This window comes from Beta vulgaris, chromosome 9 (assembly GCF_026745355.1).
Source record: "Beta vulgaris subsp. vulgaris cultivar EL10 chromosome 9, EL10.2, whole genome shotgun sequence".
NCBI lineage: Eukaryota > Viridiplantae > Streptophyta > Magnoliopsida > Caryophyllales > Amaranthaceae > Beta > Beta vulgaris.
Genome location: NC_079210.1, coordinates 10,949,326 through 11,093,504, shown reverse-complemented (window position 1 = coordinate 11,093,504; position 144,179 = coordinate 10,949,326). Strand labels below are relative to the sequence as shown.

The 144,179-nt window shown below is 35.8% G+C and overlaps 11 protein-coding genes and 2 long non-coding RNA genes across 15 annotated transcripts; 11 read left to right on the top strand and 2 right to left on the bottom strand.

The window, feature by feature from the left end:
• The first annotated feature begins 2,419 nt into the window (after positions 1-2,419).
• On the top strand, positions 2,420-7,983 carry LOC104903224 (protein CNGC15b). Its single transcript, XM_010691222.4, has 7 exons — positions 2,420-2,935; positions 3,041-3,527; positions 3,638-3,850; positions 4,534-4,829; positions 5,997-6,108; positions 6,257-6,493; positions 7,066-7,983. Exons 1-7 carry the CDS (start codon positions 2,910-2,912, stop codon positions 7,726-7,728), a joined length of 2,034 nt encoding a protein of 677 aa, XP_010689524.2. The 5' UTR covers positions 2,420-2,909; the 3' UTR covers positions 7,729-7,983.
• Positions 7,984-23,333: 15,350 nt separating this feature from the next.
• On the bottom strand, positions 23,334-23,898 carry LOC130590151 (uncharacterized mitochondrial protein AtMg00300-like). Its single transcript, XM_057392154.1, has 2 exons — positions 23,752-23,898; positions 23,334-23,654 (listed from the first exon to the last, which is right to left on the bottom strand). The coding sequence occupies exons 1-2, from the start codon at positions 23,896-23,898 to the stop codon at positions 23,334-23,336; spliced, it is 468 nt and encodes a 155-aa protein (XP_057248137.1).
• Positions 23,899-32,970: 9,072 nt separating this feature from the next.
• Positions 32,971-34,417, top strand: LOC130590150 (protein CNGC15c-like). The gene is made up of 4 exons (XM_057392153.1): positions 32,971-33,153; positions 33,312-33,792; positions 34,104-34,192; positions 34,393-34,417. Exons 1-4 carry the CDS (start codon positions 33,053-33,055, stop codon positions 34,415-34,417), a joined length of 696 nt encoding a protein of 231 aa, XP_057248136.1. The 5' UTR covers positions 32,971-33,052.
• On the top strand, positions 34,343-35,639 carry LOC104903278 (protein CNGC15b). Its single transcript, XM_057392152.1, has 4 exons — positions 34,343-34,682; positions 35,032-35,143; positions 35,218-35,454; positions 35,538-35,639. The coding sequence occupies exons 1-4, from the start codon at positions 34,417-34,419 to the stop codon at positions 35,637-35,639; spliced, it is 717 nt and encodes a 238-aa protein (XP_057248135.1). The 5' UTR covers positions 34,343-34,416.
• A 372-nt stretch (positions 35,640-36,011) lies between these two features.
• On the top strand, positions 36,012-36,757 carry LOC130590149 (protein CNGC15b-like). Its single transcript, XM_057392151.1, has one exon. The coding sequence runs from the start codon at positions 36,012-36,014 to the stop codon at positions 36,708-36,710; it is 699 nt and encodes a 232-aa protein (XP_057248134.1). The 3' UTR covers positions 36,711-36,757.
• A 15,060-nt stretch (positions 36,758-51,817) lies between these two features.
• LOC125493215 (uncharacterized) lies at positions 51,818-56,545 on the bottom strand. The gene is made up of 2 exons (XR_007269729.2): positions 55,868-56,545; positions 51,818-52,280 (listed from the first exon to the last, which is right to left on the bottom strand). It is a non-coding gene; the product is annotated as an uncharacterized LOC125493215 (long non-coding RNA).
• A 12,027-nt stretch (positions 56,546-68,572) lies between these two features.
• Positions 68,573-74,961, top strand: LOC104903223 (hypothetical protein). Of its 3 annotated transcripts, XM_048636681.2 has the most exons (5): positions 68,573-68,963; positions 70,732-70,796; positions 70,955-72,096; positions 72,620-73,290; positions 73,642-74,961. In XM_048636681.2, the coding sequence occupies exons 3-5, from the start codon at positions 70,988-70,990 to the stop codon at positions 74,667-74,669; spliced, it is 2,808 nt and encodes a 935-aa protein (XP_048492638.1). In that variant the 5' UTR covers positions 68,573-68,963; positions 70,732-70,796; positions 70,955-70,987; the 3' UTR covers positions 74,670-74,961. The 3 variants fall into 3 exon arrangements, with proteins under 3 accessions (XP_048492638.1, XP_048492639.1, XP_010689523.1); XM_048636682.2 differs by lacking the exon at positions 70,732-70,796; XM_010691221.4 differs by lacking the exon at positions 68,573-68,963 and having other exon boundaries at positions 69,031-70,796.
• A 13,481-nt stretch (positions 74,962-88,442) lies between these two features.
• LOC104903222 (hypothetical protein) lies at positions 88,443-100,487 on the top strand. The gene is made up of 14 exons (XM_010691220.4): positions 88,443-88,841; positions 88,970-89,078; positions 89,187-89,291; positions 89,588-89,692; positions 92,907-92,990; positions 93,080-93,195; positions 93,840-93,941; positions 94,061-94,174; positions 94,280-94,336; positions 94,783-94,849; positions 95,286-95,339; positions 97,051-97,125; positions 99,695-99,730; positions 99,936-100,487. The coding sequence occupies exons 1-14, from the start codon at positions 88,822-88,824 to the stop codon at positions 100,026-100,028; spliced, it is 1,137 nt and encodes a 378-aa protein (XP_010689522.1). The 5' UTR covers positions 88,443-88,821; the 3' UTR covers positions 100,029-100,487.
• Positions 100,488-108,008: 7,521 nt separating this feature from the next.
• On the top strand, positions 108,009-113,300 carry LOC104903221 (glucan endo-1,3-beta-glucosidase). The gene is made up of 4 exons (XM_010691219.4): positions 108,009-108,331; positions 108,429-109,347; positions 110,069-110,484; positions 112,961-113,300. The coding sequence occupies exons 1-4, from the start codon at positions 108,259-108,261 to the stop codon at positions 112,993-112,995; spliced, it is 1,443 nt and encodes a 480-aa protein (XP_010689521.2). The 5' UTR covers positions 108,009-108,258; the 3' UTR covers positions 112,996-113,300.
• A 4,721-nt stretch (positions 113,301-118,021) lies between these two features.
• On the top strand, positions 118,022-119,257 carry LOC104892267 (glutathione S-transferase T3-like). The gene has a single exon (XM_010678147.2). It carries the CDS (start codon positions 118,022-118,024, stop codon positions 119,255-119,257), a length of 1,236 nt encoding a protein of 411 aa, XP_010676449.2.
• A 1,261-nt stretch (positions 119,258-120,518) lies between these two features.
• On the top strand, positions 120,519-121,406 carry LOC125493434 (protein ALP1-like). Its single transcript, XM_048636799.2, has one exon. The coding sequence runs from the start codon at positions 120,519-120,521 to the stop codon at positions 121,284-121,286; it is 768 nt and encodes a 255-aa protein (XP_048492756.2). The 3' UTR covers positions 121,287-121,406.
• A 380-nt stretch (positions 121,407-121,786) lies between these two features.
• LOC125491563 (uncharacterized) lies at positions 121,787-124,969 on the top strand. The gene is made up of 2 exons (XR_007269724.2): positions 121,787-122,258; positions 122,636-124,969. It is a non-coding gene; the product is annotated as an uncharacterized LOC125491563 (long non-coding RNA).
• Positions 124,970-139,357: 14,388 nt separating this feature from the next.
• On the top strand, positions 139,358-142,850 carry LOC104903220 (pistil-specific extensin-like protein). Its single transcript, XM_010691217.4, has 2 exons — positions 139,358-141,237; positions 142,409-142,850. Exons 1-2 carry the CDS (start codon positions 141,069-141,071, stop codon positions 142,741-142,743), a joined length of 504 nt encoding a protein of 167 aa, XP_010689519.2. The 5' UTR covers positions 139,358-141,068; the 3' UTR covers positions 142,744-142,850.
• Positions 142,851-144,179: the final 1,329 nt, after the last annotated feature.

Here is a 144,179-nt window from a genome sequence, read left to right as displayed (position 1 = left end):
TGGAGATCACAATAATGTAAAGATGGCCGCACAACTACTAAGTCAACCTTAATTCTCATATATTAAAATAAATTGAGTACTCACTATATATAGAGAAAAAAAATGAAGTACCCAGTACGTATAGAAAAAAATGAAGTATCCAGTATTTGATTAGTATAACGAATTTCTCTACCGGACGTTCGGACCATAACCTCGCACAAGTCAACCAGACCGGTTTTGCAGGGTTAGGTATGGCTGTTACTATAAAATAACAAATTAAAGGAGAAGAAAAACAAAAGCAATTTCACCAGTAGTCACTGGTTCTGCCGTTCTGATTATGTCAGATAGCATAAAATTTTTTGTCCTAAGATTGTATATGGTTCTTTTGTGTTTCAGTTGGTCCAATGCAATACCCATTTCTTTTATCTACTTTTTCCGTTTCTTTAATTATAATATATTTTTTTTATCAATTCCAATGTAAAATTTGGGTAGAAGAGAGATATAGAGAAATAAAAAAAAGAGCCTTACGTGATTGGAAAGAGATAGAAAGAAAGGAAAAACAAAAATAAAAAATGTTGCAAGTAATTTTTATATCCTTTTAGAAAAGTGTTGCAAATAAAAAAATATTGGAGAAAGTATATTTTTATTGTGAGCTTATGTTGAAAAATTAATTGCTCATTATTTTTTTTTTGGGATAGAAAAAAAAGGCTACCTTTCGAAGAGGCATAATATTCAAATTCCAAGGAGCAAATAGTTAGTTTATGGTGCTATTGGTTAAGCATGCTGATCCGATGATCTTGTCAGGCCTCTCAAAGACATATTGCAGTCTTTGGCAAATAAAACAGGTCAATCCATTTCAATCAATCTCTTTTTCCTTTATACTTTGAAAAGTATTTCAGACTTAATTAGTTTATTATTCAATTTACTATCAGTTTTAAGATCTTTAAATTATTTTGGCATTTTCTGCAACATTTTTATTCTTTTATTTTAATATTTAATCAGAGTACAAGATGATGGTCATTCTAAATTTCTTGTGTGCATCACTAGCTAACACAAGAGATTTTAAGATCAAATAGTAATCCCAACTTTTCTATATTGTGATATGGGTGAATTAATGATAAGTGGAGTTAACTTATCTGTTACTTATGCATTACATGCAATCCTTGGTTTTTCTTAGATAGCTTTAGCGTTGAAGGGTATGAGGTCCTTTTAGTGCTTTTTGGTCTAGAACATCTCATTCTTCTGTAGTTCAGTCTAAATTTTCAGTGGAAAAAGCTTTTACGAAAGCATAATTTGTTTTATTTAAAGGTTTTTAAAGCTAGAATGAAGAACAAGATAAGAACAAATAACAAGAACTTGTTATGCCCTGGTAAACAAACCACAGCCTTGAAAACGAGTTTCGAAGCAACCGGAGTGCACAATCGTACTCACCAATTCGTTTCCTAAGGTTCACACAACTCTCAACACACAATGACACTCTTGGATGTGAGATGGAGTCACTAGAATTTATGTCCAAAAGAGATGAAGAAAAGAAGAAGAGAGAGGGTGAAAAGATATATACATATAAAAATAATAATAAAATGAACCATATTTATAGGAGTAGAGAAGAAAAAGAAGTAACATCCTAAAAACAATCAAAGGACTCCATGGAATTCAATGATAAAATTAATCCACTCAAACTCATGAAGATGAAGACTTAAAACTCCCATCATCAAGAGAAATAATGGAATAACATAAATTACCATCGTGATGAGGATGATAACCATCCTTAATAACGTAATTAAAAAGGGGGTTACACAAAGCATCCAAGGAAATAATTAAAACCCGGAGAATAACATCTCTGGGTCTTCGCCCGATCGGGCCCCAGAAGAAAATCAAAAAGCCTCACAGGGGTTGCCCGGTTGGGCGAACCCCATCCGATCGAGCACAAACAACGACCACCCAATAGGCTCCTCATATTTTTTTCTGTTTTCCATCTTTACTTCTAACATAATTATAGATTGGTTTTCCTTCGTTTGTTTCTTACACAAAAAGTTGGAGAGAAAAGCTTAGAATGAAAGCGAAGGGAGATGATAGATGTATGGAATGAAAGAAAAAGATAAAGGGAGTGCTTAACAATTAGAGTTTTGGGCAAAAAGAGAGTTTTGGACCACTTTTAGAGTTTTTTTTACCTTTGCTAAAGAGAGTTTTAAGAGAGAGTTTTGGGTGAAAATTCTCGAAATGAAAAGCTACTCTTTGGAGCTTTTTTAAGAGGGTTAGGTGAAAGAATGTAAAAGACTTTATTGCCCATAAGTATAATATTAACATATCGGTTAATATATCCATAAATATCATTTTATACAAACAAACGGTAATCAGTTTTTAGCAATCAGCTAAGTTTTACTGAACACATTTATGTGAAAAGTTTGTCAAATCTGCTAAACAAAAAGGTAAAACTCTAAACTCTAAAAGCTAAACTCTAAACTATATTTGTCAAACAGGTCCAAGAATATGGAGGACAATGTAGAATGTAAACCACCGTTGGGAAAACTATCTTGTACCATGTGAAAAACTATCTTCAAATCCTTACAAGCCAAACAAACGAAAATGGGGAAACTACTTTTCCTCGAAAATGATTTCTATCAAATCAAACACTCTTAAAATGATTGAAGATACACAAATAATATATAGATGTTAACAGGGTTTTATTTTGTGACTTGTGTACTAGGCAGGTGAAAACATTCTCTGCTATAACCAATTCCACAACCAAGTAGAATACTGCATAAATTTTTACTGGATGTTCTGCAAATCAATGTTTGATTAATCGCGGTACAAAGTGATTTCCTTGTCACAACATAGTTGAGATCTTAGAAAACTAGAACCACACCTTTTCAAAAAAAAAAAAAAAAAAAAACCACAACGCGAAGACTTTTATCTGCCAACCAGCTCGAATGTTTCACAGGAAGCGGCATCTTAGGTACGAAAGTTGAGTTAATTTTCAGTGTTTCTAATTTAGTTTTTCCCCCAAAATCTTATATGGTTACCTGAAAACATGAACTCTAATGATTATAGTATATGTTAGGGTCCAAGATGAGCATGACCTTGAAAACCTGGCGAAAATTAAAGAATATGATAAGGAGAATGCAAATATGAGGTGTTGTCAACCAAAGATTATATCCAGAGTTTTCTCAGAAGACTATGTAAACATCAGAAGAAAAATAGTGGATCCACAGTCAGCAGCAGCTAGCAGCTGGAACAATATATTCTTAGTAGCATGTTTATTGTCAATATTGGTTGATCCCCTCTTCTTGTTCTCCCCTTACACTACCCCTGAGCTATGTGTTGAGGCTTCTGATACAAAGTTCGATTTGATTCTGACTGTTATAAGATCTGTGCTCGATGTTTTCTATCTAATCAGTATTGTCATCAAGTTTAGAACAGCTTATGTGGCGTCTTCTTCGCGTGTTCTAGGAAGAGGGGAACTTGTTATTGATCCCTGGAAGATTGGCTTAAGGTATCTTCGTAAAGATTTCTGGATTGATGTTATCGCACTTCTGCCTGTTCCACAGGTAACAATATGCATGAAAGAGACTAAATGGCAAACTATAGTATTTGTTAGTAGCTTTCTGAAGTTCTGTTTAGTTTCTAGCTGATGTCTGATGTGTAATTAATATTGCAGGTTATTATATGGAGAGCAATACCTAAAGTTGAATCATCAGTGACTTCTCTTGGGAAAACAACTCCTCGCTTCTGCATCTTATTACAATTCCTTCTCAGGCTTGTTCATTTGTATACGCTCTCAAGGAAGATATCTAAGGCTAGCGGGCCGATGCCAAAAAGAGCGGGGGCAGGAGCTGTTTACAATATGATGCTCTACTATTTAGTTAGCAATGTAAGTCATCAATTTGTGCACGCTGACTATGGTTCAGAATTATGTGAGTAACTGTTGTGACAGTCTGACAGATACAATTAACGAAACAAACAATAATGAACAATAGACACAAGAATTAACGTGGTTCACTAACAAATTTTATTAGGTTGAGAGAGAGAACATATGATATTACAGAATAATAAGGCAGTGGTTTTATAATAATGTTTATATAGTATCCTACTAATTAACCTAAACAGATGGGTCTAAACCCCGGTATATTAAATAACGTATTCCGAAAAGTTAGGGGACGTTGCCCCCTAACCCCCACTAGGGAGTTTCATCCCTGGACCCCGTGCTAGGTTATTCCTAGCGCCAACTAATTAATTCAATGCATAGTTGAACAAATTTCCATGATTTCAGCATGTAACATAGAACTAATAATAAATGGGTTAGATTCGTACCTGGTCTCATGTTGATTTCAGATTGTTCTCAAAATATGTCAAAAATTATATCAAATGTAGCATGATTACATAATATGACAAAGTGATCAAATTGGCTTGTGTTTGGTATGATTTCGTGTTCGTGTCATGTAGTTTCGTGTTACTGGCGATAATTTTCTTCTCCTCGTGTCGGTTTTGGTCTTATTGTCACATCGTGTTAGACTATATTTAGAAGAGCTTATAGTTTTTTGTGATTTTACGAAGGTGGTTGGCGGATGCTACTACCTTCTGTCATTACAAAGGCAAGAAGCTTGCTGGAGAAGCACGTGCGATCAAGAAAATCCGAATTGCAACTATCTATTCTTTGATTGCCAAAGCACTAGTAATGATCCCAAAAGAATCATGTGGTTGGGGTTGACAAATATCACAAATATCTGCGATGCAAACAATGATTTCTATCACTTTGGTATATATGTACTTGCATTGCAGGTAGGAGCTACATCAGCCCCTTTCTTAAGAAAGTGTCTATACTGCTTCTGGTGGGCGTTACAAAGCATGAGGTAATAGAAGTAATATTTTGAGATGATACATCTTTTACTTGTTATATTTCCTTATTTGGTAACATAACTCTCATAAAATAATAATATTCCTTTCTATTTTTGCCTTTATTCTGCCTCTAATTCCCAAATATTTGTTCTTTTTTCATAAAGTTATGGTCTTCATTACATCTTTTCTCATTTTATGAAATTTGTACCTACAATAATGAGAAAACCTTGGTAACCAACTGTTTGAGTCCAAAAAAGACTCAAATACTCAAAAAGTTACACATTGGTACCATTATAACATGGTATTGGTATCACATTGTTATCAGGATTGGTACCAAGCAACCTTACTTTGGTATCAAAATTTTCGGACAATGGTACCAATCTAACCTAGCATTGGTACTAAACAACACGCGCGTGAAATTTCCAAGGCTTAAAATGACCAAATTACCCCTGTTTGAGTCTCCTAAGAGACTCAAACGGTTGGTTGCCTAGACAAACTCTACAATAATGTAGCAAGTATTTGAAGACGGAGGGAGTAATTATGAGGGTGTGTTATTTCTAGATTTTTTGGAACTATGTAAAAAATGGTTTAATGTTTTTAGTGGCCAAGATATATATACAATTAAATTTACCTTTCAATTAATCAAGGATGTCTTGGCCTAGTGGTTAAGATTGAGGTGTTTTGAACGATATGTCACAGGTTCAAATCCCCCTTCTCCTTCTTTGTACTTTGTGGCTCAAATGAATAAAAAAAAATAAAATAAAAATTTACCTTTCAATTGGTCATTTTGTAATTTATAGTCTTATTCAAACAAAAACCTTGCAAATCTCTTTTTCTTCACATGTTTAATCAATTATTGTTACTTCACTAGATTCTTGGGATGATTCTTTTATCCAAATTGATGTCATAATGTATGAATTTACTATGGTGATTAGGTCCCACAAATAATGCATTAGAAAAACTGAGGGAAACAACAATAAATTTTCTTTACAAGCTAGTAATTTACATTTTTTTACAAGGTTGTAAGACATATAACGGCCTACTGGCTACTATTAAGGTAGTAATTGAAAAATTTGCCAAGTGAACATTATAGTATAAGTATGGCTAATTTTGAGCTCAAAAATATTGTGCTTCATGACCTTGGTTTCTAATGGTACTCTATCTTATTTTGTTTGCTGCAGTTCGATTGGGAATAATTTGGAGACGAGCAGTGAGGTGTTGGAAAATATATTTACTAACATCGTTGCAGTTCTAGGCTTAATCCTTTTTGCATCACTCATTGGAAATGTGCAAGTAAGTCCTGTATACTAGCCATTTGATCAGCATGATATTGCTGTCTCTATCTAGTATCTAGTAGAAGCAAACATGCAGGCCGGTACCTCAGTAAGTAGTATTAGATGTAATTCTGTTGATATTTCCTTTCTCTAATCCTACTTTATAGAACTACATAAAATCAGGCACCCAACGATTGGATGAGTGGAGAATCAAGCGAGCTGACACAGAGCGATGGGTGCAACACAGACAGCTTTCACCAGAGTTGAGGCAATCAGTTCGTAATTATGATCAGTACAAGTGGGTAACTGCTCGTGGTGTCATTGAAGATTCTCTTGTTAGAGACTTCCCTCCCAATTTGAGAAGGAAAGTCAATCGCCATCTGTGGTTCAACCTACTCCGACAAGTATGTACCCCAAAACACACCTAGTTGTACTTTTGTATCTCAATAACTTGTTTGGTAGGTGGTAGTCAACGATGGTAAAGATAATGAATTTTAGGTGATTTTGTAGTGTGGTTCAATCTACTCCGACAAGTATGTATCCCAAAAAACACCTAGTTGTACTTTTGTATCTCAATGACCTGTTTGGTAGGTGGTAGTCAACGGTGGTAACGATAAGGAATTTTAGGTGATTTTGTAGTAGTAAACTCATGTCAATATCCATGATAGTGAAACTCCATGCCAAACATGTGTTTTTCTTAAAAAAAAAATTCCCTTACCACTCAATACCATCTTTTGAAATGGTAATAGATTGTAATGCATATCTACAGAAAATAAAGAGCGAATGTTTTAGGGGGAATTACCGAATTAGCTAGTAATACTATGATAATTGACATGAGACTTGATTTCCAAAGTTTATGTTAAAATGAAGTAGCATTTCCACCATCTATGATTGCTAAACAAACAAGTCGTGAGGATCTTGATTATATTTGTGAGATGACATATATAGGATGTTTTCGTCAACCGCATTTGTATAGGTCCCAGTATTTGAGCAGATGGAGGATAATATGCTAGATGCAATATGTGAGAGGCTAAAGCCTGTGCTATCCATCAAAGGAGCTATCCTATTGCGCGAGGGTGAACCCGTCACCAAAATGTACTTCATAATCCGTGGTGATCTTGAATCTTACACTACGAGTGGAGGTCGAGCAGGGTTTTTCAACTCATCATGCCTAGGCCCTGGTAGTTTTTGCGGGGAAGAGTTACTGTCTTGGGTTCTTGACCCGAACTCAACTGCTATCCTTCCATCTTCCACCCGAACAATAAAGGCCAACTCTGAGGTTGAAGCCCTTTCTCTTGCACCAGAAGACTTGGGATACGTTGCATCACAGTACAGGATGCTACATAGTAAAAAAGTAGTGGACAACTTTCGTTTTCATTCACATCAATGGCGAACATGGGCATCTTGCTACATACAAACTGCATGGCAAAGGTATAGAAGGCGAAAGGAGTTAGCCCAAAAAACCTCACAAGGTCAGCAGACTATGCCCGAAGAAATGGAAATATTTCTACCTCAACCAGGGTCAGGGTTAGCCACCTATGCTGCTGAATTGGTTAGACGCATTAGAAGGGGTTCGAGCAATCGTTTTGGACCAGATTCTTGCACCATAAGCTCAATTGATGATACATTCTTCATATGAATGACAATTAAGTTCCACATAAAGGTGTGCCTGATCATTACTTTGTACTAAAATGTACTTCCTTCGTTTTTAGATGAACGGTTTTGGATTATGACACTATTCCCATACACAACTTTGACTATGTCTTGTGATTTATACTTGGAAAATATTTTCATGTGGGATCTTGTTAGATTTCATCTCAATGTATATTTTTAAAACATCAACTTTTTGTAATATATGCTTATTGATAATTAAAACTATAAAGATTCAAAATAATGCATCGGCAAGCGTGTCTAAAGAAAATGGATCAACTAAAAAAATAGAGGAGGTATACGTTGGTCTTTATATGATATATCCAAAGTACACTAAGGAGCGAGCATGTTATAGCCTAGTGACCTTTGTATGTTTATGTTATTTACTTTTTACCATTTTTGTAATAAGTAAGAAGAAATCCTCTAGCTGTAAAAAAAAAGAAATCTTTTGGGTTGTCCTCGCACAGCGCCCCCACACAAATTTCTATTACAACCATACACCCCAACCTCCCTTAAATCCCAAGCAAATGCTTGAGGGTAGAAATTGTACCCTAGACTTTGCTAAAAAAGATGGAAAAGCTCACCCCTTGAACCAATCCTAATTCCAATTCCTTATTTTCTTTTGTACTATATACTTGTCCCAATGGTTTTCGGGGGAGTCCATAATGCAATCAAAAGAATTCATATTTTTGATATATCTATGTCTTACTCTATGACTTTGAGGAAACAAGAGAACAATAGCCTGACAATTAGTTCTAGTTCGGTCCTACTTAAGTGTCCATTTAGTTACCAAATAGAACCCATCATTGATTTGAGATATCGATAGGGTCACTAGTAGAAAAAAGACGATTTGCGGCACCCTATTTGCGTCCCATGAAAGGCAAAACGACGTAATAACGTAATTTGCGTCGCACATAAAGAGGATTGCGACGCACAACATGGTTACATAAGCACCAGATATGTCCCATTTGCGTCGCACATGCCTTACATGCGTTGCAAAAGCCAAATGTGCGTCGGATACCCTGACTCATGCGACGCAAATCGTCTCTACATTAAAAAAAATTTCAAACTATCTTTCGTCGCACGTCTTTTAGGTGCGTTGCAAGATACCCAATTTGCAACGCACCTATTCAATGTGCGACGCATATTAAGGCCACTATACCCTTTCTATTTTACGAGGCCCACTATACACTTTTTATTTCAGAAACCCTAGCCCTCACACGCCTCTCCCTCCCTCTCAATTCTCAACGCCTCTCTTTCTTCTCTTCAAACCCCTCCATCTCCGTCGAACACATCAAGGTTTAAACTCCGCCGCTTCAAACACCAACAACGACATCACATTTGAAGTAATAAGCAACAAATGTAAATTGAAAAAACACCAACCCTTTCTCAGATCTAACGTTCGAAGAAGAGCAGCGAATTTCGTTCGTTCCATTTCGCGATTCTCAGGTATTTTTAGTTTAAATTTTATTCTGAATTTCTTTGTTTTGCCATATTTATGTTTATTTTTTAAATCTGAAGAACGATATTTGAAGAACGAGATTTGAAGAAGAACGACATTTCTTTCTGTTAGATCTGGTTTTTGGCGATTTGAAGAACGAGATTGAAGAACGAGATCTGGTTTTTCGGCGATTTGTATTTAAAAAAAAAAAAATATTTAGTGAAATTTCTGTCTGTTAGATCTTTTTTTTTTAGGTTTAGTTTTTTAATTTCGTTTTTTTGTTGTATGTTAGATCTTAATTTTTTATTTTTGATATTTGTTAGATTTTTTTCGTTTCTTATTCGACGCAATACAATTTGTACCCTTGAGGTTCACTGGTTATTATTATTTTGTTTAATTTCATTTCGTTTCTGTTAGATCTCGTTTTTTGTTGTATGTTAGATTTGGTTTAATTATTATCTCGTTTTTTAATTATCGTCATTGGTTTCACTGGTTAGATCTGGTTCTTTTAATTTTTGTCTCGTTTCTTTTTCCTTGAATGCATTACTAAAGCATTCATGCTTTGGTACTGCGTTTTTTTATTTTTTACATTAGGTCATTTGCGTCCACATGGCGCAAGGTGCGACGCAGATGACTGATTTGTGTCGCCCCCCGTGCTATGTGCGACGCAAATTCCCCTTATATCCCCTTATATCCTGTAGTTTGTACGGGCTGGGAACACCAATTTGCGTCGCACCATATACAACGTGCGACGCAAATAGCTAAAACATCTGCGTCGTATCCACATACGACGCAGATCAGTTCTAGGTCCTCTGCGTTGAGACCTATGCCGTCGGACCCACTAGTGGGTAAATACCCAGCCTATTCAATGCTAGGCATAATGAGTATAAGGGCCTCAAAAAATCTCTGTTCGTCCTATGAACTTTAAGGTGTATGAAGTTTCATATTGGATTCTTTAAGCAGAACGATAGAGATTCCATTTAATTTTAAAATTGATCTAGGCCAAAGGCAGACCTATTTCTTTTTTCAGTGATACAATACTAATTGTATTATTCTAACAAACGTGAGAAACAAATAAATAACCGAATGTGAAACAAAAAAAAACGCATAACAGATTTGCGTGGTTCACCAATTTGGCTACGTCCTTTGACAGAGAGAGAGAATATTTTAATATATGAGGAAAACCATATTATAGAGTGAATTAGACTTAATTTGTGGCATAAAACAATTAGGTTCAACACCTATTTATATCCTGCGTCTAAAAATGCATTTCCATGTCAAAACCCACCACCATGCGATCAGGTCGGGTAACATCCGCCCGATTAGGCGGTATTTTCCCAAACCCCATAATGCACGTGGGCCCAATCGGACGATCACGCACAGTCGTAGTTCGATAAGGCCCCGGATCGGGCGAATACCCCCGACGCCATCCGCGCCTTGCTCAACCAAACTGCTGACAATTTTATCTCGGGCCCGATCGGGCGACCCCTGCGAAACTCTATTTTGACCGCATTTCATCGAACAGATTCAAGACATTCTTAAAAATCTCCACCTTGACTTGAATCCTCTAACAATAAACCAGAAAACAGATGCATTGATCACAACACCTAGATTCTCCATGCGAATAGATTTATCCCGAAAGACAACCAGACTAAATTAGTCCCTAAAGACCCTAGATTTGCCCCATAAGGGCAACTAACATTCATGAACATTGAGCAAGTTCAAACAATGTTGAAACTTACTATGTGAAACCGGCTTGGTGAACATATCAGTAGGATTATTAGATGTACCTACCTTCTTCACTTTAATTGTTGTCTCACTTCTTAGAAAATGATACCTGCCATCTATATATTATTCCTAGTCCTCTCATGCTGAACTTGATCTTTGGCCAAGCATATCGCACTCAAGCTGTCACAATAAATTGTCGTTTGATCATGATGTAGACCCAAATCACTGACTAGCCCCTTTAACCAGATTCCGTCCTTAGCTGCTTCTGTCAAGGCTATATACTCCGCCTCAGTAGTAGACAAAGTTATTGTAGGCTGCAAAGTCGCTTTCTAACTCAGAAGAGAGCCACCAAGAGTGAACACATAACATGTCATAGATCTCCCACCATCAACATCCCCAGCATAATCAGAATCAGAGTAACCTGCAACTAAACATGTCATATCACCTCCGTAAATGAGACAAACATCTGACGTAACTCTAAGATACCGAAAGATCCTCTTGAGTGCCTGCCAAAGCCCCTTACTAGGGTCACCCATGAACCTACTTACAACACTAACTGCATGAGCAAGATCCGGCCTAGTGCAAACTATAGCATACATCAAGCTCCCTACTACACTAGCATAAGGAACCCGACTCATGTACTCTTTCTCCTCAGCAGACTTAGGTGCAAACGCAATGGACAAATGACTATTGGAAGCACTTGGATTATTTATAGGTTTTGTTGTTGACATGCCAAACCTTGACAATATCTTCTCAATGTAGCCTTTCTGTGACAATAAAATCTTCTTCTGATCCATCTCCCTATAAATCTCCATACCCAAAATTTTCCGAGTTGCACCCAAATCCTTCATTTCAAATTCAGCACTAAGAAGCTCTTTTAACTCCTGAACATCCGACTTGTTCCTAGCAACTATCAACATATCATCTGCATACAACACTAAGTAGATTAAAGATCCATCTGTCCGCTTGTTGTGATACACACACCAATTATATGAACTCCTGTTGTAGCCTAGCTTCATCATATAGCTATCAAACTTCTTGTACCACCACCTTGAAGACTGCTTTAGCCCATATAAGGACTTCTTCAACTTAAAAACATTGTTTTCCTTTCCTGGAACCTGGAAACCATTTGGTTAAGCCATGTATATCTCCTCCTCCAACTCTCCATGTAGAAAAGCTATTTTCACATCTAGCTGCTCAAGCTCAAAATATGTGCAACTATTGCTAGTAGCACCCTGATGGAAGTATGTTTGACTATATTTCAAAAAAATCTCATTGTAGTCTACACCCTCCTTTTGTGTGAACCCTCTTGCAACCAGTCGAGCCTTATACTTGACCCCCTCTGCAGATGTTATCCCCTCCTTTTTCTTGAAAATCCATTTAAAAGTAACAATTTTTCTCCCTAGAGGCTTAGGCACAAGCTCCCAAGTCTCATTCTTGTGAAGTGACTCCATCTCATCTCCCATTGCAGCAAATGGGTGGACCCTGTACATGTAACTGCTTCGCTATATGTGGATCGCTCATAGACATCCACCTCCTTAGCAACCTGCAGTGCATAAGCCACCATATCTTCAAAATCATACATGTTTGGGGGTTTCCCAAAATTGTCCTCATAGGACGCTCTCAAGCCATGCTAGGTGCCTCTTCATTTGGTATTAAAGATGGTGGTGCTTCAGAAACAATGTGGTGATAATGATCACTCTTATCATGAGTGACTAGCTGCTCCACATGTTTATCAACATTACCCCTATCTGCTACAACTTGGACGAACATTTAAGCAACTACAAGAGGGGGGGTGAATTGTAAATATACATAGGAACTAAGAATTTTTTTTTTTGGACACACTCATATCTCTTCCCCCTTTGTCGTTATCAAAACCAAGTATTGTACCTGCAGCACTAGAGAGTCAACATTCTAGGCAACAAGCAAGTTGCTAAAACAGTTATCTCATAATATTAGCCATCCAAACACACAAACAGAATAGGCATGCAGAAAGAAACATTATAGACAACAATAATTACGCAATATGCAGAGTAAGGCAAAAGAAAGTGAAGAAATTAAAGGGAAATTAAAAGTACTTCATGTGTCTCAGAAGGACATAAGAAGATAAATCCAAAAGATTGTTTAATAATTACAGCCAAAAAAAACTTGTTCATTTGTTCCAAAGTTAAGAGAAGTTAGGGTTTGGTTCTTTTGAAGAGAGAGGAGACCACAGAATCTATCTCGGAGAGCACACCATCCACCTTGTTCCTGATCCCAGTATCATTATTCTTGATTGCAAGCAGTTGTTGTTGCTGCTGAGAATCCAGAACATTGACAGTAGCTTCAATGGCATTGATCCTGGTGTGCAGAAGGGTCAAGGAGTCCTGAATTTCCCGGGGTAGCTTGTTAAGCCCAGTTGTAGACAGTAACGAAAAATCCACAGCAATAGAAGGGACAGGATCAGAATCTAGGTGAATAAAGACTGTGTCACCTTGATCCTGCTCCTTTTGGAACTTGGACCCAGCCAACCTTTGGCTCTTCCTGACAGACCCACTGGGAACCCCTTCTTCATCCAACTTCCTCTTACTACCCACTTCAACCTTCACAGGAGTTTCTTCTCTCTCAAAATCTATCTTCCCATTTACCAACCTCAAGCTTAGCCTAGTCAGAGTTTCTTTTGTAAGATAATATTCTGGCTCAAGAGAAAAAGAGGGACTGGTAGGCAGTTTAACTTTGCATTGTTTGAAAACAGAGGAAAGAAGATTGCCATAACCAACTTTGGTGTTATGGGTAATGCAGTGAGAGAGATGTGAAATTATCAAGGAGGGAAGGTTGATTTTTATGTTTTCAGCAAGGTTGTACATAATGGAAAGATCCATTAGACTTGCCTGGGTTCTTTTTGAGGAATGGGGTAAAATGAAACGCCAAACCAATAGAAATAGCAACTTATGAAAGGGAGACAATTCTTTTTGATCTAAAGATAAAGCATTGGAATTGCCCTTAAAGAAAGCAAGAATTTGAGCATTAGAAACTCCATTTATGTTCAGCTTAGCCCTACCCTTAATGTAGTCCTTGTAACCCTCATTCGGAACATCAAACCATTCCCCCAGTTTCTTCTCAGTAATGGTAACTACAGACCCATTGACAATTGACACACAGACACCCTCAGTTATGGTAAACCCAGAACAAAAAGCTTTCATCTCCTTTTCATAAAGACCCTCATCTATGCTAACATTTTTTAACCATTTCTGAAATTTCAAAATTTTCAATAACTCATTCCACTTAGACTTTTTGCACCATGCAATGTCTATGCAAAAGCCCACAAGAAATTGTGAAGATTTTGTTTTCTTACCTCGTTTTGTAGGTACAGTAATCTCTTGTTCTTGATCGCTTTCAATCTCATTTTCACCTTCTTCCTTTTTCGGAGAGAGAGAAACAGGAGCAGAGGATGCCGATTTTGACCCGGTAGAATCTGCCTCGTTCTTGGATGATTCTTGAGCACTTAATTCATCATGGGATGGTGTTTTCTCTCTTGGGAAATTTTCATGATCACCGGAATTTTGAGTTTTGGAAAACATGGTGACAGAGTTTTGGTGTGAGGTTGAAGATGAGAAAGAGGAGAGAGAGAGAGAGACAAGTGAGTTGATGTGAGAGGGAAATTATGAGGGGTCAGTGATGTGATGGGTTGGGTTTATAATGTAATCATGATTCCGTGTGAAATAGAAATGGAGAGTTAGGTTTAATGAAACGGTTTATGGGTTTTTGGAAGGCAATTAATGAAGTTTCTTCATTTAACATTAGATTAATTGAACGCGTAATTTTGGCCATAATTCAGATTAATGTTTTTAATTTTGGACGGAAAGGTGTGAAAAGAAAAAGAAACAAGGAAATTTGGAGGTAAATTAGGAAAATGGAAAAAGAAAAAAAATTTACTCTTGCATATGATAAAAATGTGTCCATAATATACAAACTACATACGTACCAAATATGTGCAAGGACACTAAGGGTAATATTCAGACACATATGTGAGTCCTTATACTTGACCCTAGGTGTATGAAATTTAATTCATGAAGGTTGCAGGACATACTTAGTAAGAACCAATTTAGGGGGAATCAACATCATGTGTACATTTAAACAATTTTAATCATTCCTAGTTCCAAGCGTATCTTTTCAAACTTGTCCCTAGATAGAGGTTTAGTCAATATGTCAACTATTTGATTTTCAGTAGGACAAAAATCAACTTTGACTAATCCCTTCTCTACATTGTCTTTTAGGAAATGATGTCTAATGTGAATATGCTTGACTCTAGAGTGATGAACTGGATCCTTGGAAATGCAAATAGCACTAGTGTTGTCACAGAATATAGGAACACACTTAAATTTTATGCCAAAGTCACGTACCTGTTGCTTGATCCATAATACATGAGAGCAGCATGCTGCAACTGCCACGTATTCAGCTTCTGCTGTGGAGAGAGCAACAGTGTTCTGTTTCTTTGAGCTCCAAGAAACCAAGCTTGATCCCAGGAACTGGACAATACCCGATGTGCTTTTGCGATTCACCAAGTCTCCAGCATAGTCAGCATTGGAATAGCTTACTAGATCAAAGATGTCACTTTGAGGATAGAACAAACAAAGATCATCACTTCCTTTCAAATATCTAAGAATCCTTTTGACAGTTGTCAAATGGGATTCCTTAGGATTTGATTGGAATCTTGCACATAAACCAACATTTAAGAATATATCAGGCCTACTAGCAGTTAGATAAAGTAAGGAACCAATCATACCTCTATAGAGTTTCTGATCTACGGACTTACCACTTTGATCCTCATCTAACCTTGTACCTGTTCCTATAGGAGTATGGTTTGATTTTGCTTGATCCAGTCCATATTTTTTTAATAATTCCTTTACGTATTTTTGTTGATGGATCATTGTTCCTTTTTCAGTTTGCTTGATTTGCAAACCGAGAAAGAAGTTTAACTCTCCCATCATACTCATTTCAAATTCACTACGCATTAACTCAGCAAACACTAGTGGAAAAATGAAGAAGGGCTGCGCTAAAAAAGGCATGTAGGGCTGCGCTTTTTGACAGCAGCCCTTTCAGTAGCAGCCCTTCACTTTTTAAGTAGGGCTGCGCTAGAAAAGCGCAGCCCTTAAGCCCAGAAGGGCTGCGCTAGTTAAGAAAAAGCGCAGCCCTTCTGGGCTAGAAGGGCTGCGCTTTTTCCTAACTAGCGCAGCCCTTCCTACCAAAAAAAAAAAAAAAAAAAAATTTTTTTTTGTCATTTTTTTACTCATAATCTCACATTTTCTGAAATTAAACAGAAGAGAAGAGAAATGAAACGAAAATACTAAACCCAAAACAATAAAAAGAATGAAACGAAAATGAAAAAAAGGAACAAAAACTAATATACAAAGAGAAGTATACAATAAGTATACAAGAACATTAATCAAAACAAAGATGAAAATACAAGAAATTAAATAGAAAGAGAAGTATACAAGAACATTAATCAAAATAAACAAAGAGAAGCATACAAGAATAACATTAATCAAAATAAACAAAGAGAAGTATACAAGAACATTAATCAAAACAAAGAGAAGTATACAAGAACATTAATCAAAACATATAAACAAAGAGAAGTATACAAGAACATTAATCAAAACATATAAACAAAGAGAAGTATACAAGAACATTAATCAAAACATATAAACAAAGAGAAGTATACAAGAACATTAATCAAAACATATAAACAAAGAGAAGTATACAAGACCATTATAGATCTGAAAATACAAGAACTACAACCTAATAATATTTAAATACATAAAACAAAACCCAAATACATAATTTAAGGGAAAAAAAAAATTTCGGAAAAACTTAAAATGGCTATTTGGAGGCTTAAACGAACTCGGATGGCTTAAAAATCCTAAACATCACAGCATAGCAGTGAGTTTGACTCGTTGGCTCGTTCCGCTTCCGAAAAGGTATCACAATAGGCAATCGGACTCCGTCGCCATGTTTAGTGCAAATCATTTCAAGGTTTTTGTCGCAAATGTTTATGGGAGATTTTGAGAGAGAAGAGAGGATGAGAGAGAAGAGAGGATGAGAGAGAAGGAGGAAAGGAATAATGAGGGACATGAGAGAGGAGAGAGAATGAGGGATAATATATTTGACGAATCCCCGCTCAATATTTCAAAGCCCGCGATTCCGAAATTTCAAATTTTTTCAGGAAGGGCTGCGCTTTTTTAAAAAAGCGCAGCCCTACTAAGCAGAAGGGTTGCGCTTTTTAAAAAAGCGCAGCCCTTCACTTAGTAGGGCTGCGCTTTTTTAAAAGCGCAGCCCTTCTTACCTACAGAAGGGTTGCGCTTATTTAAAAAAGCGCAGCCCTACTAGTGAAGGGCTGCGCTTTTTTTTAAAATGCGCAACCCTTCTGCTTAGTAGGGCTGCGCTTTTTTAAATAAGCGCAGCCCTTCACTAGTAGGGCTGCGCTTTTACAAAAAGCGCAGCCCTTCCTGCGCAGCCCTTTATGTTTTTTCCCCTAGTGAAATTCTTTACAAAGAGATTTGTTAGTTGCACCAAAAATTATATCATCCACATAAATCTGAACCACTAGGATGTCTGTTCCTTTGGATCGAAGGAACAGGGTCCTATCAACTTTGCCTCGTATAAAGTCATTAGAAAGAATTTTGAAAGTCTTTCATACCATGATCTAGGAGCTTGCTTAAGCCCATAAAGAGCTTTATCTAGCTTATAGACATGATTCGGAAGATCCGGGTTTTCGAAACCAGGAGGTTGTTCCACATAGACGTCTTCAATCAAATATCCATTTAAAAAGGCACATTTGACGTCCATTTGGTACAACCTAAAGCCCACGAATGCTGCAAAGGCAATCAAAATTCTTATTGCTTCTATTCTAGCTACAGGAGCAAAGGTTTCATCAAAATCAATACCTTCTTGTTGATTGTACCCTTTGGCTACGAGTCTGGCTTTTTTTCTTATGACTGTTCCATGTTCGTCTAGCTTGTTCCTGAAGACCCATTTCAGTCCAATCACCTTTTGGTTTTTAGGCTTGGTCTCAAGATGCCAGACCTTGTTCCTTTGGAACTCATTCAGTTCCTTTTGCATGGCGTTTATCCAGTCAGACTCCAGTAGGGCATCATTGTGATCTCGTGGTTCTGTCATAGACAAAAAGGCATGGAAAGCACATAAATTTTTCAGTTGGGATCTCGTTTGAGTTCCCTTTTCAATATCACTTACTATCAAATCCAATGGATGGGATTTCAAGTGTTTCCATGGTCTTGGTTCAAATCTTCTTGTCTCTGCTCCTCCCGTTTGAGGAGCTTCATTCGTCTCGTCTACTGGATGAATTTCTGGTGCCTGTTCCTCCTGTATAACAGGATCAGGAACAACTATCTCTTTTTCAGAAATATGCTTTTTGTCGGATCCTGCAGGTGTTAGTTCCTCATCAATGTTTACTGACTACTCAATACGAGTCAGTCCTATTTCGAAGTCATTTTCATGACTTGGTTCCTGCAGAGAGTTAGTTTCATCAAAAATAACATGGACACTTTCCTCAACACACATTGTTCGTTTGTTGTAAACTCTATATGCCTTACTACTTAAAGCATATCCAATAAAAACAGCCTCATCGCTTCTAGCATCAAACTTTCCTAAATTGTCTTTACCATTGTTATGTACAAAGCATTTACAGCAAAGATTCTAAAGTACGAGATATTGGGTTTTCTTCCTTTGAGAAGCTCATAAGGGGTCTTCAAGACGATAGGTCTTAGCATGACCCTTATTGATTATGTAGCATGCCGTATTCACTGCTTCAGCCCAGAAATTCTTCGGAAGATTGCTTGCTATGATCATTGTTCTTGCCATGTCCTCCAAAGTGCGATTCTTCCGTTCTACCACGCCATTTGTTGTGGAGTTCTAGGAGCTGAGAAGTTGTGATCAAGACCTTCATTTCTGCAAAACTCTCAAATTTGGAGTTTTCAAACTCCTTACCATGATCAGAACGCAAGTGCTTAATTTTAAAACCACTTATTCTTTGAGTTCTTTTTGCAAAGTTAACAAATTCATCAAATGTCTCATCTTTGCTATGGAGAAAAATAACGCAAGTGTATGTTGAAAAATCATCACTATTCAAGCACATATCTCTTACCAGATCGACTTTGGATTCGAACAGGGCCACACAAGTCCATATGAATCAATTCAAGGGACTTTGTGTGCTTACCATTTTCTTTGATTTGAACGAGGATCTAACTTGTTTACCTTTTGCACATGGTCCACAAACTTCATGGTTTAAGACTTTGATAGTTGGTAATCCAACCACCAAGTCCTTACCACTTAGCTTCTGGAGTAATGCCATACTTGCGTAACCACACCTTTTATGCCAAAGAAGTGGTTCATTATCGACGGCACTTAAACACGTTAGATTGTTCCTAGGAACAAGGTTGAGATCAACAACGTAGGTGTTCCCTTTTCTTGTTCCTTCTAGGATTTTGGTACCTATTCCTGCATTACTTACTACACAACATTCATTAGTAAAATTTACACTGTTCCCTTTATCGCAAAATTGAGAAATACTAAGCAGATTATGTTTTAAACCCTCGACCAAAAATACATTGTCTATAGACTGTGACTTATACTTTCCTACCTTCCCTATTGCAACTATGTTACTGGTAAGATTGTCTCCGAAGGTCACAGTTCCTCCATCATAGGCTGAAAGCGAGAGAAATATCTCTTTATCTCCTGTCATGTGTTTAGAACAACCGCTATCGAGGTACCACAGGTTGTTCCCCCTCACTTTAGCCTGTATCAAAGCAATCAGTCAGTGGTAGGAACCCAGTTTGACTTGGGTTCCTCTGTCGGGCTTGTATTTCTCTTAACTTTCCAAACTTGTTTAACTAAGTGGGTGTTCATTTCAATATGTTCTTCTCTGGAGGAACAGTCAGACACTAAGTGTCCACTGTTCCCACTGTGAGAGCATATTCGGTTGCTTGGAAGATCAACATATTTTTTCATTTTGTTTTTCTTCTTGTGATTGAAACCTAACCCACTTCTTCCTTCATTTTTATATTTTTGTATCCAGCTTACTGGATCAGGAAGAGTCGTTCTTGAAGATTCCATTTTCTTTTTAAGTACCAGATATTTACTCAAAACTTTTTCATGTTCGAATTTCAATTTTTAGAACTCGGATCTGGTATTTATAGAGGAACTGGTTCCTTCATGAACGAATAGTTTCAATTTAGCCATTTCCATATTCAAGAAATAATTTTCATTTTTAGCATTTTCAAAAGCTTCTCGAATACGTCGGTTTTCATCAAAGACTTCAAAGAATCTTTCCTCAATGTATGCATTCACTGTCTTAAACCAATTTGAATGACCTTTGGTGACTTCTAAGGCTTTTTCTAAATTTTCTTCTCTAACACAAATGGCCTTAAAGTCATCCAAAGTTTCCAAAAGTAGTTTTATTAATTGATTCTTTGAAAGTCATTTTAACTCTTCTTCTACAACATTTATGCATACCTTGTTGTTTGGCAAGTCTTCTTCCTCGTCTGTTTTTTCCATGAGACATAAATGAGTTGTCTCCTCTTCTGGTTGTTCCTGCTCCTCGTCTGAATCGGATTCTCCTCAGGCAGCAACCATGGCCCTTCTCATGTCAACTTTTGAGATAGGTTTTTGCTGTTCCTTTCCCTTCTCCTTGTACTTTCCTTTGCTCTTTTCATTTTCCCAGAGAGGGCATTCCTTTATAAAGTGATCCGGACTTCCACACTTGTGAAAGCTTAACATTCCTGGCTTTTTCAAGTTCTTCCCCTTGTAGTTTTTGTTGAAGAACTTTTTGAATCTTTTCACGATCATTGCTGCCTCTTCATCATCAGTTTCTGAATCCTCTAAGTCATCGGACTTGAGAGCCAATGCCTTAGGCCTATTAGATTCAACCTCATGAGTTCCTAAATGGATTTCATGAGTCAACAAGGAACCGGAAAGTTGTTCGATATTGAATGTGGTGAAATCTTTTGCTTCAAGGATGGCAGTGACCTTTGCCATCAATTTTTCATCCTGAGGAAGACTTCGAAGAACTTTTCGTACTTGTTCCTCCGGAGTGATGATCTTTCCTAGAGATTCAAGTTCATTAATGATGTTGGAGAACCTTGTGAGCATCTCTTGAACAGACTCCTTAGGCTTCATTTGAAATAGCTCATATTTGTGCATGAGCATGTCAATCTTTGATCTCTTGACTTCGTTTGTTCCTTCGTGAGTAACTTAAAGAAGTTCCCACATCTGCTTGGCTGATTTGCATCCCGTGATTCGATTGTGTTCATGGGGATCAAGACCACAATGGAGAATCTTTTGGCCAAATTATTCATCTCCATCTTGTCGAAGTCATCTTTATCATATTTGAAGAATGGCTTGGGAATTTCTTCACCTTTTTCATTTTTCTCTGTGACTTCGAAGTCACCAATCTCTATTACTCTCCAAACTTGATAATTTTCAGCCTTGATAAATATTTCCATACGATTCTTCCAATATGAATAATACTTGCCATTAAACATTGGTGGACTCTGAGTTGAGTAACCTTCTTCTAATCTTTCTCCTGATGTGTTCATCATTTCCAGGAACTAGCTCCTCAGTGTTAACTGATTTTGGACGAACTAGGCTCTGATACCAATTGTTAGTCTTGGACGAACACTTAAGAAACTACAAGAGGGAGGGGGTGAATTGTAGTTGGAGAGACTTTCAAACTTTTTGCGGAAATACAAGAATGATTGAATAAGAAAGATAAAATTGCATGAAATAAGAAAGAACTATGAACACGAGATTTTTACAAGGAAAACTTCATAGGCCCAATAGGAAGAAAAACCTTGACCACGAGGGATTTTGACTCGATTCTCTTTAATAACTTTTAGGCCAAAAGACTCTCTTTTGTTCAACCTAAACTTGGACTAACTCTGTTCCTCTGGGAACTGGTTCCCTGTCAGCCTGTTCCCCCTGAACAGTTGACTTCTCCCTTGACTTCACTCGAAGACTTTTCTCTTTCTCTCTTCTCTTTCTCTTTCTCTTTTTCTCTCGAAATGATTACAAACTTAGATTCACTCAACCCAATCTATAATACATCAATTTCTAAGAAGAAGAAAACCGAATGTACTTTCACTAAGAATATTACATAAAATTCTGAAAGTATGTCTAATAAGATCATTACAAAACTCTATTTGTAGGGATCTTTCTTCTCGAGTTCTTCTCCACGATCTTCTCCAAGATCTTCTCCGCGATCTTCTCCAAGATCTTCTCCATAATCACACGTAGCATCAACCACTTCTCCACAATATGTCCGTTGTGATAATTCCGTTGGCAGTTGGGCTTCCTTAAACTTAGCCACTTCTCCACGTTCACACGCCTTATAAATAGATTAGTTTTTGTGGTTCCTAAAATGTAGGAACTACCTCAACGATCTATCTTTAAGCGTATGCTTAGGTTAGTGTTTGGCGGCTCCTAGATTGTAGGAAAAACAAACATGCTGCACACACTAACTAAACAAAATATTATGGAAACTTAATATATTAAATTTGTTACATCCATAATATTAACCGAATATCACAAATAAGATATTAACAACTTAATCTTGATTAAACTCCTAATCAATTCATTATAAGTTATTTAACATGTTATTCGTGAAGTCTAAAAATAAATAAACTAATTAAAACTAGAAGAATAAATCTAACAAAATAAAATAAACAAAACAGGAAAAATAAATCTAAACACATGAAATTACATCTAACATAATAAACTAAAAACTGGACTTAATAAACTAAAAGCACGTAAACTTTAATTATATGTCATTATCAAAATAGTGAAATAACAGACTTCACAGTAGGATTAAACATAGAATTTTCATCAAAGAAAACATTTCTAATTAGTATAGCCCTACCCTCAGACGGGGACCAAATTGAATAACCTTTCACACCATCCACATATCCTACAAATACTCCTTTTCTAGCTCTTGGCTCCAACTTACCTTCATTTACATGATAGTTAACATTACAACTAAAAACTCGTATATCTGAGTAATCTGCAGGTTTACCTGACCACATCTCATATGGTGTTTTGAGATTGATTCCTAAGGTTGATCCGATAGCACGCTGCAATGACAGCTTTTTCCCAAACCTTCTAGTCATCCCAGCATTAGAGAGCATGCACCGAGCTCTCTATAAGTGTCTGATTCATTCGTTCTGCTACACCATTCTGTTGTAGTTTGTTCTTAATAGTGTAATGCCTAGCAATCCCTTAATTCTTGCAGAACTCTTCGAACTTAGACAAACAGAACTCCAGACCATTATCAGTTCGTAGCCTTTTGATCTTCTTCCCAGTTTGATTTTCCACCAATGCCTTCCACTGCTTGAAGCTCTTGAAAACTTCACCTTTTAACTTCATAACAATTAACCAAGTCATTCTTGAAAAATCATCAATGAAGGACCTCCTAAAGATTTCACACGTGAAGGATCCCAACAATCAGAGCGGATATAATCCAGAGTACCTTTTGTTTTATGAATGCCCTTAGGAAACTTGCTATGATTTAGTTTCCCAAAAACACAATGCTGACAAAACTCAAGGTTTGTGACCTTATGGCCACCCAGAAGATATGCCTTGGAGAGGATTCGCATCCCTCTCTCACTCATATGTCTAAGTCTCATGTGCCACAGCTTGGTCATATCCTCCTTCTGAATTAATTCAGACGAAGCAACAACAGGTGAACCTGAGAGTAGACCCTGCAAAACATACAAAGTACCACACTTGACCCCCTTCAATACATCCTTTGAACCCTTGTAGACATACACAACTCCCCTCACCTCTGAAACTGAACACCTTACTGTCTAACAAACGAAGTAAAATCAGATTCTTGGTCATCTGTGGAACATGCCTGACGTTATTCAAAGTGCAGAATGTACCATCATGTGTCCGGATCTTGATAGGGCCTATTCCAACTATCTTGCAGACTACACTGTTAGCCATTGAAATATTACCTCCCTCTACCTTCTCATAAATAGTGAATCACTCCCTACAACGATTCATATCATATGACGCTCCAGAATTAAGAACCTACACATCATTACAATATGTTTGCTCATTTGCAACTAGAACAAGATCATCCTCATGATTTGAATTTCCTGCTGCAACTACAGGAGAACCAAACACAGATTTATTTTCATGATGCTTCTTTTTAGGACATTCCTTTTTCCAATGTCCCTTCTCCTTACAGTAATGACAAACATCATTAGGTTTAGGATGATCCCCTTTAGAATTTCCAGATTTCTTGAAATTATTTTTACCACGTTCCTTACCACTATTGGATACTAATCCAAAAGCCTGATTATTTGTACATGTACTACCAGATGACTTATGGCGTCATTCCATAATATGCAGATATGATCTAACTTCTTCTAAGGACACAAATTACCAACAACGAAAGATTGCACAAAATTTTAATATGATAACGGTAAAGAAACAAGCAGAATCAAAGCGGCATCCTCATCCTCCACCTTGACATCAATATTACGCAATTCTAACAATATTGTATTTAATTGATCTAGGTGATTTCTAAGAGGTGTACCTTCATTCATACGCAGGGTGAACAGATGTTGCTTCAAAAGCAACTTGTTGGTTAGAGGTTTTATTATATACAAACTCTCTAATTTCAACCACAGACCAAATGCAGTTTCTTCTCTGCGACTTTAGTGATTATGTCATCAGCCAGACACAACATAATTGTTGGATGAGCCTTATCCTTTAGAGTGGTTATCTCAATGGTAACTGAATATGTTGACTTCTTTGTCAAAGGTGCCCACAACCCCTGTTTCTTCAGTAAAGCCCGCATCTTGATTTGCCACAGACTAAAACTATTTCTCCTATTGAATTTATCAATTTTCACATTCATCCCAGACAGCTTTCTCACCCAGATCGAACACAAAGCTCTTGATACCAATTTGTCATAACAGACGTGAGCAAGAAACAAATAATCGAATGTAAAACAAAGAAAAACGCACAACAGAGTTATTATGTGCTTCACCAATTTGGCTACGTCCACTAATAGAGAGAGAATATTTTATTATGTGAGGAAAACCAGATTACAGAGTGAATTAGACTTAATTCGTGGTATAACACAATTAGGTTTAACACCTATTTCTACCCCGCGTCAGAAAACACGTTTCCGCGTCAAAATCGCCTACCGCCGAATCGGGTCGGGCGACATCCGCCTGATCGCGCGGTATTTTCCCAAACCTCAGAATGCACGAGGGCCCGATCGGGTGACCATGTCTGGTCGTAGTTCGCTAAGGCGCCTGATCGGGCGAACACGCAATTCGGGCCTGATCGGATGGCCCCTGCGAAACTCTATTTCGACTGCATTTCGTCCAACGGAATCAAGGCATTCTTACATGTATACCATACACCATGTTATCTTCGTGATCAATGAGAGAACCGGATATCCACTCCAAGGCACGGAAACTACGCTTTCCTATTAGTTTAATTTCGCCCCTCTAGGATCACCGGGTTAACACGAAATAACTAATGAGATACAATGGAGAGAAACAATCCACTTAGATGATCTTCTAAGTGAATCAACAAGAACTTGTGTTTTGTGTTTGTTAAGAACACTCAAGAGAAGATTGCAAGTTTTCTCTTAAGCTAAGCAAGAAGTATTTGAGAGAGTATAGAATAGAAAATTCTGATTTTTTCTAACCCTTCACTCATAGGAATCCCAAGGTTTATATAGGAATCATAAACCTTTCATTGACTAGAGTAGAACATCCATAACCCCCATTTTAATCACCCATCAAAGGCCTTTAATCAGCTGATTTAAGGACCTTAAAGGTCATTAAAATGAGGCCATAACATCACAACGGACATAAAACCGTCAAGGCATCTTTTCGCATTCCAAGGCAGAAGACAGTCGCGACTCGCGAAGAAGCTCGCGAGTCGCGAGGCGCTGGTCGCGACCCGCGACGCCTGTCGCGACTCGCGACGGGCCACTGGTCGCGACTCGCGACTCGTGTCGCGACTCGTGTCGCGACTCGCGGCCAGTCTTCTGTCTCCCTTGGTTTATCAATGCGTTTTGCCACTTGATGCACTCTAGCTTTTGCATACTAGACCTCCTCCTCTTCTAGTACATACCCTTATGAGTTTCAAACCCATTACCCTATAAATGTTCCAACAATCCTCCTCCCATTTATAGGGTAATGTTGAAAAGTTTTTCAACTTGCTATAAATCGCAAACACACATGTTCATGCATCATGGAAATATCTAACGATTGAATTTCCATTTAGTAAAAGTAATCTTTACAATAATTTAGATCATAATGATAGACAAAGCTTTGAATCATATAACCATTACAAATTATTGAAGTTACTAATACACACAAACATAAACTAGGTTCTTAAAACCTCCGACACCTATGAAGCCTTGGTGTCCATATCCATTCATAAGCATTCCAAGTCAAGCCTAAGACTTGATGAAGCGGCCAAACTTCTAGCTTACATAGGTAAATCTTTCCGGACATGCTCCTACAATTGAGCACCTTATCAAAGATTTATTAAGAATAAAATTCAACCTCTTTATCATTGTAGCAACAAGCACTAACCTCGGGATGTATTAAACAAGTGCTCCCAACCTCTTAGAGAAGTACTATCCTCCTTGAATTTGAGATCTAACGTTGTATTAGACATCAAATAGAGTTTTCCTTCACCATAGGTTGATCAATAGGCTTAAGACCCATCCCTTTGTTCATTTTGTTCACTAGTTCCCTTGACAACGGTTTTGTAAACGTATCCGCCAAGTTCAAACTAGACCGAACAAAATTAATAGTTATACAACTATTCCTTATCATTTCCCGCACATAGCTATGTCTAACTCCAATGTGCCTTGACTTGCCATTGTAGACTTCACTATATGCTTTAGCTATGGTTGATGCACTATCACAATGGATAGCAAGAGGTGACATTGGTTTCACCCATAAGTCCACCTCACTCAACACATTCCTTAGCCATTCCGCTTCTTGGCAACAAGAAGCCAAAGCAATGAATTCCGATGCCATAGTGGAATCCGTTATACATGTTTGCTTCTTGGAAGCCCATGAAATGGCACCTCCTCCAAGAAGAAACACCCAACCACTAGTGGATGAATAATCTTCCTTATTCGAAATCCAACTAGCATCCGAGTAACCTTCTAAGATAGAAGGTTCTCTATTGTATGTTATGACATAATCCAAGGTCTTATTCAAGTACCTTAACACTCTTCTCAATGCTTGCCAATGCAACATACTAGGATTACTAGTATACCTACTGAGCTTGCCAATAGCAAAGGCTATATCCGGCCGAGTGCTAGTCATAGCATACATCAAGCTTCCAATTAAGCTTGCATACTCCAATTGTGAAATTGGAGTACCACTACTCGGAACCAAGTGAATACTAGGATCCATAGGAGTAGCAAAATGAGTCGAATTTGACTCATTATACCTCTTGACCACTTTCTCAATATAATGAGATTGTGATAAAGAAAACGACCCTTTCCCTCTTATTATTCTAATACCTAGAATAACATCCGCTTCACCCAAATCTTTCATGGAGAAGCTAGAGGAAAGGAAGACTTTGGTCTTTTCCACTTGTTCCAAATCAGTCCCAAAAATAAGCATATCATCAACATATAAGCAAATTATAACTCCTTTACCGTTATTATCAAATTTGCTATATACACACTTATCGGACTGATTTATTTTGAACCCACTAGACAACACAACTTCATCAAATTTTTGATGCCATTGCTTAGGTGCTTGTTTAAGACCATACAAAGATCTAACAATTTACAAACTTTAGTTTCTTGACCTTTAACCACAAACCCTTCAGGTTGATTCATGTACACTTCCTCCTCCAATTCACCATTAAGAAAAGCAGTTTTTACATCCATTTGGTGAATTACTAGACCATGAATCGCAGCTAATGCTATCAATAGTCTAATAGTAGCTATTCTAGCTACTGGAGCATAAGTATCAAAGTAATCGATACCATATCTTTGCCTAAAACCTTGGACCACTAACCGGGCCTTATGTTTTAGTATGGTTCCATCGATTTTCTTTTTCCTTACAAAAATCCATTTACAACCTAGGGGTTTGCAACCGGGAGGTAAATTAGCTAAAAACCAAGTGTGATTACCCATTATAGAATCCATTTCATCATTCACTGCCTCTTTCCAGAAAGCAGAATCATGAGACTTCATAGCCTCATCAAAGGACCTAGGATCCTCCTCCATATTGTAACAATATGAAATTTGAGTCGAAATTGACTCCCTTGACCCTTCAACTAAATATAGTTGAAAATCCGGTCCAAAAGATTTCTCTTTTCTAATTCGTTTTACTTTTCCTAATTTCCGGTGTTGTAGTATCATGATCATTAGAAATGTCATCTACAACATTGGAACTAGTACTAGGTATCATGTCCTTTGGTCTTGGAATCGATGAGAATCTAGTCTCATCAAATATTGCATCCCTTGACTCTATCACGGAGTGAATAGAGACAAAGTCATTGGGCTCAATGACATAAAACCTATAGGCTTTGCTATGTACCGCATAGCCTATAAAAATGCAATCAATTCCTTTTTCACCTAAAGTTTTCCTTTTAGGTTCCGTCAATTTGACAATTGCCCTACAACCCCATACCTTAAGGTAATTGAGATTAGGCTTTTTATTACACCAAAGTTCATAAGGGGTAGTCTTATTCCTTTTATTAGGAACTCGATTTAAAATGTAACATGCAGTTAAAATTGCATCACCCCAAAAACCGTCATTAAGACCCGAATTAGAAAGCATGGTATTAACCATTTCTTTTAGGACCCTATTTTTCCTTTCCGCTATACCATTACTTTGAGGTGAGTATGGGGCGGTTGTTTCATGAATTACACCAATGGAACTAAAATAACTTGGATTATAATATTCACCACCCCTATCCGTTCGAAGTCTTTTAATCTTTTGATTAAGTTGGAGTTCCACTTCGATTTTAAAGGTCTTAAACTTTTCTAGTGCTTCATCTTTAGTAAATAAAAATATATGTAACAAAACCTTGAAAAATCATCAATAAAAGTTACAATATATTTTTTATTTCCTAAAGAAGGTGAACTATGAAAGTCACACAAGTCACTATGCACCAATTCAAGCAATACCGTTTGTCTAGTCACACTAGGATAAGGATTTTTTGTAATTTTATTTAGCACGCAAGTGTGACACTTCTCTAACTTTAAATCGAAAGGAGGTATCAACCCCATTTTAGACATGTCATATAATCTACGATAATTCACATGACATAAACGATTGTGCCATAGAGAAGAAACATCAAGCATGTAAATAGAACTAGTACCAATTTTATTATCAATACTAAATTTAAACATTCCATTACAAAAGAAACCTTGTCCAACAAAAATACCACCCTTGGAAAGTACAAATTTATCCGACTCAAAAACAACTTTAAAACCATACTTATTCAAGAGACCTCCTGACAAAGATTCTTCCTAACTTCCGGTACATACACAACATCCCGGAGAGTTAAAGTCTTTCCCGAGGTTAACAACAATTCTACTTGGCCTATGCCTCTAGCCTTTACCGTAGAATCATTCCCCATATACAAGATTGGACCATCATCCAAATCTTTCAAAGACTTGAAGAAATCCTTGTTATTGCACACATGTCTAGAGGCTCCCGAATCTATCCACCAAGAATCATCAACCTGCACACACATAATTTCAGAAATCATAGCAAAAAAGCATTTCTTCAATTACATTAACATGTGCATTGTTACCTTGGTTTTGAACAACACTAGGTTGTGTGTTCTTTGTCTTCTTCTTGTTGTTAGAAGGACAATCCCTCTTAAGATGAGGACCATTGCATATCCAACAAGAGAGGGTCTTCCTCTTCTTGTTTGCAACATTGGTTTTGTTATGTTGTTGTTGTTGTTGTTGGATTTCTTGGTCTTACTAGACCCACCAACCTCTACCAAATTAACGGTAGATTTAGGAATACTAGGAGTAGTATCCTTAACCCCATCTTGAGCCCGGATCCCCTCTTCAATACGAAGATGAGTTCCTAATTGCTCCATGGACATGTCTTCCTTTTTATGTTTTAAAAGATGTTTTGTATCTTTCCAAGAATTTGGTAATTTGTCAATGATTGAGGCAACCGCAATTGCCTCATCCATCACCATACCATGTGATCTTATTTGGTTCAAAATATGATGAACCTCATGGAATTGCTCCATAATAGGCCGATCATTAGTCATTTTAAAAGAATTAAAATTACTAACAAGGAATTTCTTACTTGAAGCATCTTCCGAAATGTACTTGGCCTCAAGAGCGTCCCAAAGTTCCTTTGCACTCTCCACATTTTGTAGAGATCAAACAACGGGTCGGTGAGAGAGTTGAGAATATGACCACGACAAATGTAGTCATCATTCTCCCACTTGATCCTCTTCCTAGTAGTCTCAAGAGGCTCTTCCTCTCCATCTTCCGGGAGTGGTGGCATAGGAGTTGATAACACATACACCACATTCAAGGCGTCAACAAGAAGTGCATCTTCTTTTGCCACCTCCGATAGCCCACCCCCTCAAACTTATCCAACTTTTGGAAGTTCATAGTCATGTCCTTGAGTGATTGAGCCATATCCGAAAAGAAATGAAAATTAAACTAATAGATTGTTATCTTCGTGATCAATGAGAGAACCGGATATCCACTCCAAGGCACGGAAACTACGCTTTCCTATTAGTTTAATTTCGCCCCTCTAGGATCACCGGGTTAACACGAAATAACTAATGAGATACAATGGAGAGAAACAATCCACTTAGATGATCTTCTAAGTGAATCAACAAGAACTTGTGTTTTGTGTTTTGTTAAGAACACTCAAGAGAAGATTGCAAGTTTTCTCTTAAGCTAAGCAAGAAGTATTTGAGAGAGTATAGAATAGAAAATTCTGATTTTTTCTAACCCTTCACTCATAGGAATCCCAAGGTTTATATAGGAATCATAAACCTTTCATTGACTAGAGTAGACAATCCATAACCCCCATTTTAATCACCCATCAAAGGCCTTTAATCAGCTGATTTAAGGACCTTAAAGGTCATTAAAATGAGGCCATAACATCACAACGGACATAAAACCGTCAAGGCATCTTTTCGCATTCCAAGGCAGAAGACATGTCGCGACTCGCGAAGAAGCTCGCGAGTCGCGACTCGCGACGGGCCACTGGTCGCGACTCGCGACTCTTGTCGCGACTCGCGGCCAGTCTTCTGTCCCCCTTGGTTTATCAATGCGTTTTGCCACTTGATGCACTCTAGTCTTTTGCATACTAGACCTCCTCCTCTTCTAGTACATACCCTTATGAGTTTCAAACCCATTACCCTATAAATGTTCCAACACACCACTCAAATGCATAATCTATGCTATGACCAATCATTATTTTGTTGTATGCATAATATTATAATGTGCTTAACCTTATGATTTCTTTATGCTATTCCTTTTATCTGTTTTTATATGGTGGGTACGTAGGAAAATGTTTGTAGGATTCTGAAGTGTCCTCAGATTTAGCCGCCATTGTTTTGGAATGAATGTGATGTAAACTACTCGATGTGTTTATTTGCTTATTAATAATAAAGAACTAGTTTTTAGGTTTGGGCTATGTTTCGAGTAATTATAATTTCCATTGATTAATATTTTAGAATTTCTTCCTTGAATAATGCAAAAGTGGGTTTTAATTTCCAAAATATGCCCAAAAAAATTAAAATTCTCTGCGTACCGTCCACGTAGGACGGCACGCGAGAAAATTGTTTTTTTTTTTTTAACCCACGGAAACCACTACTCAAAGTAGCGGGTTAATTTTAAAATAAACCGCTACTCTGAGTAGCGGTGTATAAATATAAACCGCTACTCTGAGTAGCGATGTATAAATATAAACCGCTACTCTGAGTAGCGGTTTACCTGCGCAAAATATGGTAAGTAGATATCAGTTTTCATAATAAACCGCTACTCGGAGTAGCGGTTTTACCTAAGTTGAAAAAAAAAATTCTCGGCACTTGTAAACCGCTACTAAAAAAAAATTCTCGGAGTAGCGGTTTTACTAAAAAAAAAAAAAATCTCGCGTGCCGTCCTACGTGGACGGTACGCAGGGAATTTTAATTTTTTTTGGACATATTTTGGGAATTAAAACCCACTTTTGCATTATTCAAGGAAAAAATTCTAATATTTTACTTTAGCATTATAACACCAAAAATGGTTTAGTGGTTAGGACTTCAGTATATAAGTTTGAAGTGATGAGATTAAAACATATAACATGTAATTTTTTTTTTTTTTGTATGTGGAGTACATAAAATAAACACTTTGACAGAGTGTCATGTGGTATAGTTCCGTGTTTAGGAACATCTTTTAATATATTAGTATAGATTTCTCTTTTGAACGGAAGAAGTATATACTTCCTCTGCCTTTCTCATGCTTTCTTTTCCATCTCTAATCATTCATTGATTTTTCCTTATTTAAGATTGTAAGCAAAGTGTGTAAATCAATTACCAACAAAAGTAGTATTGAAAGAGGAATCATTTAGGATATTTGACTCATAGGTGGTTTCTCTTCGCTTGAACTTATCTCAACTAAACTTATTAGACCTAATTTCACCTAATGAACGCAAATATCACCTTATGTTTACACCTGATTGGACTTGATGAACTCCGAAACTAATTATAAGTAAAATCATTTGGCATATATCCCACGCCTCAAACATCCAAATTATGTGTTCGTCACCATTAGCTGAAGTCTGAACCACAAGTGAGAGCTAGACGATCAGACCGGTGACTGAAAATAACGTTAATTATCTAAGCCTTAGTGAGTAACTCTAATCAAATAACAAACATTTGGTTGTTACTATTGTTAGTTAGCATTTTGTCACATAGCATAACAGAATTATACATTAAAAAAAGAAAAAGTTAGTCCTTGAATCGCAGAAGAGTATTATAACATATAGAGTACTTGTGTTTCAGTTAATCCAATGCAATACTCGATTTTTATTTATGTTTATAAAATGTGAGCTTAACTAAAATATATTCAAATCTTATGTGCATTACCATGTTTATATAAGCATGGTTATTGATGGATAGGTTGGCCTTCCAACAGGAGGGAAGAAACTATTTTGGAAGAGGCATGTTACCAGGCCTCTCGAAGATTTGCTGGAGTCCTTGGCAATCAAACAGGTCAATACTTATTATGACTAATTTTACTAATTCATGATGTCTTTGTTATATGAAGTTACTAATATAAACTTATTTTTATTGAATAAAACTAATTTTTATTAACTAGAACTGATGTTTGCGGATTAAAACTAGAATATTTAACATTCTATGTATATCAGGGCACAAGATGATGGTCAATCTCAAATTCTTGTGTGCATCAGATGCAAGAACTCCAAGAGGAAAGGACATTCTGAATCTCAATATTCATCCAAAGTATCATCAGATAATTATAACAAGAAAGAAAAGTGGTTGATTGTGGATCCTCGAGGTTCATTAGCACATAGATGGAACATGCTGTTGTTCATGGCTAGCATGATATCCCTGTTTGTTGACCCTGTATTCTTCTTGTTGCCTGAAGCTAGACCGGAGCTGTGCATCCAGCTTGGCGGAGATCTGAAAGTAATCTTATCAACACTAAGAACAGCATTTGACTTCATTTACATGATCAATATTTTAGTCCAGTTTCGAATGGCATACGTTGCTCCACCTTCTCGTATGATTGGGATGGGAGAACTTGTAACTGACCCTTGCAAAATTGCTGCAAGATACCTCAAGTTTGGGTTCTGGATTGATCTAACAGCTGCACTTCCTCTTCCTCAGGTGCTAAAACTTTTGTCTTTTCTTTTTCTTCTACTATAACATTTTATTTGTTGACGGAGGAAGCACTAAAATTCGATACTAAGTATCATTGATTACCGGGTACTAAACAGGTCGTCAGTACAGAGTGTGTTCAAGTCAAATATTGTTTAGTTAGTTCTAGTTGCAAGCAATAACATGACAATAATGATGATCTCTTCGATTCTTCCTTTGTTTCTTTTGGGTTGCAGGTCTTCATATGGGTAATTTTACCTAACCTTAGAGGTTCCACAATTTCTAGGTTCAGAACCTATGTGTTCATTCTTATGATACAGATGCTACAAATGCTGCACAGATTTATTCTGGCTTACCCGCTTTCCCTTCAACTCTGTAAGGCTTCTGGAGTCATCACAGAGAAAGCCTGGTTGGGGGCTGCTTACACTCTAATTTTCTACCTATTTGCCTCTGTTGTGAGTAAAACGATAAATCAAGTACTTCTACTTTGTTCCTAGTTCTCATGCAACCTCTTAAATCTAAAAGATCCCGGTTATACTAAAGTAAAACATATCTAAAAGATTTATGTATTATGGTGTGTCCCAATTTGGAATCTCATGTTGAGAACAGGTTTCAGGAAATTGCTGGTACATAATGTCGATACACAGACTGCGACAATGCTGGGATATGGTCTGTAATCAAGAGAGCTCTTGTGCGGTCAATTACTTGGATTGCAGTGCTTTAACAGATCCGAATAGGATAGCTTGGCTTCAATCGAGCAACATTAGCAGAGTTTGTGACCCCGATAATGCTCTATATCCATATGGCATTTATAGCTTTACAGTAACAGAAAACCTGTCTACAGGTGGTTTCTTCAACAAGTATTTTTTCTGTCTTTGGTGGGGACTAAGAAATTTAAGGTGACTTACTAAAATTTTCTTTTTAGTACTCTCGTCTCTCTGAGTCTGTCCATTAATATGTCTTGTTCAACTTTTACAATTTCCATTGCACTACTTTTACCATTAAAATAACTCTTATTACATAGTTGTAAAGTTTGTCAAAGTCTTGTTGAAATTATCCATTGAAATGGTTCTAGTAACAAGTAATCCTAATTTTTTTTACATATATTAGTCAGAAACCTATGTTAAAAGATTTATAAAGTTAACTTAAAAGGTCAAACATGACCTTCATTTGTCATTTGTGCATAGAGGGAGTATATCATCCTACATTTTTGGAAAGTTCTCATAATTTTGAAGTCCACTTTTGTAGTTCACAAGGACAAAATCTTGAGACCAGCATTGATATTGCAGAAAATTTGTTTTCGTTGGTCATTGCAACCCTTGGACTTTGCTTATTTGCGATTGTCATTGGTATTATGCAAGTAAGTTTCGTTGCATTTTATTGTTCTTGTTGTTTCCTTGGTTTTGATGCCTAAGACATTGAACTTGCTATCAGAAATACATACAATCTGCTAGTGTAAGAATAGAGAATTGGAGGCTCAAGCAAACTGATATGGAGCAGTGGATGCACCATAGGAAGCTACCTAGAGAACTAAGACAAACTATAATCGAGTACTATGATTACAAGTGGGTTGCTACTCAAGGAGTGGACGAAGCCTCTATTCTTAATGCACTTCCCATTAATCTCAGGAGGCAAACTAAGCAATACCTTTGTCTCAATCTAGTTCGACAAGTAAGCGAAAGATTCAACTGATAAACTATCATTTTGTAATTGCTTGGCTTACTAGTCTTCACTTTGATCTTATGTGCGTGTAGTTGATGGTGTTATATTGGGAAATTCTACCACAGGTCCTATGTACCAATGCTATGATAGGGTTTAAGAGGATCTTGGCAATTGCTGTTTTGATAGCAGGATAGGATTGAAAAAGAATCTTGAGTATATAAAGCTTTGGTACGGGATATTGCTTTGATCGCGTGATATCATTGGGAAAGAATCTCAAGTTTACAAACATATGGTTCTAAGACTTCTTCCCAACTACACAAGGAATTGATCAAGCTTCAATTATGAACATGGAGTAATTAGAACTTAGAAGTACTTGTGGCCATGACAATAATCTCAAGAATAATTTACCTAATGACATTTTAATTTTCTAAAAAACACGTGTGTATGTTGTAGTCTCATTGATGCATCTTCAACAATTTTTGTTCTGTTTCTTAGTCCAGAAAATGAAGGACAGTCATTAGCACAAATGTGTAACCATCTTTTAATATTGCAACTTAATGACCTAAATGCAGGTTCCACTATTTGATAAATTGGATGATCAGACCTTAAATGCGATCTGTGAGAGACTGAAGCCCACATTATACACCCAAGGCATGTATCTACTCTGTGAGGGCGAGCCTGTGGATGAAATGTTCTTCATTATGCGAGGGCATATGTACTCCTACACAACAGATGGTGGGCGGGTTGGGTTCTTCAACTCATCAAAGCTCGGTGCAAATGGTTTTTGTGGGGAGGAAGTATTGACTTGGGTGTTAGACAACAGGCAACAAAGCAATACTATCCTCCCATGCTCGACGAGAACTGTAAAGGCGATATCTGATGTCGAAGGGTTTAGTCTGGAAGCCAAGGACCTTAAGTTCATCGCATCGCAGTTTAGGAAGATGCATAGCAGAGAGATTAGAGATAGACTCAGATTTCACTCTCAGCAGTGGAGGACATGGGCTGCTTGCTTCATTCAAGCAGCTTGGCATAGGTATAAGAGGGACAAAAATCAATCGAATGAAGAAGGTATTGACGATGATAAGCAGGAAGAACAAGAAGAACAACAGCAGAATTTGAGTGTACGCTGTTTGTCTTGCAACTTTCCTAGCACAGGTTATGCAGACATGGACGTTTTTATGCCGAGGCCAGATGCTGGGATTGAAGTGTATGCTGCTCGCCTTTTGGCTGATAAGAGGAGAAGTGCAAGTGACCGTTATGGGTAGATTATGAGCTCATACTTCTTGTAATGTAGTTGTGCAAAAAGTGAACAGATGGATGCTGAAGTATATATATTATGCAATAAAGATAAATTTTCGTTTTTGTTGTTGGAAGTTAGACTAAACTTACTTTAATTACTTGCTAACAATAGTAATCAACAATTATAGAAAGTGAATGAACCAAACAGATGAAAAGCAAAAACAATAGAGAAAACATAGCGATCTATATATTGTGGGGAAACCCAAGCAATAGGAAAAAAAAAGTTCACCAAACAAGCTGAAAGATAATATTTTCCTTGATCAATCAAGATTTACATCCTAAGTATATATACTCTAGGTTAACAAGGTAACCATATCCTCTGAATAAGGAAGGTTAACAAACTAGCTTAATTACAGGAGAAATACATGCTAGCTATATTTACATATGAATAATGAAAATACAATGAGATATTTTCATATATTCTAACACACCCCCGCAGTCGAAACGGGAGGAGGACGGACGTTGAGACTGTCCCGAAAATCATCAAATAGTATCAATGGAAGACCCTTAGTGAAAATATCAGCAATCTGGTGTCGGGATGGCACATGTAAAACCCGAACCTCACCGCGGGCTACCTTTTCACGAACAAAGTGAATGTCCATCTCAACATGTTTGGTTCGTTGATGATGAACCGGATTCCCAGATAAATAGATGGCACTCACATTGTCACAATATACTAACATGGCCTTCGTAAGAGGGCAATGAAGCTCAAGTAAAAGATTGCGTAACCAACACGATTCCGAAACCACGTTAGCAACTCCCCTGTATTCCGATTCCGCACTGGAACGAGACAATGTGGCCTGACGTTTTGAGGACCAGGAGAGTAAGTTGTCACCCAGAAACACACAGTAACCAGACGTGGAGCGTCTAGTGTCAGGACATCCACCCCAATCAGCATCAGTATATGAAATAAGTGTAGACACAGTGGAGGGATATAAAGGAAGACCATGATGAAGAGTGCCCTTAACATAGCGAACAATACGCTTAAGGGCAAGCATGTGAGCCTCCATAGGCTGATGCATAAAGAGACAAACCTGCTGAACAGCATAGCAAATATCGGGCCTAGTAAACGTGAGATACTGAAGAGCCCCCGCAAGACTCCTATATAATGATGGATCGGAGCAGGGAGTGTCGGACTGGGCGCTAAGTTTAGATTTAGTGTCGACGGGTGTAGCTGAGGATTTACATGCAGACATACCAGCCCGTTCAATAATTTCTTCAGCATACTTACGTTGAGATAAGAATAAACCACCTGCATGACGTGTCACAGCAATACCCAAAAAATAATGCAATGGCCCCAAGTCTTTCATAGCAAACTCAGTCCCAAGGCGGGAGATGATAGACTGGCGAAACAGGTCAGAGGAGGCAGTGAGAATAATATCATCAACATAGAGAAGAAGATAAGCAGTATCGTTACCCTGACGATAGATAAACAAAGAATGATCAGACCTGCTGTTATGAAATCCAAGATTAGTAACATAGTCTGCAAATCTGCGGTACCAGGCACGAGGAGCTTGTTTAAGTCCATAAAGAGACTTCTTCAACAAGCAAACATGATTCGGGAATTGAGAATCCCGATAACCCACTGGCTGATGCATATAAACTGTCTCTTTTAATTCACCATGAAGAAACGCATTCTTAACATCAAGCTGATGAAGAGACCATCCCTTAGACAAGGCCAGGCTAAGGACAGTGCGAATAGTAGCGGGTTTGACCACTGGACTGAACGTTTCACCACAATCAATACCAACCTGCTGTGTTTTTCCATCACCTACAAGACGGGCTTTATGCCTCTCAAAAGTACCATCAGATTTTTCTTTATGAGCAAAAATCCACATAGAACGAATAACATTAGCATCATGGGGACGGGGTACCAATTCCCAAGTCTTATTTTTAATAAGAGCATCAAATTCATCATCCATAGCCAATTTCCAATTAGGATCACGAAGAGCCGACACAGGATTACGAGGAAGGGGAGAGCGTGAGACATTAGTAAGAAGAGAAAGGATTTTCTTGGGCTTACAAATGCCATTTTGGGCGCGCGTAACAGGTCGGGGGGGGGGGCGTGAGATGGGATTGGCTGGATAGGAGATGATGATGGGGAAATAAGAGGTGGGCCAGACTCGCTGGGCCCGCTAATGTTGGAGGGAGAATTGAGGTGAGGCGCGGGGCTGGGCGAAAAATGTGGGCTGGGAGCATTTTGTGGCGAGCTGTGAGGAGATGTAGTCTGTGGAGCTGGGCCAAGAGGAGAGGTAGGCGGCTCAGGGGAAGAAGTTTGTGGGCTGGGCTGATATGGTAAGGAGAGGAGACCCAAGGGAGCAGAATGCCCCAAGAAATCATAAGTCCCTGCCGTGGGCTTATGAAGAGAAGAAAATGGGAAATGATTTTCGACAAAGGTAACATGTCGACAAATTATAATTTTCCGAGATGAAGGGTCATAGCATTTATACCCACGGTTATTTTGTGGATAGCCCAAAAACACACAAGGAGTGGAACGGGGTTGGAGTTTGTGAATAGTGGTGGAAGCAAAGAGAGGAAAACACAAGCACCCAAAAACCCGTAAATGAGAATAGGACGGATCTGTTTGGAAAAGAGTCCGAAGAGGAGAATGATAGTGGAGATTCTTGTGAGGAAGAATATTAAGGAGGTAGGTAGCCATTTGGAGAGCATGATGCCAAAAAGTAGATGGAATAGATGCATGGTGTAGAAGAGTTCGAACAACATTATTAATGGTCCGAATTTGACGCTCAGCTTTACCATTTTGAGAAGAAGTATAGGGGCATGAGAAACGAAAATTTAATCCATTTGTTTTACAGAATTGCCAAAAAGGAGCATTATCAAATTCCCGGCCATTGTCACATTGGATATTTTTAATGTCCCTCTCAAATTGTGTTTTAACATATGCACGAAATTGGAGAAAAGTGGTATAGACATGAGACTTTTTAGCTAGAGGAAAAGTCCAAACAAATTTCGAGTAGTCATCCAACACAACAAGATAATATCTATGACCCTGGGAACTGAGTACAGGAGAAGTCCACAAATCACAATGAACAATATCAAATGGCATCATAGTAGAAGAAACAGAATTAGCAAATGGCAATTTTACTTGTTTACCCAGGGGACAAGAGTAACAAACTGTAGAAGTACAATGTTTATTACACTCAATAAAATTATTCTTCCTAAGAGAATCTAGAATAGAAGCACCCGGATGACCCAAACGATCATGCCAAAGAGATGGTGCAAGAGCGGCAAAGGTAGACTGGACTGGTGAGGTGATAGAAGTAATAGGATAAAGGGCCCCCTGACTCTCACATCTCATGAGTGGTCTCCCCGTCCGAAAATCCTTCACAGAAAAACCACAAGGATCAAATTCAACAGTGACATTATTATCAGTAGTGAACTTTCTAACAGAAATGAGATTTTTAATCAAGTGAGGTGCATGAAGAACATTTTTGAGAGCTAAAGGAGGGTTACAAGTTCACCAAACAAGCATCTTTAATTAATGAATAAAATGCTAAAATGCAGGATGATTACAAGTAGGAAAATTGAATTTTAATGTATACAGATAACAGCCCCACCTTTCCGAAAATAACGAATAATCCTACCCTTGTTGGCCATCTTCCATTAATAGACCTTTTCACCTATCACCTGCAAAACAGGTCACATTTCTCTCCGATTCCTTTTTAATCTTACATTTATGAGTGTGTTATGAGAATTTAACAAAGAAAAAGGAAACAAGTCTAATAACCACGGAACACTACATCACAATACCACCATCACCACCACCACCACCAGACCAACCCACAACCCACGACAACCAACCACCGAGACCTACACCAACCAGAATTATGGACAACCACCTAGCTTGGGTCATGCCACCATGATCCATGAACTACAACCTGAAGTACACGAACAACTTCCCGAATCGCTAAATCCATCAAGGAACACATCCTCAGACACGAAAACAACCACCCAAATCACCCACATAAACCCATAAACTGTTAGAAAAACTTCAAAGAAATCAAGGGTCACAGGATGAACAATCTTCTAGGTGTGATGATGCACTTCCCCAAAAGTAATATTCCGACTCTATATATATAACACCGGTTTCACAGAACGAATACAAAGAAGAAAACAATAGGGGTCACGCTAACTATGAACACTATCAATTGGAAATGAGTTTGTTAGATATTTGAAATGATGAAAATTTTGATTTTTATCTTGAGAGATTTGTGTGCAATTATGTTAGAGAGAGTTTTTTCAACATTTTTTCCATCATATGAGTATTCCATATATATAAAAATGCTACGTTATTTCAGAAAACTTGTTGTGACTCTAATTCAATGTTATTTTGATGATGATAAACACTTTGTGCTATAACATGTATGTATGTAACAGTGATCTAAGAAAGCTATCAATGAAGACTTTGAAAAAATAAATATAAGATTGAAGACTTTGAAGAAATAAACATTCAAGATTAGGGATGGCAAATGGGCGGGGCGGATGCGGATACCCCTAAATCCACACCCACCTCCACCTAAATTTTCCATACCCACCACCTACCCGCCAACCATGACGGGTACAAGTTTCCATATCCACCTCAGCCCACGTGGGTATAAGGTTATACCCACACCCGCTCCACCACCCAAGTGGATATCCATTACCCACTTATACCCGCCCATCACCTAGGTGGATTTTCCACCCGCCCACCTGATTTATTTTCTATATATAATCTATTATATAAATTAGTTATTACAAACATCCATTTCAAAGAAAACAAAATACACATTCTTAGTATTCATATTTCTTAATTATTTTTTACAATTTTTTAGATTTATGAACATAATTCTTTATTTTATAAAGGGTAAATTAGTAAATATTATACGAGGCGGATGGATATGGGGCGGGGCGGGCGGATATTGGGCGGGGCGGGTGGATTTGGGGCGGATGTGACCTCATATCCACCACCTACCCACCACCCATGGCGGATTTGACTTTTCGTATCCATACCCACCCACTACCCACCAAAGTCATATCCATACCCGCCCCAACTGGGGCGGATGCGGTGCGAAACCCGCCAAATTATACCCACCTGCCATCCCTATTCAAGATTTTGTTACATGTTTAGTTACTACGAAAATGTAATACATTAGAACTTTGTGATATATTGTGTTCCAAGTATAGAAATATGAATTTAGGATGATTATTATTTTCTTAGAGTTAAGGAAATAAATAATCATGTTAATTTTCTATGTCTATCTTAAAAGGAAATTGTAATTCGAAATTTAGGATTTTCAAAGAAAACAGTTCTGATAAAATTTTGGAAAAAAACCGATTTATAAAAGGATTTTATGAAAACCGAATTTAAATAGTTTTCGAAAAAACGGATTTAATAAAAAACCAAGTTTAAATAGTTTTTATAAAAATAGGATTATAATAAACTGTTTTGATAAAAAGGATTTCGAAATAAATGAGGAATATGAGATAAAAAGGAAATCAAATTGGTTATAAAGATTATGGATAAACATTGATTTAAAGAAAACTTATCTTTTTAGAAATAAGGATAAAGATGAAAAGGATAAAGTTTGTTTTCTAAAAAGAAAAGGTTTTATACCTTAATATTAGGAGTAAAAGATAATAAATCTCTTCATAAGAAGGATTTTCAGTTAGTTCATAAGGTATATAAGGGTTTAATATTTGGTTTTACAACTCACGTTTTCAGAGAGAACAGATCGGAGATATTAAGAGCTGAATACAGTTTCCTAAGGCACCGAGTATAGCACTGTTCTAGTCAGATTAGATAACAATTCGAAGTTTGTAATTGTCCTCTATTTGCTTGAATAAGAAGCACGCTTTTGAGGAATCATTCTTTCTGTAATTTCAATATTATAGAGAGTGACAACACTTAGAGTTAAGTGTTGGGGAGCACTACTAGGGTTAGTAGTGGGGGGAGTCTAATTGTATCAAGAGGTTGATATTTTAGGATTCAAAGAAATAAAAGAGTTTGGTTCGTGTGGACGTAGATCTCAGAGGTGAGATTGAACGTAACCACATTATATCTTGTGTTTGAGTGTTTATTTCACATAGTTTTAGTTTTAGTTTTCGCAAAAAAAAAACTCAAATCAGGGATTTACGAGTGTTTAATATAGTGCCTAGCACAGTGCCATAACCGAGGTTTTGCGAAAATGGATTAGATTTCATCACTTAATTCAATCCCCTCCCCCCTTCTTGAGTGTCACCCTGTGTTCCAATAAAACCGAAATAAAACCTCGAATAACCATCAGAAAAATCGCAAAATAGCTTGAGTAAAACATGCCCAGACAAGCATGTCGCGAGGTGCGACATACTTCGCAAGTCGCGGGTCGCGAGGTGCGACATACTTCACAAGTCGCGGGTTGCAAGGTGTGTCATTGATCGCACTGTACGATTAGTTCCTGACATTTCAACACACATATCATTAGTAGAAAAAGGACGATTTGCGTCGCCCCATTTGCGTCGCATGAAAGGCAAAACGACGCAAAAACATAATTTGCGCCGCATGCTATTAAAAGTGTGATGCAAAACATCCTTGCATATATAAGCCCCAGATAGGAGCTATATGCGTCGTACCCTATGGGTGTGCGACACATATAGCTCATGTGTGTCGGACACTGAAGCCCATCTGACGCACATCGTTGCATCTAGGTGACAAAATTTAAAGCCATATCTGCGTCGCACTTTACTAAAGTGCTTTGCAAAAGGCTAATCTGCGTCGGACCCCTTGGCCCATCTGACGCAGATCAACACAAAAACCCCTTGCGACTCTTAAATTATTCTCATCTTTCTTAGGGGGTGACTCTCACCCTCAAACCCTAAAAAACTCGAGCCTCCAACTCTCTCCCTCTCGCGTCTCTCTCTCTTACCCTCAAACTCTCTCCCTTTCTCTCTCTCTCTCTCTCTCTCCCTCTCTCTCTCTCTCCCTCTCTCTCTCTCTCACCCTCAAACTCTCTCTATCTCCGGCGAACAACGAACAAACAACAATTGCGAACTGATTTTATCGGCGACTTCGTCTCCGGCGTACAATCGACGAAACCTCTATCTCTGGCAACTTCGTCTCGTATATGGATGAAACTCTTTCTCTCTCCGGCGACTTCGAGTTTGATATGAACGAACACTCTTTCTCTCTCACTTTGACAGGTTCGTTTTTTTTTTCAATTTTTCAAACTAATTTTATAATTTCGTAGTCTACAATTTTCTGTTTTCAAATCTATAATTTCGTTTTTTCATTTTTCATTGTTTAGATCTAATTTACTGTTTTAATTTTCTGTCTTCGAGTTTTATGCATCTGAAAATTATGTTCTTCTATTTTTTTACTTTTTATATCTGATTTTTTATTGACTTTTTTTTCTTATTTTCATTTGCAGATCTGTTTTTGGTTTTTCTAGAAGTCTTCTTCGTCGAAAATTGAATGAAATTGAAGTTAGGTGCTTTTTGTTTCGACTTCGCAAATGTCTCTCTCCTCTAGATCTTCCTGGTTTCGCTTCTTCCATAATCAGTTTCGTTGTTGTTTTAATTTTAGGAATTTTGTTGGTATATTGTTTTGTGTTCGAGTTGTAAATTATGGAATTATGGAATTTTGGTGGTTTATTGTTTTGTGTTCGAGTTGTAAATTATGAAATTATGGAATTTTGTTGGTTTATTCTTTTGTGTTCAATTCACTTCTTCTACTGTTTGAGAATCGTTTTTGTTTTTCCTCGAATGCAGTATAGCCTAGTTCATAAAATTATTATTTTTTATTTAAATAGCAATTTGCGTCGCACGTAGCCCATGGTGTGATGCAAATAACTCATCTGCGTCGCACCCTAGGCAATGTGCGACGCACATTACCCTCTGAAGCTTTGTGTTGAGCTGGTATAGCCATCTGCGTCGTACCTATGCAACGTGCGATGCAAATAGATGAAGATCTGCGTCGTTTCTGCATTCGACGCAGATCATTGATAGGTCATCTGCGTCGAGACCTGGACCGTCGGACCCAAGTCCGATGCAAATAAGGGTCCGGGTCCGACGCTAATCAACCTTTTCCCACTAGTGTACGTTCAAAGTAGTGTCAAGGCTTGTGAGGTGCGAGCGGTGGTTTGATCGAGATGCGAGCGTTGCCTCTCGAAACTCTTTGTTCTAAGTTCATCAAACCTTGGCGAAATGAACCATGAGTCACACATCGCATATTATTACATACATTGTTTGAATTACAACGCCATAATCAAGTAATTCAAATCAAATATCATTAACTAAACCTTACTCTATAATCTAAATCTCCAACAATCCTCCCCCATTGATCGCCACTTGAATAAGAAGCAATTAATGGCTGGATCCCAACAAGCCAATAAAGCAATAGAGAGAGCTCCATCAAAAGGAATAGTTTCATAAGAAGCTAACCTCAAGCATGGGAGTATCTTGTTCTTGGCCCATTTGTCATGAAAAGGTTGCATGCGCAAAAACCATGCCCTTGCATCTACTCCTGAAATCCATCCCTTAAATGGTTTATTGGATAAGGGCCAGTAAAAACGGATGCTTGACCTTGAAGTGAAAGGAAGAGTCCTAGGTTTGCCATCTTCTAATACAATGTAATCTAAAAATTGGTAGCACTGCTCCAGAATATGCTGATGACGTTGTTTCCTTAGACCAAATGAAAATCCAGGTCCAATGGCAGCTATTCTCTCCTCTAAGGGCTTATCGGTAGTTTCTGAATGTTTCTTCAAATACCGGAACATTTGGGATCTGTAATGGATGAGATTCACCTTTATGGCGGTGCACAATTGGCGAGCAGCTGTGGAGTGCATGGAAAAAGCCTTTGCGGCCAGTGCCTTGCTAATTTCATCTTCGTGGTGAGTCTTTGCTCCCTCAAACATGGTAAATATTAAAATTTTAATTGTTGTATGTAAGTTTGTGAAAATTAAATTGGTCTGAAAAGATTTCGAGTTTTCTTAAAATCCTGAAAAAGGATATTAATGAAGAAAACAACTAAAAGTATAGCACGTGCGAAAAACGTGTTCTCTTAATAATGGGTCATCTTTTTCATGGATCATTTCAACGCCAAACCTTAAGAATTGGAATAGACGGTCATATTGAAGTCCATATTGAATTAATAACTGACTAGGTGGCCCAAACCTTTAAGCATGTAGTTAAGGCCCATGTTTTAATCAAAGGGGCGTAATTTTAAAGTTATCAGGTTTTCAGGAGATTGCACTTTTCTTATAAAAAGGGAATGATGTAATGACGCAAATCATAACCTATCTCCTGATTATTGAATTCTAATCCCCTCATCTCCTAGACTTTCTCTCTCTCTCTCTCTCTCTCTCTCACAAATTTCCATATGGCTTCCCAATCATCCTCCTCCGCTTCTGAATTTTCCTCCTCACAGGAGGTTAATTCCCCTTAAATCAACCAACCCTGGCCACAAGAGCCAGCCCCTCTCCCTCCTCAAATAATCTTTATTGAGGAGTCATAGGAGGAGGAAGAAGAAGAAGACTCTTCCTCTGAAGATGAAAGGGGCAACCCTTTTACATCAGAGGAAGACGTCTCTAGAGACGCCTCTGAAGATTCTTCACCTTCTTCACCAGAGAACTTTGCTAGGGATGAGGGTGATGATGAAGAGGAAGAGGAGGAAGAGGAAGTTCCCCCTCCTACCCACCGATGGAAGGAGGAAGAAGATGATGATGAGCTTCCTGCAAAAAGGAGGAGAGTTTGTGGCAGTGGCAGCAACCCCGACGTGGACTATGGCAACAACGACTCTGACGCAGATTTTGATGCCTACAAGCAGTCATCGGTAAAAAATTAAGTACAGGCCTAAACTTAGAAATCTAGTTCTAAGTTTATAATTGAAGATTCTAAAAATCTTCAATCTAGGTTGTACTTTTATTTTAAATTTTATGAAATATAAAAAATATTTTGCATATCTCTTGCGTCTTTATGGTAATTTCGGTATTTTTGCTTACACTATTCAAATATTCATCTATTTTATGCAATTTATTGTTTGTCTAATCAAATAACTAAATTCTAAAAAATAAATAAGATGAATAGTTTACAAAATAGTCATATCAAATAATGTATGACAAAAATTTAATTCCCATAAAAAAAAAAGACTCTTGGGAAACTAAAACTGAAATTGGTTTGAATTTGGAACATGATTACTTCTAAAAAGTAATGATGAGGGTTCCACTTGGAACTGTCATTAATATCACCGGATTAATTCTTAAACGTACAGATACAAGTTAAGAGTTAAGGGATATTTAGTGGCAGATCCATGTTTATCCACTTTACCCACTAAGGACAAAGATAGGGGATAAAAATAAACGGAATCAAGATAACTTGACTACTTAATTAGATATATTTGTAAAATAAAACGTGACACCTAGTCATCCCTTATAAATGGGAATGATTGTTTCACTCATGTAGTGTAAATAGATCTTTAGTAGTTAAGATCAATTCATCTTTTGGATCTTTATCTTCTTACTAAAATTCTTCATTCTAAAAGACAATGGCTAATCATCAAGTTAATGCTATCCCTAACTTTACTGGAGAATGTTGGAGGCATAGATTTAACATGGACATTGTCAAGGAAGATTGGGAAGAGTTTAAGGACGTTGAAACCAAAAAATGGCAAGTTAAGATTCTCAAATATTTCGGGGAGGATCCAAAGATCCAACCAAAAGATTTGGAGGAAAAAGAGTCTAGCGCCAAAAAAATAGAAAGTGACATAGACTTTATAGCAACTAATCATTGTCCCCTATTGGGAAAAAAATGATTTGCTCGACTTCATAATGGTATGCAAGGCTTGGGGAACAAACATTATTAAACAGTTTTTTCCCTTAGATTTGATCTATAAATACCATAGATCAATTATCTGTGAGAGCGTCCTAGGTGTTTTCATAAGGAAATACTGAGTGGTCCAGTTGGAGAACCACATCAGCTTTAGAAGGTTGATCCAATACAAATGCACTTGTCGCTTATGGCAAGAGCATATAAGGGACACTAGTTTCCCTATGCCCTTGAATGATGAATATTCAGATGACGATGATCCAGATGTGGGAAAGGATGAAGAACCACAAATTGTCATCAGTTTTGCCCATCTTAGGGCAAGTTAGAATATTATGAAGTGTTGAACACTAGTTCATCTAATATATTAGGTTTATTTTATCAACAATTATTTGCTCGTAGTTTTCTTAAAATACTATGTAATAGTTATTAATGGTCAATAAAATATGCTTTTATTCCATGATTAAACCTTACTATATTAAGATCAGTTTTTTCTTTATACGTACCAAATTACGTATGCGCATTCATAATACTCATGCATTAAACTTAAACGTTTAAAAAGTATGATAAATCGAAAAATTGAAATCTAGGCCCTAAGGTCTATAAATATGAAGTCATCATGAGGACTAATATCAAAATGGTCAAGTTCTCTTCTAAGGGGTCGTTTGGTTCACAGGGGGGAAAGGGTAAGGGTTTAAGAAACAGAAACAAGGAGAATGGAAAGGCAAACCCTTAGATTTACTATGTTGTTTGTTTAGGATAAAACCCTTATATCACCACCTCTCCACCTCCACACCTCCACCACCACCACCACACTTTTACTTCAAAATAAAATCAATTTGCTGCCACTCCCGCCGCCCCCGTTTTTCGGCGCCGCCTCCCCACCACCGTCCACTCTTTTTCAGCGGCGCCTCCCTCACCGCCTTCTTCTTCTCTTGGCGTTGCTTCCCCTTCTCCTTACTTCGGCGTTGTTGCCCCACCCCTTCTCTTTTTCGCTGTTAATTTTGGTTTAGGGTAGTGAGTGGGTTTTCGAGGATATGGGTTTTCGGGTTTGGTAGCAGTAGTAGTGGGTTTTCGGGAATGGGGGTGGGTTTTTGGGTGCGGTTGTGGTGTTTTCGGGAATGGGGGTGGGTTTTCGGGTGAGGTGGTGGGGTTTTCGGGAATGGGGGTGGGATTTCGGGTGCGGTGGTGGTGTTTCGAGAACGGGGTGGGTTTTCGGGTTTGAGGGTGGTGTTCGGGTGGTTGGCGTGGGGCTGGTGTCAGACGGTCGGCGGGAGCGTGGTTTTGGTGGTGAGGGTGGCGACGAGAGGTGGTGTCGGTGGCTGGGGGTAGTGGGTCGGTGGTTTAGTGGTTGGGGTGGTTATTCTAGTGGTTGGGGTGGTGGTCAATCATTGGTCAAAGTGACCATGGAGTAGAGGAGGGAAAGGGTAAGTGAAACCTTGGGGGGATGTGGGTAATGGAAGTAGAGGAGTTTGGGGAAAGGGAAGGGTAAAGGGAATGATTAAAATGTGCTAACAAACAACAAGTAAGGGAATCAAACTAGTTGATTCCCTTACCCTTTCCTAAAAACCCCAAACCAAACGCCCCCTAAATTTCTTGAAAAGTGATCCAAACACTTAATGGTTAATCCTAGGAGTTATTACTAAAATGACCATTATTGGAAAACCGGCTATTTAAAGAAGTTTGTGTTTGGAGATTTTATTCATTACTTCATCTCTACTTTACAAAATTAGAAAAGCTTTCTCAATTATCTTCCTCCCATTTTCATAAAAACTCAAAAAAGATGGATTTCAACCATCATGAAAATGAAATAGGCAATCTTGATGAAGATTGCTTCAATCATCATCAAGCTTTAGATATTGTCCAAGAAGACAAGGAAGTTTTTAAAGCGACAAAAACCCAACAATAACGCTCACATGGCCAGGATTTTTGGAGATAATACAACCATAGAGCCAAAAGATTCAACATTGGCAGAATCTATCCAAATTAAAGTTGGCGCTAGCATGGACTTACTAGCCACTTTCATTTGGCCAATACTATTAGAGAGTTCACAAGATGAACTTCTCTTAGTCTGTAAGAAGTGGGGGAACGAGGTATCTAATACCTTCAACTTTCTGAGACCCCAGCCTCTTACTTGGGCCTACGCCAAGAGCTTGGTCCTAATATGCACCCAGACATCTGTCAAGGTTATAAGGATGGAGCCAGAGCAAGATGAATCTGAGGGTATAGTGGTATATTTCAAGTGCATATGCCAACTATGGGAACTCTGGGTCTCGAAAGCTTTCTTCCTTTGGATGTATCTCGCCCTCTTGAACAGAAGATATGCCTGGGATCATACTTGCCACGGGATGATCTTCAGGGCAAAATTTAACTATGTACTTGGAGATGGCTATTATTTTGCCGTTATAAGGTATGCGGCAGGATATGACATCAAAGATGAAGACTACCACGCCATGGTAGGACTTGTTTGCTGGGACCATCTTCCATAAGATTCCCATTAGGGCTTTTGCTTTTAATTAAAATTGTAATATTTATCTACAAATAGATAAATACTAGTTTTTATGAGAATTGCTTCTAAAAGCATTTTCCTAAATATAATGCGAAACACTAATTATTAATAAAATAATTATGTTTTATGGCATTTAAAAATTACCATGTGTCATTTGATGCTTATTTTTCTCTATTTTTTTAAGCGGTTAGAAATAAGTGGTTAAGAATTCAGATCTATATATAAATATGTAGAAGGAAACAACATATGTGAATGTGGAACAACATATTTAGGTCAGTAATGGATTTTCGACTATCAATGTTTCATCCAAAATCTCCAACATATAAACCTTATCCCTATAAGTGTCGTCTAAATCATCATAAAGTAGTGGATATTCTGTCCGATGATAAGAACAAATTCACAAGAGAAGAGTCTATCAAATGGAATACTACAATTGATAAGTATTTTAGCAAGCATCCTATAATACAAAAGGATCCAAGATACGTAAATAAATCTAAGGCCTTTCAATAGGGTCGGATTTAGACTTGATGCAAGCATGGATATTTCCAAAACTTGACCTACAAGATCAGGTTACTTCCTTATTGGTATGTAAATCTTGGGGAAAAGTTAATCATGGAAGAAGCATGGTAACCAGACATGCCTTGGAGATATCTAAAAAGGCTCTTTGTTAAAGGCAACAGAAAGAGCATAAAAATCTCGCGAATGGCGCACGGATCATCTTTAAGAGATATAGTACAATACACATGTACATGCCAAGTATGGCATAATCTTATGGTCCAAGGTTTAAACCCCTCTTGGATGTTGCGAAATCATCCTTTAGGACCACATCTTAAACAAACTTTTCTAATGGATTTCACAATGGCTAGAAGAAAGAAGGAAGGAATGCATGATAGATTATTCTTCTCTACTAAATTCAGCCACCCTAAGGAGAAATTTGCTGATCGTCTTAGAATTACGGAGGAAGCGACTTTCAGAATGCTTCTAAAACAAATTGGTTATGGCTATTAAGTATACTTCTCTGCTAAATAATTTGTGGGTTCTGAGCACATCACCTCATAAATCATCGGTCATTACTACCATTTTTACATCACAGCTAGCATTTATTATGACTCATTGAATCAAGCCCTAAAGGATGTAATGATCATGTAAATGAAGGCCCAGTTATGTCAAGAAGCCTACAAGAAATAGTCAACAGACAATGATCCATGAAAGAGAAGCCTAATCATTAGCAATAATCAAGAGATAACGGTTGAAAGTCAAGCAACGCTAAAGATGATGACGTGGCCGGAAGTTAATCTGATTACAAAGGCATGCAAGAACGTAGGTAATGGAACGTGACTTTCATGGCGCCAGAAAATGGCAGTTGTGATTTGAATCATAAATGATTCCAATCACTTCCCTCCAAGGAGTAAGGAAGTTATACATGTCTTCGGAGTATAAATACAAGAAGAAACATCAAAGAACAACAACAAACACATACACAACAAACGTGCAATTTACTTTCCTCTAGCGTAGCTTTACCTAGATTAGCCAACCCCCTTCTGGGGTTATAGTTAGCCCCTAGCTTAGAATTAGAGCATGTATTGAGTTACCAAGTTTGTTTAATCTCCAATTCAAGTCGAAATCCATGGAGCTATTCATCTTCATGTTTGTCCTTTAATTGTCCAGCCTGGTCTATCTCTATGTGTGTTATAGAATCATCCTAGAAGTTTGTGATGTAAGTGGGAACATTCAACTTTAATTAATAGATTAATTATTGTATTGATCATCTTATTTAATACACGTCGCCTGAATTTATTGGACGTTATGGTTTAATTACATTAGGCTATAAAAAAGTACATTAGCAAGATTTTATCAAATTAAAACCGGTAACCCCCAGGGACTAAGACTCCTGTGACGTTCAGTATCTAACTATTAGGTGTGCATTGACTTGTTTGCAAAGTGTAACACCCCCGCCAACCCGAACCCTTCTTCATTTGGTAAAACTCGAGATTTGGGGGGGGGGGATATAAAATCCAACGGGGTTCGACCCGATGGGTGGCGCTACCGCCGCACTTATCCCCTTGGAAATAAATGCAAGGCTAAGTTAAAATCAAACTGAACTCATATTAATTAATCCTTACAAGCAAATGAATTAAATAAGTGTTTCAGAGTTCCAGCGGAAGCTAATCATATGCTAAGTGGATGACAACTCTAAATGATCACCCTTTTGTTCCCCCGATCGATCACCCACCTGCACAAATACATTAAAAGGAGACAAGAGAGACAAGCTCCCAAAAGTCAGAAAAACTAAGTAATTCCAACTCCATCCCGTAAAATACTTAAGTTGAAAATACTATATAAAGTAGTACGTTAATAGTTTTGGAAGACACACACACACACACACACACACGCGCGCGCGCACACACACACGCACACGCACACGCACACACGCGCACACGCACACACGCGCACACACACACACACACACACACACACATATATATATATATATATATATATATATATATATATATATATATATATATATATATATATATATATATATATATATATATATATATTATCATATCATATCATATAATATAATATCATATCATATTATATCATATCATTCAATTAATCCAGTTATTCAAGGAGAGGAAAGAGAATGCCAGTAAGCCGGGGTCAATCCCCTGTAACCACTTACTTCAACATTGTAGGCCGGGGTCAATCCCCCGTAACCACCGACGGATATCACAATGGTCATAATAACATAGTCCCTAGTGTGCACACCCCTTCTACTTGGATCACAACAAGATAGAAGGAAGACAGTAACTAAATAATCAGCATAGTAACCAGAGAACCTGTAGGGGCCGATGAACCACTCACACAGGGCAGCCTGTTCATCATTTCCCTCCAATATTTCATTTTACGTGATTAACATCTTTTAATTCACGTCATCACATAAACCACGTACACATTTACGTCATCTAGTTCAATCCAGTGTGAACATATTCAATCCATCATAAACACAATCCATTCATTGCGATTTCAATAATTCATTTCATAAACAAAACCATCACTTGAGTTCATTTATCACTTCAGATTCATAATCATCTCATTATCACAAGTTTTTACTAATTCCAACTTTCATAAAATCTCAATATTAATAATAATAATAATAACATTCATGATAATCATAATGATATAAAGTAGTAATAATAATAATAATCATAATAATAATAATAATAATAATGATAATAATGATAATAATAATAATAATATATACTAATAATAATCACAACATTACTAAATAACATTAACCGATTTTAATAATGTTATAATAAACATATTTGTCATGTCGTATATCGTCTAAGGTCATGATTCGTAATCGAAATCCATAGTCGTTATCCATTTTGTCATTCGTATTTATAATCCGCATTAAATCGATAATTCATAACTATAGCCCATACTTATAAATTTTATAAGCATGCACATAATCACGTAGTCAATTCATTTTACGCCAACGGGATCTATGTTTAGATGGACATCGGAGATTACCTCGTGACACGTGCCCAAATTTAAGTTTGTGAACGTATTAGCGCTTTTGATGTTCCTCGCCTACGAAATCGGAGTCTATAATAAATGTTAACGAGATCTAAATTAGTTTTCTAAATAACCTCTTTTTGTATACGTATATAAAATAAACGATCTAAATCATCCAAATAACTTAAAGAAATTCTTAATGATCTTTAAGAGAGTTTATATATCAAAGTAAATTATTTATGAAATCCTTTTAAGTAGTCACAAATTATTTCAACTTAATTTTCATCATCTTTGACAACTATTTTAAACATTAAAAAACTAACTTTATTGTACTCCTTATTTTATTTTAGAAAATTAAGAAACATTATCAAGTTATAAAAGATTAAAGTGAAACTAAAATAATAAACATACTAACTTAGTAAGATAGACTAAGGCTATGTTCAGTTCACCTTATTTTTGCTTATTTCAGATCTAATCAGATCAGATCAGATCAGATCAGATCAGATCAGATCAGAAAATAAGTTCAGATCAGATCAGAATCAGAAAAAATAAGTTCAGATCAGAAATAAGTCAGATCAGATCAGATCAGATCAACAGATCAGATCAGATCAGTTCAGATCATTCATGCTTATATTTAAAAACTCATTATTATTAAATATCTTTCACTACATATTAATAAAATTATAATAATTGAATATTAATAAAGTACTCATTGAGACGAATCAAACAAGACCCCACATGACTATATTTTTTCTTATATATTGAGAAAAATCTAAAAGATTATCTCTAATTGTGAATAGTGTCAAGATTCTAAGTGAGAAAATAAAAAAAATACAAAGGGAGTATTATTATTTACTAGTACATTTGTTCAAAAAGAATTATTATTGTTGTTGTTGTTGTTACTTATTAATTATTAATATTGGTAATTATTATTAATCTTGTTGTTACCATTATAAATGTCATTGTTATTATTTATTAAGTTATTTTGTTGTTATTAAATAATAGAAAATTAAAAGCCACGTGTTAAGAACATAAGATTGACGCAAAAATAAGAAATATATAAAATATGATATCTCAAATTCATGACAACGAAACTACTAAGTTCGGATTACATTTCAAAATAAGCTAAGTGTGAGATACAAATTATAAATTTAGATTCGGTATACCTCTTCCTACCGAATTCCAAATCTCTCTAGCTATTTGAAGTTGCACGATATTTATTTATTTTTTGCTCAAGTCATAGTTGTTTGTATATCTTATTCTATTTTATATGGAAAAAAAAGAGTTGAGTTTGCCGACTTCTCAAGTGTGAAACTTTTTTTTAAGGGAAAGTGTGAAACATTGTATAAGTGCTCTTATAAAATAATGACTTGAGTTATATAATTATTTTTAGTAATAATAATAATTATGATTATAATTATTATTGTTGTTTATAATAATGATAATAATAATAATTATTATTCATAATAAAAGTTGTGTAAAAGTTGTAATAGAAATAAAATGATAATAATAGTAATACTATAAAGAAGATCTTATAATGTATTGCATAATAATGATTTACAAAGTAATAATATAATAGTAATAATATATTTTATATAAGATAAGATCTTGTAAATCACATCAGTTCAGATCAGATCAGATCAGATCAGATCAGAAAAAATAAGTTCAGATCAGATCAGATCAGAAAAAATAAGTTCAGATCAGAAAAAATAAGTTCAGATCAGATCAGATAAGTTCAGATCAGAAAATTTCAGGTGAATCAAACATAGCCTAATTTAGGAAAGTCAAAGGTTTTGGGTTTTAAAAAGTAAACAAATAAAACTCAATAAACAAAAAGAAAGGAGTTTTAAAATAAAACAATTCAGTTTCTCAAACTGAGAAACGTCGCAAGGGACAACGAAAAAGAAGGAAGGGAGAAACAGGAGAGCGAAGTTAGGGAGAGGTGAAGGAGAAAGGTGGTGCTGGTGTTTCGGGGGTTCGCCAACGAAGCTCAGGCGCCGCAAAAGAGGTCGGGTCAGGGGGTGAGTTGGCGCGAGCTGCAGGGGACGCAGCAGGGGTCGCAAGGGAGTCGCGAAAGGGAAGGAAGGACGGCGGTGTTGCGGTCGATTTTGGTGGTTCGATTATTTCCGGTAATGTGGTGGTTCGAAGGTAGGTTGGAGGTCAGGTGGTGCGCGGTGGTTTCTGGCGGATAAAAGAAAACAGGGGAATTGGTGTTTGATGGTTGAATTTCATTTTTAATTTTCAAAATCAAAAATCAGAAATTTAAGAAGAAGATAAAGGATTGAAGCAAACCTTTTGAGTTGTTTTGCTTGAGAAATTTGCTGAGAGTGAATCAGTATTTATAAGGGAGATTTCGGTCAGAAATCCAATGGTGGATGAGTGAGCTTTGCTTTTGAAAAAAAAACAATTGCCCCCAATTTGATTATTGCTGACAAAGGTGAGATTTCTGTGTTGCAAAAATATTGATTTGTGTGTGTGAATTGGACCAAGAAGAAGGGAGATGAAGGTGTTGCATTTTTCTTGGTTCTTGAGCTTTGAACCAGACGAAGGAGAAGGAGGGAGATGAAAATCTGAGAATTCAGTTTTCCTTTTCTTTTCTTTTTTTCCTTTTCTTTTTTTTTTGCTAAAAGACATATTGGTTTGGACTTGGTATTTGGGCGTTCAATTGCTAAAATGGATGGACATCATGAATGGACAATTAGTATAAGGATACCCATAACAAATGTAAAAAGTTTAATTAATTTAGAAATAATGAAATGCATAATAAAACAAGTAAATGATTTATTTTAAACTTTGTTAAATAAATCAAAACTAAATCGAATCATTATTTATAAACATAGTTATCAAATAAAATCGCATTATCATAAAATAAATTTTGAGTGAAAATAATCTTAAACCTTAATAAATAATAAAATAACTTCTGAAAATTCGGGGTATCACACAAAGTTATCAAACTGAATTTGCACCAACAATTACCATGATTAAATTATTTGGGAATAATGAAATGAATAATAAAACAAGTAAATGATTTAATTGAAACTTGTTAAATAAATCAAAACTAAATGAAATCATCTATACAAATATATTAAAAGACGTGTGTGGCCATGTATACACGCCACGTGGCACCTCTGTTACTCCAGTAGAATCATCCAATGTGTACATAAGTCATGTCAATTAAAAAAAGTATAATTAGCTCGCAACAAGATTTGAACTCATGACCTCTTGCTATTATACATGACACAATTACTATCTCAACCAATTTTTAATCATATTTTAAGTATCCACATTATTATATTTGTACCTTTTGAATGTTGAGTTTTCCTTAATATATTTTAATGGAAATGAAAAAATGCATATCAAGTTCGAAAAACAATACCAACCTGCGGCAATGCTAGGGCCCAAATACTAGTTATTTTAATAAACATAGTTATCAAATAAAATCGCATTATCATAAAAATAAATTTAAGTGGAAATAATATTGAACCTTAACAAATAATAAAATAATTTACGAAAATTCGGGGTATTACATTTACTCCTCCTTAAAAAGAAAATTTTTCCTCGAACTTTAAAGTTAGATGTTTAATATTAACGAAATAATATATTTGCGCTTTGTTACTATTACAAAATGAATTCACAAAACTTTCCGCAGTTCACTAACACATTTTAGGCAACCAAAACATACAAAAATTAGGAATTTTTTCCTTGAATAATGCAAAAGTGGGTTTTAATTCCCAAAATGTGCCCAAAAAAATTAAAATTCCCTGCGTACCGTCCACGTAGGACGGCACGCGAGAAAATTGTTTTTTTTTGTTTTACCCCATGGAAACCGCTACTCGGAGTAGCGGTTTAATTAAAATAAACCGCTACTCGGAGTAGCGGTTTACCTGCGCAAAATATGGTGAGCAGATATCAGTTTTCATAATAAACCGCTACTCGGAGTAGCGGTTTACAAAAAAAAAAAAAAATTTTTTTTTTTTTTTTTTTTTTTTTTTTTTTTTTTTTGTAAACCGTACTCCGAGTAGCGGTTTTACCTAAGTTTAAAAAAAAAAATTTCTCGGCGCTTGTAAACCGACTGCAAGTAGCGGTTTTACTAAAAAAAAAAATTTCTCGCGTGCCGTCCTACGTGGACGGTACGCAGGGAATTTTAATTTTTTTGGGCATATTTTGGGAATTAAAACCCATTTTTGCATTATCCAAGGAAAAAATTCCAAAAATTAGAGAAATAGCAATCAATAATTGATCTGGCCTACTGGTCTGCCACAGTCGTGCATGCACCCTGCGCAATGCTTGTGCGTCTGACGCATCTCGGTGCATCTGACGCGTCTGGACAAAAATTCCAGTTTGTGCGAATTCCACAAAACACACATGTTTCATAAAAAGAAAAAACAATGTTCTCAACAATAATCTAGCATTTATCACCAATTAGGAACCCCAATAATTGTAAGTTTGTAACATCATATCTAATTACGAGAAAAAAATTATGAACTTAATTCACAAGATAAACAATTATAGGAGAATTATAACAACACAAGAAACTATACAAATATATTAAAAAGAGTGCGAAATAATATCTATGTGCCACATGGCGCTCTCCTCAAATTTCTAATGCAAATGTTCTATGTCTATATGTACTCCTCGCTTTAAAAAAAAAAAAGGGGAAAGTGCAAGGTATTGAACACATGACCTTTGAAATGAAAAGTAAGAGCTTAACCATCAATACACTATGACTTTGTTATTTAATGTTTCAAATAAAATATGATAAAGTCTTGTAATGATTATAATTAACTAAAAGACTTAACTTACAAGAGAATATTGTTGTCATATTCTTTTACTATAATTTTTTTAAGGTATTGTTTTCAAACTCAAACCTTTCAAATTTTTTTTTTTACTTATCACGTCGTGATGTGAATTTTTATACTCCATTATTATTATACTCTGTGTTGTACTCTATTAAAATAATAACATATATATTAAAATAATCTATACAAATATATTAAAAGGCGTGCGTATACATGCCACGTGGCACCTCCAAAGGAATGGATACACGCCACGTGGCACCTCTGTTACTCCACCAGAATTGTCCAATGTGTACACAAGTGACAAGCGTGTCAATTAACAAAAGTAAAATTAGCTTGCAACAAGAATTGAACCCGTGATCTCTTGCAATTACATATGACATAATTATCATCTCAACCAACTTTTAATCATGTTTTAATTGTCTACATTATTATATTTGTACCTTTTAAATGTTGAGTTTTTCTAAATATATTTTAATGGAAATGGAAAAAAAAAAAAGCATATTAAATTTGTAAAACAGTACCAACCCGGAGCAATGCCCGGACTCAAATACAAGTTAACATCCTAAAACATATTCTAATCATAGAAAAATAACATTAATACTTCTAATAACATGAATAACACATCAACTAATCCAACCACAAAAATCATTTCTCAGTAACATCAAAACCACACAGCACACACATATATTCAACTATTTTCAGCAAAATTCTAGCTTTAATTAAATAATATACAATCCCAAACATAATTCCTAATAATAAAACATTTTCCTAAAACTATTGCAATTTCTAACGTTCAAAGCCAACTACTATTTACCTGGAACGTGGGGTAAAGTGCAAAACTATACTATTAGTAGGGTCGTGCAAAGACCAAGGTCGGACCGGACTCGATCCTTAGTCAACAAAAAACCTCATTTCGGGTTTCCGGTCCAAACCCGAAAAATTTCGATCCGGTTCGGACCGATTGCACCGTAATTTATGTTGTTTTAGTATTAAAAAGCTTATATGTAAAAAAATAATTTAAAAGGTAGAAAGTTTGGAAGTTAAAAACCTAATATTTATTACTTTAGGATTATGGTTATTAAAATTATTAAATGTATTTAGTTTATAAATATATATTTCAATAAAATAAAAAAAATCTTTTCAAAAAAAATATAAATGCCGGCCCAACAGGTTAAAGACCGGACCGGAATGGAAAAATTTCGGTCCATGTCCAAAAATAATATCAGATTCCGGTCTACCGATTTGGTTAGTTTCGATCCTAGACCGGTGCACACCCCTAACTACTAGGCGTTTTCTTCTTGTTAATGATGTTTGTCCTCCAAATCCTTTCCTAGTGCACCAAAACTCTAATTAGTAGGAGAATTAGAGTGGTAGAATTAACAAGGATCAAGCGCAACAAATTTATGGTTGATGAAAAATGAGAATTTCTCATACTTAGGTTCCAAAGTTGGCGTGTAAGTGTAAGGGAACGGTTACTGAATGTCCTGATATAGAAATTTGATTTTTCAAGAGAAAAAAAGAGGTTTAAGAAGGTTTAATGATATGTTTAAGTGGGAGGTTACAAAGGACTCAAAGAGATATTTAGGGAGCATCAAAAAAATTATCTTCCTCTCCAATCAAGTTGATTTTCGGCAAGCATTGATGCAACAAGTGACGGATTAATTCATCACTTGCGACGGTTCAAACGAATAATGAAAACGCTACATGACAAAATCGTATCCTAAATGTTTAAATAATTAACGAAATTAATATAATTCTTAAATAAATAATCCACCACTATAATTAAAATATATATAATTATAACATGTTATATAAATATCTTAATAACAATAAACCACAGGCCTATAGATATTTAAGTAATAAAATATTTATTTTTTAACGAGAAAATACTAATCTATACAAATATATTAAAAGGCGTGCAAAAGAATGTCTATGTGACATGTGACACTCTCTTCAAATTCCTAACGCTAATGCTTTATGTCTATGTAACACCCCCAAAATCCATACACGTCTACGACTACGTCGCATCGACTTTAGGAGTGTTATCGCTGCGATGAAACCAAGACTTATTAAAAAGGAATGTTAACTCAAATCATTGTCTCGAAAACTGAAATGCAACGGAAATAAACATGTAACTACAACTCGGGAATCATCAACGACCTCTTTTATTCAAATCACATACTAATTAAGTAAATCATAATAGTCTTATAATACTTAATTAAAACGCTTTAAAGTTCAAAGACTAATAATTATCCCCCGTATGCTCAGTATCATGTAGCAGCACCAGGTTACCTAGTTTGCTCCCCATTGTAGCATCAATGATTCATCGTAGGTCAACAAACATACAATAACACACAATCAGCTTTACTGAGTACATAGTATACCATTAAATGCATGCAAACATAAACAAAGCAATAATGATCATTACTAGACATGGTACTACAATAGCATTATATCCTTTACTTTTTATTTAGTTGGCAGCGAACGGGCACCGTCATCTTACTAGAATCATACGGGCTACTTAATTCTTAATAGACAACTTGGTCAATTAGATGAAATGCAAATATGGTTTAGTTCCGTCTCACACCCATCACCTTAGTATGCATACCCCCAAGATCGTACGAAACCTTCCGCCTACTTGAGTTATCAAAATTTATAAGGACACTACTCTCGTAACAGTAGGGTTGCGTAGGAGTGTAGAACAAGTCCCACACTCCCCCCATTGTTCATCACTTGTAGGGAGTCCAACTACAAGTTTATTGCCATAGTCCATTCTTAATATTATCCATTCATACCACAATAAAATAGAATCATTTAACATGCTTTCTTAGATACAGTACTCAAATCTTTTTTCTTGTAACATTCTTGTTACACCATGAAACAAATAATATAAGTCCAATACTCATGCTCATGATACGATAGAATTACGCATTACAATGCCACATATCGATTTCCAATCATAATCATGTTACCAAACAATCTCAACATTCACAGTTGTTCCCTATCATGATTCTAGGTTCCGATCGAGTAATTCACAACCTAACATGATACTAATAATTGCAACTGAACTGGTACGCGTACGTACCTTGTAACGAAGAATTTTCGCTGCATAATCAAACGTTTCGCTTATGAAATTGTGACCTAAACGTATAAGTGAATACTTCAGTACTACGTCCTTGATAATATTGTCAAATAATACGAGACTAACTATATCGACTTAGTATTTCGATGTATAAACAATAATTAATCTCATTGTTTATTTTTATTTTTTTCTTTCCTAACTCTATTGAGCTTAGCGTCTTTTAAGAGTCAATGTTGGTGAGCCAAACTGAAATTAGTCAACTCAATAATATAACATCTTTACCAACTCCATTCAAGTCCTTATGTCCAGTACTACTAAAATCAGGTTTGAATAGAAAGGTCATTATAACTTTCCAACTAATAATCAATAATCTACTTTCTTAACTTTACGCCTTACTTATTTACAAAACCTTAAATCAGATTTACAATTTAAATTAGATTAACAGCTTAAACTAATTATACAAACTTAATTAATTACTAATTTACTCAAATTACAAATTAATTAACTTACAACTTAAATTAGTAGAAAAACATAATATACAATATTAAAACTAATATAATATCATATTATACATATTAGGTTTTTATACCACTGAATCTCGTCGGCGTTAAACACCGGCGACCGAACTCCGGCGACGACTAGTCACACACCGCACTCGCGCACCGTACGCACGACACACCACGAGTCTTGGCCACAAACCTCGCTCGTCTCCCAGCACCCTCGAGCCACCGGCGCGCCTTCGTACAACCCGCTCGCCACACTCGAGCCTCGCACCTCCACACGCACCCCATGGAGTCTTGCCCTCGAACCTTCGAAGGCATCGCACACCACCGTCGACCTCACGCTCGACTTCGCACGACTCAACCAACCTCGCGCACCCCTCGATGGTCGTGCAGACACTCTTCTCGCACACGCTTGGTTCGTCGCTCGCAACACTCGAACCCCCTCGCTCGCACAACTTCGAACGGTCACGCACACCTAGCAGCCTTCTCACACCACTTGATCCCTCGAATCACACACACACTCGCTCGCACACCAACTTCGTCAAAGGTTCAGAGGAGGCGACAAGAGAGAAGAAGAAAGAGAGAGAGGATTAGAGGGAGAGAAACGGGTGAGAAGGAGAGAGAGATTGAGATAGAGAGAAATTGAGAGTGACGGCTGAGAGAGAGAGTTCGGGTTTCTGTTTTTTTTTTCTTATTCTCTCCTATTTATAGTGTGGCAAACCGAACTATAATAGAATTACGTTAAAGTTGTAAGTGTACTCAAACTGTACTAATATTATTTTATTATTATTTTTTTGTAAATAATACTAAAATACCTTTCAATTATATTCTTAATATTTCCTTATTTATAAGGAAATAACTCCAAAAATACAGAGTATTACAGTTTATGCGTACTCTTCACTTTTAAAAAAAATGTGTACATGCAAGGTATCGAACACGTGACTTTTGAAATGAAAATTAAAAGGTTAACCATCAATACACTATGACTTTGTTGTCTAGTGTTTCAAATAAAATATGATAAAGTCTTGTAACAATTATACTTAACTAAAAAGACTTAAACAAGTATATACATCTATAACACATTTATTGCGTAACTTACAAGAGAATATTGATGTCATATTCTCTTACCACAATTCATTCTAAGGTATTGTTTTCAAACTCAAATCATTCAATTTTTTTACTTATCACGTCGTGACGTGAATATTTTAATTTTTTAATGGATAAAAAATACGAAAAGTAGCAAAATAGATTATGAAATTTAAAAATAATAACATACTCCCTCCGTCCTCTATTAGTTTACTCGTATTCCTTTTAAGGGTGTCCCTTATTAGTTTACCCATTTCTTTTTTCTGCTATTTTTGGAATGGGACCACAAACTTTTCATCACACATACATTCAACTTTAATATAAAATAATAGTTTATCTTTCTTTCTATGACCCACAACATTATTTCTCCTAAAACTCTGTGCAAAAGAAAGGGGTAAACTAATATAAGACAGAAGGAGTATTTGTTTATTGTAACTGACCCAAGGCATCGCCTGGGTCAAGAAACTAGTTTAGTGTAATTAAACGTGAAAATTTAGGAGTAAAAGCACGGAGTGTTACATAACCTATACAACAAAGGAAAAACATATTTCTCAGAAAAATTTAATTATGGTGTAATTTTAAATAATAGTACTCAATACTCCACATTCCCGTATAAAAAAAATATTAGTTTATATCAATTGGGTCCATATCATAATCTATTGAGTGAAACTAATGATGATAGATGTAATTTTTATTTATTATGAGCTAAAAAGTACTTTTTATAAATTTTACACTGAACAATTAAAAAAGTCTTGAAATATAGCAGAATTATTTTTCCTGACAAAAATAGTTACTATCATATACCCCGGTGTACCGTGAGTATGGTACAATGAAAGCTACTTTCTGCTCATTTCTCATTTGAAATCATACAAATGAGCAAGATGCACTAAAAAAGAAAAGTTCTAAATGAGCAAAATTTAATCTCGGGTATACCATGCACATGGTACATATGGGTGTATGATAAATGAATTATATAACATACAATCGTATACTCCTAAAAAAACATACAACCATATATTACCCGGGTACAGATATTTTATTGTTTAATACTTGCTTCATTTCTTTTTACTTATAAGGGTTTGACTTTTACTATTCACTAACTTTGCTTAGTTTATTTTTGCTGATTCATAGTTAAGGAAAAATATTTTCATTTGGTATCTTGTTAGATTCGTCTTAATATATACTTCCTCTGTAACAAAATAGATGTTACACTTTTCTAAATACGGTTTTGTAACAAAATAGATGTTACACTTCCTTTTTAGGCAACAATCTATCTCTATCTCTCTTCTATCACATGTAGGGTTTTGCAAAGACCAGGGTCGAGCCAAAATTTGGACCGAACTGGACCAAAATTAGTATCGGGATGAGGACCAGATCCAATCCAACAAAAAAACCTTATTTCGAGTTTCCGATTTGGTCTGGACCGGTCGGACCAGAATTTCTATCATTTTAGTTAAAAAAAGCTAATAGGTTTTAAAAAAAAGTTTTAAAAGGTAGAAAGTTTGAAAGTTAAAAAACTTTTTTTTTAGGGGATAAAAACCTATTATTTATTACTTTAGGATTATTGTTATTAAAATTATTAATTTTTAATGTATTTAGTTTATAAATATATATTTAAATAAAATAACATACTTTTTTTTAAAAAGAAAAAATTTTGTCCTACGGGTCCAAGACCAGTTCACCAAATTCCGATCCGGCCAATTTCAGTACAGTCCTGGACCGATGCAGATGCCTATGGGTCCCCTTTTTCTTTCTCTCTATCTCTCTCCTCTTCAAAAAATTGCCTAAAAAGTATGTTTTTGAAAGTATAACATGTAATTTGTTCTAAAGGAAGCATTTTTCGAAAAAAATCTACTTTTTATAATTTTTGATTATTGATAATTAAAGATATAAATAGTTAAAATTATATATTGACTAGTCCTATATGCACGTGATACGTGCGAAAACAAATAAAAAAGTCAATTGCATACTAATATATACGAAAAATTATTCATAAAGTCTATTTTATATTTTTCTTCTGTTTTCTGAAAGCCAATAAATCAATGATATGTCATAAAGTTCATTGTATATTTTTCTTCTGTTTTCTGAAAGCTAATAAATCAATGATGATAAAAGATGATGAATTTGTATTTATTACTTAAGGGTATAAAAGAAAATACCATTTTTGGTGTCCCCCTCCTTTTCCCTTATATAATAGAGATAACTAAAAGCTACCAGAAAGTATAACCCTAGCCTCCCTCTTTCTTTTTTCTCTCTAAAACCCTAGCCTCCCCTACTTCTTCTTCATCAGTTAGGGGCTGCCATGGATGATTTCATCCATGGTAAGCCCCTTTTTCCTTTTATTTTCAGTTTTTAGTTTATTTTCTTGTTTTGTTGAATAAATCAGTATCTCTTTATGAGATTTCTTCAAACCCTGTTATGGGGTTTTTAGTCTTTGTTGTGGAGATCTCCTTCTCTCTATGGGAGTTGTGAGTGTGGTTGTTTTATTTTTAGGTATGAGAAATTGTTCTTGTTGGTTGAAGTTCAAAACTCAACATGAAGGTATTGGAATCTCGGATGCGGTTAACATGGCTCGATCAAGAAAGCTCTTCCCAAACTATGTCAGAATGATAGACTTCCTCATCAATAGCTGTTTGATTCAGCAAATACAAGGGGGCTGCGCTGTATTGCTCGATCTGGTTCATTATAGTTTCTTCGAAGACGAATTTGATTTAACCTTGTTTAATTGTATCTTGTTTTTCTTTAATATCTATTGTAGATGCCGTTTGGCCTTCAATTAATGAAATTTCTCTTTAAAAAAAAAAAATAGAGATAACTAACAAAACGGGAAAGTTAAACGTTTGAATGTAAAAAGAAACGTTAGTATAAGAATCTGGACAAAGTTCGCTCTTCAAGCTTATCATTCAAATTAAAAAAAATCAGATTTTCAGTGGCTTTCCACTATGATGTTATTGTACTTTACACGTTTTGGACCATAGTACTTCGTTTAACGCAAAACTCAATTCCATTCACAAAACTCATTTTGGTTCATACTATAGTCGTCTCTGGATTGCCTGGTATAGTGGTATCTCCCCTGAAAAAGGGGACTTTTCTCCAATTGTACCGCTTAAATTTTATTCTTTTTTCCAATTATAAATCTTCATTAATAACTAATAAGTTATGGGATAAAGCTCCACTAGATTACTCACAAAGAAGCATTTGGTCCTGTTTGGCAAACTAGTTGTTGCAGTAGTTATTAGTTGTTGCAGTAGCGTTTAACTGTTGCGGTAGCTATTAGCGGTCAACTAGTAATGATTAGTGATTTGTGTTCAAAGTAGCTGTTAGCGATTAGTGTTTGACAAAAATAGCTGTCAAAATTGGAAAAAACAAAAAGGGCAAACATTTACTTATAGAATTAAATATAAACATTTGATTAATTAGTTTAATAATTAAACTGAATGATTATTTTTTCAATCAAACTTCCATATAATGAGTATACAACTTTTACTACTCAAACAAATGTATAAATTTGAGATCCTCCTTCACCCTTACAAAACGATCACCATTTATAAAATATACGGTTATTTCATGAGGTACCCCTGAGTTCTTTGAAAATTCACGTGGTACCCATTTTTTTTTTTAAATTCACCAGGTACCCTTGAGTTTACTAAAAATGCACCAGATGCCCTTAATGACTAACGGCGTTAAGTTTTGTTAGTCATTAAGCCACGTGGCAACTTCGTATTGGTTTTCTAAAAAATATTTTGTTAATAATTAAACAAAATTAATAAAAAAAATTTAAAAAAATTAAAAACTTTTTAAAAAATCTCAACCCCTAGCCACCGGCCCACCACTGCCACCACCTGCCGGCGGTAATCCCACCGCCTTTACCGCCTCCGTCACCCTCCTGCGCCGGCGAGGAGGACCGTTGGTGTCACACGCTCGCAGGTAGCCTTCACCTCCCCGCATAACCACCATCCCGATGCCAAAACCCCAACCCACCCCCTCCAAAAACCTCCCTCCACCTCACGGCCGGCGCCTAAACCACATCCCGGTGCCGGCGAATATTTCTCGACCATCCTCAACCCCTTTCACTCCTTAAAACACCACATAAAACCCCCAAATCGAAAACCCCCAAATCAAAAATTAGGGTTTCGATTTGGGGGTTTTAAGGTTTGTAGGTGGTTGTTTAAGGGGGGAAAGAGGGTGGGGATGGCAGGGCGTGGGGCGATGAAGCTTCGTCGGCGCCGTGGAGGGAGTTTTGGTGCCGGCTATGGTGCAAAGGGGGTATTTCAAGGGGTTAGGAGGGAGGTTTCGAGGGGTGAAGGTGGTTTCGGAGGGAAGAGGAGGGCTGCCGGGGAAGGGGTGGGGGCAGGGAAGAGGAGGGATGCCGGGGAAGGGGTGGGGGCAGGGAAGGTCGCTGGCGTAGGGGGGTTGCGGGGGTGGGGGTATTGCCGGCGAAAGGGTGGCGGGGTGGGGGCAGTGGTGGCTGGGTTTGGTTTTTTTTTTAAGTTTTTTTATTAATTAATTAGTTTTTTTTAATTAACTAAATAATCTTTTAGGGAGCCAATAGGAAGTTGTCGTGTGGCATATTAGCCCTTAATGACTAATGGTGTTAACGTTCGTTAGTCATTAAGGGCATCTGGTGGATTTTTGGTAAACTGAGGGGTACCATGTGAATTTCAAAAGTTTTGTGGGTACCGTGTGAATTTTTTAAGTACTCAGGGGTACCTCATGAAATAACCGTAAAATATATTTCCTCCGTTTTTTTAGTTGTTTCATATTGACTTTTTGCACTATTCATCTTATGCAGTTTGACCGTCTTTGGTTATTTTTTCATAGGAAAAAACATAGTCAAGTGTGATCTTTTTAGATTCATCTCGATATATATACTTTTCAAATATCAACTTTTTTATATCTTTTTACTTATGTACAATTTGAGATATTAAAGGTATAATTTGTGGCGTTGATAAAAGAGTAGAGGAGAAATGAAACATCTAAAAAAAACAAAAGAAATATATATACAGAGTTGAATGTATGTATGATGTCATATTTGAACTATCAGTATATTTCATACAATCCTATAAACAAGTAGAGTATATATAATAATCTTTGTATATTTTTGTAATAATATACTTATTTTGTACACCTATATATTCGGTATCAAAAAACACAACATAAATCAATTTTTGAAATATATATGTAAACTAAACGTCTTAAAAATATTAGTAATTATAGAAAAAAAAAGGCATATATCTTGTATATAATTGCTAGTTTAGTTTAGATACTTGTGAAATTTGGGTCATAAAATATTATGAAACTTTAGCTAGCTCGCTCTTTTGCAAAAGAAAAATAATTTAACAAAATAAGTAATACAATTAAAATCGTTCTTCATTGTAATATTTTTCGTATTTAGTAATTTCTTCCCAATATCTCTTATTAGATAAATCTCGCTTTTTATCTATCTTTATCTTATTCCTTTTAACATGAGTTTCTTAAAAAATAATGGAGGAAGTTTAAGTTAATATTATTTCCACAAGCAACCAAGTCCATCGACCTTTCTCTCTCCTACAAGGCTACAACTACAAGCAATATTTGTTATTTGTGATATGGGCTCATGGGTTTCTCGCACATATTCAAGTTGACCAAAGAGTTGGGCAGTATGGCATTAACACTGAATTTTGCCGCCATGTTCGTCGAGAGTTTGATACATTTTAATTTTGATTTGCATATGAAAAGTCAACTGTACCAACCTTCATATTGTACATATATATCTACCTTTTTCATACAATTTTTGCAATTTTACGCTGCCTCTTATGTAAGTAAATGCTTTGATGGTTGTGTGAGTTTGAGGTTATTCTTTGGCCTTCCTTTAGTGAAGAACAAGAAAAGAGAACTCCGTGTCCCAACGTAATTTGATTATTTTCTTCATTTCTAAGGTAATCTTTATACTACTACTACTACTTTGACTTGTCCTTTTTCTTCATTTTATGGCTATACTGTATTCACTCCATATTTTAAGTAATTATGTTTACTTGTTTTTTTAATTATTGATTTATCAATTACTTTTAATCTCATCCACATGAATCTTGGTCTTTGGGAATATTATGAATTTTGGGGGTTCAATTTTGGATTTTTTTATACTTGTGTATAAGAAGGTTTCCGATGCAAATTCTGTGTCTTGCCTTATGAACCAAATCCATGACATCTTTTGGACATGAATGCATTGCTCTTAAGACATTATATTTCACAGCCTCAATCTTTTTACTGAATTATATATATGAATTCGCCATTCATCACATCATGCTATCCCATATATAAATTCACAAACGTTACTTTGATCATTTTTCTTACAAATACATAGAAAACCAATATAAGCATATGATATGTTGAATTTTTCTGAACGTATATTTTCAAAATATTAATTTTTACAATTTTTACTAATAGATAATTGAAAATATTCATGGTTAAAATGTAAATTAACAAGTGTATCAAATCAAAATGGAGCATTTAAGATATCCAATAATGAGAAACTCCTATATTATAACTCTAATATCCATTTAGTGCGTAGCATAACAGCTTTCTTAAAATATTTTATGAAAATAACTTTCCAAATAAAGCACACGTTCCTATATTTTTGTTGAAAATCACCAAAACTCGCTATTTTTTTCCAAAATCACAAAAAAAATATTGTAAAAAGCTTATATAGACTTGGTCCACATTAATACATGTGATTTATGAAAAAAAAAAAGAATCACTGTATAAAAAGAAAATAGATATAAACAAATAAAAGTAGATATGAATGGTAAAGGGGGACTTTGTGAGAAAAAATGTTATTGTCATAAAGTAAAAATTTCGTTATGATAAACTAATGTAAGAAAGGGTGATCGTATCCAAAAAAGATTGTTACTATGCTAGATATAATAGATTAGTGTAAGTTAAGATTTTATAAGGTCGCAATGTAAAAAAAAAAGGTCACTATGTCATATGGCTGACTTTAATCCACAATAATATTAATGTGGATCAGGTCCACGCTGGTCAAAAATGTTAGTTTTGCATATAACGGTTGTAAATTAGGACAGCCTCGTCGATTAATAGAGATAAATTCTAAGATAAAAAAAAAGCTTTTGGTCCAATGGTAGTCTTTCTAAGTGGTAAAACAAGGTCCCCTCAAAAAAAAAAAAAAATGTGGTAAAAGAAGAAATCTTTGTGCTCTTAGTTTGTTAGAAGCAGTAATTTGATACTCCATATACCACCTTCAAGGAAGATACTGGAAATGTAAGGAACAAGAATTATTAGTAAAGATAGCTAGATCCATACCAAAAAAAAAAAGAAAGAACTAGCCCATTTTCACGGCAGCAAAACTGGCTTTGAAATTAGTGAGTTTGAGTTAGATGCTGTATGAGAAATAGTGAAGATAAAGCATTGTTTTCCTTAACAAATTAAATTTTATTTAACAAATATTTAGGCATAAGTAGCTGTTTAGACCCATGTGAGCTAGGATAGCAATCCTCATGAATTCTTCATATTTGCTTTGAAACGCAATTTCCACACTTATTTAAGCTAGCTTACACACGTTCTGTTGCACTTCATATGACAAAGCACAACACTTTCAATACTTCTTTCATTAACTAACTCCTTTTTTGTATCCCTAGTTATCTTTCTTTCCTCATTCTTGTTGTTGCTTTGTCAATGATTACATTGCAGCATTCACAAGTGTAACGCCAATCTCAGCTGCATAATATCAGTATAGTTGATACGTACTAATTAAGGTACAAAAATTTGTTTGTTCTTACTTCTTAGTTGTGTTATTTTTTGTTGGGTGCACCGCACCTTTCATGGCTTGATATTGAACGTGATCAGATGTAAGGGCTTTTTTTTTTTGTCGGGATTAAGGCTTTGGAATTGTTGCTGTTGTTTTTGTGTGCAGGTACTGAATTTTTTCTTAAAACGAATTTGGAAAATGGGTATTTACAAGAACTCAAGTGCAAATGCCAAAAGCGGAGATTACCTAGAAGGAATGTTAAGTGATTATGTAGGAACAAAGGGGAAGCTGAAAACCCCTAAGAGTAACTCCAGTCGGCTAGTAACAACACTAACTTGCCTACAATTCGCATTCGCCATCTATGCAACATTTCTTTTGTATTACATGAGCCCAACAGTTGATTTACGAACCAAACCAGACTTCTCATGGGCTACTCAATTTGCAAAGCAATGGAAAGACTATATCATTCAACCCCACATTGTGAGCCACTATCAAGAAGTCTTTAATATGGCTGCAACTGAAATGCAACCTATTGCTCCGTCTGAGGTCTGTGAGCATGAAAAGATTGACTTTATGCAGAAGAAGTCCAATGATCTTCAAATGATCAAGTTGAAGAGAGAGCTTTATGATGAAGTGTTGGAGTTTCAGAGCAAGACTTTAGGAACCGAGTCTCTTCTCCAACTAATGGCAATGCCATCAAAGTGGGATTTGAAGGGACCTAATAAACCAAAAGTAACAGTTATTCTAAATCATTTCAAAAGAAAAACTCTTTGCGCGCAGCTAGATTCTTTGCTTCAGCAAACTCTCCCTTTCCACCATGTTTGGGTACTCGCATTTGGGAGCCCAAATGAGATGCTACTCAGAAGAATTGTGCAGAGTTACAATGATAGCAGAATTAGTTTTGTCAGTTCTAGTTATGATTTTAAGTACTATGGAAGGTTTCAAATGGCTTTACAAACAGAAGCTGATCTTGTGTACATAGTTGATGATGACATGATACCGGGGAAGAAAATGCTTCAGATATTGTCTCATGTTGCAGGCACAGAGAAGTATAAGAACTCTGTTCTAGGCAGCATAGGGAGAATTCTACCTTTCAGACAGAAGGATTTCTCCTTCCCCAGCTATAGAAAGTTCCACTCGAAGGAGGCGGGCCTTTATTTACCCGATCCAGCTTATGATATACTTGTTGAAAAGGTGGTGCAGGTAGACTTCCTCTCCAGTTCATGGTTTTTATCTGCAGAGCTTGTCAAGACTCTTTTTATTGAGAATCCTATGACCTTTATGACGGGTGAAGATCTGCATCTAAGGTAAGTCCATGATTCATATTCTATCTGCTTTGCTTTCCTTTTTTTTAATCTTTTTTGTACATAGGCTTTCAATCTTCTCTTGATTAATCTCGTGTCTGCTATGTTTTTATTCAACAAAATTTGAATGATGTACTGATTTTCTGTAAGCATGCAGCTTATATTTTCACAAAAGTATCGTACTTGATATTGAATTATGTGTTAAGTAATATAGAACGGAAACATGCGCGTTGAATAAACTACCCCTCATTTAGCGTTCTATCTCTCTAGTTCATGCTACTTCAGCCTCTTGCAAAACTTTATTCCATATTAAAGAACTTATTCCAAGAAATAGGAATATGAAATACATTGCTTTCTTTTTGGGATATCACTGTTATTAATTTTACTGCTAATACAAAATTTGCAACTTGAGATGAATATGCAAACTTTATTTTTTCCAACAGTCAACTCTTTTCTTACATGTTTCCATCTCCACATACATTTGTGTCAGATGGTCTAATGTAATATCCTTGTAATTGGCATGCAGCTATCAGCTTCAAAAGTACCGGAATGCTGGCTCATTTGTGCTTCCTGTTGATCCAAAAGACAAAGAAACATGGGGAGATAGTGAACATCGGCTTGCTTATGTGTCCGAAACCACAGTTATTTTCAAAGATATCGTTCAAGTAAGAGACGATCAGTGGTGGAGAGCCCTTTCAAGCGGATATGTAACACAATGGGCGGCAATGAACCCACAAAAGATTGATGCACTGTTTTATGCCCATTCCATTGATGAAGTGAAAGTCCTTGCTCCTCTTCTTGAGAAATTTAGGACTACAGTTGGTAAGAAGGCGTACATTGTTGTCTCTGGAGGCCAGTACTGTCCTTGTGAAGATGCTGCTGCTGCTTTAGATTGGCCAACGTCAGTTTGTAAAGAGAGAAGATTCAAAATATTTGACCTTGGTGTTGGCGCGCTTTTAGGGGTATCAAATTCTGAAGTGCCTGTACTGCAAAGTGTTTATGCTGGCATGAAAGGGCTCATTAAAGTTCACAACCCAAGTGTGCTGATTGCTGTTAACGATATTGATCCTGATGTGAGAAAAGCTTTGAAAATGGCTTCCGAGACCAGTAATAACGGTTCCACATTTGTTCTTCTACCAAGAACATCTGTTCCCAAGGTCCTTTGGATGGCTGATCTAAGGTCTACTGCATTGCCAAGTAAGTTCTTTACTAGTATTTATGTTTTTTTTACCTCTTGTAGTATCAGATTAACCTTGAACTAAAATGGAAAGATTTTAGTATAAAGCCGAAAGAATGTGTTTGATCTAAGAGATTGGTTGGCTAAAAAAATTTCCAAGAGAAGTGATTTTCCTATTGTCTTTGGTTTGGTTTATTAAGGGTGGCAAATAGTTTACTAAATGGTGTGTAAAATCCTAATCCATAGGAAATGGTTTTTTTTGTTCAACCAAACAGAGCATAAAGCGTATTTGAAAGAGAGGAATATATTAGGTTGTTCTTTAACACTACCATCTATACTCTTTTAACCTTATTATTATACACTTCATACAGATTGGAATAAGATGAGGCTTTCAATCAACATTATCACCCAGAACCGTGTTCATTCTCTCGTAAGGCTTCTTAAATCACTTAGCAATGCCTATTATTTGGGTGATGATGTTCCAATCACCTTCAACGTAGACAGCAGAGTGGATGAGGCAACAATAAAGCTAATAGGCACATTTGTTTGGCCACACGGAACAAAGACCCTAAGGAGGAGAATCATTCAAGGAGGGCTTATTCGTGCAGTGAGTGAGAGTTGGTATCCATCTTCAGATGATGACTTTGGTCTATTACTCGAAGATGATATCGAAGTCTCTCCTTACTACTATCTATGGATCAAATATGCACTCTTAGCCTACCACTATGACCCACAAGTATATTTCCCTGAGCTGTCCTCAATTTCTCTTTACACACCTCGTTTGGTTGAAGTTGTCAAAGAAAGACCCAAGTGGAATGCAACTGACTTCTTCAAACAGATTCATCCAAACACACCTTATCTCCACCAACTCCCCTGCAGCTGGGGGGCTGTATTCTTCCCCAAGCATTGGAGAGAGTTCTATGTGTACATGAACATGCGCTTCACTGAGGATGCCAAGAAAAATCCGGTTCAAATTCCAAGGTCCAGAACGAATGGCTGGCAAGCTTCATGGAAGAAATTTCTCATTGATATGATGTATTTAAGAGGCTACGTGAGTCTGTATCCTAACTTCCCGAATCAAGCTAGCTTTTCGACCAATCATATGGAACCCGGAGCTCACATTAGTGCTAAGGAAAATGTTGTGAAGCATGACAAGGAAGATTTTGAGGTACCACTTCTGGCAGATGATTTCAGGAATTACTTACCTAATGGTAAGTTGCCTTCGGCCTCTCGATTGCCCTCGCTTAACCTCTTCAACCAGGCCGTTTCTCTGAAGGGATTGAAGGCAGCTGGAGCTAAGTTGAGAATGGATGTGATCAACTGTACTGCACAGGAAATTGTAACTGTACACCATGATACAGGCCTGCCCAACAGGTGTGCAAATTTTCTGAGAAACTGACTTTGGCTGGTCAATTGTTATAAACATTCTTTTTTTGGTTTCTTTATTAGGATTTATCATCAAAAGCTACATATATCCAACCTTCTAGGTGGGATTGACACTTGATTTTGACTTCTGGATTGTAATCCATGTAAAATGTATTCAAATTCCCCATTAAAGTGGACGGAGATGAAAGTTCATAAAAGAAACTTCCAAAATTTGTTTGATTGCATTGTATATTTGTACTTAAAGCCAAAGTGGCTTCCTTTTACTACTGTAAACATGGAAAGATTATTGAATTTTGTCATCTGCACTCTGTTCTTTTACATATGCGAGTTTGAAGTTATCATTAGTAGGTCCTTGGAGTCTTTTTTGGCAATGAAATGGAAAGAAGATTCTGACAATTATTTATATATCATCAGTTATGTATGTGTTAAGGTTTGACAATCTTGTGTGTTTTGTTTCTATTCATCAATGAATCAATTTATACAACCTAAAGGATAAAGTTCTAAATTCTAATTGGTATTAATCTACAAATAAATAATCATACCAAGACAAGGGACTAATAAATGTAAATCTTATCTACTAGCACCCTTCTTAGTTGGAGCATGCAAATCCCCAACACCCGACTTGGATAATAAAGATTCAAACTATGTCCTCCCTAGTTGAAACTTGGTAGGAATATAGGAAGAATTAATGAGACCTTCAATCACCGCATCACGAACAAAATGGCAATCTGCCTCAATATGTTTAGTCTGTTCATGAAATACTAGATTCTTTATAATGTAGATTGACTCTCATAGTAAAAGTGCATCACTTTCGTTGTATCCCAAGATCACCAATTAATTGCTTTAGCAGATTCAACTCATTATAGCCGTCATAGAATGATATTCGGCCTAAGAATGAGATATTGTAGGCTGATTCTTAGTCTTACAGAAAATAGAAGAACAACAAATTAGAACAAGCCAACTACTCGAGTAACGCGGAGTAATAGGGCAACTATACCAATCATAATCATACCATGCTTCTAAGTGGACATCAATATCCGAACGGAATAACATTTCTTTCACCTAGATTTTTCTTCAAATATCGAACAATTCTAAGAGCTACCTCCAATGCACAACCTTAGATGCCTATATAACTTTGACAAAATATGCAAAATCAATTCCAGTAACAGCCAGATAAATCAACATGCCCATCAATCTACTACACTTCTCTACATCATCAAATAATGGTCTCTTCACCATAGTCAATAGATGATTATGTCCTATAAAAAACTCTGCACATTTAGCTTCCAGTAGGCCTGTCTTAGAAATAATATTTATGGCATATTTTCGTTGACTCATAAAGTTTCCCTTCGGACTTCTAGCAACTTCTAGGCCTAGAAAGTATTTCGAAATGCCCAAATATTTCATTTTACGATTTTTTCACCAAATACCCCGAGTTTTCACGAAATTCACCGGGTACCCCTCGCACTTTTAAATATATACAGGGTACCCCTCAGTTTTAAGATAATACACCCAAATGCCCTTAATGACTAACGGTGTTAACCGCTGTTAGTCATTAATCCTAATTTTCTATTTTAAACCCCTCAGCTTCATCGTGGTGGTAGTACTCCCAAAGTCGATGCGACATAGTCGTATACGTGTATGGATTGTTACCGCCACGATGAAATGCAAGGCATAATAAGAAAAACGTTAACTCAAATCATTGTCTCGAAAACTGAAATGCAGCGGAAATAAAAGTGTAACTACAACTCGGAAATCATCAACGACCCCTTTTATTCAAATCACAAACCAATTAAGTAAATCATAGTGAATCTTATAGTACTTAATTAAAATGCTTTAAAGTTCAAATATTAATGACTATCCCCCGTATGCTCGATATCATGCAGCAGCACCAGTACACCTAGTCTGCTCCCCATTGTAGCATCAATGGTTCATCACAGGTAAACAAACACATAATAACACACAATCAGCTATGCTGAGTATATAATGAACCATTGAATGCATATAAACATAAACAAAGTAATAATGAACAATCCTAAGCATGATACTAGAATACGTTAGTTACGTCCTTTATTCTTTATTTAGTTGGCATCGAACGGGCACCGTCATCTTACTAGAATCATACGGGCTACTTAATCCTTAATAGACAACTTGGTCTATTAGATGAAATGCAAATACGGTTTCGTTCCGTCTCACACCCTCACCTTAGTATGCATACCCCAAGATCGTACGGAACCTTCCGCCTACTTGAGTTATCAAAATTATAAGGACACTACTTCGTCACAGTAGGCCTGCGTAGGAGTGTAGAACAAGTCCCACACTCCCCCCATTGTTCATCACTTGTAGGGAGTCCAACTACAAGTTATTGCCATAGTTCATTTTTAATACTGTCCATTCATACACAACAACATAGAATCATTTAATATGTTCTCTTAGTTACAGTACTCAAATCTTTTCTCTTGTAACAGTCTTGTTACACTATGGATCAGATTAATATGAATACAATGCTCATGTTCATAATACGATAGAATTACGCATTCCAATGCAACATATCGACTTCCAATCAAAACATGTACCAAACAATCTTAACAATCAAAACGTTCCCTATCATGATTCTAGGTTCCAATAGAATAAATCGCAACCTAATCATGATACTAGTACTTGCAACTAAACTGGTACGCGTACGTACCTTGTAACGGAGAATTTTCCTTATTAACCAAACGTGCCGCTTATGAAATTGGGACCTAAACGATTAAGTAAATACTTTAGTGCTACGTCCTTGATAATATTATCAACTAATACGTAACTAACTATAACGACTTAGTAATTCGAAATATAAACGATAGCTAAACTCATTGTTCATGAACTTCCTTTTCTTTTCTATTCAATGAGTTTAGCATCTTTTAGGAGTCAATGTTAGTGAGCAAACTGATTTTAGTTAGTGTAATAGTCCACTACCTTTACCAATTCCAATCAAGTCATATGTCCAACCAAGTCTTATGTTCAACCAAGTCTTATGTCCAACCAAGTCTTATGTCCAAAATCAGGTTCGCATAATAAGATTGTACTTCCAACTAATAACAGTAATATAATTTATTTACTTCCCACCTTACTTAATTACAATCCTAAAATCAGATTCACAACATAAATCAGATTAATAGTTTAAACTAATTATACAACTTAATTAGTTACTAATTAACTCGAATTACAAATTAATTACTTACAATTTAATTTAATTAAAAAAATAGAATATAATATTATATTATACATATTAGGTTTTATACCACTGAATCTCGCCGGCAAATGAACTTCGGCAAATGTCCAACCACTTCTCGCTTGCCCAGCCTTCTCGCACAGAACCTCGAACGCTGCTCGCACCACCGGCTCGCTAGTTTGCAACACAACATACACAATCGCACCAGCCTCGACGCAACCCTTCGCTCGCCTCGCGCAGTAGCGTCGCACACCTCGAACTCCCTCGCTCACCCTTCGAATCTCGTCACACAACGCGAGCCTCGCACAAGCCCTCGACTCGCACACCCAACGCACCACACGCACGCTCGAATCACGACCCTCTGCACTCGACCCTCACACCCGCTCGCACATACGACTTCGACGAGGCTCAGGTGCAAGAACGGTGAAGGGGAGGGAGTGAGAGAGAGAACTTGAGAGAGAGAGAGTTTGAGAGAGGAGAAAAACGGCCGAGAAATAGAGAGGCGAGAGAAGAATGAAAAACGACTAGGAGAGGAGAAGGAGAATTAGGGTTTTTTCTGATTTTTTTATTCTATTTCTTCTATTTATAGTGTGGCATAATTAGGTCTAACTAAACTCGGTTTAATCTTTTAAAATTGCGAAATTAACTAAACCGAACCATAATATTATTATTTCATTATTATATTTTGTAAATAATACTAAAATAGCTTTTAATTATATTCTTTCTATTTTCTTAATTATAAAGAATTAACTCCAAAAATACGGAGTATTACATTAAGTTTGTAAGTTGATTTAAGATGTAAATCTGATTAAGTTTTGTAAGTAAAAGTAAGGTATAAATTAAAGTTAGTAAAAGAAATTAGATTATTAGTTATAGTTATAGTGTTATAATAACTTTGTTATTCAAATCTGATTTGTGGTAGTATTGGATAGTTTGTACTAGGGATGACAACGGGCCGAATCCGTTTTTTGAGCATGGACCCAGATCCGGACCGGATCCTATGGATCTCAAAAGGCAATAACCAGATCCAGATCCATTAGATCCACGGTTCTACAGATCTGGATCTGGATCTGACTGTTTCCCCAAAAAGTTGTACAAATAATTGCCAATATTTTATCACTAAATGATATATTTATTATAACATTCACCAAACTACAATATAACAACATCCCAACATTTAAGATATTCAATCTTATATGAGAATGAGATAAACAAAAGCGTTAAGTTACTAATTAAAAATTAAAATATTTAAACTATAAAAAACAGATCTACGGGTCGGATCTGGATCCTCTCTATAAGATCCAGATCCGTATTTTTTTTGTGGGATCCGGATCCGACCCGGATCCGCAGGGTCCAAAATACTAAGATACAAATCCTTCAAAACGGATCTGGATCCACGGATCTGGAACGGGTCCAAGATCCATTGCCATCTCTAGTTTGCACATTGTCATTGGTTCTAAAAGACGTTAAGTTTAATAGAGTTATGAAAGAAAAGAAGATTAATGAATAACAAGATTAGTTATTTTTATATTCCGAAATACTAAGTCTTATATGGTTAGTCACGTTATTCTATGTTAATAATATCAAGGATGTAGCACTGCAGTTTTTGCTTATTCAATTAGGTCCCAATTTCATAAGCAGAGCGTTTGAATAGTCATTGAAGATTCTTCGTTACAAGGTACGTACGCGTACCAGTTCAGTTGCAAATAGAAGTATCATGTTAGGTTATGAATTCTTCCATTGGAACCTAGAATCATGATAGGAAACGATTGTATGATTCTAATTGTTGAGATTGTTTGGTACCATGATTGTGACTGGAAATCGATAGGTAGCGTTGTTATTTCAATGCGTAATTCTATCGTATCATAAGCATGAAAGTATTGGATTTGTATCCTTTGATTTATGGTGTAACAAGGATGTCACAAGAAGTAAAGAATTGAGTATTGTATCTAAGAAAGAACATTAAATGATTATATGTTTAATGTGGTATGAATGGACAATACTAAGAAAGGATTTTGGCAATAATCTTGTAGTTGGATTCCTTACAAGTGATGAACAATGGGGGGAGTGTGGGACTTGTTCTACACTCCTACGCAGGCCTACTATGTCGATAGTAGTGTCCTTAAGAATTTTGATAACTCAAGTAGGCGGAAGGTTTCGTACGATCTTGGGGTATGCATACTAAGGTGATGGATGTGGGACGGAATGAAACCGTATTTACATTTCATCTAATAGACCAAGTTGTCTATTAAGGATTAAGTAGTCCGTATGATTCTAGTAAGATAACGGTGCCCGTTCGCTGCCAACTAAATTATAAAAGTAATGAATGTAATACTATTCTAGTATCATGTCTAGGAACGTTTCTTATTATTTTGTTTATGCTTAGTATATTAACTCAATGTTTTACTATGTACTCAACGTAGCTGATTGTTTTTTATTGCGTTGTTTGTTGACCTATGATGAACCATTGATGCTACAATGGGGAGCAGACTAGGTCTGCTGGTATTGCTGCATGAGATTGAGCATACGGGGGATATTTCCTAATCTTTAAACTTTAAAGCGTTTTGGTTAGAGATTATAGAGCTATTATGATTTACTTAGTTTGTGGTTTAAATAAAAAGGGGTCGTTGATGATTCCCGAGTTGTAGTTAACATATTATTTATGCTGCAGTTTAGTTTTCATAATAACGATTTAAGTTAAACGTTTCATTTCAATAAGCCTTGCGTTTCACCGCGGCGGTAACACTCCCAAAGTCGATGCGACATAACACTAGTGGAAAAAACCTTATATGTCACTTAGTAACAGATGCGTTTTTAGTAAAACCGCATCCGAAAATCAACATAAAAAATAAGAGGAAAAGCTGGGAGGACAATCTGATGCGGTCCACTTGTGGACCGCATCAGATTTTCCTATTTTTTTTGAAAATCTTGCGTAGCCCATGTTCTTGGCATGCTTGGCCCATTTTCCGTGGCCTCATGACTTCCAGCCCACAAGTGGACCACATAACAAACTCAAATTCTCCCTCCCTCTCTCTCACAAACCCGCCTAAAACGGCACCCTCTCTCTCTCACAACCCTAAAACGACGCCCTCTCTCACAAACCCTAAAACTCCTCTTCTCTCCTCTCTTCACTGTCTCACAAACGACAGCCACCGTCGTTTTCACTGTCGCTCGTGGCTGTCAGTCAGTGGCGTTCTCCTCTAAGATCTCTACTCCGTCGCTCGTTGTTGTCAACATCCACCACCACGAGTCCACGATCGTCGCTCGTTGCTGTCAACATCCATCGCCACGACCGCCGTTTGTTGTTGTCAACATCCACCACCACGAACGTCGCTAGATCTAGGGGTTCAGTTTATTTTTTCGTTTAATTTCCATTTTCGTACCACTTTGTTATTTTCGTTTCTATCTTAGTTTTAAATTTTCGTACCACTTTCATTTTCGCTTTTAATTTATTTTCGTTTTTAATTTATTTTCGTTTATGTAATTTATATAATTTATGTTTTGTAATTTAGTTCATTTATGTTTCATTTTCGTTGTAATTTAAGTATTTTATTATTGAAATTCATTCTTTAGTTTAGTTTATGTTATATTTTATAATTTCAGTATGCTATTTTTTAGTTTAAATTCATTTTATTTTCGCTTGTTGGACTTGTTTGGCTGCTGCCTTTATGTGTTACGCTATTGTTGTAATTTTTTTTCAAAAACCTTATAATATGATGTAGTCATCGAAAACCGCATCAGTTTTTTATTACCTATTGCGGGCCCATCTAATGCGAACCAAAACCGCATCAGTAAGCCCGGTTTTGACCGCATCAGATGGGCTTTTTTCCACTAGTGTAGTTTATACGTGTATGGGTTATGGGGGTGTTACATTTTCGGTCGTTAATACTTCCGGCCCAATCGTTGTATGTGTATCCCGTAAGCTTGTTATTCTACTCTATTTTGTACAGGATTCCATAACTTTTTTGCTCCCTTGATGTACATCATAATCCTTTTTGCTGCTACCAGGTTAGCTTTTCTTGGCTCACTCATGAACCTTGATACAATGTTTATAGCATGAACTATGTCAGGCCTCGTGTGTGTGATATTAGAGAGTCGATCAAACTTCGATATATATATGCATCGACCTTCTCTTTGCCATCAATCTTAGATATCCTTTCATTATGTATCATTGGTGTAGCCAATGGCTTGCATTCACTCATGTTGAACTTCTTAAGTAGGTCGTCTGCATATTTTTCTTGTGAGAGAAATATTCTTCCTGGACTTTGCTTGAATTGCATGCCAATAAAGTATTTCATGGCTCCAAGGTCGATCATCTCATATACTGACATCATTGCCTTCTTAAATTCTTTGATAATTTCTGAATTAGTGCCTGTCTAGATTAGATCATCTACATAGAGTCACAATATAAGAAAATCTTGTGCTCCTTGAGCCTTGATATTTAGTGATGGCTCACTAGGGCTTTTATGAAGCCATTTTGGAGAATATAGCCATCAATTTTGCTATCCCAAGCTCAGGGAGCTTGTTTTATCTCGTAAAGGGCTTTTCGAAGGCAATATACTTTATCTTCTTAGCCTTTAGTGACATAAACTTTAGGTTGCACGACATATATTTCTTCTTCGAGTTGCTCATTTAAAAATGCGAGTTTCGCATCTAATTGATATACTGGTAATTTTAATTGAGCCGCAAGTGCAAGGACTAACCTGATTGTCTCCATGCGAACTAGTAGAGCATATGTCTTGTCAAAATCAATTTCTAGTTGTTGAGAGTAGCCTTTTGCAACAAGACGTGCATTGTATATTTGGATGGAGCCATCTTCATTGTACTTGACTTTGTAGACTCATTCAAGCCGATAATATCCTTTTCTTCAGGTTTGTCAAGTAGCTCATATATGTTGTTCTTCTTGATCATTTTGATCTCTTTATTCATGGCTTTAGTCTATTTCTTCTCATGCTACTTCTTCAAAGCTTTGTGGTTCGCTGGTGAGAGAGTTGTGTTAGCTTGATTGCACGGTAAATCTTCCAAGTAGCTTGGTGGTCGTCGAGTTGCTGGAGGTGGACTATGAGAGTTAGACTTTAATGTCGGACTCACCGATCTCGAGGTTTTTCTTGGAGATTTCGGTGATGATGGACTGGAGGATGACTGCGTTCCTGTATGTATTGGGCCTTCATCTTCATTTAGGCTTGGTCAAAGAAAATCTCCATCATATTATTATTTGGTTAATTAATGCAAGGATTAACATCGGAAGACCTAACTTGTTTAGTCGGTGCGTCACTGTCGTACTTTTCATTCAATTGAGTACAAGACAAACATTATTTCATGAAACTAAACATGTAATAAAAGTTGTAGTAAATCTAGAAATATATATAGTTAACTTAAGCATATCTAGAGTTGTGTAATTTAGTGTTTATAAACTTAGTTTACATAACTGTTATAGTCACATAATTTAACCTAAGCTATTTTTCACTGCTACATCATCCCATCTTCATATGCATACCTAAAACAGAAAAACAAAACGTCATGAGATGAGGCTTAGTAACATACTGCTCTAACAACGTAAATTAACAACTCATTTTATTTGTAAACATAGATGAGAAAATATATTCAAACCATTTCACAAACATACACTTTGAATCAAGAATTTAAAAATCATTTACATTGTCATTCATTAGTGTAATATCCATTATCACATTTTATTATCTAAAAACTTTATCTGGTTACTTGGTGAGTATAGCAAAAGGCATAGCCACCGAGAACATAAGTGAAATAGCCATTATTAAGCCATGCTTATATTAGGAAATAATTGAGTTTAATTAAAAATAATCAAGTCCAGGAAAAAATTATTTATTTTGAATGTTTTAGGTCTTCTAAGAAAGGTAGGGAATTAAGTATGGGTTAATGGGTTAAAATAATTAAAGGAAAGCACTTAAGTGGGGAAAGTAGGACTTGGTACATGTATATTAGGATGTTAGGGATATTTTATAACTGATAAATGTAGGTATTAAGGTCTGAAAAGGGAAAGAAAAGTAAACTCTATAGTTTAAGGTAGGTTGATGAGAATTCCTACATGCACATTTGTTGGGAATAGGCAAGTTGACCTAGAAAACTATTCTTAAATTGGGATCCAAACCCACCCCAGTGTAGTGAACATTGTTAGACTGTTGTGTGTCTATCAAAAATAACCTAACTATAACCTTCAAGCAATGAAGTCGAGTAAGTAAGGGTTGATCCCACATAGAATTGGATTTATGTTATTATTTCTTGTGTTAGTTAAAAACTCTTGTTTTTGATAAAATATCAATAAAAAACTAAATAAACTAGTACCTGAAAAATATTTACCAAATAACTAAACTAAGAAAAAGATAAACAGAGATACTAAAATAGGGATATCGGGAGATATATAATGGTATTAGAATATTAATCGATCATTGAATGAAATAAATCACGCATATACTTTGACGTTAACTCAAGAATGAACATCGACACTGTGAACTTTGTAAATTGCAAATAAACCAAACAAGCTCTTGAAATATTGTCTAATTAACTAATAATCTACAACAAGCTCTCTAGACTCAATTAATTAACAACATGGAAACTGTAGAAATAATTAACTTAAGCCAAAATCTCACAACCTCGGATTGTGCAACTTAAAATATTATAATCTTAGGTATCACGACAAGCTTTAGTCACTAGTCAAATACCTAATTGCTACAAACGAAATTAATAAGAACAATTGCGTATCACAAGTCAAGTCTTAGCAATAAAAATAGCAAGTTGTACAAAAATGGTCAATCTAAATTATAATCAAACTAGTTCTAAACAATAATACAGAATATCAATCCAACCAAGATATAATCATGACCCAAATATGAAAAATTATAACCTTTCCATTCTCACAATATAATAATCCAATACCTAATATATTTCACCACCCAAAGAGATTTAGCCTAACATATTAAGAACAAAAATAGTACTAATTAGAGTGAAAGAATTAATAATTGAAAAATTATAAAATCTAATAACTCTATTATTAATCCAAGTTCAATTACCACTTTTACGGAGATAAAGGAAACTAGTCTGAAATTAATAAATAACATCCCAAATAAAGTAACACAATTATCGATGGAAGGAATACTACGGAATGCGTTTTTGATGGAAATTCCTACTATAATCTATAAGTTGTAATCTACTACTATGTTGTTGTCTGTAATCGTCGTTGCTATGTTGTCTGCAACCTACTACTATGTTGTTGTCTGTAATCGTTGTTTCTATCCATCGACATAATAATCTCGTTTTCAAATTGTTGTATTTAAAGGTTTTCAAGGCTAGAATGAAGGACAAGATAGAAACAAATATTTATGAAATTGTTGTGTCGTGATAAACAACTCATTGTCTTGAAAACAATATTCGGTGCAACCGAGGTACACAATTGCATCACCGATTCGTTCCCTAAGTTTTACAAAACTTTCAACACACAATGGCACTCTTGGGTGTGAGATGGAGTCACTAAAACTTATGCCCAAAAGAGAGGAAGAAAAGAAGATGGGAGAGAATAAAGATGTGTTCTCCAAAATCAGAAAAAATGATTCATATTTATAGGATTAAAGAAGGAGAAGTACCATCCCAAAAAAATCAAAGGAATCCAATGATCATAATCAATCCAATTAAACACATGACTATGAAGAATAAAAACTCCATCATCAAGAGGAATTATGGAATGGAATAAATCGCCATTATAAGAATGACAATTATCCTTAAACCATATAATTAAGAGGAGGTTATAAAAGGGATCCAAGAAAATAATGAAAAATCTGGAAAACGTGAATTTTGGCCTTCACCCGATCGGGCCCGAGACGAAAATGCCAAAACATCACAGAGGTCGCCCGGTCGGGCAAACCATGTCCGACTAGGCTCTATTAGCGACTACGAGACGCCCACCCGATGCCATCGGACGCTTGAAATTTCTCCGATTTTTCCACCTTTAATCCCAACATCTACAATTTGGATAAGAGAAGCTAAAAAAATGATATCATAAATAGCAAAGAGAAAACGAAGCGGGTTAGATTGTATGGTGACTTGAAAAAGGGTTGAAATTTTTTTTAAAAAAAAAGGGGGGGGGGGGAAGTGACACACTCATTGGTCAACGTTGGCATGGCTTGATCAACGTCGGTAAAGTAGTTAAGGTTGATCTCACAAAACAAATTAGTTATTGTAAAAGGTTGGACTTGCAAATTTTCCGGATAATTAACTAAAATGAAGGAAAATAGAGGTCAACGCTAGAATGACGTCATTAGGTTTCTTTTGACAAAGTTTTTTTGGGGGGTTTAAGGTTTCTCTTCACAAAAGAATTTTAAAAAGGTGTTTCTGACAAGTTGCTTATATAAATTGTTTCTGACAAATTTTCCTTTATTTAATATCAAATCTAATAACACATTAATATAATTCTGCCACATTGCAAACTTAACTTGAGCATCACATGTGATTCAAAAAGTAGTGAGGAAATAAAGGTCTAGGGAGAGAAGTATGAAGTGTAGAGATCTATAAGGGGAGAAGGGAAGGTTTTAATTTATTCGACAAGAGAAAAGTCGATTATATTATGTTCAATTAAATTCCCGAATTCAACATTTATAAAGCGAAAAATCAATCATTTTATTCTTAATATCATTCCATATATCTTCAAACCCACATATAGAAGCATCGAATCAAAGAAACTGAAAGAATTGATAAATATAGGAAAAACAGACAAAGTAAAAAGCTCATCATCAACTATTCTATCACTCTTATTGAAAGTTGACAAATCTTATTCTTATTCATATAAACAAACGAAGAGGGTGCATCAACTTTGTTATTCCAAGCCAAAATCGACCTGGACAAGTATAATAAAAATTAGATGATATTATAACACTAGCAAATTATACGAACAGATAATAAATATTCACATGATGGCAAACACTTAATGGAATAATCTAATCAAACTTTGACATGTATATCATCTAGCTTCAATTCATACCAACATCATACCCAAAATGTCAAGTTCTTGATTGTTAAATAAAGCTTTTTAACCGTGCGTTTGTCCAAATACCTTAGATTACACATTTTTTTAACATTCTATTCCAAAGAAACTCTTACTTTCTACGCATAATTACGAGTTTTGTTTTTTGGAAAAATTGATAAGGGCAGTCCTAACTATGACCCCTCTTCCATAAAAAATTCAAACTTTCAATAATTCCACAGCAATCACAACTTTGGGGGGGTGCTTTACAGAAATGGACAAAAGTGGATCGATTACTTGTTTAAGAAGTAATTTTTTTTTCTTTACTGGCTTTAGAGGGGTTTCAAGGGCAGGAGTTTTATTGAATAGGGGAGGAGGTGGCGGGGAAAGGGAGGGTGTTTCAAAGGCGGAGGATGAGTTTTGTGATGGCGTGTGGGGCACAATGGTTGCTTGGTGGTAGTGCAGCAGCAGACTAGGGGCAGAGAAAGAGTTGCGTTGGAAGAGGTGGAAGAAGGAACACGAGAGAGGGAGAAGGCAGGGAATGGTGTTGCAGTAGCCGGCGAAAGGGTGGCCAGGCTCCAATGAGCCGACGACTAGTAGGCATAAGGTAGGTGAGTGGTGGTGGTGAAGTAGATTATGAGAGGGGAAGATAGAGAGTTGTGTGGGAAGAGGGAGAAGAAGGGATGCGAGAGAAGGAGAAGGCAGGGGGTGATGCTGCAAAGGCCGATAGGATGGTGTCCCGGCTCCGATGAGCCGGCGGCAGGGAAGCTTAGAGTGGTTGCGAGTTGTGGTGCAACGATATACCTTGGAAGCGGAAGAGAAAGTGAGTGTTGCGTGTGGAGAGGGGGAAGGAGGCAGTGGTTCGATGTTGCAGTGACCGGTGGGAGGGTGGTCGGGCTCCGATAAGCCGACGAAATTGAGTCAGAGAGTGGCAGTTTCAGGGGTGCAGTGGGGGAGTGGTGGCACGACATGAGAGGAGGTTTCGAGGGCAGATGAGGGGTAGGAGTGCAGAGAAGAGGGTGTCAGGAATGATAAGGATGGTGGCTTAGGAGGTTTACCTGTTGTAGCAGGTTAGGTGACCTGTTAGAACCATTTTTATGACATACCTTCAAAGTTGAAACTGCTCTGCAATAACCGAGAATTGGGTTGGAATAGAGCAATAGTTGAAAACACCCTTATTAGTTTTTTCTTTTATTATATACAACGTCGGCTTAGTTTAATCTACTGATTAAAATGACTAATATTACATAAAATGAAGATAATATAAGGAATTACAAAGCTCAATGTCACACATAAACTTACAAACTTACCACCAATATTTTCATATCATAAAACTATATAGGGATTGATATCATCACACTAGAATGTTTGAAAAACTTTGGTAATGCAAACTAAAGGACAAACATGTTGGCCCAAAACCCCAAAAATAAAAGACAGATCAATTATATGTTGCACTCATGTGCTTAAGGTTAGTTAAACAAAAGTGTAAATAGGTAATGCCACGTAGTTGCACTTGCATAGTTGCATCCCACCACTCACATGGTCGTACTCGTACTCCAACTTTTACCTAAGTGGCTAAGTGGCAAATCTTGGTTGGCCGACACCAATCACTGCAACTCCAGAACCAGAACAATATCCCCAATTTAATTTACGCCCTACGAAATTTCAAACATAACATTTGCAAAATTTTCGCCAAAAATCTGACCTAATCATTCAAATTAAAGATCTGGGTTTTTACGACCTACCACGATACTATACTTTTTAACTTTTGCTTGATCTTTGCAATTGCATCTCAAATTTTATCGCAATTTCAAATAATTAGGGTTTTTACTACTGTTGAAGAGTAAAATTTTCAGTTCGATCGCCCTGAATTAGAGTACTAGATCGCTGATTTAAGCGATTTGGTACTCCAGCGAAAACCCTAATTTTGTTGAATGTGCTTAGCAAGTGTTCATCAAGATGGCTACACCACATCGAAGGTTGGAAACTCAATTCTCTCTCTTTTTGTTTTTTGAATTTTGTTGTTTAGTGTTATGGAGTAATTTTGCTGCTGTTTAATACTAGTGGAGTTGGGTCCAATTTTCAATTTTTTAAATTGTTTTTTCAGTGGAGTTTTGAAACGATCAAATGATAGTGCAAGACTTGTTATGACTACTATTATGGGAATTGTTTTTGGGTTTTTCATTGGAGTATCATTTCCTTCAGTTTCTGATAAGGTAAATTAATTAATTTTGTAATCATTATTTTTTAATTGTTGTTCATATTTGACTGGAACTTAGTAATGTATAGTCAGTCTATTGAGAGTGATGTGATTTGTTTTCCAGATTAAATTATCATCAAGACTTATATCATCATTTGATGGAAACTTGGCGGGCGGTAAAAGTTCTGCAAAGTCCCTTGAAGATCTTGGATCAGTAACTATTCCGAAGGTGTAATATATGTTTTTGCTTACTTTGCCGTAGCTATTTTACTATATTTAGAGTTTTGACTTGATTTTGCTAATGGCTTCTCGCTGCTACTTGCATTGCCCCTTCTAACTTGTTAAAGATATTAGATTATATTTAGTTCAATTTTAATGAAGTAACACTGAAGCTTGATTAACATATATTTTGCTCCTGTACAGTACTATGCAGCATCCAGTAGCTTATTTTGTAATTTTCATGATGGATACTGCATTTTTTCTTCTGGCTGGTAATGTGTTGCTGGTTTCTGTATTTTCATTCAGATATATGTACCGAGCAATCCTCGTGGTGCGGAGATGTTACCGCCAGGAATTGTAGTTCCAGAAAGTGACTTTTATCTTCGAAGATTGTGGGGCGAGCCGAGTGAGGTACACTTCTTTAATATCCAAACCATATTTATTTTTGACTTTTTCTGCACTATTTTTCCTCTTCATAGATGTGGCTGATACTCACATTATAATTAATGCATGACCCTACTTTTTTTGCCTTCAGAGAGAAATACCCTTTTTTAATTACTCATATCTTATTTGAAGAAGATTTTTAGATCATATACTTCTATGGCTTACAGCTTAGCTTCAAGTTAGTCTTTAAATATGGTGATTTCTAATCAGAAGAAGTTAGAAGTCTGATTTTCTTAAGGAAATGAGAGGAATGAAGGAAGGTTATGTTGCCAACTTGGAAAAAGTAGTTAATTAACACCAGCTACTTTGCGTAACCTAATTCTTGTTGACTACAATTAAATTGGTATCCACCTGCTTGATAGCATAAACCAAGTTCATCTCAGGTCTTTCCATCAGCCAATTATATAATTGAAGCTGGAAATAGTTCTTAACTCACTGTAATCAAGGTGACACCAGGTCCAAATATGTCAGAACCACTTTTTGTTGCAATGTATAATGAGAACTATAACAAAGTGTACCCGAAGGCCAAAACAAACACAAAAGCATAGGTGAGCATTATGTTGAAATAAATCTCTTGATCTTTTATTTACCCTGTAAACTCTAATTTAATGTTGTCTGAAACATTGCTTAACTGAGCTGCTTCTTGGGCCTTGAAATCAAAGCATTTTTATTTTATTAACTTATTTTTACATGAATCTCTTAATTTCTTTGTGTAACCTCTCGAAATTCTTTAATCCCTTACTGGTACAATTGACTTGCAGGCATGCAAATCTCCATCAAGTTTTTGAATCAACTTCTTTATGTGAAAAAGAGCTTTGCAGGCATGCAAATTTCCATCGAGTTAACTTTGCGGGTTCTGCACAAAATTGTGCAACAACTAGATAATTATATCAAGTTTTAAGTAATTCAATTTAGCATTTAATTGGACTTTAAAAAACACTTGGTGAACTTCAAAATGTGGAAATTTCGGGAGAGTTCTTATAATTTTTCATCGAATCAGAAATCATAATGCTATATCAAGCCGGATTTTAGTATGGTTCTTGCACTTTGACCTTAAATCAGCAAAGTGATGCGATTTGATAGATGCATTTAGATTTGAATTTACTTAACCTCTTTAGGTCCCATATCTTTCCAACTTGAAATTATACTGATTTATTGAAATAAATTTAGCTCACTGAGTCCAAAATTTCAACTCAGAACTTAGTAGTTTTTAGAGAATTTCAGATCTTAGTGTCGCTAAGTCCTTCTAAGCAAGCCTTGTTTACATCGGAGCTTGAATTGGGCCAGCCAAAGCTGCTAGGCAAGAAGGTCTTTCCCTCTTCTTTGGCAACAGTGTTGCTGCACTTGCTTGTGAGATCAAATTTGCTCACTTCTGAATGTTGGGTACCTTGGGTTGATCCATGTTTTCAACTAGTTTCTTGTCTCTTTTGTATCAGACACACAGAGTGTCAATAAGGTTGCATAATACTCCAATGCCGTAGGTGTTGTTGCTTTCTAGACCTTCTCTCTTGATTGTTATGGCAAGCTTCACTTATGAGTATGCTGCGAAATTATCTTAGCACAAAACATTTAGTTGGTATACTTAGTTGATGTCATTTTGAACACTAGTCTTCTCTGGCTTCTTGTTTAAGAAAAGCAAATACATTCATTATTAAATTTTTTGTTCTGTTCATTGTAACACAGGACACTTCTATCAAGGTATCTTTGAATCTGCCTTTAAAATGTGATGTGTACTTTTAGCTGTGCTCTACTCTGAGAACCTTAATATCAGAACTGATGTTTTTGAAGCATTTAATAAAATTTAAGGCTAGTTTAATTATCTTTGTCATTTCTATTCTGTGGTTATCCACAAACCTATTATCTTTGGAAATTCAAATCTTTATCTTGTTGCAAATTGCGATCTCTTAGCTGCAAACTTTGCCAGCTGAAAACCTCTCTAGTTCTGTTGATATGTTAGTAAACAGAAGTATTAAAATTCTGGATAACATCCAATTAGAATTTCAAATTTCAAGCTACTAAATTGATGCAATTTTTAAGACACTCCAACAGCAACAAGAATGCTATTAGAACCTTAATCCCAAAAGGATGTGGTCAACCATATCAACTCAGATATCATTTCTACGAGTTGTTCACTTGAATATTATTCCTCCATGGACTTTTATATAATGTAATGATTTTACAGTCCAAATGCTTTCATGGCCGTTATCCCTTTCTCTATATCATTTCTGGTTGCCCTCAACTTCTTTCAAAGTCTCCATTCTTGTTACTCTTCATTCTCTGGGATGATATCTCTTGATGTGGCTATGCCGCGCAACCGTAGTCGCTTCTCTTATTATTGAGAAGTTTTTTTACAAATAAATGAGTTAGGAAAGGCTGTTGCCTTTGGTTTTAGATGATAGTCAAAGTCAACATTGATACTGCTTAATGGTTCTGTGTGTGAGGTAAGGGCTTATGATGCTTGGAGCTTTGCACTTATAATAACCAAGAATTTGTGCTGGGTTATTATTGAATAAAGATGCAATGTCCATCTTCTACCTTACAGTAAATACGTAAATAAGAAATGGCTGCTAGTTGATTGGACCAATTTGATTAGTCCTTTACAGAAACAAAGATATATGAGGTTTTGTCTGCATTGAAAATGAACAATTGAAACTTTACGTTATGTTGACTAATTAATGTTTTCTGGATGATTACAATTGATTCACGCATTTTCTATCAAACATTGATGATTCTCATTGTCTACTATTAAGATTTCTTGTGACGAATCAGTCTTGTTGCTTCCTGTAGTAGAAGTTCTGGTTACTTTGCAAGTTACTGCAATTTTTGTGTGCACTTCTTCTTTCCCCGAAGTTTTCCCTTATGTTGGGACTTTTATCTTTTTTGCTTTTCCTTTTACACAGAAAATTTTCCACTAAAAGTAAACGAAGTTAGACTTGTAATTATCAAAAAGACAAAGTGAGACGAAGACAGTAATGGTGAAATGGTGAGAGCAGTATTTGTAGCAAGACATGGGTTGTAATGCTATGTAGGCAGCTTTAGAGTTTCTTCCCTCTTGAAGTGATGCCTTATTGTGATTGTTGAATTACTAAGTATACATTGACATCATTCTTTATCGCCCCTTAAACTTAACTTTTCTTTTCTTTTTTTGAAATAAAGAAAAACTTATCACTTTCACTTGCAGGATTTGAAAAAGAAGCCCAAGTACTTAGTGACTTTGACGGTTGGATTTGATCAGAAGGACAATGTTAATGCAGCAATAAAGAAGGTATTAGAATACAACATATATTACCATGTCACTAAGATTCTCAAATTTTGTTCAAGGACAATGATATCAGTGTTGATGTTGTGCTGCAGTTCTCTGACGATTTCCAAATATTGCTTTTCCATTATGATGGTCGGGTTACTGAATGGGATCAGTTTGAATGGTCTAAACGAGCTATACATGTCAGTGCTCGGAAGCAAACAAAATGGTGCGAACCGTTTTTACCAATTTTGCAGCATTATACATAGCCAATACCATAGAAGTATACAAGTGGTGATAGACTAGTTTTGTCATTTGTGCTTGAACACCAAAGGCCTTCCATAACCCTCTAAGTCCAATTTGATTTCTCTTACATATTCATTTCAGGTCTTTATGGGCTAAAGCTGACAAGAGATAATTTTTTTAGATTTATACATGCTGAAATGACTTTTAGCCCTGAAATTTTTGATTGACTTCAATCACTTCCTATAACATGATTTGAAGAATGAGTTAATGTGCACCCCAGAATATCTTCTCTTTTATGGTGCTGATTTTGTGCTCTTTGTGGTGACCCTAATGCTTGGTCTAATTTTGTTTATTCTCTGAAAGTTTTTGACTTTGTTAAGGAACTATTCCAAGAGTTTGTGACATGTGAGGAGTCAAATCCTTAAATAATCAAGGGTTATTGATCCTTTCTCTTAAGTGTCAAGAATGTCCGTCGTTTAAATTAGAAGATGTGTTTAAATGTGGTGCAAATAGAAGGCATTCCTGTCCCATGCCAGAAACATAAGATGTGGACAAGACATAGCTAATTATACTGCCTCATCCCTGATATTGTTCTCCTGTTCCAACTCTCACTGAAGTACTCTGCAGGTGGTATGCGAAAAGATTTCTGCACCCTGATGTTGTTGCAGCTTATGACTACATCTTTATCTGGGATGAAGATCTTGGTGTTGAACACTTCAATGCAGAGAGGTAAAGCTTAAAGGCTTAATTTGCCAGTGGTTCTTTCATACTAACATATGAAGTTCTTTTTTCCTTTGACCTGAGCTTTGAGATTCCTAGGCACCTGATTTTGCTCATACATATATCAGGTATATACAATTGGTGAAGAAATATGGCCTTGAAATTTCTCAACCTGGTCTTGAGCCTAATAATGGTTTGACATGGGAGATGACTAAGAGGAGAGGTGATAGAGAAGTACACAAGTATGTCTTTTGTTTTAACATATGTAGTTAACTCCTTTCTGTCCCTCAAAGTGATATATCATCTTTTCGCAATCAGTGTGACAAATTGTCTGGTTGTTTGACCAGGGAAACAAAGGAAAAACCAGGCTGGTGCTCCAATCCTCATTTGCCTCCTTGTGCTGCGTATGCTCCTTCCTTAAATTCCTCGTACCGATATGACATATGCATGCATTATGATTTTAAGACCAAAATAAAAAAGATCAATGAGAACTGAAAAATCGCATAAATTGACAGATCAAAATCATGTCGCTGTTAGTCTATATCTGGTAACATATACATACATCAGTATTCTATTCAAGCTTATTTACTAACTGCTTCATGGATTTCTAATCTAAAGGGTCTCTGTTTGTTGATCAAATTCACACCTTTTTTTAATGATAGGGGGATGTTATGGATGTCTGAAATAGGAAGAATACATTAACATCAAGCTATGAGAGCATGTCTAGTTATAAAAACTAAAACTACTCAAAGTCTTTAATTGAATCTCATGAAATATGAAAGAAGCTACCCTGCATGCGGACACTCTTCCTCTTCCCTTTGAATTGTAATTGTTCTGTCGGGTACTGCAGATTTGTGGAAATTATGGCCCCTGTCTTTTCACGAGATGCTTGGCGCTGTGTGTGGCATATGATTCAGGTATTAATATTGCATCTTGCTATTTTGTTTATCGTAAATTCGTAATCTATGGTTTAATATGTATAAAACTTCCGGTTTTATTTAGTTCTACCATTTGCTCTTTGCACGTTTGCCTACGCACAATTTTGAACAACTATACCTTTAATTAGGTATAAGTAAAAATTTGATATTCTGGAGATATGTATTGAGAAGAATCCAACAAGATCCCATATGCCTATGTTTTTCCTTAGTAATACAAGATGGTTAAAGTAGAATTTGCGAATAGCGTCAAAAGTCAAAAAGGTAGAACTAAAAAAAGCGGAGGAAGTATATGATACTCGATGTTAATGCTAAATAACTAAGCTATTGTGTGACTGTTATAGTTAAGAGTTTGACATTGTAATTATATAATGCTTTTAAATTCCCTTACTCATTGTCATTTTCATCACATGTCCAGAATGATTTGGTACATGGTTGGGGACTGGATTTTGCTCTGAGAAGATGTGTCGAAGTAAGTTTTTAATTTCTAATTACCGCTTTCCTTTGGTTGGCAATGCACTGAGTGTGACTCTGAAAAAATTGCATTCTCCTCTGCCTGGGATGTAATAAGCGATGGACATTGTCAAAGAATTTTTTTGGTGAAATGGACTATCTTCTGCTTTGACCTGGCAGCTTAATTAGAACAAGTTGTTTATGATATTATCTGGGTTGTGTTCCTGAGTGAATATTTGCAATTCTGTTCTTGGTCATGGGTTCTTCTTGTAGGCTGTAGTTCTTTCCTTCCCAATTCAGATACCACCTCTATATTTTTTTAGGTGCACCATTTGCTTTTTCGCATTTGGCGAAACACTTCTTTGAACGTTAATATCTCTTACTGGGTGTAAGTAAAAATTATAAAAATTTGATATTTGTAATCCTCGCATTGAGACGAATCTAACAAGAACCCACTTGACTATGTTTTTTCTTATATAATGACGCGAGATAGTTTAACAAAGTTGGTTGATGAATAGTGCCACAAAAACAAATGGTGCAACGAAGAATACAGAGGTAGTATATTTTAATTTTGTAAATGAATTTGATATGACCGGGGGATTGAAACTCTTTTATTACATTGTCTCTCTGACATATTATAGATAAATTTCTGCCCTGTGTTCTACACAGGCTAAATATTATCAATCGAAGGTAAAAAATATATATTTAATTAGGTAGAAACCGTAGAATGAGAAATTATATTATTTTGAAACAGTATACTACTTCCGTCCCAAAATATTGTTTTTTTTTTTATATTTGTTTTTATGTTGAAGCTTATCAACTTCGACCATGTCTTTGACTATTATAAGGTAAAAGATTATGGTGTGGTATATTGTTAGAATCTTCTCAATGTGTCTTTTTGAAATATAAATTTTGTAGAAATTCTTTATTAATGTATAACCACAAAATTAATGGTCAAAGATATGCCTTGGAGGCCGTGTAAAGAGGATATGGATCCAATATTTTGGGATGGAAGGAATATATAAAAGAGAGTAAAAGTAGGAATTATGAAAATATTATATGTGCTTTGACTGCTTTAGTTTCCTAATATATTTTTGATAATTTATTCTATATCATAAATATTCTCCTTATAATTTTGCTTGTTATAAGTACATGGTGATTAGACATATGTAGCTTTCTTTGAAAAAATAGTGTTCATGTTAAATGTGTTTGAATATGTATCTTCAATGATCAACTTCTCATGATTTGTATGTTTTCATAACTTAAGATATTAATGTTTAGAGTTTTGGGAACCGTGAATAAGCAGGCAAGAAGAGCAAGAGTGAATGGTGTATATACAAAATTATATATAATTTCCACATTATATATAGTTGCATATCATATACTTCCTTTGTATTTTGGTTGCACAATTGGGGAGGGATTCATGGTATTTTGAAGATTTATGTTATAGGAGAGAGGAAAAGAGAGATGGGAAAGGTGCTCTTTTGGTGATGAGGGAGAAAAGGAGAGAGAGAGAGGGAAACTATATGCCAAGAAAGGTACGTTGCAATCAGTAATTTTGGGCATCCAGTATAGGGAAGTGTTTCAACCTCAAAGCTAAATAGATGGATGAAGTTTATGTTATTGACTGGCTATAAGCTACATATTGGTTTGTGTCTATTGTTTCATTTAGATGTACTAGATTCCTATATTTTCATGACATTATAATAGAGTATATCCATTTTCTGCAGCCTGCACATGAGAAAATTGGTGTTGTAGATCAACAATGGATAGTTCATAAAGTAATTCCGTCTCTTGGAAATCAGGTAATAAACCTTTAAAATAATATAGCATGCATTTTAATGCCTATTTTGTAAGTGCTTGGTGATGCTGTTGGAAGAGCATATTTGAGATGAGATATCACTGATTATATTGCTACACTGTGCACTATGTATAGCTTTTCCAAATGATTAGCCCATATCTACAGCCAACCAAGGGTGTGAAATAATGGTCTTTTTGTGTTTTAGGACTGGAGACAAGTTGATTCTGTCAATATGTACAAAATTTAGATTGTGATTGTAAGGGCACCATGATATTATCATACAATATTACTCGTATTCTTTTTTTTTTTCCTGAGTGAACTTATAGTATCTTTCTAATATCCCTTGAATTGGAACTTGGATCAATGAAGTCGATTTCCCTGCTTTTGCAAGAGAGCTAACTGGAGCTGAATGATCAGCCTCCATATGACTGATAAAGAATATTATAATTTTTCTTGTTTGTAAAGGTAAGCATCTTGTATTTTTCCCTATTAGATGACCAGAAGCTTGCAGCACAACATTAACTTAACTAGGTGGTGTGCAATTGTTTTTTTGAATGCGGAAATTTTCTTGGTCTCTAGATACATGTTTGATAGTCTTTGTAGATATTCAGATGCTCTTGCATTCTTCTTATGTTAGCTTTGCCAAAGCATTTAATCCTCAACTATAGACTGGTAGCACTTGCCTGCTTTTTGGTTATCAACACCTGCATCTGGAAAAGTTTAGTATAGTGAGTATGCTGTGTAAATTGTAAATCTTGCTTAGTGTCTGAAACAGTTTGTTTTGGAGTCCTGTCGCGATGCATTATCTACATTTCACAAATTGGTTGATTAGCTGTTAATACACAGCACAGCTTCTGAAAACTTTTATTTAGGGCTCTTAAGGAACTAAAAGTGGAATGTCATTGTAGTTATATAAGTCCCTAGCATTTGAAGTGCTTTTTTTGGGTTTTTTTATGTAGTGCCCCTGTGTTTTAACGAAATTCTATGTTGCACCCGACTTTTTTGAAGATTCCACGTTGTACTGTACCCTCAGCTTTTTAAACATTACACAAAATTCCCTTATACAAGATATCAAACAATAGATTTTGGGACTTTTTTTTACCCTGTGGGTATAGAGTAGGATTTTTGAGTCTTGTTAGTTAACTGAGTTTTGGGATATGATATGAGAAATTGAAGGCTAAGTGATGTTTCATGTAGGATTTTCTATTGGTAAGGGTATTTTGTGTGACGTTTAGAAGGTTTTGGGGTACAATGCGGAGAGTTAAAAAAGGTCGGGTACAACGTAGTATTTCGTGAAATACAGGGCACTATGTAGAAAACCCCTTTTTGTTTTTACCTCTATTGTCTCATTATCTGCTTAGTATGCTTTCTTTTCCTTCTATCAGTGCCTTACCATTTTCGTAGAATAACTTCCATAAGTTGATGAAAGGAGCTACTCTGTCAATCAGAGCCCCTGTAGGAAGGCATGGGAAATTAGGAATAGAAGATCGTAGTCTCTAATTTGTAAAGAACAGAGATTGACATATATCTTCAGACCCGTATACATCCCTGCTAAGTTGCCTTATGTTGTCCTGGGAGGCTATATAATGACTGCATGGGCTGCAGTGAGTTCATCATTGGCTTTTTATGCAACATCAAATCACTTTGCATTTTACCTTGCATGGATGTGTACATTTGTTGGCCACCAGAAGATGAAAGAAATACATTACAAAAAGTGCAATCACAAAGCACTGGAGGATGGAAAGTCCTTAGGTTCGATCCTCAGCTGGCAATCTGTTGCAATAATTCCCCTGAAATTCCTGAATTCCTGGCAGTTGAAGGGACTTCAGGGGATCAGTCCTTCACTAGATCAGGCCTTGACTCTGCTTCTACTCTTTCATGGTCGCAAACATTTTACTTGACTTGCTCTATTCATCTATTGCTTTCAGTATTCTTGGAATACCATTTTAAATCATCATGATCTGTGTGGGCTTCCTGTGTTAGCTAGTTTCTGTGATATCATGAATAAAAAGTTTATCTCTTTTTTCAAGTGGAAGCCATGACGTTTTGGATTTCTCGACCTTCTCCGACCTCTGTTAGTTGGTCAATGCCAGATCAATAATTGGTTATTCTGAATCTAGGGAGGTTTCCACCTCAGAAAAGTTTGATTGGTTTATTAGGTGGATTTTCTGCAAGTTTTTTGGTGCTATGTTGGACGAAATTTGCTATTTATGTGAGCATGTCTGCTTCTCACCCCCTGATAGATTTGAATATGAGCATTAGCTGATATTCGAATGTCAACTTTCTATTCCCGTCATTATATAGAATGTTTTCACATCTAAAAGAATTATGCCTGTATGTCTTTAATAACTTTCTATTTCTGTCAGTAATCTGACACCTCTAGTTTCTTTAATATCTGTGGAGACAGTGCTCGCGAATTAAATATTATTGAGCCTTCCCTGTCCATAGTGTGTTCAAATTCTGGTATTTATTTTTGGTTGCAAAAGTCATTCTACAGCTTAACTTTAAATTTACTGTTTTCTCATATGATATCATGTAATATTTTCTTCATTAATGCGTCTATCCACTTTCAGGGCCAGGCTGAGAATGGCAAAGCTCCATGGCAAGGGGTAGGCACATACACTATCGTCCTTTTCTTTACATTGATTTTTCAGTGGAATTTTGACCATGAATTCATTTTTGCATGCATATGGGACGTGGGAGATGGAATTCTAATCTTTTAGTTATTAACTTGTTATGTACCTTTTATGTATCTTTTTCCCTAGAAATTCTAAATTGATTTGTCGTTTGCACATCTTTGATCTTGCTATCAAGGTCCGTGAGAGATGCAAAAAAGAGTGGGCTCAATTCCAAAATCGACTTGCAAATGCTGACAAGGAATACCTCGCACAACTCGGGAAGGGCTAATTACTACTCTATCATCGGCTGCATACTAGTGTTAATTACTTTTGATCCTCCCTTCTGTACTGGCACCATGTTGGAGGATCACTTTTCTTATATATGATGTGCTTCCGGTTTGCTAGCGGGTATTCCTTTCACCTCTTAAGGATGTAGGGAAGACAAGATTACACATTGTGCATAGAATACTACGTTAATGCTAGGTAACCCATCCCATGTAAGTAATTATCTTCTCTATGCCTTGTTGGGCTTCCCATATTGCCTTCTTATATTGGATTACTGGGTTACATTTACTTTCAGTGGTGCAGATATGCATAGAATTTAGAGTATGCCCTTGTATTAAATTATTGTACAAATTTTGAACTACTGATGTAGACAGATAGATGAGACTTTTACAGTCGGCAGTTCTTTTGTAGTCGACTGAGGTAGACAAATTTGTGTTTCTTGGATAAACATTTTATTAGAACATGGAAAACGCATCTCCTACCCCCATCTCTCTCAGTTGTGTGGAGAGGTGAAACTGGGAGATTCATATCTCCTACCTGATTTTTGTATGGTTTTGGTGGAATCTTTTCAAAAATATGGTTATATATGATATTTACCAGTTGCATAACTAGCATTCACCCTTCTATGCTGAAATCGGAAACCGATAATGGTGGTTTTGTGAATCTGGTAGAACTGCATTATGTAAATTGGTTTAAGGGTTGGGGTTGAAGTACATAATTCTTGAATGATGATCTATTTGATCCCAATATAAGGTTTCCTTCAGCAATCATTAGCCAATGTCCATAATCTACCAAATAATTTATTAGATTGCATTAATTGTATATTGATAACAAATACACAACGAAGCTTTTTAGTAGACAAAAGTCATGGCAAGATCACCATTTTCCATGATCTTAGACAAAAAACATCCTCATTTCTTTCTTACTTTCTCTATTTATAAAAATCATTCTACAGTATTTCCTTAATAATTCTCCTTCACGACGATGAAATAAAAAATGATTATTCTCATATTTACTTCAAAAGTATACTAATTGGGTTTCTATTATGTTGGCATCGAAAGATTTAGCTAGTGGCATGTTTTTATACTTTTTTGCTTTGTATTTTTTGAAATATAGCAATTTAAGGATTTTTAAGTGTATCTTTTTTCTCTCCCCAGCAGCAGGTGACACATTGCAGCCACTTATTGGCATGAATTTTAATGAACCTAAATTTGCTTCCTTCAAGAGGCGTTAAAGCTGAATTGAGACTGAGTTTGGGTTGCTCGGTGCGTAGCATTTTTACTCGAGTTGGGTCTCAAACTTTTTCGAGTTTAAATTTTCCAGTTCAATCTACCTTAAAATTCAACTTGAACTAAAAAATTATAGAGTTTTTTGTTAAAGACAACCTTTTAAATACAACTTTTTGCGAAAGACAACCTTTTAAAATTTTTTGGGCAACTTGACCTTAATGAAATTTTTTTTTGTCAAAAACAACCTTGACCAGAAATCCGGCATTGACTCACCGGAACCCGATGTTGACTCACCGGACAAACCTTGTTCATCCCAAATTCCTCCCATTTCCCTCCTTTTACCCCCCTTTAGTCATCTCACCACCACTCACCTCACAACTCTCCATTTTCAGTTCTTCCTTCCTTAATAAATCGCCGGAATTAGCCCTTGAATCCACCGGAAAAACATAGCCCAAACAAGCCTCAAGGATCCTCTCTCCTCTGTTTTGGGCTACTGCCCACAACACCACCACCGCCTGCCACCTTGCAAAGTAATGCGAACCATCTACAGCACCATGCCCCACTGCTAACGTCATTCCCCAGCCACTGACCCACCTATCCGACACCCTTCCGCAAGCCTCGCCTGACCTCCCTCTCTCCCGCAACTCATATCTTCTCTTTCGTTGGCACTCACGCACTCTGAAACGCTGCAATCTCTCTCCTCGAAGTGAGTGCTGAAAAGCACCATCCCTCTTTGTCTTCGTCGTTGCACCCCGACCAAAATTCCGGTGGATTCAAGGGTTAATAGCCGACGATCTATTGAGGAAGGAAGAATTGAAAATGGAGAGTTGTGAGGTGAGTGGTGGTGAGATGATTAAAGGGGGGTAAAAGGAGAAAAATGGGGGAATTTGGGATGAAAAAGGTATGTCCGGTGAGTCAATGCCGGATTTCTGGTCAAGGTTGTTTTTGACAAAAAAAAAATTTCATTAAGGTCTGAAGTTGCCCAAAAATTTTTAAAAGGTTGTCTTTCGCAAAAAGTTGTATTTAAAAGGTTGTCTCTAATAAAAAAACTCAAAATTATATTACATATATTCTATAGATAGGTTTAGATCACTTACTTTGAATTTTTCACAAGTATTGTGCATAATTTAAATATTATTTTTCATTTAATTTCTATAATATTGAAAATAATATAGCTAAATATTTTGAGCCTGTTCACAAACTTTTGGAATCGAACTTCGTGGTGTTCGACTCTAAATTTTTTTGAGTCGAGCTCGAAAACAAATCCTCTCCCCACGAATGATTATCAAATTTGTAGCTCCTCAAGGCAACTAGAAATTATCTTCATTTACATTTTAATGTAATTAGTTTAAATTTGAGTTTAAATTCTAAACTAGTTTTTTTTACAGAAATTACAAAATTAGTTAAATGTGTTGAAATGAGATTATGTGCTCAAATATCATGATTAACTTAGGGAGGATCCTTAGTGAAGTGATGGATTGACCTTTGAGTTAATAGTACGAGGTGGCCAATACGGTTAGGGAAATTTGTGGACCATGATAGATCCCCATAACAAAGACGACATCGAGCGTATTCAAAGCATGACTTCACGGATCCTTTAGGATCCAGATTTGATTTTAAGGCATGGATTCAAATTTGACCCAGATTCACTGGGTATATAATGAGGATCTGGATTCAATGGATTTTGTGGATTCGAGTCCGGAACGGATCCAAAATGGATCCTAAACTATTTTTTCAAACGACTCTTACGTTCACAATAATTAAAGATTTTAAAGAATAAAACAACACTGTTTAGCATTTCATTTGTCAATATTGAAGTAAACAAGCATTCAACCTTAATATAACAAATCCAAGCATAAATAACATTAATAATTTAATATTAAGTTTTACCCTTATAATTATATATTTTAAATTTTAAAATAACTTTTCAAAAACGGATAAGTAGATTAAGGTGTTGGTAATAAATTATGATCTGGTCCAGATCTGTATTAAAAACTAAGATTCATATCATACCCGGATTCACTAGTACAAAATTTGAGGATCCAAATCCGCTAAAAACGAATCTGGATCCGGGTAGGGTACGTTACCCACTGACATCCCTAGGTAGGACACTAATATAACAAATTTTTCACCAGGCACCCCTAAGATTTTACGAAATTCATGAGGTAACCATACATTTTTCAAAAATTTATCGGGTACCCTTTAAGTTTGCATATAATATATCTGGTCCAGATCTGCATATAATATATCAAACGTCAGTAAGTTATTGAGTGTGTTTGATATATTATACGCAAACTTAAAGGGTACCTGATGAATTTTTGAAACCGCATGGGTACCTCATGAATTTCGTAAGACATCAAAGGTACCTGGTGAAAAATCCGCTAATATAATGGTTTGTGCTAATCATATTTATTCGTACAACCATATATATCGAAAAACCAACTTTACAACAACAATACCTCTTCGAATCTATCTGTTATTTGTATTTGAAATCTTAGTGTTATTTACAATTAGATAAGATCTTCTACATTATTCTCAGTATATTAGAAAAATTATAGTTGTATGTGATCTTGTTTGATTCAACTCAATGAGTACTTTATTAATGTTATAATTATTTACTAATATGCAATGAAAGATATTTTACGTCAAAAGCACAAACAAAACAAAAAGAAACAAAAGGAATATTAACAACCTAATAAATTACTCCCTCTATCCTATAATATAGTGTCTATTTCATTTAGGTGAATCGAACTTTATAATATTTGACTACATATCCTCATTAATAGTTCCTTCATTTTCTTTTAATTGTTACACTTACATTTTCCACACATGCCAATGCAAAATTTTGAGGAGTAAGTGATAAGTCATATTTATATATAGTTTTTAGTTGCATTTAGGTTGCATTTTAGAGCATTTAGTTTCATATTTAGGTTCATTGATGCATTATATTCTTAAGTTATGTTTTTCTATTTCTATTTGGTATGTTTTCTTGTTTTTGATGAATTTCAGGCATTGAGGACATATTTGGAGTATGATTAATTAAGCTTGAGGATTAGGAGCACTTGGAAGGAAGCTACAATACATAAGGATCGTCATAGATATTTTATAGTACGAATTTGAGCGAAAACGAAGCGGAAAATCATTAGAAGAAATGTGAAAAAGGAGTCATGTCTACTCTTCTGATCATAACTTTTGATGTGATTCTTAGAATCGAGTAATTCCACAAATTTGGAAACTAGACTTGAAGAGCTTTCCAACGATAGGTGGCACGCCCCGAGGAGACTTTTAGTCAAGGAGTTATGCCTTTCGGAAGATTGCACTGTTCTGCTGGAATATGCCACGCGTACGCGCGGATCACTAATCCGCGTATTAATGATTTATTTAAGATTTTCCTTATCTTGTAAATTACTTTCCAAGTCATATTAGGTTATTGAATATTTATTTAGATAGGTTTTCATTCTTTTTCTCTCTCCTCCTCCCTCTCACGTTATTTCTTTAGGTTTAGTTTAGTTTTCTCTCTTCTCTTTCTCTCTAGTTTTTAGTGTAAACCCTAGTTTTTATTCTTTTTCATTAATTCATGAGTTTCATTAGTTTCTTTCATTGATTTCTTTAATTATGTTTTCTTTTATAGTTTTAGATTTCATTATTTATTTCATGATAGAGTAGTTTCTTTTATCTATGGTTAAGTTGAACCCTAGTATGATTTAATTCATGATTGTTTCTTTAAATTCTCATATTAATTGTTAATTGTTCTTGCTTAATTGATTGTGCATATTCCAATACTAGATTAGGGATAACTAGTATTGTTATGATTCCATTGTCTTGATCACAACGGGAGTTGGATTTTGACGGATTTGAGTATTTCAATTAAGGACATGAAGTTCTCCACGGGAGTAGGTAGAATGGATTGTTAGGAAGTTAAAGTGCCGTGTTTAATGTCTTTAATTTGCATGATTCCACGGGAGTAGGCTTGAATGCATATAGAAGAAGCCATAGATACTCGGGAGAGGTTTATGGTACTTTATAGGGTGTACTTTTCCTTGTGAACATTTAATTTATTAGTTTGGGGTAGAAATTATTTTGTATTATTTCGTGCTAGTGGGGATACTTAACTGTAGAGTCTTTTATTTATATATTGATTAGTATAGTTGTTTCGACGATCATTGATATTAACATCCTTTAGTCTTACCATTATTTAAGGACTAATCATAGAACAACTTTCTCTCTGTGGGATCGACTCTGACTTACCCTACTACATAGTTAGGAGGATTAGTTAGGTTATTTATTTTTGTTAGGTGCGCGACACGCCTACCAGTAAGATCTCTAATTTTGTATTTGTAAAAAATAAAATAAAACAACATATTAATAAAAGAGAACGTATTGTGTCGGACTCGTCCGACCATAATCTTGGTCGGACGACTTTCAGGTGGTTCCAATTTTTTTTCAGGTAGTCTTCATTTTTTTCCAGGTAGTCTTCATTTTGTTTTCAGTTAGTCTTCTTTGTTTTTCAGTTGGTTTTTGTGCTTCAGTTAGACTTACTTGGGTTTCAGTTGGTCTTTATTCTTTTTCACGTAGTCTTCATTTTTTTCAGGTAGTCTTCATTTTGTTTCAGTTAGTCTTTTTTTTTTCCAGTTAGTCTTCTTTTTTTTTCAGTTGGTTTTTGTGCTTCAGTTAGACTTACTTGGGTTTCAGTTGGTCTTTATTCTTTTTTAGGTAGTCTTCATTTTTCTTCAGGTAGTCTTCATTTTGTTTCAGTTAGTCCAACTGAAAGAAAACAAAGTCCAACTGAAAGAAAACAAAGTCCAACTGAAAGAACACAAAGTCCAACTGAAAGAAAACAAAGTCCAACTGAAAGAAACAAAAGTCCAACTGAAAGAAAACAAAGTCCAACTGAAAGAAAACAAAGTCCAACTGAAAAGAAAACTAACCTCTGCTTTCTCTCACTTTCTCCTTCTTCTTCATTCCTTATAAACACTCTTCCGCACAGGCCCCGTTAGCTCATTATCATATAGCCCTAAGGCTTCCATTGAGGAAGTTGTTCCCTAAGTCTAGTGATTGCAAGTTTTGAAGGTTTTCTAGTTCAGGTGGAATGTTGCCAGAGAGTGCATTATCAAATAGGGTAAGTTCTACGAGTTCAGAACAATTTCCAAGTTCAGCAGGAATTTGACCAACAAAAGCATTAGTGGTTAGATCAAGAACCTGAAATTTTGACAGGTTACCAAGAAAACTCGAGATTGTTCCCTGGAGCTGCTTTTCAGTCAGATAAATATCGCAAACACATTGTTTGTGGATGGGTCACATGATATACCAGTCCAGTTGCAGTGGTGGCTGCTGCTATTCCACCCGGCAAGAGAGCGAAGAGTATCACATCGAGAACTGAGGTGGTGGCGGTGGAGATGGATGAGGCTTTGTAATGTGGTGGTGGTTGTGGTGGTGGTGGTGGGTTTTATGTGGGAATGATGGAGAATCCTTCGACCGCCGTCGTTGCTGTATATTATAGTACTGGGCTCAATCCGTCTGACGAGAATATTGGGTCAGACGGTCTGACCCAATACTTTCACTTAATAAAATACATATTAAGACGAATTCAACAAGATGACTATATTTTTATTCACGTATGAATCACAAAAGATGGTCAAAGTGAAATTTGTAGTTAGCGTAAAATGTCAAAGTGTAACAATTAAAAGGAAAAACGGAGGTAGTATATACAAGAAAACATACTAATGTAGGATCTTGTTAGATTTGTCTCAATATGTAGATTCATAATATCAACTTTTTATATGTTTTTGTTATTAATGAATTTAAAATATTGAAGGTCAAAGACTTGTCTTGGAGATCGTGTAAAAATGAAACAAACACTATATTATCGGATGTGAAAGTACTATTTAGATACTTACATTAAAAAATCTGCAATTTTGCATCTTAAGTCAAAACCATCTTTCGATCGATTTAAAATCGTTTTGTCCAAAGATATTCTCTTACCCACCATAAGCCATAACCTATTGTCTTTCACATTACTTAGCTACAATTATGTCTTGTTCTTTTGAACTTATTTTTAGTTTAATTTATAACAATTCCTTTCTACAGTTTAATTTAATTTAGTTTAAACACTTTCATTACAAAAAAAAAGCCTTATTAGCTTTTATCATTTCGTCATTAGTTTTTTTGCTTTTTTTTGTTTTTTTAAATATGGAGTAATTCTTTTTTGAGGGAATATGGAGTACTTCTTAGGGTCCGTTTGGTTGGAAATATTTTAGGCTTGGAAACGGATTGAGGTAACACACTCCCTTATTTTATGTTTGGTTGGGTTATCCATTTTTTTCACTCCCTTACTAGCCCAATTTTGATTCCCCCATCTTGAAACTCTCCTCACACCATAGGAAACAAAAAGTAAGGGAGTCATTAGGCCAATGATTTCATTCCTACATCAAAACAAACAAGTGTCTAAAGTAACACATTCCATTTCCATTCCATCCTTTCATCCCATTCCATTCCCTTTCCATTCCTTATTTTGAACCAAACGACCCCTTAGTGAATTCCTTGATTTGAAGAAAATGAGCAAAAATCAACATTAATCGAGATGTTACATCTTACATGAGACATCCAATTTTCCGAAAACACATAATTTTGGTGCACGATGACATAATGGAAGCCAACGTGGAGAGAGAAAACATCCACCTTCAATACAAACAAAACTTACACATTCATACCCAAACACCATTTTTTCGTCCAAATCTACTACATCTAGCGCCACTACACTACACTACACTACACTACAGTCTACACTACTCACTCTACCTTCTTCTCTCTCTCCTCTTCCAACTCTTTCTTTCACCACGGCTCAACACACCACTGTGGGCCCCACCTTCTCTCCTCAATCCCCTCTCTCTCCCCACTTTCCCCAGTGTAAAACAGTAAAAATAAAAGAATCTAAAAACACCACCATAAATAAAACTCTACCAAACACAACACTCTGCTTGTCATTCTACTCTCACAAAACAGAAAATGGAGCGCTTTTCCATTTTCACCCTTGTCTCTCTCCTCCTCCTCATCCTCTTCTCATTCCTCTCTGTTTCAGGTCCATTCTCTCTCCTCAAAATTCAAAATGTGCTCCCATTTTCACACACTCTACTCGATCTAACTTATTTCTTTTGCTTTGTTTTGGTTTTGTGCAGACGCAGGTTCCATAGGAGTGAACTACGGCAGAATAGCAAACAACTTACCATCAGCAACAAAAGTAGTCAAACTCTTAAAATCTCAACGCATTGATCGAGTCAAAGTATACGACTCCGACACAGCCGTCCTCCGAGCACTTTCCAACTCCAACATCAAAGTTACCATCAATCTCCCTAACGAGCAACTTCGCTCAGCTGCAACACGCCCATTTTACGCTTCTGTATGGGTCCTCAAAAACGTCGTCGCTTACTACCCTCACACTCTCATCGAAGCCATTGCTGTAGGAAACGAAGTCTTTGTAGACCCACATAACACTACCAACTTCCTTGTACCTGCAATGGTTAATGTCCATTCTGCCCTTATCAAATATGGGTTAGATTCCAAAATCAAAGTATCTTCCCCTATTGCACTCAGTGCTCTTGGTAATTCTTACCCTTGTTCCGCCGGTTCATTCCGGTCTGAGTTAATTGAACCGGTTTTTAAACCAATGTTGGAGTTTTTGAGTAAAACTGGATCTTCACTAATGGTGAATGCTTACCCTATATTTGCTTATCAAGCTAATAGTGATGTTATATCACTTGATTATGCTCTTTTTAGGGAGAATCCTGGGGTGGTGGATTCTGGTAATGGGTATAGGTACTTGAATTTGTTTGATGCTCAAATTGATGCTGTGTTTGCGGCTATGTCGGCGTTGAATTTCCCTGATATTCCTATTATTGTTACTGAAACTGGCTGGCCCTCTAAGGGTGATCCTATGGAAGTTGGAGCTTCTATTGCTAATGCTGCTGCTTATAATGGTAATCTTGTCCGCCGTATTCTCACCGGGGGTGGGACCCCCTTGCGCCCGAAAGCTGATCTCACTGTCTTTCTCTTCGCTCTCTTCAACGAGAACAAGAAACCCGGGCCCACCTCCGAGAGGTATTGTATCATGATTATTGAAATCTTCTCCATTGATTTAATTAAAATTTTAAAATATTGGAAAACAGAAAAAAGAAACATCATTTTCTTCAAAGTATCTTTCTTTAGATTTTTTTTATCCACATTAACAAATATTTGTGATATAAAGCCAATTAATATATAAATTTTAATTATAATTTAAAAATAAAGTAACTTAAGTAGATTGCACAAGTCATGGAGGTTACAATTTTATACCACCTCATATTTTTTTTAATTGCCCCATTTAATTTTGTGGCACTATTGATCAATCAATTTTGTTAAGCTATCTCACATTATTATATAAGAAAAAACATAGTTAGATGAGATTTTGTTAGATTCGTCAAAGTATTTTAAATTTAATTTTTTTATAATTTTTACTTACACCTAATACAAAATATTAAGGTTAAAACAAATGTGAAAAAGCGAATGACGCAACTTAAAAATACACTAGTAGTATTAGCCATGGTAGAACTAGAATTGTGGGTAGAGTTTCCCGTCAAAAAAAAAAGAAAAAAGAATTGTGGGTAGAGTATAATTAAATTCTCATGTACATGATATAATTATTTACGTGACAATAAATTGACAATAAGTCAATAGATTATTGTGAATTCCGCTAACCAATACTTGTAGAAATGGTAGTGTAATTAGTTTTCCGTTGCTGCGAAAGTTTTCCATCGTGTGTGACTTTGTAGTGTGTTGTCAGGAACTACGGGCTGTTCTACCCGAGCCAGCTGAAGGTTTACAACATACCATTCACACTAGAGGAGGTCAAGAACTGGAAGGAAGACAGAGAAGGCGGGCCGAGACCAGTGGTAGGGCCGAGCCCGACGGTTGGGCCGAACCCAAAGGAAGGTCCGAGCCCGAAGGTGGCTATGAAGGAGACGTGGTGCGTGGCAAACGGAGAGGTGGGAGAGGGGAAGCTGCAAGGGGCGTTGGATTACGCGTGTGGGGAAGGGGGAGCAGACTGCCATCCGATTCAAGAGGGTGCCACGTGTTACGATCCTAATACATTGGAGGCCCACGCTTCGTATGCGTTTAATAGTTTCTATCAGAAAAATAAGCGAGCCATGGGTTCTTGTGATTTTGAAGGTGCTGCCTACGTTACGTCTCGCCCACCTAGTACGTTTACCCTACAACACCCTTTCTTTTTTTGGTTTTGTTTCCATTACTGTTTACAATTATTGTTTCTCATATGTCATCTAATTGTTGTTTTTAGATGGTTACATTTGCTTATCGTGTGAGTTATAGTATGATTTAGGGTAGCATTGATCTAAGTCTAGACTTCATTTAATTAAACGGATTAAATGAATTATATGAGTCAATTTAAACAAGTTTAAAATTAATCAACTTACTAACATTGTTAATTCAAGGAAAATGATATATGTAGCCCTTAGGGCTATGTATAAGGTGCTTAAAATGGAAATAAAATATTGAATCAAGCATTTATTACCTCAGTTGATGTGAAAATGTGTCTTGAATTCTTAAACTGTTTCCATTTAAAGAAATGTATTTAATGCTTATATGTAGCCCTAAGATATGAGATTTAAACTCGAATTTAAATCCTCCAAAAACACTTAGATATTACGTAATTCAATCTATAGTATGGTTGTAAAATACTTGAGTGTATAAATTATTCCGTACTGTCCTAAATGATTGTCCTCCTTTATCATTTTGGTCCATTGTACTTAATAAATGTAATGTAAATGGATTTTCTTTTTGTTTTGTATTGATCTAACATGATACTAATTGGCTCTAAATAATACTAGTATTAATAATAATAGTGTCATGTGCCTGGGTACTTGGAGGCTCAAATCCTACCCAGTGACGAGTGAGGGTATCTTCTTCCTATGTTTTTTTTTCCACCCCTGCTTTTGAAGGACCTGACCGACATAAACGTGGCTGACCCAAGCAATTGAAGTGAGGTTTTAAGGGAAAATTGTACACTCCTTAGTCCTTACCTTCCTATTTGTTCTATATCAATAGAATGTTATGTTACATTTTGCAAATTTTTACTATATCGTATACATTAAAATAGATCTAATGATATTTTAAATGCTTAATGCTACATCTATCGTTAGTAATAATTTTATCACTATAGACAACTAAAAATGTTGCTACATTACTAAACTAGATTTAGCTAAAAGTGGCTAACCCAAGCAATTAAAGTGAGGTCTAAAGGGAAAAGTGTATATTCTTTATATTCCTGTTTGTTCTTTTCGTAAAGATTGTTTGGATTATGGAGAGAGATTTCTATCTTAAATTTTCACTATATTGTACACATTAATATAGATTTAATAATATAGACAACTAAAAGATATTTCTAAACACAATTTCTTGACTATAATTGTTATACCATAAATTATATCTACAAATCACTACTTTTGCAAAAACTATTCAAATGATGGGAAATAAATGACAAAATGATATAAAATCCATGTCATTATTTGTATAGTTTATGTCATTCTTGTTGAATTGTATGCCATTATGAATGTTACCTAATAAAGTTAAGGTGTAACATGTTACCTCCAAGATAATTCCGACAAAAATTCAGTCTATCTCGATAACCCCTATGTAGCATGTGTGTTTCTTCGAGGTCACGTACTCGTACCCTGTATCCGTACTCGATACGATACGCATTCTGTATGGGTACGCGTACCCATTCCTAAAATTTCAAAATATTATCGTTTTTCTGTCCCGTACTCGAATCCGCACTCGTACCTGTCCGTATATGTGCAACATAGCCTATGGTAGATAGAGTTTTACTTTTTTACCCTCCATTGTTTAGAGAGGTGGTCCTACAGGTTGTGATGTTTGTATTATTGGTGACACTGTGAGGTGTTAAACAAAGGGTCATGGTGTTTGCATCGTGGTCACCTCGTGTTTCTGGCAGCAATTATCATCCTCTGTACTATTTGAGACCGTAGAGTTAACAAGTGTTTTATCCTTTTGTGTTTGTAATGCGTGCATATTGTGCGGCATTGGACCCAATAAGCCCATGTGGTCACTGTTGAGCTTATTACATTACAATACAAAAGTTCTTTTCTTAGGTGCTGGAATCTGGAATATGTCACTAACTGGCATTAATGTATTTTTAGTCAAATCTTGCAGTTAACAGTAACAAATTGGAGTGTTTTGATTACTTTTCTAATTAAATATTTACTTTAAATAATTGTTCTTGCTATTTTTTTGACCAATGTAGCAACACTTTTAACTTTGAAGTGTGAGCTTCCTCTTTTTTCTAAGGATCTTGCAACTAGAGATACTCTTTTTGGAATTTGAGATCTCATTCTTGTTTTTTCTTTGAGAGTTGCTTTTTTAAAATAAAACGGAAATTCAAAAAACTGTTGCTTGACTTTTTGTTAAAACTTACGATTTTCCAAAAAAAAAATGTAGCAATTAATAGGTCGAAATTGGTAAATTGATTTTCGAAAACAACAATAAAAAAGAAACGGAGGAAGTATCATCTGTTTGGAGGAGAGGAGTTAATTTTACTACTTGTGCTTTTACATGAAAAACTTACTATCTAATAGCTGAAGTGTTTGATGAAGCTCCTGAATACTGACAAAAAGTGTCTAAATTTGTTGGTGTCCTGCAGAATATGGAAAATGCGAGTTTCCTACGCAATATTGATTCGGAAGCTGATGAAGGCATCTGAAGAGTAGTTGGGTTTTAAAAGCTCCAATTTATGTAAGCATGTGGGTTAGGTCATAATTTACGAGTATAGTCGTTTAGTGTTTTTATTTTTTGGGAGGTTCTTTTTGTATTTATTTGAATAGTTGGGGAGCAGTTGATAACCATTAATTGGGGAATTTGGAAAGCAACAAGTAGTTCAGATCCTTTGTTTCTATGTAATTACCTAATACCTATGAATAACTCTACCTTGCTCTCTTATGAGTTATGACATCTACTAGTACTAAGTTATGCTTGTTTGATAAGTATTTTGCAAAACGCATTTCATCTTGTACTTACACAGCTTCACGATTTATGATTTTTTTGGCTGGACAATATAGTCACATGTGCAAATTGCAATTGCTTCTCTCATTTTTGCTACAGAGAATGTAACGGTGATTAATAAAAAACTTTGATCTTAAATTCCTAGTAATATATATCATCAAAACAGAATTGTGTGAGTTTGTATTAGTTTCTTCTCAATATGTAATTTCAAAATAGGAAGTTTGCAAAACTTACCTTATGAAGTACACTTATGAACGACATCAAAACACCAAGACTACACACCCCCTACCATCATGACAAAGATAATCAGATACATCCAAACAATTCCAAAAATGACAACCACCTCGAAACATGAGCACTAGAACAAGACAAACAATATACCCCTACAAATTTTCATACAAAAGCAACAACACCCAACATTATCAACAATCACAAAGCAAGGAAGCTCAGGACAACATAAACAAAATACTTACGGAGCTCAAAAAACCCTTAAAACATTTTCAATGACATGAACACCATACTAGCCACTAGGATATCTCTTATCACACCCTCTCTTTGCTACTTGGACCCCATTTCTCCTCTCCATTTTATGGTGTAACCCAGGATGATGAAGAATTTGAGATTGATCATTCTTCTCCAAATTATGATGGAGTCCTAAACGGCGAAGTAATTGACATTGATTTTTCTTCTTTGTCCGATGAAAAGGAGAACTTGGCACAAGATTACTTTGATTCAAACGACGAAATTGAACCATTACTAACATCATCCGCGGAAACTACATTCCGAACATTTCGATTAGCACAAAACGAAACCTTATTTAATTTATATCATCACAATATGATTTTTCATTTATAAACTTCTCATTTGCAGATAAAAGGGTATTGGCATCGTATCTAAACCAACACTCTCCAACAACCTCTCTAGATTTGGCGATATCTTCTCATTGCCACTAGCATTAATAATATGGTCACTGCTCAACAAACCAATGGAATCACAAGAGAGATTTGCTCCTTAAAATAACCACCCTTACCCTCTAACTCAGAACTAGAACCAATCTGCAAATTTTCCCACTTAAGTAAAGCTTCACTTCTAACTTGAACTCACTATCATAAGAGAAAGATGAAATTTCTCTGCCAAGCATAACAAAAGACTCCAATAAATAGACTTTTCGAGTGACTCCAACAGCAGCAACTACAGGTTACTTCAACTTATCTTGAGCAACTTGAAGAAAGGCATTGACAAAATTCCTCGAAGGATTAGCAACATTCACGACAATCAGTAGTAGAAAAAGGACGATTTGCGGCATCGCCCCATTTGCGTCGCATGAAAGGCAAAACGACGAAAAAATTTAATTTGCGACGCATGCTATGAAGAGTACGACGCAAAACATCGACTATATGCGTCGTACCCTATTGACGGGCGACACATATAACTTATGTGCGTCGGACCCTTAGGTCCATTCCACGCACATTGCTGCATCCATGCTAAAAAATTTGAAGTCTATCTGCGTCACACTTACCTATTGTGCGTTGCAATAGGCTAATTTGCGTCGGACCCCTTGGCCCATCCGACGCAGATCATCCCAAAAATTGCAACTCACTTTCTTAAACCTAGCGCCTTCTAACGCACATCGCTGTATCTCTCTCTCACCCTCAAACCCTCAAAGCCTCAACCCCCCCTCTCTCTCTCTCTCACCCTCAAACCCTAAACGCATCGAAACCCCCCCCCTCTCTCTCTCCCTCACTCTATCTCTTTCTCCTCAAGCGAAAAGAGAACCGCGAACAACGTTCTATAACAACGAACAACGAAATTATCTGTTTGATATGCCACCGCGATGGATGAATTCTTCGAGTTTGATATGAACGAACACTCTTTCTCTCTCACTTTGACAGGTTCGGTTTTTTTTTAATTCTTCAATATGATTTTATAATTTCGTAGTCTACAATTTTCTATTTTCAGATCTACAATTTCGTTTTTTTGTTTTTTCATTTTTTCAGTTTTTAGATCTAATTTACTGTTTTAATTTTGGCATTTTAATTTTCTGTCTTCGAGTTTTATGCATCTGAAAATTATGTCCTTCTGTTTTTTTTTCTTATTTTCATTTGCAGATCTGTTTATGTTTTTTCTGGAAGTCTTCTTCGTCGGAAATTGAAGTTAGGTGCTTTTTGTGCGTTAGAAGGCACTAGGTTTTTCTGGAATTCTCTCTCCTCTAGATCTTCCTGGTTTCGCTTCTTCCATAATCAGTTTCGCTTTTTTGTGATGATTTTTATTCCCCTTTTCGTTGTTGTTTCCAATTTTAGGAATTTTGTTGGTTTATTGTTGTTTTGTGTTCGAGTTGTAAATTATGGAATTATGGAATTTTGTTGGTTTATTGTTTTGTGTTGAAGTTGTAAATTATGAAATTATGGAATTTTTTTGGTTTATTCTTTTGTGTTCGCTTCTTCTACTAATTCAAAATCGTTTTTTGTTGCTTTTTGAGGGCGTTTTTGTTTTTCGTCGAATGCAGTATAGCCTAGTTCATAAAATTATTATTTTTAATTAGAAATAGCAATTTTCGTCGCACGTGCCCATGGTGCGACGCAAATCACTCAGCTGCGTCGCACCCTAGGCAATGTGCGACGCACATTACCTTCTGAAGCTCTGTGTTGGGCTAGGAGAGCCATATGCGTCGCACCGTATACAAGGTGTGACGCAAATAGATGAAGATCTGCGTCGTTTCTGCATTCGACGCACATCATTGATTGGTCATCTGCGTCGAGACCTGTGCCGTCGGGCTCAAGTCCGACACAAATAGGGGTCCCGAGTCCGACGCAAATCAACCTTTTTCCATTAGCCTCAACACTTAGCTACTATTATAACCAAACTGAATTTTCCACCAAAGGTGATCAAATCACTTAGAGTATTCGAATTCAATCAAGTTTGAAAAACCCATTTAGTATAGCGGAAACCCATTCATTTAACTTAATTGGATAATTAATCCATCTTTTTCGATTTTTAAAGAACTCACCAATTTGTAAAAATAATTACTTAACTCCATTTGAAAAACCTTATCTTTGATTTGAATTCTTGTACTTAAACTCCAAATTGACCAACTCCTAAAAATGTCCACGAAAATACCACCTGAAATCCCGAAACAATAACCCAACCACTGCAAAGAAGGGGAATTCTAATAGTTACGCCTTGAGAACTTTGATTTGAATTCTAATTAGAGAAAACTAATTAAGAGAAGAATTTTGAAAATTGAAAGAAAGAGAAATTAGGGAAGGGAGTGAAGAGATAAAACGAAAAGCATTGGGAAGGGATGTTGACCCTGCGGTGGCGCATGCCGGATGAGAGAAGCACGGTCGCCACTACCGCAGGGCTGGATGAGAGAAGCGCGGTCGCCCCGGCCGTAGGGAAAGCCAGAAGGTTTAGGGTTCGGGAAGGGAGTCTAAAAGGATGAGATGAAGCTGAAGAGGCACGTGTTCTCTCTATCTCGATACACTTTTCTAAGAAGTACAAAGTTACTCTAGGAAAGGAATTGTTTGTCCATTTTTAAATGCTTTAATTAAAAAATTTCCATGTGAGACAATAAAATAAAATTACAAACATCTATATCTCTCCGAGATCTATAAATAGAGATCCGATTTGGTATATTATTGACACACTTTTATTTTTTATAAAATCGAGGACGATCTTTTATCTTTTTGATCATTGTTAAGAGGAATAATTGGAAAAATATTATAGGATAATATTTTAAGAGAGATGTAGTGAAGAGAGAGATAATTGATCTTATTTTTATCATTATCACAAATGGTGCTCTTATACGTCTCTCATTTCTCTCTCGTTTTAACAAAATTATTCCCTTACTCATTCAAATAGCCATAGCACACGAAAATATGATTATTCATATGGGCACAATAAAAAAAACCTGCTCAATTTTTATCTTCAATGGCAAAATCTAATACTAAGCACACCGCTTTTTTTACGATTTTATGTCCCGTAAAAAAGGACTTAATCTAAGAAGGGGAGGTGAAAAATCACGCCAAGAAGAGAAGGAAAATGAGTGAAAAAGGGTATTGAAAAATCAAGTGTTTGGCATGTAAGAGTATATCCAATGGTTGGTCCTCTGACAGTTTATGAGGAGAGAGAATGCTAAAAAAACAATAAACAATTAAGAGAGAGAAAAAAAGGGAGGAGAGAGGGCGTTGCCCAGTTCACAAATATGAACGGTTTACCAAAGGAAAAAATCTGAAAAGCATCAATTGGGTGTGACAAGTGGCAAAGTATAAATGGTTCATGGGGATTGTGTATTTAGATCTAAAGGTTGATAATTGATTGTGATGAATGGTTGAGATTGTGAGCCAATTTGTTCATGCTTTTTTTGACCCTTTTTACAATAACGGTCATATTTAATAATTAAAAATTAAATTTAAAAAAAAAAACTTTACCAACAGCTCTATTTTTCTATTCTCTATAAATAGAGCCTAATATTGAGGTATTTCCATATATTTTTCATACACCTCTTTTTCATTAAACACTTATTTAAGATATGAATCCAAAAAATGGGAGGAAAAAAAACCAACAAAAATCCAAAAACACTCCACAACCCCAAATTAATCCAAATTTGCAATCTTTTTGTAATTCTCAAATTGATCTCAATAATTATGTTGAACCCAGTTCACAAAACTTTCCACAATATCCAAATTACGGAATGCAAAATATGAGTTCTGCTACTCAGTATTCCCAACTATATCCGTCACAAAATATAAGTTTCTCTAATCCTAGTTCTTTCTCCCAATTGCCTCCTTCACAACAAAATTTTGTTATCCCAAATCATATTTCTGTAGATGAAACAATTTTTCCTACGTCCCAACATTTTCAAACATCACAAGGTGGACGTTCACTTCCGAACTTCAATAGTTCATATCATACCCGTGCTCCATCTGTTGAAGGTGACGACGCTAATGAAGAAGAAGAAAATGATGAAAATAATGCTGAAGGTGGAGAGTCACAAGTTGAAAAGGGACAAAGAAAATATTGGTCTGAAGCTGAAGAAGAAGTTCTAGTAAAGTCTTGGCTTCAGGTGAGTACTGACAAGTTTCAAAATACTAAACAAAATGGAGAGACCTTTTGGGGTAGAATTACAAATATGTATGAGCAGGTTAGAGTATACAGAAACAAAATGTGGGCAGAAAGAGCTGAAGGGATGAGAGAAACTGATCTATTAAAAGAAAGGGAATTAGATCCTCTAAGAAGTCGTTGGAAACGAATAAATGCTAGTGTATCGAAATTTGTTGGTGCATTTGCTCAAGCAGAGTCAAGGAGAAAAAGTGGTGAATGCGATGATGATGTTATGAAGACAGCTTATGCTATTTACAAGAGTGACAACAAGCCTCACCATAGGGATTTTAATGACCGACATTGTTGGGAAATTCTTAAGAGTTGTGATGTATGGAAGCCTTATGGGGATATTGTTAACAAGTGCAAGAAGAAGGCAACAACTCAAGAAAGTGGTTCAAAGAGGTGGAGGATTAATGAAACAGGAAATTACTCCACTTCAACTGACCCAAATACACCAACTAGTGGTGATATAGGGTGTTCTGTCCAAACACCAAGCGATGGGTCCACAAAAAATAAGGGAAAGGGAAAAGTTGTGAACATGCCATCAGAAGCATTCCAACAATGGGTGGATAATATTGAGAAAATAAATTTATCAAAAAATTTAGAAACTGAAATGGAACTAACTAGGCTGAAGTATGAAAGAGAATCACAAATTGAGAGGTTGAAATTCGAAAGGGAAGCTCAAAATGAGAGGGTGTTGTTGGAAAATAGGAAAGTTTCTATGAAACAAAGGAAGATCAATTTGGAATTATTCAAAGTGCTTGCATCAAAGGACTACTTAACTGAAGAAGAGGAAAATTTAAAGAGTCATTTAGTGAAAGTTTTATTTCCATGAGATGTGATCTCATTTATTAATGTAATTTTAAATTCGTAGGTGTGTGTATTTAGTTGTTGAATTATGAATTTAGTAGTGGTGTTTTTAATTGTTGTTCTAATATATGTAAACTCTATTAACGTATTTAGTAAAAGTTAATTTCAAATAAGAAGTCTTTTTAGTTGTTTTCTTCAGTGTATTATTGCTCTGATAAATACTGTGGTGAAATGACCATTCAATTGTTTTTTTCAGTGTATTATTGCTCTGATAAATACTGTGGTGAAATGACCATTCAATTGCTTTCTTCAGTGCATTATTGCTCTGTGGTGAAATGACCATTCAATTGCTTTCTTCAGTGCATTATTGCTCTGATAAATACTGTAGTGAAATAACTTTTTACTTGCTTTCTTCAATGCATTATTGCTCTGAAATGAAGTGACAATTCAATTGCTATATTTAGTGTATTATTGCTCTGAAATGAAAAGACAATTCAATTTGATATTCAGTGTATTATTGCTCCTCACCTTTTCTATATATTTACTTCACAATGCTTTATACTTCAATATACTCAGCTTTCCACACAATATCTATTCTTGTAGCATCAAATAAATTCTCTATAATGTCATCTGAATCAAGTTATAATAGTTTCATTTCATCTTCAAATTCTTCTAGTTCCGATGATGTCAATTTTATTCCACCAGATCATATAGCAGAAGAACAAAACAATGACTACATGCAGCGTTTTGGAAGACGTAGACGTGCAAATCGTATGATGGACCAAATGATGGAGCCCTTCATTTTGGCTAATCCAACTGAAGTATATGCAATGGTAACTCAAGTTCCTAGGGCACCTAGGCAACAAGTTGATCGAAATCGTGTGGATGCACACACTCGCTTATGGAACGACTACTTTGCCGACAATGCCCTCTACCCCCACGATTATTTCGCCGCCGATTTCGCATGCAAAAACATGTTTTCCTTCGTATAGTAGACGTGCTGATTAATAAGAACACGTTCTTCCAACAAAGGCCAGATGCCACAGGGAGACTTGGTGCATCAGCATTGCTAAAGTGCACTGCGGCTATAAGGTTGTTAGCATATGCCACATCAGCAGATTCAGTGGACGATTATCTTAAAATAAGTGGCTCTCTTGCTAGAGATTCACTACAACATTTTGTTGAGGTGTGGTTGCCGAGTTTGGTGACGAATACTTAAGAAGACCTAATGAAACAGATTTAACGAGATTGTTATATGCAGGTGAGGAAAGAGGATTTCCGGAATGATGGGTTCTATTGATTGCATGCATTGGCGATGGAAAAATTGTCCACTACAATTTAAAGGACTCTATTCGGGAAGAGCTGGTAAGCCAACTTTAGTTCTCGAAGCTATTGCGTCATATGATTTGTGGATCTGGCATGCTTTCTTTGGAACACCAGGTAGGTGCAATGATATAAATGTTCTTGATAGATCTCCAATATTTAACGATGTATTTGAAGGTCGTGCACCTCCAGTAAACTATGTTATCAACGGCCACCAGTACGACATGGGTTATTACCTAACAGATGGTATATATCCTCAATGGGCCGCGTTTATTCCCACAATATCTCTTCCATTGAATGAGAAGGAAAGCCTTTTTGCCCAAAAGCAAGAGAGCAAACGAAAGGATGTGGAGCGTGCATTTGGAGTATTACAAGCTCGTTTTGCAATAATTCGTCAACCAGCATTAGCTCGTGATAAATATATGCTAGGAAAAATAATGTTTGCTTGCATTATAATACATAACATGATAACTGAAGATGAACGAGATTCGTACTCCCTTCGTTTTGATCCACATGATTATGACCAAGATTTTCGCCCATCCTCAAGCCGACGACAAAACGCCGATGAACCTTTTATATATCATAATAGTGATAATCGCATCGGAAATTTGCAGACATTCATGAACAATAGGGATCGCGTCCGTGATCAAGCTATGCATAGACGACTCAAATTGGATCTCGTAGAAAATATTTGGCTTAAATTCGGGCTAAACAACGAGCAAACTAGTTAAGGTGTTGTGTTATTTATATTTTTTAAATATGGTGTATCAATCTTTATTTAAGAAAAGTCGGTAATGTCTAGTAAAACATCTATGTATTAATGTTTGATTAAATGAAATAATTTTCTTGTACTTAATTTTTCATTCATATAATTTGAAGAAGATTTTTAAATAATTTTGATTAACATAAATAATTAGTTATGATACAAATAAAAAAATTATAAATATTATAATTACTCCAAAATGATAAATATGGTGAAGAATTGAGATGAATCAAATTGATAAGGAGAGAGAAAATATAATGGGGTATGGTAAATAGTAGGAGAGGAATTTGATGACCACAAAAATTGGTCTAACCATTGGGAGTAAGAAAATAGAGGTTTTTGAGTAGATTGGGTATGAGTGATGTGGAGGAGAGAGAAATTAATATAGTATTTGATAAACCCTTTGAAGAGTCTAACCATTGGATATACTCTAAGAGTCAATGTTGGAAACATAGTCAACCTATCGAAATCCAGCTATTGATACCTTTTTAGCATAAAAAAATTTATAATGCTTCATATTTTTATTGAGTAGTTTCTCACAAAAAAAATGCATATTTATAAGTTACTTTCCTTTCCAAATAAAGAACATTAATTTGCGCTCTTCTCTCTACATACAATGTACGTCAGTAGTCATGTCAAGAAAACCTAAAGCTCAGACGAAGGCAGATTAGGCGGGATCACCATCGGAGAAAAGGAACGGACCGATATCAAACTCTTAGGCCAAAAATCTGCAGCCTATTGATTCAGTTCTAGGAATATCACTCTTAGAAATTGAAAATTATTCGAAATTTAGGAGGAAATTATTTCTCCGAGATCTTCTGTGCAATTACTTTAACAACAAGTGGATTTGAGGGTTAATTTCTCTGATTGGCTGGCAAACAATCAAGTTGGTGAGAGAATGGCCTCGGAAGATAGCAGGAGAATTTTAATCGGGTCAAAGGTGCGATCAATCCTTTACCAATCCCAACTAACCACCCATGCTTCTCTCTTCGTTTCTTGTTTTCTTTATTTTTCTTCCTTTTTTTTTGTTTTGTTCATCATTGAATTATGATTCTTTTTTCTCTTTATTTTTTCATCTTTTCTTTTTAATTTTCTTTTTTTATTAATTGTTTCTCATTCTCTTACCACTTCTTTATAATTTTTTTTTTGATCCATATGAGCCACAAAGGCGGTACAAAGTACAAAGAAGGGGAGGGGGGATTCGAACCTGTGACCTATTGTTCACAGCACCTCAATCTTAACCACTAGGCCAAGACATCCTTGATTACCACTTCTTTATAATTTGATTGATGATGGTTACAATATTTTGTCAAGTAGGCACCAAATAAGTTCAAGTTCGCCTTTGTGAAGCATTACGACATGATTTTCGAGCATATTTGACTCTTCTTCCCAATCACTTGGACAATAAGCATTTATTTTCACTTGTAACTATTATTTATTTTCATTCTAAATTTTTGCTTGGATTTTTATTTTGATGCCCTCTTGTGAGAATCTTTTGAACACATTGATTGAATAATTTTTAGATTGTTGGAGTTTGTGTATGGTTTTCGTGGTGTGTTTTGGCTCTTGGTACGAGACTTTGGTGTTGAATGATTGTTGGGGTTCGATATTGTTCTTTCTCTAAACTGGTTTCTGCAGTAAGAATACGGCAAATTCTAGCTTGGGGGAGGGATATTCTATCCTTTATTTGATTTCTAGTATAGATTTTTTTTCCTTTCATAGGATGTTGCACGATTTGTACCACTCACGAGGAGTGGGAGTTTACGTGTAACCAAAAAAATTGTACTGCTTTCTTAGTTGCATCTGCATATATCATCTTATTTAGACTTCATCTCATTTTAGTTGCATCTATGGGACTATTGCTGACACTTTTTGAGAACCTTGTTGATATCTTACTACAATTCAAAAGTGTTACTCATCATGTTCATGATACTTTATAGCACGATTGTTTCGCAATTGATTGTTTGTGGTAAGATTGATTGATCTCTATCTGGCTCGATTTAACGTTACTATGCAGACACCTTAACCTAAGTGAGCTTTTGTGCCTGTAAACTGACGTATTTGTGTCAGTTCTATTTTTTCATGTGTGATTAGTTCCTTGTTGTTGCATTGATCTTGACTTTGACTTGGTACTCCTTAATATTTGATAGTGCATACATTTTGATATGATTGAGACGTTTCATTTGATGATCTTAGTTCCAAAGTTATTCTCATTTTTGTATTATACTTCCTCTAAACCCGCTGAGCCTTTTCTGACTTTGTTTGATTGATGCCTACATTACAAGCCATTGGCCACATTTGATTCTTGTCTCAAGCCTAGCTTGGGGGAATGAATATTAGTTTTGGTCTGGTTTGTATTGGATTGAAGTGCTCTATTGGTGGTTTAGAAGGATGGAAAAATATGCTTAGTGAGCTTGGAAATTGAATTGAAAGTTTTAAAAAAGGAATGAAAAATATTGAAAAATGAAATGAAAAAGAAGTGAAAAAAAAGTTGTGAATAAAGAGAAACAAAATGGATTATGATTGAATTTTTTGAGTGAAAAGTGTAGTTGATTATATTTGGAAATCGATGGTTGTTGCATGGAGTTATGACCTTTCATGATCATGTTTTTGTTATATGATGCTCCCCCATATTGGTTTTCTTCACCACAATTTCCAAATTATTTTCCATACCTTTAACCTCAGCCCCATTATACCCTTAAAAGTCCTATTGATCATTATGTATTGTATTGTTGAGTATTAAGTGAGTCAAAAAGTCAAAGTTAAAGAGTAGTATTTGCTTCATCTGAGTCGACTTGATTGGGTTGAGTGTCATCATTTATGCTTTAAACACATGAGAGATTTGAACGCACATGACTATAGTGAGGTTTGTCAGGTTTGGTTAAATCCAGTTTGAAAGAGATGATATCTGGTATGATTAGAGAGTCGATTGCGATACATGACATGCTATGCGCCTTTGTTTGAGGTTGTTTTTGATGCTTAGTTTGTATTGTGATTATATCTCTCTTGTTTTCAATTCAGTGTTTAGCTCTGTTGTAGTTCTATATTGTAGGTTGTCTTACTTTTTCTGTGTCTATGTCTTATTGCTTGAGGACAAACAATGGTTTAGCTTGGGGGAGTTTTATAAGTCATATTTATATATTGTTTTTAGGTGCATTTAGGTTGCATTTTTAGAGCATTTAGTTTCATATTTAGGTTCATTGTTGCATTATATTCTTAAGTTATGCTTTTCTACTCCTATTCAATACGTTTTCTTATTTTTGATGAATTTTAGGCATTGAGGACGTATTTGGAGTATGATTAGCTAAACTTGAGGATTAGGAGCACTTGGAAGGAAGCTACAATGCATAAGGGTCGTCATAGATATGTCATAGTATGAGTTTGAGCAAAAACAAAGAGGAAAATCATTAGAATAAATGTGAAAAGGAGTCACGTCTACTCTTCTGATCATAACTTTTTATGTGCTTCTTAGAATTGAATAATTCCATCATATTTAGAAACTAGACTTGAAGATATTTCCAATGAACTTCTATTCAAGGGGTTATGCCTTTCGGAAGATTGCACTGATCCTGTAGGAATCTGCCACGCGTACGCGCGGATCACTATTCCGCCCATTTAATCATATATTCAAAACTTTTCTTATCTTGTAAATTACTTTCCTAGTCATAGATTATTGAATATTATTTAGATTAGAAATATCTCTTCTCTCCCTCCTTTTTTTTGACGTTATTTTCTTATTCTTAGTTTTAGTTTAGTTTTCTCATCTCTTTCTCTTTAGTTTTTAGATGTAAACCCTAGTTTTTATTCTTTCTTCATTAATTCATGAGTTTCATTAGTTTCTTTCCTTAATTTCTTTGATTATGCTTTTCTTTGTAAATTTAGATTTCATTATTTATTTCATGATAGAGTAGTTTTTATTTCTAGGGTTTGGGAATTCATGTTTATATGATATGATTATTTATTGATATTTATTGATGGTTTGATTAGTTACTTATTTCTCTAATTGTTTATTGTTTTTATTGTTAATCTTGCAATCTGATCAATTTTCTGATTAAATATTGCTAATATCGAGTCATAGATCGAGAGATAGTACTCTTTAGAGCCTTACCTAAAATTAGCAAATCTGATTATGTTGAGCGACCGTATACTAGCATATGTTGATTTGAGAGCGTTAAGACTCGACCGTAGGATTAACACGTGCTCTAGATATCTGATTAATTGGACTATTGATGATATTTTGATAGATTATAGTTATAAACATGGTGACCATTATCTTAGATCCTTTTTAGTTTGCTTTTCATAGTTTGATTAGTTTAGAACTTTAATTTAAATTTTTGTGATCTTGTTTAGTTCCTCTACACCTTAGAAACTAGATTAAAACGACCATTACTCTGTGGATTTGACCCTACTTACCCTACTACATTGGTAGAAGGTTTTGCAAGAATTATTTTTGACAGGTGTACGACAACCTATCAATACCTGAAGGTACCTATTTGTGCCAAGAAGATCAATATTGATGATTGTGGGATATTGTATGTGGAGAAAATGGCAGCAAGGATAAAAAGTTTGTAGTAGAAATTTATCATATGCCGGAAGAATTTAGCTTGTTAATTATGTTCTGAATAGTATTCATGCGTATTAGTCTCAAGTGTTTATTCTTCCGAAGGTTGTGTTGAGAGAAATAGAGCGTGTAGGTCATTCTATGGAGTGGGAATGGGTTTAGTAGCAAACCAGGTAATACTGCTTGGCACAAGATATGCATCCCTAAGCAGGAAGGGGGGCTTGGTATCAAGAGGATTATTTGGCACAAAACAACTCTTTCTATGTATGTCTGGGCCATTACTACAAAGCAAGACAACTTATGAATAAAATGGGTTAATGATGTTAATTATTTGAAATCTGAAGACCAGTGGGATTATATTCACCACTAGATAGTTGTTGGTAGGGGTGTTAATGAGCCAGGGTGGCTCGCAAACTGTTCGAGCTCGGCTCGGTCAAAGCTCGGTCAAAGCTCGGCTCGAGAGGGCTCGGCTTGAGTTCGAGATCGGCTCATGACCTTAACGAGCCAAGCCTGAGCCTAGTAGAGTTCGGCTCGAAAGCTCGCAAACATGTTCGAAAAATTTTAAAGTAAAAGTTTTGTACATTGATTTTTAACCCAACTTGAATTTTAATTTCAAGTCCACTTTAAAAATATATACAAATTTAAAAGTTTTAGCCCAATTAAAAAATACAAACTAAGGGCTTTTTTCTCAGCCCAAATAAAATGTAAAACAAAACAAACCATTGAAACACCAAAAAGAAATAATGGAAAGTTAAACGCCAACATTCAGATTTTAACCGTTCTTCTTCAACGGTTTTCGAAAAACCCTAAACCCCAATCTCGAGTACCAGACCGGACGGCGAAACTTCGACGGCAACCGCGTGCATCGGTTTTCTTGGTGGCGAGAAGCAGTCTGCGGCGGCGAGCAACATCTTCTTCGCCGGCGAGCAACATCTTCTTCGCCGGCGAGCAGGATGACAGGTAGTGTTCCACTTGTTTTCGTTAATTTTTTTGTTTTTTTCGATTTAATCTGAATTTATGTGCCATAGTATGATGAATTCTAAGTTTTTCTATCTAATCTGAATTCGAAGTTTAAAGTATGCATTTCGTTCGTTGGAAAAAAACTAGATATTCGATGCATTTCGTGCTGAAATGTAGCAGAAACATTCTCGAGCTTTTTCAAGCCGAGCCTCGAGCCGAGCCGAATTTTTCTTTTCTCGAGCTCGAGCCGAGCCCGGATTTTCGAGCTCGACGAGCTTCGAGCTCGAGCCGAGCTCGGACCCTCACGATCTCGAGCCGAGCCGAGCATGGCCCTGTTCGGTCTCGGCTCGGCTCGTTAACACCCCTAGTTGTTGGTATTTGGAACAGATTCGCAAGATCAAGGAAAAGCTAAAGTTTATGTCTCACAACAGGAATTAGCTAGTCTTCCTAGTTTCAATATTTCGAACATAATGTATAAAAAATGATAGGAGATTACGAAAAAGTGTAGTGGGATAAATTCATTTGGAATAGGCTCTTAATTCCAAGGAAAAATTGTTAGAAACTACCTAATAAAGGCACTTTTTTTAAAAAAACTACCTTATATCATTTTTATTTTACAAAACTACCTTATAAGTGAAAAAACTTTAAAAAGCACTACCAAATTCAGAATTTACTAACCATGGTTAACTATTTCCTCCAATTATCACTCTAATATAAGATTACTAAACTACCCCAACCCCTCTTTGCTAATTTCCCTCACAGGAGCGTTAAACTATTGAATACCCCTTAAATCGTTTGTGTAATTTCTTCTCCCAACCTTTTGCTTCACCAATTAATTCTTCATTATGAGTAACAAAAGCAGATAGAAATTGGGTTTTGGGTCATGAATTGATGTCGTTCATGATGATGAAGAATATGGTTTGATGATGGTGCAAAGCTTGCTCTACTAGACACTTTTACTGCTGGTTTGTTTTTGGGATTGACTTTTGGGGGAGAGAAGGTGTGCTTGTGCTTGCCACATGTATATTTGAGAGATAGAGCATCAAGTGATCAAGAAAATGATGATATCGTAATTGTAACTTACTGAATTTAGGGGGTATTTTCATAATCTTATATTAGAGGGATAATTGGAGGGAGTAGTTAACCATAGTTAGAAAATTATGAATTTGGTAGTTCTTTTTAAAGTTTTTCCACTTATAAGGTAGTTTTGTAAAATAAACATGATATAAGGTAGTTTTTTTTTTAAAAAGTGTTTTTAATAGGTAGTTTCTAACAATTTTTCCTAATTCCAAAGCATAGAGTTATAAGCTGACTTGTGATACAACAAAGCTTAGAACTGCTGATAAGCTTATGTGTGTTTAATACATGCAGCTCAATGCCAATTATGTGAAAAATGGGATATAATCACATGGACATCTATTTTTTCAAATGTAATTATGCTGGAAGATTTCTTAATGGAATTAAAATTGACAAGGTACTAGGTCACACGCGTCCGACCATAATATTTGGTCGGTCGACTTTCAGTTGGTTTCAGTTTTTTTCAGTTGGTTTCAAAAAAAATTCAGTTGCTTTCACTTTTTGTGCAGTTGGTTCCAATTTTTTTTCAGTTGGTTCCAATTTTTGTTCAGTTGGTTTCAACTGAAAGAATACAATAATTAACTGAAAACATCAAAAAATCAAAGAAAAACAAAAATCAAAAATACCAAATAAAAGGTAGAAATGTCTAAATGAAAGAAAAACAACATCAAATGAAAGCATAAACCAACCAACTGAAAGAATAGACCAATGAACTGAAATAATAAATCAATTAATTGAAACCTATAAAAAACAAGTGAAAGACATCAACTGAAATAAAAAAGAAATCAACTGAAACATTATAAGCAGTAACTAAAAGAATAATTGGACTAACTGAAAAGAAAAATTCGAGTAAATAAAAGAAAAATAAACCAACTGAAAACATTCAACTCAAACAATAAACAAAAAAAAAATGAAAGAAATAACACCACCACAACCTATGTCGCCATCGTCCTCTATAGTAACTAATGAATTTTTGATAGTGTTGTCAAAACCTTTCTTTGACATTCATGACAAAACCCAACATTCGCAGATCCAACCACAACACTATCAAGTATGTAATTATGTATCCTAACCTTTAAATTTAATTTGTGTCATGGATAGTTGTAATAATACAACTAAACCTGGTTACATCTTACATGTTCTCCAGTTTCTGTTAGGTGTGATCAATGAGAGAACCGGATATCCCACTCCAAGGCACGGAAACTACGGTTTCCTATTAATTTAATTTCGCCCCTCTAGGATCACTTTGTTACCACGAAATAACTATTGAGATACAATCGAGAGAACAATCCACTTAGATGATCTTCTAAGTGAATCAACAAGAACTTGTGTTTTGTGTTTGTGAAGAACACTCAAGAGAAGTTTGCAAGGTTTCTCTTAAGCAAAGCAAGAAGATTAGAGAGTATAGAAAATTCTAATTTTTCCTAAACCTTTCCTCATAGGAATCACAAAGGTTATATAGGAAATATATCCTTCATAGATTAGAGTGGTTACTTTCATAACCCCCCTTTTAATCACTGATTAAAGACCTTTAATCTACTGATTTAAGGATCCTAAATGTCATTAAAAGGTAAACGTACACATCACAACGGTTGAAAACCGTCAAGGCATCTTTTCACGTTCCAAGGCAGAAGACAGGTCGCGACTCGCGAAGAAGCTCGCGAGTCGCGAGGCCCAGGTCGCGACCCGTGACCAACTTCTGTTTTCCCCTTGTTTTCAACGTGATTTGCAACTTGTGTACTCTAATCTTTTGCATACTAGACCACCTCCTCTTCTAGTATAAAACCAAATGAGAATCAAACCCATTACCCTATAAATGTTCCAACAATCCTTCTCCCATTTATAGGGTAATGTTCAAAAATTTTCAACTTGCTATAAATCACAAACACATGTTCATGCATCATGGAAATATCTAACGATTGAATTTCCATTTAGTAAAAGTAACTTTACAATAATTTGATCATAATGATAGACAAAGCTTTGAATCATATAACCATTACAAATTATTGAAGTTACTAATACACACAAACATAAAACTAGGTTCTTAAACCTCCGACACCTATGAAGCCTTGGTGTCCATATCCATTCATAAGCATTCCAAGTCAAGCCTTAGACTTGATGAAGCGGCCAAACTTCTAGCTTCATAAGGTAAATCTTTCCGAACATGCTCCTACAATTGAGCACTTATAAAAGATTTATTAAGAATAAATTCAACCTCTTAACATTGTAGCAACAAGCACTAACCTCGGGATGTATTAAACAAGTGCTCCCAACCTCTTAGAGAAGTACTATCCTCCTTGAATTTGAGATCTAACGTTGTATTAGACATCAAATAGAGTTTTCCTTCACCATAGGTTGATCAATAGGCTTAAGACCCATCCCTTTGTTCATTTTGTTCACTAGTTCCCTTGACAACGGTTTTGTAAACGTATCCGCCAAGTTCAAACTAGACCGAACAAAATTAATAGTTATACAACTATTCCTTATCATTTCCCGCACATAGCTATGTCTAACTCCAATGTGCCTTGACTTGCCATTGTAGACTTCACTATATGCTTTAGCTATGGTTGATGCACTATCACAATGGATAGCAAGAGGTGACATGGTTTACCCATAAGTCCACCTCACTCAACACATTCCTTAGCCATTCCGCTTCTTGGCAACAAGAAGCCAAAGCAATGAATTCCGATGCCATAGTGGAATCCGTTATACATGTTTGCTTCTTGGATGCCCACCTCCTCCAAGAAGAAACACCCAACCACTAGTGGATGAATAATCTTCCTTATTCGAAATCCAACTAGCATCCGAGTAACCTTCTAAGATAGAAGGTTCTCTTTTGTAAGTTATGACATAATCCAAGGTCTTATTCAAGTACCTTAACACTCTTCTCAATGCTTGCCAATGCAACATACTAGGATTACTAGTATACCTACTGAGCTTGCCAATAGCAAAGGCTATATCCGGCCGAGTGCTAGTCATAGCATACATCAAGCTTCCAATTAAGCTTGCATACTCCAATTGTGAAATTGGAGTACCACTACTCGGAACCAAGTGAATACTAGGATCCATAGGAGTAGCAAAATGAGTCGAATTTGACTCATTATACCTCTTGACCACTTTCTCAATATAATGAGATTGTGATAAAGAAAACGACCCTTTCCCTCTTATTATTCTAATACCTAGAATAACATCCGCTTCACCCAAATCTTTCATGGAGAAGCTAGAGGAAAGAAAGACTTTGGTCTTTTCCACTTGTTCCAAATCAGTCCCAAAAATAAGCATATCATCAACATATAAGCAAATTATAACTCCTTTACCGTTATTATCAAATTTGCTATATACACACTTATCGGACTGATTTATTTTGAACCCACTAGACAACACAACTTCATCAAATTTTTGATGCCATTGCTTAGGTGCTTGTTTAAGACCATACAAAGATCTAACTAATTTGCAAACTTTAGTTTCTTGACCTTTAACCACAAACCCTTCAGGTTGATTCATGTACACTTCCTCCTCCAATTCACCATTAAGAAAAGCAGTTTTTACATCCATTTGGTGAATTACTAGACCATGAATCGCAGCTAATGCTATCAATAGTCTAATAGTAGCTATTCTAGCTACTGGAGCATAAGTATCAAAGTAATCGATACCATATCTTTGCCTAAAACCTTGGACCACTAACCGGGCCTTATGTTTTAGTATGGTTCCATCGATTTTCTTTTTCCTTACAAAAATCCATTTACAACCTAGGGGTTTGCAACCGGGAGGTAAATTAGCTAAAATCCAAGTGTATTACCCATTATAGAATCCATTTCATCATTCACTGCCTCTTTCCAGAAAGCAGAATCATGAGACTTCATAGCCTCATCAAAGGCCTAGGATCCTCCTCCATATTGTAACAATATGAAATTTGAGTCAAAATTGACTCCCTTGACCGTTCAACTAAATATAGTTAAAAATCCGGTCCAAAAGATTTCTCTTTTCTAATTCTTTACTTTTCCTAATTTCCGGTGTTGTAGTATCATGATCATTAGAAATGTCATCTACAACATTGGAACTAGTACTAGGTATCATGTCCTTTGGTCTTGGAATCGATGAGAATCTAGTCTCATCAAATATTGCATCCCTTGACTCTATCACAGAGTGAATAGAGACAAAGTCATTGGGCTCAATGACATAAAACCTATAGGCTTTGCTATGTACCGCATAGCCTATAAAAATGCAATCAATTCCTTTTTCACCTAAAGTTTTCCTTTTAGGTTCCGTCAATTTGACAATTGCCCTACAACCCCATACCTTAAGGTAATTGAGATTAGGCTTTTTATTACACCAAAGTTCATAAGGGGTAGTCTTATTCCTTTTATTAGGAACTCGATTTAAAATATAACATGCAGTTAAAATTGCATCACCCCAAAAACCGTCATTAAGACCCGAATTAGAAAGCATAGTATTAACCATTTCTTTTAGGACCCTATTTTTCCTTTCCGCTATACCATTACTTTGAGGTGAGTATGGGGCGGTTGTTTCATGAATTACACCAATGGAACTAAAATAACTTGGATTATAATATTCACCACCCCTATCCGTTCGAAGTCTTTTAATCTTTTGATTAAGTTGGAGTTCCACTTCGATTTTAAAGGTCTTAAACTTTTCTAGTGCTTCATCTTTAGTAAATAATAAATATATGTAACAAAACCTTGAAAAATCATCAATAAAAGTTACAATATATTTTTTATTTCCAAAGAAGGTGAACTATGAAAGTCACACATGTCACTATGCACCAATTCAAGCAATACCGTTTGTCTAGTCACACTAGGATAAGGATTTTTTGTAATTTTATTTAGCAGCAAGTGTGACACTTCTCTAACTTTAAATCGAAAGGAGGTATAACCCCATTTTAGACATGTCATATAATCTACGATAATTCACATGACATAAACGATTGTGCCATAGAGAAGAAACATCAAGCATGTAAATAGAACTAGTACCAATTTTATTATCAATACTAAATTTAAACATTCCATTACAAAAGAAACCTTGTCCAACAAAATACCACCCTTGGAAATACAAATTATCCGACTCAAAAACAACTTTAAAACCATACTTATTCAAAGACCTCCGACACAAGATTCTTCCTAACTTCCGGTACATAACAACATCCCGGAGAGTTAAAGTCTTTCCCGAGGTTAACAACAATTCTACTTGGCCTATCTTTAGCCTTTACCGTAGAATCATTCCCCATATACAAGATTGGACCATCATCCAAATCTTTCAAAGACTTGAAGAAATCCTTGTTATTGCACACATGTCTAGAGGCTCCCGAATCTATCCACCAAGAATCATCAACCTGCACACACATAATTTCAGAAATCATAGCAACAAAATGCATTTCTTCAATTACATTAACATGTGCATTTTACCTTGGTTTTGAACAACACTAGGTTGTGTTCTTCTTTGTCTTCTTCTTTGTTAGAAGGACAATCCCTCTTAAGATGAGGACCATTGCATATCCAACAAGTGAGGTTCTTCCTCTTCTTGGTTGCAATATTGGTTTTGTTATAGTTGTTGTTGTTGGATTTCTTGGTCTTACTAGACCCACCAATCTCTACCAAATTCACGGTAGATTTAGGAATACTAGTAGTATCCTTAACCCCATCTTGAGCCCGGATCCCCTCTTCAATACGAAGATGAGTTCCTAATTGCTCCATGGACATGTCTTCCTTTTTATGTTTTAAAAATGTTTTGTATCTTTCCAAGAATTTGGTAATTTGTAATGATTGAGGCAACCGCAATTGCCTCATCCATCACCATACCATGTGATCTTATTTGGTTCAAAATATGATGAACCTCATGGAATTGCTCCATAATAGGCCGATCATTAGTCATTTTAAAAGAATTAAAATTACTAACAAGGAATTTCTTACTTGAAGCATCTTCCGAAATGTACTTGGCCTCAAGAGCATCCCAAAGTTCCTTTGCACTCTCCACATTTTGGTAGAGATCAACAAGGTCGGTAGAGAGTTGAGAATATGACCCACAAATGTAGTCATCATTCTCCCACTTTATCCTCTTCCTTGAAGCTCATTCTTCTCCATCTCCGGGAGTGGTGGCATAGGGTGTTGAAAAACTACACCACATTCAAGGGTCAACAAGAATGCATCTTCTTTTGCCACCTCCGATAACCCACCCCTCAAACTTATCCAACTTTTGGAAGTTCATAGTCATGTCCATGAGTGATTGAGCCATATCCGAAAAGAAAGAAGAGAAGAATTAAACTAATAGATTGTTAGGTGTGATCAATGAGAGAACCGGATATCCACTCCAAGGCACGGAAACTACGCTTTCCTATTAGTTTAATTTCGCCCCTCTAGGATCACCGGTTTAACACGAAATAACTAATGAGATACAATGGAGAAGAACAATCCACTTAGATGATCTTTAAGTGAATCAACAAGAACTTGTGTTTTGTGTTTGTGAAGAACACTCAAGAGAATTTGCAGGTTTCTCTTAAGCAAAGCAAGAAGATTAGAGAGTATAGAAAATTCTGATTTTTCCTAACCCTTTCCTCATAGGAATCACAAAGGTTATATAGGAAATATACCCTTCATAGATTAGAGTGGTTACTTTCATAACTCCCCTTTTAATCACTGATTAAAGACCTTTAATCTACTGATTTAAGGACCCTAAATGTCATTAAAAGGTAAACATACACGTCACAACGGTTGAAAACCGTCAAGGCATCTTTTCACGTTCCAAGGCAGAAGACAGGTCGCGACTCGCGAAGATTCTCGCGAGTCGCGAGGCCCAGGTCGCAACCCGCGACGGCCCCCAGGTCGCGACCCGCGACGGCCCCCAGGTCGCGACCCGCGACGGCCCCCAGGTCGCGACCCGCGACCAGCTTCTGTTTTTCCCTTGTTTTCAACGTGATTTGCAACTTGTGTACTCTAATCTTTTGCATACTAGACCTCCTCCTCTTCTAGTATAAAACCATATGAGAATCAAACCAATACCCTCTAAATGTTCCAACAGTACGTTTCTGCATGTTTGGATCTTGAAGGAGTATTTGGAGTTCGACATGCAGATAGTTGATCCACCGGAAAAATTTGAGTTTGATGTTTAGTGCATCATTGAGAGAGAGGAGTGGTTGTTCGACCAAATATATTGTGTCAGACGGTCTGACACAATACTTTCACATTAAAATATGATTCAAGATTCATTCTTCCGAAACTTTGTACACGAGGATGATTCTTTTTCTTAGCAATAGTAGCAGATCATATGTTAGAAAAAGTATAATTAGTGATGTTCTGAATGGATTAGTCTATTTCATTTGGTGAACTAGAAATAAAACTTTATGAAATAAAGATGTCTAGCTTCCTGATCATGTTTTCAAGAAAGTTCAGGTATTGGTAATGAAGAGAATTCAGTTGGTTACTCCCGGGAAGATCTCTGGCAGAGATATCCAGTGGATAAGAGACTGAAGTAGTAATATTGTATAAAGTTTTTGTCAGTAATGTACAGTTTTTGATTATCTTATGACGCAGTCGGAAAATATGGAGAAAAGCAAGCGCTTATCTCGATCAAGAACAAACAGATTTACAAGCGATAAATCTGTAAAAACTCCGAAATCCACCAGAACAGAGTAGGAACTATGTGATATTATTAAAAGTCAAAAACTGCCTCCCAATAATGACCTAATAACGTTTAAATACTTAACACAAAACCCTAATACGAAATTAAGGAAAAAATAAAATCCGGAAATAATTAAAATGCTGATTTCGAGCCTTAAACGAACTCGGATGGCCTATAAAGCCTATAGGTCATAGCATAGCAGTGAGTTTGACTCGTTGGCCCGTTTTGCTTCCAGAAAGGTATCACAATAAGCAATCGGACTCCGGAAGCCTGATTAGTAAAAATCATTTCTGTAATATCCCGAAAATTTAAACTCGCTTAAATTATATAATAATAATTAGTGGTTAAAATTTTCCTTTAATCATAAGTTATTATTGAAATTTTGTTACTCTATAACCACATAATGATAATTAAGTCGTTAAAGTTACAAATAATAATAAAGTTATGGTAGATTAAACATTAACCATAAATTAGAGTAAGGAAACAAAGTAGTAAACAAATTAGATACACTACTAATCCAATAATATTGGAACAACTTTGTTAGTATTTGAAATAAAAAAGGAAAAGAAAAAGAGAAAAGAAAAGAAAAAGGAAAAAGAAAAGAAAAGAAAAGAAAACAGTAGAAACTGTTTTCATCAACATTCAACCCATTTTTCATTTTCCTTCACAAACAACCCAACAATGGCATTTCAATTCAACCCATGAATATCTAACTCAAAATGGATTATTATGCACAATAAAACTCAACAATAGAATACTTTCAGCAACGTTTCAACCCAATGTCATATTTTCTTCACAAACCAACCCAAATACCCAACAATTGAGTTTTAACTCCTCTCATGAATTCTTATGCACAAACAATCTATACTTCAATTAAAAACCACAATTCAATCTAATCCCATCCAAAAATTCAATATTTTTCAACAATCAAACCCACCCAATTCATACAAATTAAACCCCAACAATGGCTATAAATAGCCATGGTTGCCTCCCCCATTATCATCCATTCACAATCTTAAAACACCTCGCCGGAAATCAACCCACCATCGCCGGAAAAACGCCTCCAAAACCACCCCAAAATTTCCGTCATTTTTGCCCCACACCACTTCCCTCTCTCCTCTGTTTTCGAAGTCAGCCACCACAGCCCCGCCGCAGCACCACCGTCCTCCCTCAGTTGCTGCCGCCTCTACACACCTAACCACCGCCGCTTTTCTCTCTCCTCTCGCCTGCACCTCCGCTCGTCTTCTTCTCTCTCCCTCTCGCGCCCCATCTCTCTCTCTCGTGTTTCGCTCTCTCTCCTCGTGCGCCGGCGGAGCCACGCTAGAACCGCCGGAATCCCGCGCCCCAGCCACGCTGCCGTGCCGCTGCTGCCGGAGCTCCAGTGCACCGCTCCACTCCCTTCTTTTCTCCCCTGTTCTTGGTCTGCTCACTAAGGAGAGGTATGAAGAAACCTCTTCATGTTTTCTGTTTTAAAACTTTGGTTTCTTTTGTAGTTTGAGCCCAAGTGTAATTCATTAATATGGGCCTAAGGTGTGGTTTTAGTTTTAATTAAACCAATTAATAAAATTCATATACTTAGTTTGTTAAGTTTAATAGATATTTCATAATTGAGTTGATGAATTGTTCTATAAACTAAATAAATATAGTTGTGTAACACTCGTTGTCAAATTATTCTGGTAATCTAGAAATAATAAATGAATATTAGTAATTTATGATTAGTTGGGCTACGATAACTTAAATTATTATAAAACTTATTGAAGCTAATTTACTTATTAAATTGAATAAGATACCTAGTAGTATAACAAATGATGAGTTTAATTATAATTCTATTAACTGAAGTAACGTAAGCTTAAATAATAAATATATGTAGCGACAACAACAATCTTCGATAATAAAAAGGATTAATAATAGCTAAAGGACAATTGTTAAAATAAATCAAATATTTATATTTTGTTGCGTCATTTCATGGTTAGATTAAACGGAAAGGATATTACAGCCTCCCCCGGCTTTCAAGTTATTACGCAGGAACCGAGGTAACATCTATTGCTAACACCCACGATCCCCTTCGAAATGTGTTTATGAAATGATGTTTATAATTATGTTAATGATTTTGCAATGTGATTCTTATATGGATTGTGGGATTAAATTGCCTTTGAATGATTTTCGTAAATGATGATCTTATGAGTTATTGATGCTCAAGTATGATTGATGAAAGATCTACGGCTTATGCCGATGAATGCTAAACGAACGAAACATGATAAATAAAAGTAAAAGAGGTTCTGGCAGTATAATGTTACGCTTATCTACTTTATGGTCGTGCACGTACCTTCGCACCCACCGTACACCCGAAAAGGGAGCTGGGCTCCTTGAGGGGTACCGCATGCTATTTTGGTGCGAGCGGTATATCCAAAAAGGGAGCGGGGCTCCTTGAGGATCATCGCATGGTGGTGTTTCCAAAAAGGGAGCTGGGCTCCTTGAGGATCGTCGGTGTACCCAAAAAGGGAGCTGGGCTCCTTGAGGGTCATCACATGTCTATACTCGCCAGTTACCAAGCTAAAAGATGAAAAGATAATGGGAACTTATGAAGTATCAAGATGCTATTTATAATTGTTTACCTTCCTATTATTTCATTACGAATTTGAAATAGGTTTTACTATATTCTCTTCTCCCTGTTTGCAAAAAAAATGAATTGAAATGAATTTACGCTGTTAGGGTAGTATGTTACTGAGCTTCGGCTCACGATGTTGCTTTTGGTTTTAGGTACTGATGAAGATGACGGGATGGCGTAGAAGTGAGGATGGCCAGCTACTTTACATTATGAAAACTATATTGGTTATGTAATCTAAATCTATGATCACTAGAACACGAACTTAGTTTAACTATAACTACGTAATCATCTATGCTTAACTATTTATATTAATATAATTAAGATGCTTATTTTAATAACTATAATATGTTTAGCGTCATGAACGAATGTTTGCCTTGTATTTTCTCGAACGGAAAATACGGCAGTAGCGCACCGACCATCTAGGTTCCGCTGCCAATAATGAATTAATTAACTTAAAAATAATGTTTAGAGGTCGGGGCATTACAATTTCAGGCTCTTTTGTTGAATTTCGTTATCGAACTTATCCGCTAATAACCTTCCTACGTCATCTTAAATGCGCTATGGAGAGTCCAATCTAGTTAGTTTGCGCACCTAAGGCCACTTAGGGAATGGTTGGGTTGTAAATGGTTTTGGTTGAATATAATTTTCCTTGTCTAGTTAGCAAAAAGACAAAAACAAAAACAAAGTTATTTTTCTGCCAATATTCCATATACAAAAAATACAAATTTTAAATTGAGATAGATGCACAATAAATTGTTAGACAATGATAATTTTCTAAACTAAAGTAGGTCATTTGTCACTTAAATAGAAATGACTCATTTTTGATAAAATGTTACATATGTGAACAAGTGTGGGAAAATCATGTCCCTCTGAAAGTGGCTCCTTATGTACTTATGAACAATTTGTCCCTTAATTAATCTAGCTGGCTTACTTTTCCCCTCAAAAAAAAGAAAGAAAGATAAGATGTTACATTTTCTCTAAAATTAACTTGTTTTGACTTTAAAGCCATCCATTTGATTCAACTTTTTTTTTAATCTTATCTTATTTTATTCTTTTTTAAATAAGTTAAAATTAATTGAAAAATTATCTTATCTTATATGATCTTATCTTATCTTATTTGATTTTACGTTATGTTATGTTATGTTATGTTATGTTATGTTATGTTATGTTATGTTATGTTATGTTATGTTATGTTATGTTATGTTATGTTGTGTTATGTTATTTTATCTTATCTTATCTTATTTTTTCAGAGTTAAGTTAAAATAAGTTGAACATAACATAGCCTAAAAGTGAAATAGTTTAACTTCATTTGTTCCGAATTAAGTAAGTGAAACACTTACCTCTTTTATGATGTGAGAGTGTTTTAAGAGAAGTGTTTCACTTAATTCTAAAAATGAGGAAGTACAATAAATTTATTGTGCACTTGGTGCAAGCAAGAGTTGATGTCCAAATAATTATATTGTACATATCCATTATTCGATACATGGTCAATTATCAATATTGTCAAGGGTTAGCTAGTTTGTAACAATCAACAATTATTTTCCTAATTAAGATAGAACAGAATAAATCTCTAAGTCAACTCTTAAAGAGTTTGGTATCTACGTTACTATGTAAAAAGACAAATATACCTTCACTCATATTGTAATAAAATTAAATTGAGTTAGAAAAAGATGCAAATATTATTGATCAATGGATTTTATTATATATGCTGATATACACGTGATTATTTAATGTTTGCTAAATAAAAAGGATGTCAAATTTTTCTGTAAAGAATCTTCGTGTACAATTTTCTTAACTATTATTTGAGGTTATTACATTTAATATTAATACAATGATGTAAAATTTATCAAAATTTGATATTATGAAAATATTCATTAAAACAAATCAAAGAATATTTTATATTCACATGCTTAATTTCCTTTTATATTAGTAAAAACTATAATCAAAGTGAGGTGTACTTCTTACTAGAAATTAGCTCAAAGTGCGTCACTTATTGAGAAACAGAGGAGGTATATTAACCAAGTTTCGATGAGAACCAAGTTTAAAATGAGAACAAATAGACGAGCTCTTAGATCATCAAAATTGAATGGTCTAGATGATATTTGTGTCACTAATGCCACTTTTCGTAATTCTACAACTCTACAATTTGTTTCTCATTTTCTTTACTTTCCAACAATTTATTTACTTCTATTGATTTCATCTACTTTTACTAATTTTTGTTTTACTTTTACATAAGTTGGAAACCAATTTCGTAAGATTTGAATTAATTACAAAAATGTTATTAATGAACGAGAAGCATCTTGAGCGTCCATCTATTATGATCAATCTAAGCGCCTAGATTGGTTCTATGAGAATCACAACTAATATAATAACATAGAATCAATCTAGGCACTTAGATCATCAAATTGAATGGTCTAGATGCTTTCCGTGTCATTAATGACATTTTTCGTAATTTTGGAACTTAACAAACTGGTTCCCAATTTCTTTACTTTCCTTCAATTTTATCTACTTTTCAATTGATTTTATCTACATTTACTAATTTTTGATTTACTTTTACAGATTCTGAAAACCAGTTCTATAAGTTTTAGATTAATTACAAAAATGTCATTACTAACACGGGAATCATCTTGAACATCCATTTATAATGATCTAAAGGTGTAGATTGGTTTTATAGTCTCATATTAGCTTATCTTAATTATATATGAGCCGAATAATTAATCAGAGTCGGTTCCATGGTTGAAAAATACGTTTCAAGATAGTGATGGGTTAATTGGCAGCACGTCGAGATAGTAGTAGTACCCTTCCACTCATACAATATAAATCTGCGCGCTATTAGACAGCAGTTTTGGCTTGTATGAGAGTTTTATTTATTAAGCACCTCAATTAAGTCAACAAGAGAGATAAAGAGAGAGATGATGAATGTAGTTATTGTGTGTATGATGGTGTTGTTGGGGTGCACCCTCAAAACAACAGAAGCGACGTTGGATGAATCAAAGGTGATGCATGTGAGTGGCAAAGTTAAGTGCCAAGACTGCTCTCAAGGCTGGAATCAATGGGTTGAAGGCGCTAAACCTATAAAAGGCATGTCTTGATTTTTAACCACTTTTTTTTTTTACTACTTTATAATCGTTTGGTGACTACATAACATTCATTCCAACAATCTTATTTGAATTGAAACTAAAATAACTTTGGTCGAAAATTTTGATTCTTATAATTTTATACTCACTAGAAAAGTTTTTGACTATTATATTTATTCTTTCCATCTATGATTAGATGGAGTTAAGTAGTTTTTATTCTTGGTATTTTGAGGATCAACGTTACTTTACAATTAGGAATGGCAACGGGTCGGACTTGGACCGGATTATGCATAATCCGACTCCGACCCTACAGAAAGTCGGATTTTAAATCTGAGTCCGACTCCGACTCCGAGATCCGACTTTGAAAATCCGAATCCGACCTAAAATCCGAACATCCGACTCTGAGATCCGACCCGACTTAAAATCCGGACATCCGACTTAAAATCCGAACATCCGACTCCGAACCTGATCCGACTTATTTTTCTTCCAATTTTTTAATCATTTTTTCTGTGGGAAAATCCAATATAATACAACTGGCTGAAAGTCAAAGTCAGATTATACATAAATAATACATTACATAAATAAGAAAAAAGGATTGATTGACTCAAAGTCGGAGTCGGATTCGGATGTCGGATTATTTTATGAGATCCGACTCCGACCCTCCTCCGACTCGGAGTCGGATTTTTTAAACGGAGTCGGAGTCGGATTACTTTTTTGTCGGAGTCAAGTCGGATTTTTTCCTTCGGATCGGAGCGGACTAGGGTCGGATTCGGATTGGATTACCATCCCTATTTACAATAATACGCCTTTACAAGAATTATGTTATCTTGTAACTTGCCTATATTTAAAATAAGTATATAAATCTATACAAATATATTAAAAGGCGTGTATAAACAAGAAAATGTGCTAAATGGTGCTCTCCCTAGGGAGTTTTAGTTCATATAATCCATGTACAATAAAAAAATCTAGATATTGCATAGTATAGGGTTTGATCCCAAGACCTCCCATACATATACTAAAGTCTTAACCACTAGGCTAAGTTGTATTCATTATTATTATTATAAAGTATTATATTAATAAATGAAATTTTTTCTTACCCGTAACATAGCCCGGGCCTAATAACTAGTTAAACAATATAAAACCTGTTCCATTCCTGATGTTAAATCATCCAACAGGTTGTAGGGTATCAATTACATGTTTAGATGAACACAAAGGATTGGCATACTATGGAAGCGACGCTACGGATGATGATGGGCAGTTTAACATGATGGTGGACAAGAGTGTTCATGGCAAAAAAATGAGTCCTAAAGATTGTCTTGTGAGATTGGTATCATCACCAGATCCGAGCTGTAATATAGCTACAGATTTTGCAGGTGGAAAGAAAGGAGTGAAGCTAAGACAGGCTTCAGTTTCATACAGGGGTATGACCAAATATGTTGTAGGTCCATTTTATTACACCACACCTACATGTGACGATGAGCCTGATACTCCTAGTCAAGGCTCATACTAATCTAGTGTAATAACTTTTTACCAAAATTTAATCTGTTCGAACTGAAAAAAATTGAAGTTCCTTGTGGTTAAGGTTATTTACAATGTAATTTTTGTGTTTGTGAATCATTTGTGTAATGGCTTGGTCAAATGTGAAGAAGAATAGTCTAATTCTTACATAAACTAATCGTAAATTATAGTAACTGCTTGGATCCTTTATGTAAAGGGCCATCCCTGGGCCTGGGCAGGAGAGACTCTCCCCCAGGGTCTAGGGAAAAAAGTCCCATGTTGTTGAATTCTAATATGCTATTATTTGAGGATAAAATATATTTGCATGGATGACATTTATGAAACATAGTGTTGCGTGCTTGGTTTGCTGATTGTTATAGTGATTAATGACTCCATCGCATCTCTCCATGTGTGGTTCAAACCTCACCTACAACGTTTTTTTTTTCAGCTTTTTTTTCTTTTTGATTTTCTTTTGTTTTGAATTATTTTAAAATAGCTTCAGTTTTCATTGTTTTTGTTTTCAATGATTTTAAAATAGCTACCTAATCTTTTTTTTTTGTTGAACAAAGTAACTTAAATAGATCAAAGAGTAATGGTAAAAAGCCTAATATAATCATCCATTACAATATCCTGGCAATAATTAGGGGGATTGGAAAAATGCCTAATTACATTCAGGGTATTACACCTACTCCTATACTCATGGGCAAGCTTGTCGGCCACCTTGTTGTCCTCTCTTTTAGTGAAGATGAGCCTCCTCATCCGGAAGTAAAGCTGCAACTCCCTACAATCCGTAATAATCTCACTATAGAAGTCATCAAAAACCTCATCATGGGAGTTAATTAAATCAACCGCCTGTTTACTATCCGAATGGAGGGCAATGTGAGTGATATTGGCGTCACTCGCAGCATGTAGCGGTTGGCGAATAGCCAATAACTATGCAAACAAAGGATTAGCGGCATAGGAAATACAATGAAAACCAAAAAGCCAATTGCCATGATTCTCATGCACAACACCTGCAAGACTTGTTTTGTTACAATGTCCACAAAGGACACACCAACATGGATATAAAACCACGGTTGAGAAAACTCTTTCCCTAATATGAGCATCGACTTGTGGGTGGGAGGTAATGGGGGGAAGGTGTGCAATGAACTCATTTACAAGGATGCATGCTCGGTATAAGGTCACGTTTGTTGGAGGGTAAGGGGTCTGATCAAACACAAAATCATTTCGATTTTTCCACATTTCAAAATATAAGAAGGGAAAGAAAGTGGCCCACTAGATGCGATAATATTTTAACCCCATGTGTAGACATTGAATGACCCATTTATGCACACAAAGTTCGGGAGACAAAGTTCGGGAGAGGGAGCGAAATGCAGCTTAGGTCCCAAGTGTTATTTGTGATAAGCTCGACTAATTTTATGTTCATCTCATCATGATTTAGGGGCCCAC

Bases quoted from the DNA above. Each gene is read 5' to 3' on its own strand.
- LOC104903224 (XM_010691222.4), top strand. From the start codon at position 2,910: ATGTTTCACAGGAAGCGGCATCTTAG. The intron at 3,528-3,637 runs GTAACAATATGC...TTAATATTGCAG, and splicing joins CACTTCTGCCTGTTCCACAG to GTTATTATATGGAGAGCAAT. The intron at 6,494-7,065 runs GTATGTACCCCA...GCATTTGTATAG, and splicing joins GGTTCAACCTACTCCGACAA to GTCCCAGTATTTGAGCAGAT.
- LOC130590151 (XM_057392154.1), bottom strand. From the start codon at position 23,898: ATGGCTAACAGTGTAGTCTGCAAGATAGTTGGAATAGGCCCTATCAAG. The intron at 23,655-23,751 runs GTGTTCAGTTTC...TATGTTTTGCAG, and splicing joins TTCGTTTGTTAGACAGTAAG to GGTCTACTCTCAGGTTCACC.
- LOC130590150 (XM_057392153.1), top strand. From the start codon at position 33,053: ATGGATAGGTTGGCCTTCCAACAGGAGGGAAGAAACTATTTTGGAAGA. The intron at 33,154-33,311 runs GTCAATACTTAT...TATGTATATCAG, and splicing joins AGTCCTTGGCAATCAAACAG to GGCACAAGATGATGGTCAAT. The intron at 33,793-34,103 runs GTGCTAAAACTT...CTTATGATACAG, and splicing joins CTGCACTTCCTCTTCCTCAG to ATGCTACAAATGCTGCACAG.
- LOC104903278 (XM_057392152.1), top strand. From the start codon at position 34,417: ATGTCGATACACAGACTGCGACAATGCTGGGATATGGTCTGTAATCAA. The intron at 34,683-35,031 runs GTGACTTACTAA...CCACTTTTGTAG, and splicing joins TGGGGACTAAGAAATTTAAG to TTCACAAGGACAAAATCTTG. The intron at 35,455-35,537 runs GTAAGCGAAAGA...ATGTGCGTGTAG, and splicing joins GTCTCAATCTAGTTCGACAA to TTGATGGTGTTATATTGGGA.
- LOC130590149 (XM_057392151.1), top strand. From the start codon at position 36,012: ATGCAGGTTCCACTATTTGATAAATTGGATGATCAGACCTTAAATGCG.
- LOC104903223 (XM_048636682.2), top strand. From the start codon at position 70,988: ATGGGTATTTACAAGAACTCAAGTGCAAATGCCAAAAGCGGAGATTAC. The intron at 72,097-72,619 runs GTAAGTCCATGA...ATTGGCATGCAG, and splicing joins GGTGAAGATCTGCATCTAAG to CTATCAGCTTCAAAAGTACC. The intron at 73,291-73,641 runs GTAAGTTCTTTA...CACTTCATACAG, and splicing joins AAGGTCTACTGCATTGCCAA to ATTGGAATAAGATGAGGCTT.
- LOC104903222 (XM_010691220.4), top strand. From the start codon at position 88,822: ATGGCTACACCACATCGAAG. The intron at 89,079-89,186 runs GTAAATTAATTA...TTTGTTTTCCAG, and splicing joins TTCCTTCAGTTTCTGATAAG to ATTAAATTATCATCAAGACT. The intron at 94,850-95,285 runs GTATTAATATTG...TCACATGTCCAG, and splicing joins GTGTGTGGCATATGATTCAG to AATGATTTGGTACATGGTTG.
- LOC104903221 (XM_010691219.4), top strand. From the start codon at position 108,259: ATGGAGCGCTTTTCCATTTTCACCCTTGTCTCTCTCCTCCTCCTCATC. The intron at 108,332-108,428 runs GTCCATTCTCTC...GGTTTTGTGCAG, and splicing joins CTCATTCCTCTCTGTTTCAG to ACGCAGGTTCCATAGGAGTG. The intron at 110,485-112,960 runs GTACGTTTACCC...GGTGTCCTGCAG, and splicing joins CGTTACGTCTCGCCCACCTA to AATATGGAAAATGCGAGTTT.
- LOC104892267 (XM_010678147.2), top strand. From the start codon at position 118,022: ATGAGTTCTGCTACTCAGTATTCCCAACTATATCCGTCACAAAATATA.
- LOC125493434 (XM_048636799.2), top strand. From the start codon at position 120,519: ATGGGTTCTATTGATTGCATGCATTGGCGATGGAAAAATTGTCCACTA.
- LOC104903220 (XM_010691217.4), top strand. From the start codon at position 141,069: ATGATGAATGTAGTTATTGTGTGTATGATGGTGTTGTTGGGGTGCACC. The intron at 141,238-142,408 runs GCATGTCTTGAT...ATCATCCAACAG, and splicing joins AGGCGCTAAACCTATAAAAG to GTTGTAGGGTATCAATTACA.